The following is a 114,123-nucleotide window of genomic DNA, read 5'->3' as shown; positions in this document are numbered from 1 at the left end:
TTGTCTCAGTATGTATTTGTATTCGTGTTTTTGTGCTTACTTAGAAGCAGTAAGAGTAAAAGCAATCAAATTTAGGCTGCTACTTGCAAACAAATATGGAGCCTTAGAATAGAGATATGATGATGATGATGACATAGAGGTAATGAATGAAACCGTAACGAGGCTGGCTTCAGAGGCACGAATTTAAGTGGGAGGCAAGGCATTAAGCCAACCAGTAAGCCAGCTCTCCCAAGTAACAAAGGACCGAATAAAGAAACGACAAAGAATGATAGTCTACAACTCAAGAGATAAGATAGAATTCGCGCAACTGTCAAAACTATTCAACAAGGCGAAAATAAGTGATATTCGAAACTATAACGTGAAAAAAAGTGAAGAAACCGTAAAAAATGGACGCAGCCTGAAATCAGTCAAAAAGAAACTTGACATTGAACAAACCAAGATATATGCACTAAATGATAGGCAGGATAATATCAACAGGAATCTCGAAGATATAGTAAAAGCAGCGGAATAATTTTATACTGACCTTTACAGTACCCAGACGACTCAGGAGCACTCTATTTGAAACAATAAGGAACAGTATACAGAAACTCCTCCTATAACTAGAGATGAGGTGAGAAAGGCCTTGCAAGGCATGAAAAGGGGAAAAGCGGCAGGAGAGGATAGAATAAAAGTCGATTTAATCAAAGACGGAGGAGACATAAAGGTAGGAAAACTGACGGCTCTCTATACGAATTTTTTATCGACTGCGAGGGTCCCAGAATACTGGAAGAATGCAAGCATTATACTAATCCGCAAAAAGGGCATCATTAAAGAACTAAGAAAATTTAGGCCCATTAGCTTACTCCCAGTACTGTATAAAATATTTGCCAAAATAATCTGCAGTAGAATAAGGACAACACTGGACTTTAGTTAACGAAGGGAGCAGGCTGGCTTCACGAAAGGTTACTCTACAATGGATCACATCCATGTCATTAGCAAGGTTATCGAGAAATCCGCAGAGTACAATAAGCCTTTCTATATGGCTTTCATAGATTACGAAAAAGCATTTGATTCAGTAGAGATACCAGCAGTCATAAAAGCATTGCGTAATCAAGAAGTACATAGCGCTTACGTTAATACCCTGGAAAATATCTACAGAGATTCCACGGCCATCTTGCTTCTACACAAGAAAAGTAGGAATACCTCTAAAGAAAGGGGTCAGACGAGGAGACACAATCTCTCCAATGCTATCCACTGCATGCTTAGAAGAAGTGTTCGAGCTATTAAACTGGGAAGGCTTAGGACTAAAGATCGACGGCGAATACCTCAACAACCTTCGGTTTGCCGATGACATTGTTTCATTCAGCAACATTGCGGACGAGTTGCAACCAATGATTGAGGACCTTAACAGGGAGAGTGTGAGAGTGGGGCTGAAGAATAATATGCAGAAGACAAAGATAATGATAAATAACCTGGCAAGAGAACAATATATAATGATATCAGGTCAGCTTCTAGAGTCTGTGTAAGAGTACGTTTACCTAGGTCAACAAATCACAGGGAACCCGGACTATGAGAAGGAAATTCACAGACGAATAAAGATGGGTTGGATTGCACACGGCAGGTATCGTGAGCCCCTGAATGGGAGCTTACCGTTATCATTGAAAAGGAAAAAATATAATTAGAGTATTTCACCGGTGCTGACATACGGCGCAGAGACTTGTAGGCTGACAAGCAAGCTTGAGAACACGGTAAGGACCGCGCAAAGAGCGATGGAACGAAGAATGCTAGGCATAATTTTAAGAGACAGAAAGATAGCGGTTTGGATCAGAGAGCAAAGGGGTACAGTAGATATTGTAATGGACATTAGGAGAAAAAAATGGCGCAGCGCAGGTCATGTAATGCGCAGACTAGATAATCCTTGGACCATTAGGGTGACAGAATGGGTACCAAGAGAAGGGAAGCACAGTAGAGGACGGCAGTAGACTAGATGGTGCGACGAAATTAGGAAACTTGCGGGTGCTAGTTGGAATCGGTTCGCGCAGGACAGAGGTAATTGGAGATCGCAGGGAGAAACCTTCGTCCTGCAATGGACATGAATAGGCTGATGATGATTATGATGATATTCCGCTGCTTTTTGCTGTTAATTGGGGGAGGAAGAAGAAGAAGAAACGATAGCGTGCGTCAATATCTGCTTCTCCTCCTTCTCTACACGATTAAGGTCGAGTACTTGCTTCAATCTTAAAGATGTTGGCACCAATCGACGGCTAAAGGTGCAAGGATTCCGCCGCTTCCAAGTTTTTAATGGTGGGTGGACATTTTCCCAGTCGTTCGAGGACTTTTCTGTGCGACCTCTGCCCGGCCGAGGCTCGGTGGGCGAGCTCAGTGCAGTTCCGCACGCTCAAGCCACGATGTCTACGGCTATGCAAATCACCGTTGAGGGCGAGGATATCTCTCCCGACGAAGTCAGTGAAAGCGCTGGGTGGACCACAGCCTTACACAAGCGAAAACCCATCATCCAGGACCCGCTCGGGCAGGGCGCCCGAGTCACCGACATCCGACGGGGCGGGAATAAAAGCCAGGCTCCGTCGAGTGTCAAGGCACGGATAACGACTGCTTCGAGATTGCCTCGGCTACCGAAAGAGCATGTTCGAATCATAATCCGTCCCCGTGGAGGACTGGACATCAAGAAGATGCGCCACTTCAGAGTTGCCCAAGCTCTCACTACCGCTGCTAGGCTTACGGAGGCGGATACGGCGGAGGATATCATATGTCCGAATATGGTGCAAAACATATTGGTGGCAAGCACACCATCAAAGCGCAACGCCATGGCCTACGCCGATGTGGAAGCTATACATATTGGACAAGCCAGCTACGAAGTTAGTACATATCTCGCAGCCCCCGAAAACACATGCAAGGGAGTTATTCGTGACATTGATCCCACCATCGATTGATAGGAGCTCAAACGCCTCATCATCCAATCCAAGAATCCAAGCGCCCTCGAGGTGAGACGAATCAAGAACACAAGCACGGCAGTCATCCTGTTTGATGGACTCAAAGTCCCGGACTACGTAAAATGCGGTCCCAGTTTGGTCAAATGCTCTCTCTATCGCAGACAAACTGACGTTTGCTATGCATGTGGAAAGCTTGGCCACAGAGCTGACGTTTGCCCAGCCCCTGAAAATGCAATCTGCCGCGGCTGTGGTATGAGCAACCCGGACGATAAACACGAACGTACACCGAAGTGCACCCTCTGCGGTGGCCCTCATCCCACGGCTGACAGAACCTGCAAGCAAAGGTTCCAAATTCCGTTTGTAGTTAGACAACGGAGAGGAGAACGGCGCAACCGCGAATAATCCAAACAACTAACTGGGTCGCCAACCCCTCTCAAGCCGGCCCTCAGCAGCTCGTACAGATCCAGGAGCCGATCACGAGACCCCGGCGGCGAGGATGGCGGCTACCAGGACCGTGCCCCTACTAGGGGTCGCTCGACGGAACATTCGTCTTCCAGGGGCCGCAAGGCCCTCAGGACGCGCTCCCGCTCCAAGGGCCATTCTCGTTCCAGGGGACCTGCAGTTCAGATCCAGGATCATGCTGATCGTGGTACCACATGGGCTGATCGGGTCACAGAATCACCGAAAAAGGCAACGTGGGGTCAATCGCCAGAGCACAACAGGATTGCACAATTGGAAAGAGAAAACGCTTCGTTAAAATACGCGATAGAGCAGCTCGTAGCTGAAATTGCAGAACTCAAAAAAGCCAGCAAGCGAGAGACAGTTCAACTCACTCAGGCCCCTGCAGTAGAAACGCCCATGGAGATCCCCGTAGCGGAGCCGACGGCCAATGGTCTGCCCAAAAAGAGGGCGCTGGCAGCTCATGCCTCAGACAAGAGCGCCAGTGTTCGTAAATTACAAAAAACGATAGATAAAATTGATGAATCCCTCGAAAAAGTTCAAATTGTTATTGACAAACTCGCTGAGGTGGTCAGATCACTAGGAATCAGATGCGACAATCTGGAGCGCCACATTTCTACTATGGCTACAGCTACATCGTTGGACAAAGTAAATGACACCGACACTGAACGGTCGGCAGCGGCTGCGCTCCGCAGCATTTTATAACACAAGCTAACTGCTACGTCCCACCATGGCGGCACATCACAGGGTAATTAATATCTGGCAATGGAACTGTGGGGGATTCCATCGTAAAAGGAATGTCCTCCAACAGTTCATTCGTACCCACCAGGAAAAGCCACATGTAATCCTATTACAAGAAACGCTCACGGATACGGTCAGCCTACCAGGCTATAAATCGCATACCCAATATGGTGATGGGAAGAGGGGAATCAGCACATTAGTCACCAACAAATGTGCGTTCATAGCCCACGATCTGAATCTTGAATCCAATAAGGTTGAACACTCGCTCATTGAAATCGTCCCCAGCGGACAGTTCGAGACAAGGATACTTATACTTAACGTATATAGTAGACCCAAAGACCTCAGGCAAAGATTCGCGGCAATTATCAACAAGGCTACTAGCACGGCGAAGACATTCCCACTACTGGTGGCCGGAGACTTTAACGATCCGCATCAAGCATGGGGGTACCAACAAGCTAACCGCAAGGACGTCGACCTATGGCAAACTACAGTCAATAATAACCTGACGCTTATAACAGATCCGGCTTTTCCAACCAGGATCGGCAACTCTTGCTCTAGGGATACCACACCTGACCTCTTTTTTATACGGAATGTGGACTCGGCATCTTGGTCCAACCTCCAAGTGGACCTTGGCAGTGATCACAACATCCTGGCCACCTCCGTCAACGTGAGAAGCGGGGACCTCAAAGAGTTCACTATTACAGATTGGGATTACTTTCGCAATATTAGGGAAGAGCGAGCACAAACACATGACTCAGCACTTAGCTTAGAGCAGTGGGCTGAACAGTTAAAGGAAGATATCAGCGCGGCGACAAAGAAAATCCAGACTGAATTGGAGGTAGACAGGATGGATAGCCACCTCGCTCATCTTCTAGAAGCTAAAACGTCACTGCTGAACAGATGGAAAGGGCAGAAACTCAACCGAAGGCTCCAAAAAAAGATCGCGCAGCTCAACAAAACAATAGAAGATCACTGCAAAACCTTGAGCAGACAACAGTGGGATGAGGTCTGCAATTCCGTGGATGGCCAGATGAGAGTTGGAGCTAAATGGAACCTCCTCAAGCATCTGCTCGATGATACCAACACCAAGTCAAACCAAAGACAAGTGATAGCGAAGGTTCTACACCAGGCATCACAATCAGAGACATTGCAGACCGTAATCGACAGACTCGCTCGCAAGTATCTGCCACTGGGCAACTCGAGTGACGAAGACTATCCCCCCTACAAAGGTTCATCTTGCCCCGAGCTAGATAACCCCTTCAAGGCATGCGAAGTAAGGGAAGCTCTCCAGAGTCTAAATGGCAGGTCGGCCACTGGTCCTGATGGCATCCCCAACTGGGCCCTCAGAAACCTGGACGACTGCTCCATAGAATGGTTGACAGAGGAGATTAATGGAATATGGGACCGAGAGCTTGTTCCGGAGTCCTGGAAAATGGCCTCGGTCATCCTCATTCCAAAGCCTGGAAGGCCCCCGAGTCTCACAAACCTCAGACCCATTTCACTCACGTCCTGCGTGGGGAAAGTAGCGGAACATGTTATACACGATCGAATTTCCAAGCACATCGAGAAACAAGGATTGTTTCCGTACAACATGATTGGCTTTCGTCGGGCCCTGTCAACGCAAGACGAGATGAAGCTTATCAAGTGTCAAATCATTGACAACACCACAAGAGATGTAAGAGGCATCTTAGGCTTAGAGCTGGAGAAGGCCTTTGACAATGTATCCCATGCTCACATTCTTAACTCCATCTCCGAGCTCAATTTGGGAGACGCCTTCCACAGATACATTAGCTCGTTCCTACGGGATCGCAAGGCCACGCTGAAAATCGGTGACCTCAAGTCCGACAATTTCATTTTGGGCCCCAGAGGCACGCCACAAGGAGCGGTAGTCTCACCACTGCTTTTTAACATCGCCATGAAGAAACTATCGGAAAGGCTCTCCAACATAGAAGGGATCAATCATACGCTCTACGCTGATGATATCACAATCTGGTTCACCGGAGGAAGCCAAGGAGCTGTTTAATTAGGCTTACAGCAGGCTATAGATCAAACAGAGATGTACCTGGAAAATACGGGGCTTAGATGCTCCCCGAGCAAGTCTGAGCTCCTCCTCTACAGGCCAGTCAGGAGAGGTCCCAAACCTAGAGGCTGCAAACCGTTGTCAGAAATAAACATCAAACTCCACACTAAAACCGGCTGTACCATCCCCAGAGTAGACACCATTCGGGTGCTTGGCATGTTCATCGAATCCAATGGCAGTATCAATACGACGCTCAACAAGCTCACAGCCAAGACTGAGAACATGATCAGAGTTATCAACAGAGTGTCGCATAGGCGTGGAGGCTTAAAGGAAGAAAACCTCCTCAGGTTGTTCCACGCCTTCCTCATGAGTCATATAGTTTATGTGGCAGCCATGCACAACTGGTATAACTCCGAGCAGAAACGATTAAACACGCTCCTCAGAAAAAGTATAAAAAAGTACTAGGCATTCCGTTACGGGCGAGTACGGATCTCCTTTTGCAACTAGGAGTGCATAACAGATTGGACGAGATAATTGAGACCCAGGAGTCAGCCCAAATGGCCCGTCTATCCTGTACCCCGGCTGGAAAGAAGATCCTGGCGGTTCTTGGGATCAACCCTATCCTCATGGAAGAGCGGAAATATGAAATTACAGAAGATCAAAGGAACAACATACGAGTTGCACCGTTTCCTCGTAACGTTAATCCTCAACACAACGTAGGCAGACGCAGGGCAAGAGCCCTCGCCCTCCTCAAGCGTACCAAGGACGATCCCTACTCGGCATGTTTTGTCGACGCCGCCCAATATGGACAGTCGTCTAACTTCGCTATTGCCCTCGTTGACCACAATGGACAGATAGTGAATGCGGCTTCCCTGAAGTGCTCAACACCAACCAGAGCGGAGCAGGTCTCAGTTGCTAAAGCACTCCTAGACAACAGCAGATCACAAATCTTCGCAGATTCAAGATCGGTGGCCAGGCCTTTCGCTTGAGGATCCATCGCTGAGGAGGCTCACAAGATTCTCAAGAACAAGATCATCTCTCCGCACACCATCACGTGGCTTTCGGCTCACCTCGAACCCCAGCTTGACTCGTTTCCCAATCTCAATGACATCACCCACTCCCAAGCGCGCGCACTAACCCACCACGTGGGAGCAGGATCGAGCTCAGACTCCGGGGTCCTCGAGTTTCGGGACACTCTCACTACTTTCAGCGAAATTACTACGCACTATCACCTGGGTAGGAGGACTTATCCTCCCCGTCAGAGCAAACTGGCTAGACCTCAGGCGTCCAGTTTACGCATGCTGCAGACTAAGTGCTATCCAAACCTGGCCCTTTTCCACACGATCACTCCAGAGGCTTTTAGCTCTACTTGCCCCGACTGTGGGGCTGTTAGCAATCTCACACACATGCTCTGGCGATGCCCCTCGTTACAGGGACCCAATCGCATCACAGAAGAAGAATGGAGCTCTCCATCCAGAGCTCAGACCTTTCACGTCAAACCTGGGCTGTCCAGAGAGCCCACGATGCGGCGGTTAGGCTCGGCCTACCCATCCCCACGTGGGAGCGGCCTGCAGCTCTGCCCTAGGGCAAAGCTTCTCAGTACCTTGTAATTAAAGTTCTTTGTCTGTCTGTCTGTCTGTCTGTCTTGCTGTTAATTAGTATTTGCGTTCTTTTTAACATTATAAAAGGTGCCCCTACAGTGTTTGCACTATAGCACCTTTTTCTATACTAAATATATTTACTTTTGTATCTGCACTAAGTATTCAATAAGCGTCAAACTTCAGTGCGCATACATAGTATATCACCTCGTACATTTTGTACGCAGGCTCGTTGAATCTGCTTAGCTTCTCATGCACATCGCATGATTTTTTTACGAGATGCCTACAAGTCCTACATATGTCATAGAATTCTCATTCATATTTTTCGAAGAGGGTGTTAGCAAAGAGAACTAGAAGGGTGAAGTGTATGAACATTCCGATAGAAGTTGAAGAAACGCAGGACCCTGGAGAGGAGAGGAATGGAGCATGAAGTAGGAGAAACTTTAGACAAGTTGGACGCCAGTTCCCCACCAAATCTTTAAGTCTATTGTGTCCTTTGAACTAGCAGCACTACAATGTATATGAGACTGCTGGTATGTGAAGAAAAAGTCTAACGTTTTTCCATTCCTCGCCTTCACTAAAACATAATTGAGTTTTTGTTTACAGTTAGGTGAAGAAGCACAACTATGTTTCACGTCATTTGTTCGTGCTACATGGCATGACGCGCGTAGAAAACGAACTTGCAGATGAGCAGGACAGATAACGCACCCATAACAATAATACCCACAATTTCATTACTGCAATTTTCATCCGGTGATAGCATGATATACTTGGGCATTACCGCATATTATTGTGAAAATATTCCTTTTCGAAACGATAAACCCGATAAAAAAGAACGAAGAGCTTATTTAGAAATCAGTGGCAAGAACGTCCGCGGCTGCCGCGTCATCGTGGTGGTCACATTATTCCAGTTTTACGCAAAAATCTGGCTCATTCCCGGCAGTCAGAATCTGCCTACGTGGCCACCAGCGTAGCTCGTGCATTCTATTGGCGTTGGCGCATTGCATTTCTTACTACATGTGCAGTGCTGCAAATCCACCTAATAATATTAATCATAACAAGAAGAGGAAGAAAAAGATGAAAAAGAAAAATGGCCTTCATTCCACGCTGTGATGGTGGTTGGCGCGCCTCCCGACTGATAGAGTTTGTGCCCACGGGCACGACAAATGCATTGGAGGGTGGACTCCATCACCCAATACTAAATATATGAGGATGCCCAAGCCCTTTTTATTAGTTCTAAATGCTTAAGCCTTTAATTCCCATTGAACGCCGCTGAGCTGTCTTTGCAGTTATGAACACCTCGTGGGCAGACTCGTGATGAGACGCTCGGCTGGGTTGACGCATTTTGATTTGACCTGACCTCTAGAACTCATGCGAGAGCTTGCGCGGATAAGGAACGCGCGGATAACACAGGCTTCTAAGAGCGAGGGTTACGCGGCGTCGCGGCGATGTCCTCTCACCTCACGCAACACCTGGCGCTCCATCGCTCAGCAGGCGTTCGCTTTGGCCCGCTCTGCCCCGCCGAGGCATGGTCGTGACGTCGCGTCACATTCGGTTGCAATGTGTGTGCCATTCTTCGCTCGTGCAGACGATAGATGCCGGCTTTTTTGCTCCGTAGGTCATTTGAGGATTTCGCATGAGTAATAACAATCAAAAGGCAGGGGCACCGTAGCTATAGAGACCACCGTCGCTACAAGTCGGCTGATGAAAATCGACAGGCGTGCATCGTAGTAAGACATTTTTGAGTTCGAATGGCAAGCGCCGGAGGAGAAATGCGTAGTGCTTGTAAGTGTAGCATCGTGACTTCATTTACCCCGACGTCAATGACATGCCTTGCATTGAACTCGCCTCACAGCGTCCGCACCCCTCCCCCCCCCCCGGTGACAGGCTGTACAACTCCACTGCTCACCTAACCCTAAGCTGGCATCGTGAGGGTCGGGGCAGCAGAGGGTGAGGACGCACTCGTGAGAGCAAATCCTAATGAGGGTGTCAATATCTACTCATAAGTAAACTTATTTTGGAAGTCATAACAATAAACTTGCTCTTGAAAAAGAGCATAACGGTTATACTTTATAAACTCGCTATGCCTGCTACGCAAAAATTTGCTTGAAAGGCGGTTTGTGTGCTTTTGCGGACACAATGTTCTCGTCAAATTAAAATCGCCAAACACCTAAGCAACAGAACTTCTTCGTCATTTTCATGCAATCACGATTACGTATATTTTATGTTTCAAACGATCAGAGGATATTTTTGCGGGGAGAATTCACTCCCCAAGCGTGTTGGCGTGGTAGCTTTGACATTGCACTGCTAACGTCGAAGACGCGGGATCAAATCACGGCCCTTGAAGGCCGCATTTTAATAGCGCAAAATGCAAAAAAGCCCTTGAACCAAGCATTGGGTGCACGTCAGGAAACCGCAGGTGATCGTAAATAATCCGCAGTTCCCCATTACAGCGTGCCTGATACTCATATCGTGAATTTGTGGTACGTAAAACAGAAAAATAAAACAAATTTACTTTGATTTTTTTTGGAGCGCTTCTGCTCCATCATATTCATATTCGAACTTGGCATTCAGTTACTTCTACTGGCCATTCAGGGACGTGGATCTCGACACAACGTCATACCCTCATTGTTACGTAGCTTAGCACGTGCGGCACGTCGTTTTCAAGCCGGGCGAATCTTACAGCAGCTGCTATCTTGCTCTTGACCGCCGAAAACAAGCGATTGATGACTGACCTGTTCCCGTTACCTCAGGTCGATGCTTGCTCGCGGCTTTAGATTTTGTCAAGATTCACGCCTGGAATGGTGACGGAATTGCGTGACCGAGTGTCAAATTTCATGATGAAAATGTCGGAACTGAATTGCTCAAGGACAACCGTCCAAAGTGAAGCTGCCTTGAGACATGATTGTCTTATCCTTTGAAATGAGAAACATATGCCATATTTGTAATAGCAAAAGAGCCATTCAATTATTTTTTTTTTTGTGGTGCGTTCGATGAATGATTCCATCTTGGCGCAAATACTGCGCCCACCAAAGCGCATAAAGCGCCTATGCAAGAGCATTTTCCGCAGCTAGCACAGCGTTTTTATTAAAGATTGCGTTACATCAACTATGGATGCTCTTATATACACTTGAGACTTATTAAAAGTAACAGTCCACCAAAAGTAAAGGCACCCCATGCTTTTGAAACAACGCTTATTAAAGCGCCATGATCAGCATTGCTTCGAACGACTGTCGCAAGAAGCATCGGCTATGGCTAAAGAGAGACGAACGCAGGCAAGGCGGCGAGCCTCCGCTGTGGAGCGTGGTCGCGCGATTCAACGAGACGTTAAGCAGCGAGACACGTCTTCGCCCCCACGGCAATGCGGACGTAATGAAACGGGGCTTCTCTCTCTCTCGACAACTTGACGGACGATATGTCATCGGTGGGAGTGATGTGCCGAGGCATGTCGGCTTCGCTCATTGTCTAGACGTAGAGGGCGAGAGTCGAGCATGCGCAGATGCGCTATACTTCGCAGAACTATACTGCACCGGAATGTTGTCGTCTCTCTCTGAACAGTGCAGTCTTTCTTCCCTTCAAGTCGAAGTCACACCACAGTAGTTGTGTAGAGTTGCGGATTCCTGCCCACATCCATTGCGCGTGATGAGGCCTTCCACAAGATCGACTTCCTCAATCTGCTCAAGCAGAATAAACTTTGTCCATTCCGTTTTGTCGAGTCTCAAGGCAGTTTCAATTCAATACTTCAGACTAGCGATAAATTATCATTAGCTATAGTAAATTAAAGCCGAGAAACTATTAGGTGTCGCTATTGGAAGCATATATAATAAATAAATAAATAAATAAATAAATAAACCTCAAAAATTAAATTCTGGGGTTTTACGTCCCAAAACCACTTTGTGATAATGAGGCACGCCGTAGTGGGGGACTCCGGCAATTTTGACCACCTGGGGTTCTTTAACGTGCACCTAAATCTGGGTACATGTGTGTTTCTCGCATTTCGCCCCCGTCGAAATGCGGCCGCCGTGGCCGGGATTCGATCCCGCGACTTCGTGCTCAACAGCCCAACCCAAATAAACCTATGTCCGTAACCATTAAGGCGGCTTGCCTTCCAGTTCATATTAGTTATGTTCCATACAATATGTGCGCGTCATCACATCCACTCCTCTAAAGCATCAAAATAAACGGATTGAGTTTTAATTCGTTTCATAGATCACAAAACGCATTTAGCATGTCCTCCTTAAACTATAGCGTCATAAAATTGAAGATCCTTTTGCAATCGAAATTAAACCAGGAAAGCTATTGCGAAATGAGCAAATGTGCAACGTCATCAATCGGATAGGCCGGAACTATATTAGCAAACTCCACGGCTTTAGAGATTTGGGGCATGTGAGCACGTCCGAGGAAGGACACCGCTCGGACATGTGCTCAATGCCGCAAACGAGAATCTGCAGCCAGTGCGGAGCAACTAGTCCCCCAAGGGGGCACCAATGCCAACCGAAGTGCCTGGTATGCGGAGGAGCCCACCTAACCGGAACCAAGGACTGTCAGCGGCGCCTCAAGGACACCAAGGAGCTCTGAGGCCGCCAACAACCGCATCAGCAGCAGCAACAACGCCAAGGCCGGAGCCGCAGCCGCAGGCGCCGACCCAGATGGCTGAGCTTGGAGGGCGATCGAGCCAGCCCGAACCGCTCGAGGAGCCGAGCCAGGAGCCAGTCGAGGGGCCAGGCGAGAGACCCAGCCAGGGACAGCTCCTTCCCACCACTGCAGGCTCCGCCAACGGGGGGGGGGGCTGCAGCACCACAAGGGACAACAACAGATTAAGAACACCCAAGACAATGCTAAGGTGAGCTGGCGACCACCCAAAACACCACCTCCGCACTCGGGAAAAGAGAATAATAATGGAGAGGAACTTAAAAACCTTAGAAAGGAAAACGAGGCATATTGCAAATGCATAGAACAGCTAGAAAGACGGTTGGAGGAGCTAATTAAAGCCCTGCAGGATCAAAGGACCGGTATTCGCCCTAGACCGTAGACTCCACCACAACAACCACCACAGCAGCCAGAATTTTTCGGAGACCAAATGAGAACATTTCTTATGTTTATACAAGAGAAGACAAACGCAATGAAAGACAAAATGGCAATAATGGATCAGGAGATCTGAAACCAACGCAAACAACAAGTCTCACAACAAGCTAAAGACAAATTCAACCCAAGAAGACATGTCCTCGAAAACTACAACGTGTCTAACACAGAGGACTAATCATGGCCAGACACGAAACAATAGAAATTTGGCAATGGAATTGCAGGGGCTGTCGCAATAAACAAGGGCAACTCCTACACTACATAAACACACAACTCACACCACCAGATATCATAGCACTACAGAAGAAAGGGAAAACGATGCCAACGCTAAAAGGCTACGCGTGCTATGAAAAAGAACGTACAGCAATACTAATCAGTAAATCTCTCACCGCCATAGCACACGACAGCATAGCCGACACAGACATAGACCATGGTATTGTCGAAATCATTCCAAAAAAAAAGAAAAGCCAGCAGTGCCCTTGTCATAAATCTCTATAGTCCTCTGAGCCAAAAAGAGGCGTACTTCCAGAAACGTTTTGCAGGAGCGAGCAAATTAGCCAAAACAAACCCCCTAGTGATTGTACGAGACTTCAACACGAAAGATCTGACCTGGGGTTACAAAAAACCAGACAAGAAAGGTATACAAGTTAAGGAAGCAGCAGATATATACGGCTACACCCTCATGATAGACGACAGTACGCCAACCAGACTAGGTAACAGCATAAGCTCCGACACATGCCCCGACCTGACATACATCCGGGGGACAGACAAGGCGCTATGAGAAAACCGGCTGGAGAATCTGGGCAGTGATCACTACATCTTAAAAACGCAATTGGCAACCGGAAGAATAAAACGCAAAATTGGCACCACCAAGGTGACAGATTGGAATGCCTTCAGGAAGGAATGCCAAAATACTGAGGGAAACATCGAGTCCCTAGAAGGCTGGGGAAACAAGCTGAGGGAGATAGATGCTCGACAAGTACACCAAAAAAATAGGAAGAACAGAGGAAACACCTGAGGTGGACTCGCGACTACTGAAGCTATGGGAGGCAAGACGCGGGCTCACTAAAAGATAGAAAAAACAAAGGCTAAACAGGAAGCTCAAAAAGAAAATCGCAGAGATAACCAAGAGGGCGGAGCAGTATGCGGCTCAGCTGACTGTCTCCGTCAGCTGACTGGCTCAGCTGACGGAACCCTTATCACGGTAAAAAGGTGGCACATACTCAAGGCGCTCCTGGACCCAACAAAAAGAAAATCTGAAAACAATAAGGCCATACACCGCCTGGCACACCAATTCGAGGCACCGGACTCTGAACTGCTAGAGCAGGTCAGAGTCAAATGTTTCGGACATGACAACACCGCGGCCTACACACAACAATACAAAAAGAAGGAAAACGAGCTGCTGGAAAGGCCAATCACAAAATAAGAGGTGTACGCGGCCATACAAAACGTAAAAAAGGATACAGCAGCGGGCGCGGACAAAATCAGAAATTCACTTATTCGAAACCTAGGGGAAGAACTGGTGGAACAACTCATCACCTTCCTCAACCCATCTGAGCTGCAGAAACGGTACCATAGGAATGGAAACAGGCCGAGATTGTAATGATCCCCAAACCACGAAAAAAGCTACAGGTAACAAACGTAACACCAATCTCCCTCACATAGTGCTTAGGCAAACTATATGAGAGGATAGTAACAATAAGACTAAAACATTATATGGAGGAAAACGAGCTATACCCTATAGTACGTTCGGTTTCCGATCCAAGCTTTTGACACAGTATCTCCTCCTCCAAATTAAACATGAGGTTCTCAGCAATGTACCATAAAACGGAGAACACGTTTTAATGGAACTAGACATAAAAGGAGCTTCTGACAATGCCAGCCACGCGGCAATCCTGGAAGGCCTTAACAGCGTAGACTCCGGGAAGAAAGTACACGGATACGTCAAAGCCTTCCTCTCCGATAGAAACGCAACAATAGGTTTGGGAGAGATCGGATCGCGAAAATTGCCCACACCAAACAAGGGGACACCCCAAGGTTCAATAATTTCCCCGATACTCTTTAACATCGCAATAATTGGCCTAAGGCATAAACTAAGCAAAATCGAAGGCATACAACACGCCATGTATGCAGATGACATCACCATCTCGGCCACTAAAGGCTCGCTGTGCCAAAAAGAAAGCTATCTGCAAGAAGCACCCACTTGCGTGGAAGAATAGGTAGGGGAACGAGGCCTTGAGTGCTCAACGGAGAAATCCAAGCTTCTGAGAATTACACGGGGCAAGAAAAGCGAGGAAACCCTTAACATGCGGCTAAAGGTGCAGCCGATACCGGAAAGCCCACAAATCAGTATCCTTGGAATGTGAGTGCAATCCAACCAGCGCTGCACCCACACGCTGAAAACACTCAAGCAGTCAACAACCCAAATAGCACGCATGATGACGCGGGCGTCACGAAAGAGATATGGGATGAAAGAAGGAGACACACTTAAGCTGGTTCGGAACCTGGTGGTCAGCAGGGTCGCATACTCACTCCCGTACTTCAACTGCACCAAACAGGATATGCAAGAAGCAGACACCATTTTACGCAAAGCGTACAAAACAGCACTTCACCTGCCGAACAGTACATCGGCAGAGAAACTAATGGCAGTTGGTTTATGCAACACCTTCGAAGATTAAAGAAGCCCAAAGCATCGCACAGCTCATGAGACTCCGGCAGATCAAAACGGGAAGGGAACTGCTAATAAGGCTAGGCTTCGCGGAATCAAAGAAAACCAAAGAACGGAGGGGATTCCTGATGAATATCGGAAAACATACACTCTTAGTCCCCTACCCAAAAACTTGGACCCCAACCTCCACACGGCGCGAAGGGACGCAAGGGCGATAATACGTCGAAAAGTACCTGGCCACAAAAAACACAACAGTATACACAGATGCTGCAGTATACGCCAGGCTAAGAGGAACAAACCTGGTAAAGACAGCTGAGATAGTAATAAGCCCGGACTGCAAAGAGAGCAGCAGCGCGTCAATGAAGGACTGCTCGATAACGGAAGCTGAGGAAATAGCCGTAGCTCTAGCGGCAGTGGAGGGCTACCGATCCGAAGGGTACTTAACAATACTCACCGACTCGCCATCTACGTGTCGGAATTACATGGACGGCAGAATAGGACACAGAGCGCTTCACATCCTCCGCTCCTGCAGGGCTAACAACAAAGTCAGGCATACAATTTTCTGGGTACCGGGACACGCTGGAATAGCAGGGAACCTAAGGGCGCACAAGGCAGCTCGAGAGCACACAAAACCGAGCGGCCACTAGCACCGACCCTGAGGAAGCCATACCAGTCAACCCAAGCTACTCTGACTTTCTGAATTACTATACGGTGGTCCGAATCAAATATCCTCCACTCCACAACTAGCTAAAGTATGTCCAATATACAACCGTGGTAATCGAAGGGAAATGTCAAACTACCGACCTATATGCATGTTGCCAATATTTTCTAAAGTGTTCGAGGGTGTCATTAACTGCGGGCTTGAATACCTCTTACTAAACACAACCTCCTATCTGTTTGACTGTTTGGCTTCTTGAAGAAAAGATTTACAGTCCAAGCGCTACACGGTATTAAAAAATAAAATTATTGAGAACATGGAGCAGAAGCAATACATTATTGGTTTATTCTTAGATTTTTGGAAGGCGTTAAACTGCCAACAACATGATATTCTTTTAGAAAAGTTAAATAATTACAGCATACGTGCTGTTACACTAAACCTACTACAGAATTATTTAAGTAGTCGGACGCAATATGTGCGGGTGAATGATATCTTTTCTAACCAACTAACTATGAGTGTGGATTGGGGCCGCTATGGTTACTAATGTAAATTAATGACATTACCAGTCTATCAGGCGCTCATAACATTGCAACTCTTAAAAATGTGTCAACGAATTTTAATTTCCATGTGTTGCTAAGCGTATTTAGAAAACAACCTAAAAATAATAATTTCATTCTTATGTGTGTCATGTATACTGTCATATTTTCTGTAGTCTGCCTGTTATCTGCTTCTGTGTGACACTTGCAAGTGCGTTTGAAATATTTATGTATATAATTTTATTTTTGAGTCAAGTGTCATGCGATGTTAAATTGAATAGGGCAGCCGATGCTATAGTCAGCTCTTTAAGCCTTTAGCCCGGGCTGCGACCTTTGTAACTTCACTTCATAGTGAACACCGTTGCCGTTTCAGGCAATTGGATGGCCGTTCATAAAGTTGATATTGATCGAGCTTTCAGATACCCAACCAAAAGTGGTATCAAAGTGCTATGGGTCATTATGTAGCTTAAAAGTGAGATATATAGTTGGGAAAGAAAGCAAGGAGCGAAGAATGGCCAGTCAAAATTTGAGCGCTGGAAAAATAATAAATATAGTCTACAAGAACCGACAAAGAACTTCGCAAATGACCAAGCAAAGACAGGGAATATACTGAGCTTCTCACTGTAATGACGAGAGAAACAAGGAAACAGAAGCGACATGTTTTTGGAAAGAAAAAAGGAAGCCGAAAGTCTGATGGAGCCGGGAGATATGGGACGCAATCGACGAAGGACAGAAAGCAATACGAGAGCACAGGCAGACAAACAAAGAAAATGCAGTCGCCGCAGGTTGAAGTAGACAGAAAATTAGAAATATACCGGGAACAAAAAAATCAATCATTCAAGTACTGGTGCAAGCCAAATTAAAGGTTAAAGTTAACGTTGGTTGTCAGAAATAGGTGGGAGAAAGAAGGCCGCCAACTACAGTTTTTGGAGCCACATTAACATGTAATTGGATGTCTGGAACAGTACAACACATCCATGACGAAGATGAAAACAAACTGAAAAGGGACGCGGCATTAAAATGCATAAAAAACCGCCGAATCATTTTAAGGCAATGACGAAGCGGTTCTTTGAGAAATGAAAGAACATGAAGGATAACTGGATTGAAAAGTAGCTGATTCCTAGAAATTTCAACTGGAACAAAGCTCAAAATTCTAATGCACGCAACCATAGGTCTAGATAAGGTTCCCGTTAGGCTCATTAATAAACTACGACCAAAAAGTAAGAAAGTTCTGTTGAAAGCAGCATGATAAAGCTTAGATGGTAGGCGAATACCAATCAGACAGTTGGTGATGAAGGCGATTGAAGTTGAAGTTAACTTATAACGGTAAGGGGATAGATAGAACTCACTTACATAGACCGTTGACCATCATACCGGCAATATAAAGGTTAGCAATGCAGGCGAATAAATTAAAACTGCAAGCATGCGAAGAACACAATAGCGTGTTGGGAGAACTTCAGAATGGCTTCAGAATCGGTAGGCGTCTCCATGGTACTTATTTGTTGTTACTAAGTGTACTGAGATATCCAGAGAAAAAAGGAGACCTTTTTATATAGCATTTTCAGACATTACCGGAGCGTTTGACAATGTACACGGCAGTGTTTTGCGGGGTATTCTGGACGATGAAGTCTTCGGCAAGGAGTGTATGCAACTTTTGATGGACGTTTGCCAGAAAATACCATTTCTGTTGAATGGGAAGGAATGAGGGACGAGGAGAAAGCTATCACCGATGTAATGAGACAGGCGTGACCTGTATCTCCGCCGCTCTTTGTAATCTACATGGTAAGGATGGAAAGGGCACTAGAAAAAATGAATATTGGGTTTAATCCCTCACGCAAAGCAAAGGTACGATATTAGAACGGCAGTGTGAAGGTTTGTTTTATGCGGACTAGATTACGTTGTTAGCTAGCAAGCAAAGTGATACGCAACGTCGGGCTAATATATGAACAGGATGGTGATAATTCAGGGGTGAAATTTCGCGTCGAAATATCAGGTTTTGTGGTATGCAATGAAAACAGTGAACTGACCGTGTCAATGCAGGGCCAGGAAATACCTCGAGTAAAATGATATGAATACTTTGGTGCACGGATAAACGTAGGCAACATTATATGGAAGCACACGAAGAAACAATAACATTAAAGTGGAAGAGAAATTCGGCCATAATGAAACACAGAGCGTTATGGGGATGCAGTTGGTACGAGGTGCTCTGGGGTATGTGGAAAAGTGTAATGGTTCGAGGACTTACATTTCGAAACACGATTGGTTGCTTGAAATCAGAGATACAATCAGGACTCGATGGCAACCAAAGGTGAGTGGGACGCCTCGCATTGGGCGTTCACGGGAACGCTACAAATGAGGCTGTGCCAGGTGATATGGGCTGCACAAGTTTTGAAGTGCGGAAGCTGAGAGTAAAATTGATTCTGAAGTGCGGCTATCGAATATGAAATAAAGTAAATGAGTTGCGAGAGCATTCAGGTACTTCTACAGGAAAACACAAGCTGTGGAGGAACAGACGCTTACCACTAAGTACAAATCTTGCATATTTCGCCCAACGTGTTCGAAAAAAAAAACGATTTTGCGCTTACCGCCGCACTGTTCTTGCTGAAATTTTGAAGAATCGCATCGCAGTCCACATGGTTCAGTGTAACGCTTGCCACATTTATTTTTCTTGGTTTCAAGAAAAAAGTGCCAATTTTCCTTTGCTTATGGTGATCGGAGTTTCTGTCGAGACGACGCAAGCTTGCGTCACCGCCTTCAGGCACCTACAAAAGGGAGGCTTACCGCGCCTTGCGCCCTCGTGGAGCACGCGGAAGTCCTCCCTGAAACGCTGATCTTGCTGTTGTGCTGCCTTGCCATTGCTGCCTTGCAATTGTTTTACTTTTTCCTCCATTACGGCGTAACGCAGAGAACCGCTTAGCGATTAAGGGGATGTGCATTTATTCAAGGTGAATAAATACGGGGCCACTCGGAAGCACATTCGTACTAACGTCTCTTGTATGCACACCCTTTTTGTGTCTCTCCGTCATGCCATATGTCATCCGTGTCAGGCGATGTGTACTAAGCCTGTGAACAGGGAAACCTCTATAGACTGCATATGCCCGGTTCTGTCGTGTGCGCATGGGTGTAATTAGGTAGGCGTGGCACATTGCGCTCACTCATCTGCATAATGCATGTTTTCACCATTGACGAAATGAACTAACATAGCGCAGCAAGTGCCAGCCTTTTGTAAAGGTAGCATCCTCTTCACTCCATAAGGCGCATTGTCCTCCTTTTTCTGTCATGAATGAATGATAGCCTGGAAGCACCATAAAATTCGTGCACTTTCAGGGGACAAACACTTCCGTCGCCAAGACAGAGCGCTGGGCATCGTCACAAGCAGCAACATGAATGCCACGACGTGCTCGCTTTCATTGGCTGGTACGGCCGCACCTCAGAGCGAGCTAAATCTGATGCTGGCCTTGGTCAACCTGATAACGCACGTGCCCTTTGACAGCCTCCCAGTGCTCCGAGACTATGAGCTCAGCCATCTGCGGCAGCAATACGACTACGTCATTGGTAAGAAAACTATAGGCGAAGCAGTTGCTATATGTGGCGCTGTGCACACGAGGTCGCGTTCGCGATCCCGGCAGCAGCAGCGCTAATCCGATGTAGACTTCATTCGAAAACAAATCGCACACTTCCATTTGCGTGCACCCTCCAATGTACTGAAATACCGAAACCGCAAAACCTAACGTTGAAATTTTAGAAAGAAATCCTTCAGGTATTCTGTAGTTGAAAATCTGTAATGTCATGGATTCTGTATTGACTTTGCTGTTTAGCATGCAAGGCCTAGTTAGCTTATGTGCAGAAACAAGCAGTGAATTACGCCGTATGATAGTGCGTCATGTCACGATAAGAAAGTCTCCCATTATGCAAGTGACGGCGGACGCACAGTCTGCCCCAAAGGTGCGCGTCACAGAGCTCTCCGCACGTGTCGGCTCCCCAGCGTTTCTGCGGCCCTCGCGGCCGTTCGCTCTCGGCAAGGCTTTGTTCATTTTAGAAAATGCATCAATGCGCATTGATTTCCATGTCGAACAAGATGAAGTAGAGGAGCTTGGGACGTCTTCAGAGTAGCATGTCAACCTCGGCCCATAATTAGGCAGCACTCATTTACTGAGGTATCAGCCAGGTTTTCAACGCGTCAGTGTATATACATTTACGCTGCCATACTGCAGATGTGCTTTGACACATTAACTTCGGCAAAACGCAAACAAGGCAACCTTCTTGCAAGGAAATGGATTTGGCTGAACAAATAGAAGAAGGGGCTTCGTATTGTGGCAGCGGTTTTTGGGGTGAGCATCGTATGCAATATGCGTTCTTAAAATACCTCGACTGTACTAACTCTGCCTGAAACTCTCTTTAGAACGCAAACCCTTTATTCTATTGACGATGGGGGCTGTCGTCACCGTTAGCCCCACAAAATGCCGTACTGCTGGCCCTAGAAAATAAACGAGCACTACGAACGTTCACTTCTGCACTTAATGTTATCGCGATAACAGTTATACGGACACTAGTAGCGCTTTGCGCCATCGCTATTGCCGTCGGTGCACCAGTGGCGTGGCAGCGCTGGAGGCCACGAAATTGGCTGCTGGCTAAGAGGAGAGCATGAAAGCGTATCTGCGACGGGCAATCACACGCCCATCCAAGTCTTCCCGTTCGTGCATTGTCGGTGGTGGCGTAGCCTGCTAGGCTGCTTAGATGCGCACTGAAATAATGAAGGCAGCGACAACAGTGAACGTCACACAATCCAGCGCGCTGCCTGCCTCCGGCGCACGTCATCGCGTCAAGAGTGAGATCGCCAGTGGCCACAGTCAATGAGCTAGCTCTCTTTTTTTTTCTTTCTTGATAACAAAGCTCCGTTCATGTGTGTTTTCAACACGTGGCAGCAAGTGTAATTACTTTTGAAGCCAATTTTTGTTGCACTTTATACTGCCCAGAAAACTACATGAGTCACCTTGCTACTGATGTGACTGTTGCTTGCTTCGGGCGAAACCTTTTCAATGACCTTCATTAGATACTGTGGTTGTTAAAAAAATTAAATTATGGGGTTTTACGTGCCAAAACCACTTTCTGATTATGAGGCACGCCGTAGTGGAGGACTCCGGAAATTTCGACCACCTGGGGTTCTTTAACGTGCACCTAAATCTAAGTACACGGGTGTTTTCGCCCCCATCGAAATGCGGCTGCCGTGGCTGGGATTCGATCCCGCGACCTCGTGCTCAGCAACCTAACACCATAGCCACTGAGCAACCACGGCGGGTATACTGTGCTTGTCGTGGGGAGATATATTGGCACACAGTACTAGGTTTTATACAAGCATAAAGGTATCGAATGAAGACGCGAAAACTACGATTCTCATTCGAGCTGTCTGCACCTTGTGGCAGGGACACAGAAGTAAAGTTCGCAACAAACTTAGCGTGGAGAATGAAAACGTTAAACTCGCCAAGATTGACTACCATGTTGCAGGTGGGTGGTTGCTTTGTTAGTGTCTCACTTGTACGTACCAGCGCACATGGAAAGATAGAGCAGAGCCTGTACTTTAATTTGCAATGTGAGTGCCTATTATAAAGCACACAAAAAGCAACAACTGCATGCAGCCGCACATGGCCACAGACGGGCCAGGAAGTTCCACAGACGAGATGCTTTCTTATTCATGACGCCGAATTGCTTGCTGATTTGAAGCTATTGATCAACGCGTTTCGCTTGCAAGTTCATCCTTGCCACTAAGACAGAAATATATAAAAGTGGCTTATACTGTGAACATCCTAATTGTGCGAGTGTGAGCTAGAACTCCTCTTGAGCCTCAAAACCGATGTTCGCCGAACTGCGACTCTCTCTCAAATTTGCTGAATAAGTGGTATGGTGAAAAGGTGCACGAAATGTTGGACCTTCCAGGTAGGATGTCCAAAACGCCCTTGCTTGAGCCGCTTGTGCTCTGCGAGTAATGAACCTCTGCAAGCAACTGCCCCGAAACGAAGGAAGGATTCTGCACATCTAAAACAAGTTGTGTGTTTTCCCTGAGTTCGTCCAGTAAATATTGTGAAATCGGACATTAAGCAAATGTAAAAAAAAAACACAAAGGTGAATACAAGAGTTTAGAAAGTTCCTGTCGAATCCTGATATGGCCCGCTTACATTATATTTCAGGCCTAGTATCATTGCTAGGTAAAGACTCGCAGCGGTAGCCCAACGGCTCTGGCGTTGCTCTGTTGAGGTCGACATTGCAGGACCTACCTGGTAGGGATGTCTAGAACACGCTTGCTTAAGCCTATTATACTCCGAGAGTAATGAAACCCTGTAGACGTCTGCCCTGAAACAAATGAAGTATTCTGAACATCTAAAACAGGTTGTGTGTTTTTCCTGAGTTTGTCCAGTAAATATTGTTAGCGGAGAGTAAGCAAATCTAAAACAAACGTAAAGGTGAATACAAGAGCTTAGAAAGTGCCAGTAAAATCCTGATATGGCGCGCTTACATTATATTTCAGGCCTAGTAGCATTGCTAGGTGGATACTCGCGGCGGTAGCCCAACGGCTCTGGCGTTGCTCTGTTGAGGTTGACATTGTAGGTTCGATCTCGTCAGGTGTGGCCGCACCTTGATAGGGGTGAAATGCAAAGAAAAAATGCTCATTACTTAGATTTATGAGCAGGTCAAACCATTCCTGATGGCCAAAGTAAATCCCGCGTCCCCTACAATATGGGTGGCCATGTTGAAAAAAAAAGCAAACTACGGAAAATCCTAGAACAATCATTGAATCTGCTACACATCACGCGCGCTAGGGAATCCTCCCAGTGAATTGCGTAAAGGTGAACAAGTTGAACCGATACACACCTATCACCCATTCCAGCTCTTCCATTTCAATCGGAAGTTCGTGTGCGACTTCATGACTTGGTATTCACGCTATGGCACGCCTACAATTCATCTACGGCTGCCCACTGATGGCTTAGCACGTCAGCCCCGCCCGACTGAAGTGAGGCCTTAACCATCCAGGACTACTCTAAATGAAATATATCTGGACGTCCCTGTCTCCAGTTCGTTATACTCGAGTTCTTTTCCTGAGTATGTGCGACTCCTTCTCCGCAGTGGGTGGTGGATCTGCGGGCTGCGTAATCGCGAACCGGCTATCGGCGGACCCACGTGCCACGGTGCTGCTTCTGGAAGCTGGAGGACTGGAGACCGCCTCGCGGCAAATCCCGCTGGTGGCGCCCTTCAACATTAGAGGCCACGATGATTGGGATTACTGGAGCACGCCGCAGAAGAACGGTGTCCTCGCTTACCGAGACCAGGTAGGGCAGACACCAGCAAGCTTGGACGCACTGATTCCAACAAGCTGAATGTCCACAGCGGTCAGTCAGTGTGTTGCGCAGGGTGTATGAAACATTTACAGGCAACACTACAGCGGACGTGAGTCGTTGTCAGGAGCACAGTAGACTTCGTCTGGGGGGTGTTCCATTACCGTGCTGCTGGGAATTCAAGTCTTTCGACACGCTGCGCCTTGTCAATTGAGCCTGGTCGTCCCGATTTCTTGTTTTCTCTATGTGAAAAGTTTTCCTTAAGAAAGACCAATGTTTTCCCCCAAAACATTTGGTGGATGCTGAAAAAGCCTAGGCGCTAAACCTTACAAAGTATAGCACTTCATTATGATGTCTCTTACACCTCCAATGTTATAAAGAGTATAGACCAGCGCCGCTTGTGCACTTGGGTTATTAGGAAGGCACGTCTAATTAACATGCCAGATGCTTCTCCTTAAGACACACCTTTGCTAGTTTGACATGTTCTTGACAGTGTATGTTCTGAGTGTCGGATGGGCGCTGCTCTTATCGGTTCACTTGTCGATTTCCTTATCTGGAGTTGCATACTATGCACGCCAACACGAAAGCCTTTCTAGTTTTCATTAGGCAACGTGTCTTTAAACCACAGGTATCACACAAAGGTCACGAAAGCACTGGGGCTCGAAATGATTTCAATGGCTGACATCAGTTATGCTTAGTGTTTCCTCTAATAGTGATGCCTGTTGCCTGAAGATCTTGGTATCATTCGTGTATCCCCAAAGAATAAAGAAAATCGCATATAAAATGTAATGTACTGTGCAGGCAATTGTCAAGAGAGCAATTATGCGGGTACACGATAGGTGGCGCTTAAATGCGGTGCCGCAGCAACTTTGAAAACTTTATTCTTTATATTGACATGTCTGCTCAGTGCAAAAGAGGAGGACACAAGAAAGAACACAGCGATGTCGCTTTGTTGTGTTCTTTCTTCTGCCCTGGTATTTTGCCCTGTGCACACGTGTCGATACTGAATCACCAACTCGCCCGAGCTTCCACTTTATTAAGTTAGTCCCTTTAGCTCCCTCAATCTCAATGCAATAAAGAGTCCCTGCCGTTTACTCCAATGTGTTGAGCATCGTTGAAGTGCCAGCAGTAGAAGCTTGGCAGCTACAGTGTGGTGAACAGCAATTTTAATGCGAAGCTAGCTTTCATTGGCTGTTCCTTCGACTTTCCTACTGCTGCTGCTACTGCTGTGGGCTGCTGTCGAGCACACCGCGCGGGGGTGGGCGGAAGAGGAGATTCAGAGCGTGTATATGGATAACAGTTGCGAGTAAGAGAGAAAGGCGATGGGAGAAACTAGTTTTCACCCCACCTCTTCGAATGTGCGCAATACCCTGTGGAGTTCCCTGGCCGTCGTCACATTAGCGGCTTGGTAGCTCTAATTATCCGTGAGTCCCCTCAGAAGCATTGCAGAAGCTGCAGCGCTTCCCTTTCTGCTAACGTACGAGGCCAGAGGGGACGCAGACAGAACTGTAGAGAGAAGAAGAGGAGGTAGGTTGAACAGGCAGTTCCCATATAAGTGAGCTGGGGGAGGTGACGCGAGAAGGCAAGGAAACGCCACTTCTATACGACAGTGGTTGCGGGTAAACAGGATAAGCTTAAGTTCAAGGTGCGGTACAATTGGTTACTGCTATTTCTGAAAATAAACGCTATGCAAATGTGTCGAGCCGGCAACTTAGGCAGGGCTCGCAGAAGCAGAGCCGCATTCATTAAAGCGCAACGCAGGGTCTAGGACACACTACGGAAGCGGTCGATTGCCAAATCAACAATTCTGTGCCCGCAGCGTTGGCTTTGCGGCTATGGCGTTGCTAGAGTTTGTGAATTTGATCCTAATCTCGGCAGTCGTATTTCGACGGGGGAGAATACGTGCATTTCGATTTTGAGACACGTTAAAGAATATCACGGCGTTAAAATTAACCCGCAGTCTGCCATTACGGCTTGCCTCATTATCCAAGTGTTGTTGTGGCACCTACGGCCCAATAATCCAATTCAAATTTAATACTTCTACCACGATGCGATGTTCCATGTGAGAAAATGACAACACTCAACCTTTTCAGAACTTATAAAATATGGCGCAGAACAACGCCTCAAGCAAACACGTCTCCCTGCGTGTGCTGCGTACTACGCAAACAGCAGTGCTGTACGCACGGTAACGTTGAACATTAACTCACCACTCTCGAGTTAGACTAAACGGTCAAGAAATTAAGCTTTAGTCGTCCACATCACCGCTAATTATGCTCAATCAAAGCAATCAAGTGCGTGAGATAAGTCGGTCGGTCGGTCGGTCGGTCGGTCGGTCGGTCGGTCGGTCGGTCGGTCGGTCGGTCGGTCGGTCGGTCGGTCGGTCGGTCAGTCAGTCAGTCAGTCAGTCAGTCAGAGAACTTTATTGAGATCCTGAGGAGGTTCAAGTCGTTAGAGATCGCACGCGGGGAAACCCTCCGACCGAAGCCGCAGGTGATGCGCAAGCCGGGACGGGAACGCGGTGACGCTCCGCCAGTTCTTGGGCCCTCTGGATGGCCTTGCGTTGGAGTTTCAGGTCCGGGCTTTTGAGGGCTTCTTCCCATTCGGGCTCACTGGAGAGAAACATATTCTTTTTCTCTTGATGTCAATTAATTAACGTTATGCCTAGAAATCTTTGTTCCCTCGCTCTTTGTGCGTTTCCTAACTTTTCTCAAGCTTTTTGTCAGTCTTCAAGTATCTAGCCCATATGTCAACACTGGTAAAATGAACTGATTGTACACCTTTTCTTTCCCCGTCTTTACACCAGTAAACTAAATAAACAGCGAACTTTTACCTCACGAAGACGCATAGTATCTGCACGTTGCTAGCGTTTTTCAATGAGAAATGCGACGGTTAGACTAGTGGCGCCGTGCGCTAGATAAACTTGAACTTGCTGTCGGAAGTCATTTTGTGTAGGATTAGCGTGAGCAGCATCGGCTTGTACAGGAGACCCCACGTGACGGTAGCGCAGTGATAGCATGCCTACAAACTATATCTGCGAGGTTCTACTTAACTGCCCTTTTCAACATTATGCCATCATCTGCATATGTGCAGCGACTGTCTATCTCACGGGGCAAGGTCCTCGGTGGCAGCAGCGTTTTAAACTATATGTACTACACGAGGGGCCATCCGCGCGACTTCGATCGGTGGGCGAACAAATACGGAGCGAAGGGCTGGGCCTACGAGGACGTCCTGCCACACTTCAAGGCCATCGAGGACTACCAAGCGGACACGCCAGACGGTGAGTAATCCGCTTCGCTCGCAGCTTGCAATCGCTCCTTCATTCGTTAGCAACACTGCGGAGCTCTTTATTATCTCTTGGTCTTCGCGCCCGTTGCGATTGCAGCGAAATGAGGTCAGGTTCAATGGGTATTTCGGGCTTGTGTTGTACAGTGTGTGAGAGGAATGGTTAGATCGAGGGTCGCTCTTACTCAAATGCGAGTGCAACACACCGGCAAGAAAAAACGAATTAGGAAACCTTGGAAATAGCATAAATTTTCTCACATTTGAGAGAAAAAGAAAATTTCTGCTGATTCTATGAATCAGATAATTTATTTAAACCGTAACATTTCCACGCAAGTGCCACAAATCGGAAAATAAATGGATTTTTTCACCATGGTAATAAAGCTTTGAAAAATGTATGAATGTTTACAACAAACACGCTAAAACGACTGCCGCGGAAATGACTTTTTTTAGTTGCATCGAATTTTTTATTGCCTTTGTCAGGTAGCGCAATTCTAACTCTTGAGCTATGTTCGTATTATATCCGAACTAATTATTACACCCTACAGAGTTAGGGGTTTCTAAAGACAAAACACATTGAGCATGTTTTAGCTTGAGCTTTGAGCATTGACCATGAACAGAAAAAGGGCACTTCGCCATGACGTGTGACGCTTACACTGTACTTGCGGCGTAAAGGTATTTTCCACTGCTGCTTAGGCATTCAATGGCAATGCCGTGAAGTCCTGGTCGAAAGTGAAGTGACAAGGAAAATTCGAAGACGCAAGTATTTTGCACAGTGCTTGTTTCCACGATTTATTCACTGTTCAGCTGACATATAAGACTAGCAGAAGAAAAGTTCCCGCATAAAAATTTTTCCCTCAATATAATATGTACTGTGGTGCGAGATATGAAGCATCATAGGAAGTCAAAACGAGGACAGCATATCCTGTCGTGGTCGCATTTCTCGCACTATGGCATGTATAGTCGGTAGCAAGTCGTCCTACTTTCATTTCATTTTATTTATTTATGCAGTTTACCCTACAGGCTCGGAGGAGCATTGAGTAGGGGGGGTTACAGAAAAATGACAAATAATTAACGCAAAGAAGGGAACTGCATAGTAAGAGAAACAAATACGTTTGTACATTGGAAAAAAAAGAACACTGTTAAACATTGGAAAAATACATACAAATTCAAGGAAATACAATGGAAAACAAAGTCCAAAAACAATACAAAGGCGAATACAATACAAAGTCGTACAAAAAAGTCAAAGGAACATGTGAAGTTCCAAATGTTCACGAAATTTCGCAGGATCTTTTATTGAAGCAATATTATTTGGAAGGCTATTCCATAGTGCGATGGCGCGCGGTAATGCAGAGTTATTGAATGACTGTGTGCGGCCAAAAATGCGCCTGAAACTGAGATGATTATGAAGTCGAGTAGATGTGCGAGAAGGAGTTTCAAGCGACAGGCGGCTGGACCATGAGTTATAGTAGTATTTGTGAAAGAGGCATAGGAGAGCAACGGAGCGGCGGGAATCCAAGTCCGGCAGGAGAACATCGCGTTTAATTTGGGTAATGCTAGATTGACGACTGTAGTTAGAAGTTATAAAGCGGGCAGCACGATTTTGGATGGATTCCAATTTATCTATTAGGTATTGTTGATGAGGAGACCAGATCGAAGAAGCGTATTCAAGTTGAGGGCGTACAAAAGTTTGGTAGGCCTGTTGACGGATGGTAGATGGCGAGAGGTGCAGATGACGACGTAAAAACCCTAACGTTCTGTTAGCTTTAGCGCATATTTTCTCGATGTGAAAGCTCCAGGCTAGGTTAGTAGAAAAATGAACGCCAAGATATTTGTAAGTAGAGTCACGGGGAACTTCCGATGAGCAAATTTTGTAAGGGAAATTAGGATATGATTTCGTACGAGTGAAGGAAAGAACGCAGCACTTAGATGTGTTAAGTGTCATTTGCCAACGGTCGCACCACTGATTAACTAGGTGAAGGTCATTTTGCAAAGTTAGGTGATCATTATGACAGTTAATTGTTCTGTAAATGACGCAATCATCCGCAAAGAGTCGTATGCAGGAGGAAATGTTGCTCGGTAAATCATTTATAAAGATTACGAAAAGAAGAGGGCCTAGCACACTACCCTGGGGTACACCTGATGTTACAACAGACGTGGAGGAGTTAAAGTTATTCACAAATACAAACTGGTGCCGATTAGATAAGAAATCGCGAAGCCAAGATAATGTTAATGAGTCAATCTTAAGAGCACTTAATTTAGCTATTAGACGACAGTGAGCCACTCTGTCAAATGCTTTTGCATAGTCGAGAAAGATGCAATCAATCATTTTTCTGTTATTCATGCCATAATGTAAATCTGATGTAAATTCCAAAAGTTGGGTGTCACAAGACAACGCTTTACGGAAACCATGTTGATTTTGAAAGAAAAAGTTATTAGATTCAAGATGGTGGGATAAATGGGAGGCAATGATGTGCTCGAGAAGCTTACAACAAATGCATGTTAGTGAAATGGGGCAGTAGTTACCAGGTGAGTGCCTGTTTCCATCTTTGAAGATAGGAATAACTTTGGCTATCCTCCAGTCAGCAGGTAGAAAACCTGTTGATAAAGACTGCTGAAAGATGTAGCACAAAATCTGACTGGATATAGCTGACGTGTTCTTTAGAATTTTAAAATTAATATTGTCAATGCCACATGATATAGACACCTTTAGATCGCGTATTAGTTTTGAAATGCCTTTAACACTAATATTTATAGGGGACATGAAGCGATAATGAAGGTCGGAGACACAGGGAATGGAAGAGCAGTCTTCATTGGTGAACACAGAGCTAAAGAACGAATTGAAAGTTGAAGCACACTCAGATGCAGGGACAGGAACATTGTCAGCGTCATGTAATGTTACTGTATTACTGCCACGATCAGTAGAGATAGCTTGCCAAAACTTTCTAGGGTTAGTGTGTAGAAGTGAGGACAGATCTTTGGAAAAATACTTCTTTTTGGCTTCACATATTGCTAGGCAGTAAGATTTTAAACAATCCTTATATTTAGACAATGCCGAGGGACACGATAGCCGTTTAGCAGAAGCGTATAACCTTTTCTTTTTATTTCGGAGTGATCTAAGTGATTTATTAAACCGTGGGTTACGTTTGTCATTAGATATAGTGAGTAGTGGCACATATTTGTCTACTAGGAGTGAAATAATATTTCTAAATGAATTCCAATTCACTTCAACAGAATTATTTGTAAATGATGGAAGAAACGTTTCCTGAAGGAAAACCTCAAGTTCATTGTTCATTTGTTCGTAATTAGCTTTGTTATAATCCCTTATAATCTTACGTTCAGCACCAGCGAATTTCAGTGGAATATAAATTGAGAACTGCAGTAGGTTATGGTCACTAAATCCATCAAGTTGTATTACAGGGCTTATGCTATGTGGCTCTGTTGTGAGAATAAGATCTAATATGTTAGTACCGCGGGTAGGCTCAGAAACAATTTGCGTAAGATTGAACTCTAAACACAGCTCAATAAAATCACCTGAAACAGTGCTCGATGAAGACAAGCGAGACCAATTAATGTCAGGGAAATTAAAATCCCCAAATAGGTATATTTTGTTAGTGGGAAATTGTTCAAGGGCCCTGGTAATACTTTTATGAAGATCAGACACGAACAAGCGGTCAGTGGCAGGTGGGCGATAACACACACCCATCAGTAACTTCCCGTATAATGTAGGACAAGCCACCCAAACTACCTCAAGAGCAGTGTCAGTGTCAACGAGAAAAGAAGGAATAGTTTTATTGATGGCCACCAACACGCCGCCCCCCTTTTTATGTGAACGATCATGGCGATAAATGGCGTAGTGATTAGAAGTATGAAATAACTCGGAGTCACCCACATCTGCATTAAGCCAGGTCTCGGTTAACAATACAACATCAGACATGCTATCTTCAAGATATGATGCAAGCATGACACGTTTTGGCAACAGACTGCGGATGTTGGTGAATGATACTGAAAGTGAAGGTGCGCATGTAGTTGATAGCCGCTGGACTTTAGCACCGCGCACATCGGCAACTAGCTATCGAGCAGGTACTACGGAATCGGAACAACTCTCGTAAATATACGTGGTATTATTGATACGAAGTTTGTCAACTTTCAATTTGTAGGGACAATTACGTTCTCTGGCGAATTGAAGCAATTTCTTACGTGCCTGTCGAGTAGCTAGTGAAAAATCTTCTCTAATAGAGATCCCAGTATTTTTCAGCTTATGTGCGCTAGTGAGAATTTCCTGCTTATCCTTAAATAACGTAAACTTGGCAATTATTGGTCTTGATTTATTTGAAGCAAATTTTCCCAGCCGGTGCACACGTTCAAACTGTGAACTGGCAGTTGTGATATCCAACTTATCTGAGCATAGGGCAATAATTTTTCTTTCTGTAGTCGACCAACTCTCTTTATCCTCGTCGGGGATTCCAAAGAACAACAGATTGCACCGTCGCATTCTGTTCTCAGCATCGTCACACCTTGACGTTACTGCCCGAAGTTGATCGGCAAATGAGCCACTAGCATGATCAGAGCTGTTAGACAGTGAGGTGGCATGTGAAACAAGCTTTGCCTCCAAAGTGACCACTCTCTCGGTCAAGCTTTTAATTTCTTTATCGGTAGCATCTTGCTTTTCGCTCAGCCTCTTAATTTCACCGATTAATGTATTCTGACCAGCTTCTAGCCTACGCACAGTTTCAAGAACAATGTTAAGTGTTTGTTCGACGGTAGGGCCGGGATTTGATTCAATATCACCCGACAGCAACAACAACAGACATGCAGAATTTTTGCGCAAGAATGAAAAGAACAGCAGCAAACGCCGCATGTTATCATACAGTTCGGTCGGGCACGACACCGCAACAAGGCAGTAATGGCTGCATTTTATACAGGATGCATCTTTGAAGTAACCAACCAGGAAAAACAGCAGCGGTAAGCGTCCCATCCTTTCAGCGGCGTCGTGCCCAACCGAAGTGGTGCCTTGCTGGCCTTTATATCCCGCTTCATAGCTTGCGAGGGCGTCAGTGAAGGGACCATGTTGCCAGCCACCAGTAGAAGAAGGAACCGAACTTGGTCATCCTTGCACTTTTGGAAACCGGGACAGGAATGCTTGATCAGCCCAGCGCGGCCAAGTATCGAGAACCCGCGGAGATAAGGCACCGAGGAACGTAATCTGGAAAAACAGCAGCGGTAAGCGTCCCATCCTTTCAGCGGCGTCGTGCCCAACCGAAGTGGTGCCTTGCTGGCCTTTATATCCCGCTTCATAGCTTGCGAGGGCGTCAGTGAAGGGACCATGTTGCCAGCCACCAGTAGAAGAAGGAACCGAACTTGGCCATCCTTGTACTTTTGGAAACCGGGACAGGAATGCTTGATCAGCCCAGCGCGGCCAAGTATCGAGAACCCGCGGAGATAAGGCACCGAGGAACGTAATCTGGAAAAACAGCAGCGGTAAGCGTCCCATCCTTTCAGCGGCGTCGTGCCCCTGTCAGGAATTTCATTTATTTTCTCTCAGGGCTCAGGCATTACAAAGAGGAGTGGGTGGTATCAAAACAAAAACTAATACACATTTTAACAGTATGACAGGGTTACAAGTTGTTTCAAGCTTTACAAGTTTACAAGCTTACAAGCTTACAAGCTTTACAAGTTTTACAAGCTGCTAGAATTTTCTTCTTGCCATTCTAAACTTGTTAAGCAGGGGATAGCTTATTCAACTCTTAGGTCTGCCATTACTAAATCATGTCCGCACAATATGCAACAAAGTTTTTCACAACAGATAGAAAGGCTTGGAAAGGCTAGCTATCCCGGTCAAAAAATCCGTCAGGGCTATCTTGATGGATTGTAGAATTCTTGAAAGTCAGTCAGGAATTCTTACAGGTACTCTCCCAATACCAATAGGATTCTTAATGTCAGTCAGGAATTTCTACAGGCACTCTCTCAATAGCAGTAAGATTCCTAAAGGTCAGTCAGGGATTCCTACAGGCACTCTCCCAATACCAATAGGATTCTTAAACGTCAGTCAGGAATTCTTACAGGCACTCTCCCAATAGCAATAGGATTCTTAAAGGTCAGTCAGGGATTCCAACAGGTAGTCTCCCAATACAAATAGGGTTCTTAAAGGTCAGTCAAGAGTGTCTATATGCACCCTCCCAATACACACAGGGCTCTTAAAAGTCATGTAAAAACTCTTACAGGCAACCCTCCAATGCCACTAAGAGTCTTGTCGTTTATTGGAGATCCTTTACATGTAGCTTTCGTACGCCAGTAGGGCGCTTAAAGGTTAGACAGATATCTACGGGCATCATGACCGTCCGAAACGAAAACGTCGGCGCAGCCGATTAACCAAGTTGAACGTGTAAAACCTCATGAAAATTCTGCAGTAATCAAAACCGCGATCAGTCTTTGTTTAGTGCTTTTACTTTTATTTACCCTTTGTGGTGCCGAAATCGGCATATGCATGAGGCAACTCGCAACCGAGTGGCTTTCCGCAGTACATCGGTGAAGCATATTTCTTCACCTCATGTTAATTAGGGTTACACAATAACATGAGTTGCGCTTCCTTAAGACTGTCGAGGTGATCAGAAACTAATTGCCGCTATTTTAGCACGGCTACCGCGTGAGTATATTATGTATATATAGTATATATAGGAGACATCACAAACTTGGGCCAGTTAGAAGCGGAATGAAGGCTGCGCTACAAATTTTTTCGGTGACTTGTCATCAACTCATAAGCTCAGCGGGTGATTAAGATCTCGTACTCTATTTTTGTGGCTGCCGAGCAATACACCATGCATCTGTGCGTTGTGCCTGCGCTTCTCGCTTGTTTTCTCCGTGTGCGCGTCTTTCCGAACCGTCCGCTCTTACAACGTCACTGCGCAATATATACACAGTGCAATAAGGCCGCGGCAGCGCGTTCCTATTGTTTTGGCAGCTAAACAAACACGTCTTCGGTAAAGGATCAAAGCATTGCTGTGACGGCAAAGAACGGTATATCGGCAAGGCATCATTTAGTGAAGAAACTGTCCAGAACTGGCGTAAACGGCTGTCGAGGTCTCACAGCGAATCGAGTGTATGAACGCACCATTTGAATGCAGCGCTGCGAGAGCTGCGGCGCGCATTTCACAAGTAGAATCGTGGTCGAAACGCGACCTCCCTAAGCGCGAGCGATTGTGCAGTTTTGTGATGTGTACCTCATGCACCAAACATACGTCCGCTAGGAAAACGAAGACCTTTCCCCAATGTATACGCACTGCCGTATGTTGCGTGCGGCCCAATTCGATTACAAACGGGAAATCTAATGTCTGCATGTACTTAACTGGACTATATATGCTATCGCCGATCATTACTATAGCGTATGCGATAGCTCTGCATGCATGCGCGTTAAATGGTGCATGGACAGAATTCCATTGCACGCCTTTCATTCTGAAGCGAGGTAACAAAATTTTTATCAGCACAGCAATTATTTTAACAGCTAACAAATTTTCATTAGGATATACAGCAATTGGATACTCTTCTCATATCGTTGCTGTGGGTGCACCGAACTATCTTCAGGCAGAAGGCTCAATGTTCCTGCAGACATTGAGTGTTTAAGTCTAGCTTTGAGTCAGTGCATCAATTGATTATTGGTAGACATGGAGCACACCCATGCAATGCAACTGTCACAAAATGTGTAAACTGCAAGGTTAACATATAAGACACAGCGAGCCAGTGAAAATATGCTCTATAGCCCCCAAGATGCATATGTGAGCGTGAAGAATCTGCCATATGCCACATACATTGGCAAATGCTGTAACAGCTAGCTGACTTATTTTTTCCATGATAAAAGCTGTTATCTATGCATGCAGCCCACAAATATATGAGCTAATATATACACATTCAATATGCGGAGGCGCGCTGTAGACGCAATACACGCGAGAGTAATCTTGTCCACAGAATAAGTTATCATGCAAACCCATTTTGCACTGTCTGCATGTCTCGCAGGTTCTAGAGGCAATCGTCTAAACCACTCTCGTGTAGAAAGTTCAAGAGACTTCATGGCACATTGGGCACAGTCAACTCTTCACCACGTGCCCAGAATCTTTTCTTCCTAAAAGGGGCGATAGTCCAAGCAGCAGTCAACACTAGACTTAAGCGTTCTTCGTTCGCCCGCTTAGTGAGGGCACACACAAAAACTTGAGTTATTGTCTTGGGAGTGTGACAGACGCTACAGTGCTGAACATGAAGGCTGTGATGTGCAATTTTGTTGCCTTTGACCCTCCTGTTGCTTGTTGCCCAGAAAGAGTAATAGAGCACCAACAAGATGACATGGGATGGGACACACTCAAGCACAAGTGTGTGTTACCCATTGTGTCCTTGTTTTGTTCTTGCCCTTTTACTCTACTGTCTGTGCTGTTTTGTTGCAACTGTTACATCCGTTCTACAAAAAAAAAACGGACTGTGCTAAAGCTGCACCAACCAGAGGTGTGGTCAATGCAAGTGTGGGAAGGATTTATTAATTTTTGTTTATTTATTTGTTTATTTATTTATTTATTACCAAAGGATACTGTTACATCTCTTCCAACTGGTCACAACTGATACTGGTATAGAATCGTCACTTACAGCGCATACATAGACGAGGGACCTCGTCTATGTATGAGCTGTAAGTGACGATTGATACCATGGAATACGACCTAGCCCTTAGCCAAACGTTGCTGTGATATAGAAGTTTCTTAACAGGAATAAAGTGTCTCGGAAAGGCTGGCTATTTTTGAGCAAGCAGGTGGCAATTAACAAACCGGCCTGTTAACAAGTTTTTTTCCAGGCTGCCTGACTATATGTATGTTTTTGTAATCCCCTCTGTTGTCTGCCGCACCTTTTAAAGTCGGCTACTGTATATATAGTACAGCCCTATTTGTTATGTGACAGTGGTTATGCTACATAGCTTTTGAAATCTATAGTCTGGCTTCTGTGTTACCTCTGAAGTGCATGCCTTTGTTCATTTATCCAGTGGTAATATATTCTGGTCAGTTATTATTTTTTGTTTTCTGCATCCTCAGGCATTTAATCTTGCTATGACAACAAAGTACTTATATAATAATCATAGTGGTAAGATATTTGCAGCAAGAGCAGTCCTCTGTGCTGCCACCCTGCTACAATACGGCATTTTAGCGGAACATTTCACCGAGCCTGTGCCAAAGAAAGTAGAAGAATGAAAGCTTCATTCCATTCATGCCATCTTCGGTTAATACAGGAAGCATCTTTAACCGCAGAGAATGCGGCAGTTTTTCAGGTCACTTTGTTGTTATTGAATGATTGCGACTTTATGATGAAGCATTTAGTACAATTTTGTCATTTTAATTATCTCTAATACTGTAAGCCTGTATTCTTGCCCACATCTAATATGTTTTCTTCCCTACAGTTCCGTAAAAGTACCCTTTCTGAAAAATATGAAAGGTGTATATTTTTCATTAAGACAGTATTCTGCATTTCATGTTTTTTCTCTTCCCATCTGCTTCAAAAGGGGAGGCAGCTGTTCCAGTCTTTAAGACAGTTGCTCTTTTGCACCACTGATTTCATCAATGTAACGACGAAACCGAACTGGTCATATCGAGTGCAAGTAAAGCTTCAATTTCCTCAATTTTGGTTGTCCTTTTAAAAATGGAGTCTGCAATGCGGACATGCCTGCCTACTGACTGGCATACAAGCTGGTTGAGACGCACAACAAGAATGTTATTCCTTCAGCCTGCGTAGGACTAGCTGTGCCAATATGTCTTAAAATTGATGCAATCATGCATTTCTGCCATTAACGGACAAACTAATAGGGACCGATATACTGGTAGACCAGTAGACTGGTAGAAACCAATAGACTGGTAGGCCGTCAGACTGGTAGCCCATCAGACTGGTAGACCATCAGACTGGTAGTCCATCAGACTGGTAGACCATCAGACTGGTAGACCATCAGACCGGTAGACCATCAGACTGGTAGACCTTCAAGGTCCGAAATTACGTATAGCTATTAGACATGTAAGCCAATAGCTTGATGGAATTTTAGACTGGGATCCCGTGCATTTATTATCACTAACCTGCGAAAAACTTGTAAAATGGGTAAAAAGCCTTGGTAAGAAACAAGAAAAACAGAAAAAAGAAGCAAAGTTTGCTGTAGTACCCTACATACATAGATTATCCCATGGTTTAAGGAATGTGGTCAATAGGTATGAAGTCAGTGCCGTTTTCTCGGCCCCACGCAAGTTGGCTAACATGTGCCCTTTGATAAATAGGAGACTTGAACAGGAAGGCAAAAAAAGAAAAGATGATTGCGGAGATAAACATTTGTCCCCTTTCGTGCCTTGCAACACGGGCATAGTTTATCAGATTCCACTCGAGTGTGGGAAAGCTTACATTGTACAGAGTGGTAGATGCATTAACATTAGACTAAAAGAACACAAACATTCAATAAATAACCCTAATGCATCATATTTAGCTGCACATTGTTTCGATTGTGGTTGCAAACCTTTCTTTGAAGACACGAAAATTCTTTCTAGACACAGATGCCAAACCACGCGGAAAATTATCGAGGCTTTCCACATAAAAAGATTAGGAGACACTTGCGTGAGTCATGCTTCGTTGTCTCTGTTAGATTGCGAATTTCAGTGCCTTCGCAATACGTGTACTAATCTGAAATAATTTTTTGTTCTTTGACTTCCATACCCACTCACATGTTTATCTGATGCTTTTTACTTTGTGATGTTCTTATGCTACGGTCTTTGCAATCACCTATATATATGTTCTTCGTTTCAATAAAAATTTTGTTGAGAGTTAGCGCTCGTCCTGTCTGCCCCTTTCTGTGTCCGTGTTTCACTTAGCGCTAGAAGCCAAAATCATGTTACCGTACCAACTCGCCCAACTGTCTATCCTTTTGCATTACAAGTTGTTAACAAGCGCGTTTTTGAATTCGTTGATATTGACGATGGAAACTACGTAAATGGAAAGGTGGTTCCACTCGCCGCTTATTGTGGGAATGAAGGAATTGAAATGAACGTTCGTGCGGCAACATGGCACACCAACCCTGAACTGATTATCGTTTCTGGAAGAAATGTACAATGCTGGTAACAGAAAAGAGTCGCTTAAAGTGGGATTGTAATGATATATCTTATGAAATGGACAAAGATGTGAGATTGTGCGACGAAGTGACAGGTCAAGAAAATCAAGATTGAATTTCATTGAAGTGGCACTTGCTGTACGCGAATAGTTAGGTAAAATAAAACGTGCTGCACGGTCCTGAATGGCTTCTATGCTTAGGTTAAGTGAACTGACATGAGGATCCCAAATGGAACATGTATATTCAAGCTTGGGCCTAAATAGTGTTCTATAAAGCAAGAGTTTTGGTTGGTGGGATTGCGTTTGATATAAACAAGAGTACGATTAGCATTGCAAGTTATGTGGTCAACATGAGTTTGCCAGGAAAGGTTCTGAGACATATATATACCAAGGTATTTGTCAAGGGAAACCTGAGTTGCGGGAATGGTATAAAGAGAATAAGTACATGGTGTATCGTGAGAAGTACGGCGAGTATCATTGCCCTACATTTATTCATATTCAGTTTCAATAACCAAGTCTCGCACCATGCATCTATATTACTTAGGGCCAATTTAAGTGTTGGGTGGTCATTAGCGGTTAGCATTTCACGACAAATAGCGCAATCGTCTGCGAACAGTTTTATGGGCGAACAAATGTTGTTAGTTAGGTTAATAATGTAAACAAGAAAGAGCAAGGGTCCTAGAACTGACCCCTGCGGTACACCTGATGTCAAAAGTCAAGAAGCGGTGTTGGGGCCGTTAAGTGTTACGAACTGCGTGCGCCCAAAGAAGAAGCACTCTATCCATTTTAGTACGTTAGCCTCTAAATTAGCGTGCGTAGCTGAGAGAGTAGTAATTCATGACATACCGAATCGAATGCCTTCGCAACATCTATGAAAATGCAGGCTGTGGAGGCAGAAATATCTAAAGCGGTAAATAAGTCGTTTGCGAAAGACAAAAGTTGTGTTTCGCACAAGTAATTATTTCTAAATTCGTGTTGTTGTGTAGTGAACAAAGAGTTTGTTTCCCAAAATGTTACCAGCTGGCAATGAATGATATGCTGCATGAGTTTGCAAGGTATACTAGTCAGCGAAAGGGGTCTATAGCTATCAAGGTTAAGTTTACAACCGGTCTTGTATAAGGGGACCATATTCTCGTTCTTCCAATCATCCGGGTTTAGACCATGTTCTAGGGACTGCGAAAAAAAATAAAAGAATGTTTGATGTGTGAATAGGTTTTAGTATTTTTGAGAAATTTCGGGTTTATGCTGTCTACACCAGGGGAGGATTTTACGGATTAGGTGACATACCGCAGCAACATATATAACGATAGGGTCCATAGGAAAAAAAAATATGTGTGGTAATGTTAGGAAATGAAATTGGTTCAGAATTAACAAATGACAGAGAATACCGCGTTAAGCGCAGAGCAACAATCATGCCTGGAGACAACATCGCTGGCCATGGTTAATTTCACTGTCTGTTCAGCATCACTGTTTACGACTTGCCAAATTCTCGTGGATTTGATAATAACAAAGACGGAAGCGTTGTTTGAGAAAAATATAATCTTAGCGAGTGAAAGAGAATGCGTTTACTCGCTTTCTGCAGCACGATATACTGCCCAACGTGCCGGGGTAGGTGATAGCCTGGATTTTCTGTAGAGACACTGCTTCTTATTGGGCAAGCGTCTCAGCAATGCTGTGAACTAAGGTACGCAATTGTTTCCTTTGATTCTGCGAAGTGGTATGTAGCGGTTAGTAAGTTTGGATACTTTTGATTTGGGAAGAAGCCAGTTCTCGAGTACAGACTTATCAGGGAAGCATGATACGAACTCATTCAAAAAAATTTAAAGCTCAGCATTTATCAAACTGAAATTCCGTTTCGCGTAATCTCTGATTGTCTTCACAGCCCAGTCAAAAATTCCATCAAGCTATTGGCTTACATGTCTGATGGCTATACGTAATTTCGGACCTTGAAGGTCTACCAGTCTGATGGTCTACCGGTCTGATGGTCTACCAGTCTGATGGTCTACCAGTCTGATGGGCTACCAGTCTGATGGTCTACCAGTCTGATGGGCTACCAGTCTGACGGCCTACCAGTCTATTGGTTTCTGCCAGTCTACTGGTCTACCAGTCTATCGGTCCCTATTAGTTTGTCCGTTAATGGCAGAAATGCATGATTGCATCAATTTTAAGACATATTGGCACAGCTAGTCCTACGCAGGCTGAAGGAATAACATTCTTGTTGTGCGTCTAAACCAGCTTGTATGCCAGTCAGTAGGCAGGCATGTGCGCATTGCAGACTCCATTTTTAAAAGGACAACCAAAATTGAGGAAATTGAAGCTTTACTTGCACTCGACATAACCAGTTCGGTTTCGTCGTTACATTGATGAAATCAGTGGTGCAAAAGAGCAATTGTCTTGAAGACTGGAACAGCTGCCTCCCGTTTTGAAGCAGAGGGGAAGAGAAAAAACATGAAATGCAGAATACGGTCTTAATAAAAAATATACACCTTTCATATTTTTCAGAAAGGGTACTTTTACGGAACTGTAGGGAAAAAAACATATTAGATGTGGGCAAGAATACAGGCTTACAGTATTAGAGATAATTAAAATGACAAAATTTTACTAAATACTTCATCATAAAGTCGCAATCATTCAATAACAACAAAGTGACCTGAAAAACTGCCGCATTCTCTGCTGTTAAAGATGCTTCCTGTATTAACCGAAGATGGCATGAATGGAATGAAGCTTTCATTCTTCTACTTTCTTTGGCATAGGCTCGGTGAAATGTTCCGCTAAAATGCCGTATTGTAGCAGGGTGGCAGCACAGAGGACTGCTCTTGCTGCAAATATCTTACCACTTTGATTATTATATAAGTGCTTTGTTGTCATAGCAAGATTAAATGCCTGAGGATGCAGAAAACAAAAAATAACAACTGACCAGAATATATTACCACTGGATAAATGAACAAAGGCATGCACTTCACAGGTAACACAGAAGCCAGACTATAGATTTCAAAAGCTATATAGCATAACCACTGTCACATAACAAATAGGGCTGTACTTTATATACAGTAGCCGACTTTAAAAGGTGCGGTAGACAACAGAGGGGATCACAAAAACATACATATAGTCAGGCAGCCTGGAAAAAAACTTGTTAACAGGCCGGTCGCTTAATTGCCACCTGCTTGCTCAAAAATAGCCAGCCTTTCCGAGACACTTTATTCCTGTTAAGGAACTTCTATATCACAGCAACGTTTGGCTAAGGGCTAGGTCGTATTCCATGGTATCAATGGTCACTTACAGCTCATACATAGACGAGGTCCCTCGTCTATGTATGCGCTGTAAGTGACGATTCTATACCACTATCAGTTGTGACCAGTTAGAAGAGATGTAACAGTATCCTTTGGTAATAAATAAATTAATAAACAAATAAATAAACAAAAATTAATAAATCCTTCCCACACTTGCATTGACCACACCTCTGGTTGGTGCAGCTTTAGCACAGTCCGTTTTTTTTTTTGTAGAACGGATGTAACAGTTGCAACAAAACAGCACAGACAGTAGAGTAAAAGGGCAAGAACAAAAAAAGGACACAACGGGTAACACACACTTGTGCTTGAGTGTGTCCCATCCCATGTCATCTTGTTGGTGCTCTATTACTCTTTCTGGGCAACAAGCAACAGGAGGGTCAAAGGCAACAAAATTGCACATCACAGCCTTCATGTTCAGCACTGTAGCGTCTGTCACACTCCCAAGACAATAACTCAAGTTTTTTTGTGTGCCCTCACTAAGCGGGCGAACGAAGAACACTTAGGTCTAGTGTTGACTGCTTGGACTATCGCCCCTTTTAGGAAGAAAAGATTCTGGGCACGTGGTGAAGAGTTGACTGTGCCCAATGTGCCATGAAGTCTCTTGAACTTTCTACATGAGACTGGTTTAGACGATTGCCTCTAGAACCTGCGTGACATGCAGACAGTGCAAAATGGGTTTGCATGATAACTTATTCTGTGGACAAGATTACTCTCGCGTGTATTGCGTCTACAGCGCGCCTCCGCATATTCGATGTGTATATATTAGCTCATATATTTGTGGGCTGCATGCATAGATAACAGCTTTTATCGTGGAAAAAATAAGTCAGCTAGCTGTTACAGCATTTGCCAATGTATGTGGCATATGGCAGATTCTTCACGCTCACATATGCATCTTGGGGGCTATAGAGCATATTTTCACTGGCTCGCTGTGTGTTATATGTTAACTTTGCAGTTTACACATTTTGTGACAGTTGCATTGCATGGGTGTGCTCCATGTCTACCAATAATCAATTGATGCACTGACTCAAAGCTAGACTTAAACACTCAATGTCTGCAGGAACATTGAGCCTTCTGCCTGAAGATAGTTCGGTGCACCCACAGCAACAATATGAGAACAGTGTCCAATTGCTGTATATCCTAATGAAAAGTTTTTAGCTGTTAAATTAATTGCTGTGCTGATAAAAATTTTGTTACCTCGCTTCAGAATGAAAGGCGTGCAATGGAATTCTGTTCATGCACCATTTAACGCGCATGCATGCAGAGCTATCGCATACGCTATAGTAATGATCGGCGATAGCATATATAGCCCAGTTAAGTACATGCAGACATTAGATTTCCCGTTTGTAATCGAATTGGGCCGCACGCAACATACGGCAGTGCGTATACATTGGGAAAGGTCTTCGTTTTCCTAGCGGACGTATGTTTGGTGCATGAGGTACACATCACAAAACTGCACAATCGCTCGCGCTCAGGGAGGTCGCTTTTCGACCACGATTCTACTTGTGAAATGCGCGCCGCACCTGTCGCAGCGCTGCATTCAAATGGTGCGTTCATACACTCGATTCGCTGTGAGACCTCGACAGCCGTTTACACAAGTTCTGGACAGTTTCTTCACTAAATGATGCCTTGCCGATATGCCGTTCTTTGCCGTCACAGAAATGCTTTGATCCTTTACCGAAGACGTGTTTGTTTAGCTGCCAAAGCAATAGGAACGCGCCGCCGCGGCCTTATTGCACTGTGTATATATTGCACAATGACGTTGTAAGAGCGGATGGTTCGGAAAGACGCGCACACGGAGAAAACAAGCGAGAAGCGCAGGCACAACGCACAGATGCATGATGTATTGCTCGGCAGCCACAAAAATAGAGTACGAGATCTTAATCACCCGCTGAGCTTATGAGTTGATGACAAGTCACCGAAAAAATTTGTAGCGCAGCCTTCATTCCGCTTCTAACTGGCCCAAGTTTGTGATGTCTCTTATATATACTATATATACATAATATACTCACGCGGTAGCTGTGCTAAAATAGCGGCGATTAGTTTCTGCTCACCTCGACAGTCTTAAGGAAGCGCAACTCATGTTATTGTGTAACCCTAATTAACATGAGGTGAAGAAATATGCTTCACCGATGTACTGCGGAAAGCCACTCGGTTGCGAGTTGCCTCATGCATATGCCGATTTCGGCACCACAAAGGGTAAATAAAAGTAAAAGCACTAAACAAAGACTGATCGCGGTTTTGATTACTGCAGAATTTTCATGAGGTTTTACACGTTCAACTTGGTTAATCGGCTGCGCCGACGTTTTCGTTTCGGACGGTCATGATGCCCGTAGATATCTGTCTAACCTTTAAGCGCCCTACTGGCGTACGAAAGCTACATGTAAAGGATCTCCAATAAACGACAAGACTCTTAGTGGCATTGGAGGGTTGCCTGTAAGAGTTTTTACATGACGTTTAAGAGCCCTGTTTGTATTGGGAGGGTGCATATAGACACTCTTGACTGACCTTTAAGAACCCTATTTGTATTGGGAGAGTACCTGTTGGAATCCCTGACTGACCTTTAAGAATCCTATTGCTATTGGGAGAGTGCCTGTAAGAATTCCTGACTGACGTTTAAGAATCCTATTGGTATTGGGAGAGTGCCTGTAGGAATCCCTGACTGACCTTTAGGAATCCTACTGCTATTGAGAGAGTGCCTGTAGAAATTCCTGACTGACCTTTAAGAATCCTATTGGTATTGGGAGAGTACCTGTAAGAATTCCTGACTGACCTTCAAGAATTCTACAAATCCATCAAGATAGCCCTGACGGATTTTTTGACCGGGTTTGTGTCCATGGGGTGAAGTATTAAATAAATCGAACTGTTTGGCAGCATCATCACTCAAATCTGGCAAAAGTGACACTGATTGTACCATTGATAGGTGAGAAGTTAGTAATAAACCTAGGGTGGTTGCACTCGAAGACGTAGTTCAACTAATTGAGTAAGAATAAGACAGGTGTTAATAAACGCTTCACTTTCTGAGTAACTGCTATTCGCCACTGGGTTAAAGTCATGCCTTGATATAGTAGGGAAATTTAAGTCTCCTATAAGATAAGTGGACGCTGCATGGTACCTGATTTGTAATTCGTGCAAAATGTGGTAAAGCTGAAAGGAAAACCCTGCTAGGGGAGGGCGATAGCAGGCACAAAAAATGAGGTCCTTGTGGTTAATATGGATGCATACACTGACCAATTGTAATGGTGATGAAACGGGAACATTGAACGAAGTCAACTCATCACTCACTGCAATTAATACACCGCCGCCTGCACGCGTACCGCGATTGCATCTGTGGAAGTTATACTTTTTTTGCATTGTAAATGTTCTGATCTATCTACTGCTGCCGAGAGCCAAGTTTCGGTTAAAATAACGATGTATGCTGAGCAGGTGCCAGCCAATGACGAGAGGGCGTCACGTTTATTGATTATGCTGCACATTTTTCATGACAAAACAGAACATAAGAAACCAACAAACAGTGACACTAAGGACAACATAAGGGAAAATACTTATGCTTTATAAGTAATTCTAATAAGTAAGACTGTCAAAAAACATATAACTTTTACAGGTACGATCGCGATTTCCGTGCAGGCGGAGGTGTACTGATTGGCGTGAGCTCTGCTATCTATTCCTTCACAATCTCCATTGACTCACCATTAGAAATAGTTCGCACTCATGTTGCTCTTCCGACTGGTGACCTCATCCTTTGCGCGTGTTATAGGTCCCCATCCTATACTACCAGTTTCTGCACTGAACTTCATGATGTCCTTAACAAATTAGTTATTCGATACCCAAAATCACATTCGTTCTTACCAGGTGATTTCATTTTTCCAAACATAGTGTGGCAAAATTACAAGTTCCCTCCCTCAAGAAGTCATCTTCCGAGTGCACCCATTTTTTAGACATCTGCGCCGATTTTAATCTAACCCAGCTGATTCATGAACCCACACGCACTACCAGCACTTCCTCTAATACTTTAGATCTCTTTTTTACAACAGCTCCAGATTTGGTTTCTCCACCATCATACTTTAAAGGAATCAGTGACCACTGGCTTCTCCACTTAAGATTTAAGAAGAAAGTTCGCTCGAAAAAAAAACCGTTAAAACTATATGTGATTACAATGCCGCCGATACCACGTCCATTGCAAATGAACTACAATCATTCATTTGTGACTACACAGTCAACTTTCTTGAACGTACCGTTGAAGAGAACTGGTCATTGTACAAGAACAAACTGCTAACACTAATAGACGGCTATGTGCCCAAAAGAAAGAGTGTTTCGAATCCTGCCTCGCCATGGTTTATTGAAATTCTACGCCGTCTACGTAACAAAAATAAGCGTAATTTTCGTCGCACCAAAGCATCTAACATTGCCGAACGCTGGGCAGCATATCATTGCATTCACGCACAATATGCTATCGGTATTACAAGTGCAAAAATGTTTTTTTTTATCACACCCTCCTATCACTTTTGCTGTCTAATCCATGTGCATTATGGATTATTGTTGCTGGCAACGAAAGCGAAACAATCCAACTAGCCCGTTCTGATAATGTCGCGATCCCTCAGAACCAGTGCTGTTCCGTTTCGAATGATGTATTTGCTTCCGTTTTTCACAAATGTGCTCCTGCCACTCTACCGTCGGTAACTAAATGCTCTTACTTACCAATGTACTCCATTTATATAGATTGGGTCGGCATACAAAAGTTGACTGAAAACCTGCGAATCTATTCTTCATCAGGCGAAGATTCAATCAACTGTAGAATGCTTGAAATTACTGAACCACATTATTCGATTGTGCTTTCGATGCTTTGTTCCCAGTCTCTAGGTTCCTCAGTACTTCCAAGCGATTGAAGGGTTGGCAAGGTTGTTGTGGTCCCTAAATCAGGTAACACTCATTCCCCCGATAACTATCGTCCTATATCGCTCACAAGTATGCCAAGCAAAATATTGGAGCCTACTATACATTCTCTTCTGATTGATTTCATTGAGTCTAATTTCTTCTTTTCGACTGAACAACACGGTTTCAGAAAATCATTTTCATGTGAAACGCAACTCATATATTTTACTAATGACCTATTTACCCATACTGACATGGGTTTCGATGTAGACTGCGTGTTTTTGGACATTGAAAAGCTTTCGACGCTGTTTCACATGATCTTCTCATTCTTAAACTTGGCAAGCTTAACATTTACCTTACCTGCCACGGTTGCTCAGTGGCTATGGTATTGGGCTGCTGAGCACGAGGTCGTGGGATCGAATCCCGGCCACGGCGGCCGCATTTAGATGGGGGTGAAATGCGAAAACACCCGTTTACTTAGATTTAGGTGCACGTTAAAGAACCCCAGGTGGTCGAAATTTCCGGAGACCTCCACTACGGCGTGCCTCATAATCAGCAAGCGGTTTTGGCACGTAAAACCCCACAATTAAATTAATTAATTATTAACATTGACCTTAATTTAATAAACTGGATTAAAAGCTTTCTGTCTAATCGAACTCAGTACGTTTCGCCTAATGAATGTTCATCCTCTCGCACTTCCGTAACATCGGGTGTACCACAGCGATCGTTACTGAGACCTCTGCTTTTGCTGATTTACATAAACGACCTTCCTAAATGCGTTTCCCATTCATCTATCAGGCTTTTCGCAGATGACTACGTCATTTGTCGCAAAATAACTAACCACACTAATTCTGATAATCTTCTAGACGATCTTAGAAGCACATCCGGCTGATGCGAAATATGGCTCATGCGACTAAACGTTAATAAATGTAAAACAGTGCATGTATGGGGCCGCACTAAGACTGACAACACGCGTGTTTACTTACTTCACGATACTTCTGTTGAATCCGTCAACTCGTACAAATACCTAGGTGTTCATATTTCACGTAAACTATCATGGCATACGCACACCAAACACGTCATTAATAAACCTGACCGGGTTCTTGGATACTGGCGTCGAAATTTCTCTGCTGCGTCTATGCCGATAAAGCTTACCCTCTATAAAACATTAGTGCTACCAAAGCTAGAATATGCATCCACAGTATGGGATCCCTATCAAATTAAACTGATAAACACACTAGAAGCCATCCAGAATCGCGCAGCATGTTTCGTCTTATCTAACTATTCCCGTTTCGCCAGCATTACTTCCATGAAAAACACACTTAACCAACCATTAATTGCGCCGTAAATGTTTTAGACTGTGTCATTTCCACAGGCTGTATCACCCCAACTCACTATTAAAGGATGTTCTTATCGTTCGCCTTTCATACATTTCATCCCGTTTTCATCACATGTTCAAAGTTGGTGTTCCATTTTTAGAACAAAAGTGTGTCATAGTTCTTTGATTCCTAAGACCAGCGCCCGCTGGAAAGACTTTCCTCCATCCATCGCTACCATTTCTGACGTTGACAACTTCAATACTGCTGTATTTTCGGGCGTTTTGCAATACCTAGTATTGTGTAATTATCCACTATTTCTTTTTCACTTACCACTCCTCTTTGTAATGCCTTCGGGCCAGGAAAGTATCCGAAATGAATAAATAAATAAATAAATAAATAAAAAAATAAATAAATAAATAAGCAAATAAATAAAACAAAGAAACGATAAATTAATGGGAATGAAAGTGGATGAAAAAACAACTTGCCGCAAGTGGAAAACGATCCCACAACTTTCGTATGCAAAGGTTGTTGGAAACACTGCCCTTGTCCCACATGAAAAAATAATTGGCACAGGAAATTCATCTACCACTAGCTCACTTTCGGGTATGTGCTTCTTCTTCCTTTATGCGAAGCATATTACGAGAGCTCAACCCAGCTCCTCAGGCGCGGAGGTGTCGCCTTCAATACCACGTGACACCGTGACGTCACGACAGAGGAAAACGCTGCTCCAGCTCGTGCCGTCGCTCGCGGCGTCGCGGCGGTATATAAGCAGCTGCGCTCGCCTCTGCTAGACACTCACGAGGTGAGATGCCTCCTGAAGACAGAGCTGCTCGTTGGAATGAGAAGCGAAGGTTGCGGCGTGCTACAGAGACTGATTTTCTAGGTGGCTTTGGCTCAACTCTTGCAAGATGGGCTGGGTGGGAATCGAACCAGGGTCTCCGGAGTGTGAGATGCAGACGCTACCACTGAGCCACGAGTACGATGCTTCAAAGCGGTACAAAAGCGCCTCTAGTGAATGCGGTGTTGCCTTAGAAACGAGCTGTTTCTAAGGCTCAGGCGTGCGTCGCTTGCTCAGGCGCACATTTCGTTGCCGCGCCGAACGCTGCGTTGCTCGACGCTCACCGCGTCCAAAGCGGGGCGCGTAGTCGCTGCGCTGTAGCCCATTGTCTTACACCCCTTGGCGGGTCGATGGGAACGCTGTCGCGTTCCACTCTTGAAGGCGAAGCAGTAATGCATGAGTTGTTTCTTCGTCTAGCCGAACCAAATATAGCCAAGCAACAGCAGTTCACCAGGCCAAACAGTGGTTCAACAACTAATATAAAGGCTAGTATGCTTCGCATCCAGGGCTTAACCTTAGCTGAGCCACAGCTATTTTTTTTAAGTGCTCATAACTGTATTCTGGTCAGGTGAGTTCAGACGACATTAGGTATCAGTGCAACCAACTGGTCTTTCACACTAAGAAAAAAAAAGAGTATCCCTTACTCTTTTCGAAGAGTCTGGACTCGTCACGTATACGACTCACTTTGTGGGAGACACCCGAACTCTCTTTTGGCAGAGAGTCCCGAGACTATCTGTGCTCAATACAAGGTGTTCGCGTGACTCTGCACACAATAGTCATGCATACTCTGTTGTAATAGTCGCCTATACCCTCTCAAAAGGGTTACAAGACTAGTGCTGAGGGAGTCCGTTAACAATTCTAAATGAGTCGAACGACTCAAGATAAAGTGTCTCGTGAACACTGCAAGAATGATTCAGGTAACTATTCTAGACGAGCCCGATGACTCCACCATGTGTGTCAAGTTACCCTTAGTGCGTGGTGCCGGCCTCTTGCAAATGCTAGCGGCAAATGCGGCCTCTTGCAAGTCGTTTCACTCTTGGATGGCAGTGTCGAGCCGCTTTTCAAAATGTGTCAACAACTCTTGCTGTAAGTACACACGACTACGGCTAGTTCTCAAGAAGACTACTATGAAAAGACAACGTAGGATAACAAAGAATCCACAGTAAACTTGACAAAAAGCACAGGGCAGGTTAGCAAGAAAAAGTTAATATTTCATCAATCTTTGTTACTGTCTTCTGGAAAATTCAAATGTATAAGTCAGCACAGAATCACTATGAAAGCAAGACAGTTCTCTTTACCATTAAACTGGAATCAATAGCCAACTAAGCAAAACAGTCTTAAATAAATATCCAATATGTAGCCTGCAGCTGCATATGCATGACACTGCAATGCCACTCAGAACCATAATGAGACCCCAAAATATTATGTAACTCATGTAGAAGGTTAATTCACCACCGCACAAGTCTCTTATAATATGTCAAAATATTCATAAGTTCAACCTATTTCCCTGTTCTAAAAGACTTAACTTACGACTTAACATTATAAGCAAGTAAGCTACACATAACAAATAAGAGAGGCTGCACTTATGTACAAAGGAGACCCATATAATGAAGTGCAATAAAAACAATGTTCCAACTTAGATTACATTATCTATGCATTATGCTATGCTTGCTGAAAACAAGTGGTTGGCAATTGATAATCCAGTCTAATAGTAAAAACAGCTGTCTTACCTTATGGTACTCTTGTTGGCACTTTTTCCCACACAATTTGTGCATGTTAGCGTGATGAAAATTGATCTGAAAAACACCACATTAAAAAGTTGTGCATCAATTTTATTCTGTCATACAACATGCTACAGTGTATAAAAACCTCATAACTGAAAAAATTACAAAAATAAATAGAGCAACACTTACACTGATCATTTATTTATGTTGAGAAGCATACTTTTGCAAGACTAAGTAAAATAGCTGACACAGACAATTTCACAGGTAGAAATAACCGCTAATACAAAACTTTCCATAATCCAAACACGTTGACAAAATAAGTAGCACAGGCAGCTGTATTTTGTAACGGCAAAGATAGCGCATGAATGACGAGTACAAGAGGGGAAGCAGAACACATAAACAAACTATACCCAGCCGCATGCACGCAGCTGTAACAATACACATAGTGCACAAAGATCCAAAATAAACAAACAGGAAGATGTGAGGAAGGCTTCTTTTACTCATCACAAGTCATCCTGTAAGAGCACATTATACACTGGCTGTAATCTATCCTCAAGACATACATGAATAAGTTACTTTAGGTGCCACATTTATAAATCACTCATACAATGTTCTTGTGATTTTCCTTATTCCAATCTTTAGCTTAGCAAGCATGACTGAATTACGTAAAGCCTCCCTACGGCTTGGCACATATACACAAAGAAGTGTTTCTATAAACACTGGAGGTCACGGACGGATGACAGACACATACCTCTTTTAATTCTTTTGTCTTTGTCATTATGATTACCTACCACAGTAGTCTTTTGTAGAGTGAAACACATCCAAATAACACACTGTGGGCAACCAAGTGTGAATACCTGTTCTCGATTTCTACCTTTCTCTGTTGTCCCGCTAAGGTAACAATGGCGCAAAGGATTGTCTTCCCAATGTATGCATTCCCATACAACAGGAGCAGATGATAAACCACATTAATGGTGCGTGAAATAAAGCATCTGTGCTTGACTTCCCACTGCCGCTCCCATCTGGAGTGATCTTTTTTTTTTGCTTTGTATACACTAGTACAGGTGCTACGTAGTCCCCTTGGAACCCAAAGCAATTCTCACACCACAGCAGGATGTCAATTTTTTATTAATTCTAAGCAGAACTCTCGGTATGGGGGACAATTGCGAACTTATATTTTTGCTTTGTATCTTAATTATGTTGTTGACCTTTAAATTTAGCCACTTTACTACTTTTCTGCAGACAGGCCATTGCACCAATGCTAGGTTTTGAAAACACCAGAGCAGGGAAGAAAGCAAGAAGAGATATTTATAATTTGGGTGCCCTCTCTGCATTACATGGATATGTTTCAATGAATGATAAGACTACTTGGTAGATAAACATATAAAAGATAAGAGAATTAAGCTCAAAGCCTACCAAATTAGTAACTGGGAATTTCATATGCAAATTAATTTTCCTGATTCCCAGTGATGAAACAGTTTTGAGAATATGTGCGAAGGCAACCAAGTGACTCATTCTCACAAAGAAAAAAAAAAACAAGCAAGATTACAAGAACTTCGAACTTGCAACCTAAAGTAAGACACCTGACATGACTGATTTATGTATTTACTGAGCATAAATTACAGCTAGCGCATAATCTGCTTGAACAAGATGACAAACAATGAGTTACTGTTGCTTTCTCTCTGGGGCATTTGGCTCTTCTGAACACATGCACATTGTATGGCACAGCTGCGTGAATGTAGCTGGGCATAGTTATGAGTCAGCATCACTCTGTTATTATGGTACTTCACTATTATCGTTATAATTTATATTTGGCAAGCAGCCTAACTATCGGGTTGATCAGCTGTATTTTAAACAAAACATACTGACAGATTACCGTTTCTAGCTAACATAAGGAGGCGGGTACATCCTTTCAGATTTCAAGAAACAGCTGTGCAACAGAAAGTCTACGATGACCAGTACCTTTATTATTAAGTGCCATGTACTAGATCTTTCTGCAATGAATACCTCTATTACCAAAAATTGTAGTCTGAAAAACTAATTGGAAAATATTTACAAAAGTGACAGATACTAGAACTGAATTACAATTGCAAATGTTTTCGTAAACAAGTTCACAATAATTGAAGTTTTATTAATTTCAGCAAAATGGCTGACCTCCTATTATTGAGGCTAGTCAGTGCTGAAGGTATTGTTAGTTTGTAGGAGTCCTCAGACTGACAGCTCTGAAATATTTATCGCCATACTTGGTGGAACATGCTTTGCTGTTGCAGATATTACTTAGCCACAAAACATTTTGTAAGCTTTATGGGACAATTCTGTGTGGAAGATAAACCTTTCTGATCATGTCTTTTTGGGTTGTGTATCTCGGAACTGGTGCTAGTCTGAGTTCTTACAAACTAGAAGTTATTGAGTACGGTAATTATAATGCCTGCCAGTGCTATAAATTTCTGTTAGCGAAAATTGTCGCATTGTCATGAAGCAGCTATGTTCAATTTTTAGCGGCAGTCACTGCTGAAACACTCAGTACAAAGCACAAAACAAAGATATGGAGTCAAAATGTAAATGTCGAACAAAGTTATAGTCAATTCTTCATTTCACAGAACTGTCTTTTTTTCTGTTAGTTTGCCAATACCAATTGCACATACACAAACATTTGAGTATTGCACTTCTGGTAAATGCAGGAAATTTCAGTGTTTAACAGAAGCCCTTGGGAAGACAGCCCAGAGTCGCTTCAACAAAAAGACTTGCGTTCAATTTGCGTTTCTAGGTTGTAGGTCACTATAGGGGCATAGAAAGGAACCATTAAAAACTCGGCACTAAAGACACATATTAATTATAATAACACAAGTATTTGCTAAGAATTTGAAGAGACAAATAGAATGTCTCTTCAAATCACTCCACCCCAACATTCATCCATGGTTCGATGAGTGACCACAGTTGGTGATGCTGTTTGGATAAGTTGCGGCGGAGGTGCAGCTGTGAAATAGGTGGAACATGTAGAGGGGCCACCAAAGGTTGCATGCTGGTTGCACAGCAGGTTGCCTTGATCTCCAGACTCACTCGACACTCATGCGTTGAGCCTGGTTATACGCCATTTGCAAAAAGACCTTGCCCGAGTGTGTGGTACGGCTTTGGTAAAATTTCGAGGCAACCTGAAAAACATAGATCGATATCTATAAGCACCACAATATTCTTCACCATAGGGCAAACCTGAAGTTTACCATCGGCACATAGCAGATAATGAAAACAGACACAAGCCACCAGACTTCAGGTATAAAAATGTGCAAAAGTGTAAATGAGTGTGAAGAGCTGCTTATAGGATGGAATGTTTCATTTTGTCTTTTGTAGATCAATAATAGTATCTTAACATAAAGTCAAGTTTACTTTGCCCTCCCTAAAAAAACTTAAAATTATGGGGTTTTACTTGCAAAAAACACTTTCTGATCATGAGGCACGCCGTAGTGGAGGACTCCGGAAAGTTCGACCGCCTGGGGTTCTTTAATGTGCACCTAAATCTAAGTACACGGGTGTTTTCGCATTTCAACCCTATCGAAATGCAGCCGCCGTGGCCGGGGTTCGATCACACGACCTCGTGCTCAGCAGCCCAACACAGCCACTGAGCAACCACGGAGGGCATGGCCCTCCCTATTTGTGTAAGTAGGCTATTCCATGCGAGCTGTACCAACCTGGCACACGACCACTTGAAATTTTTTTTTGAAAAACTGGAGGCCCTTCAATATAGCGCAAATGTTAATTTCAAGAAATACTTAACTTAAAAAGTTTTTTTACTGGCGCAAGCACTAAGTGAGATTTTGTGTAATGCACCAATCTATGCATCATAAAAGGCATTGCAGAAAAATTGGTTCCTTCATTAAGGGGGCCAAATTTTTCAGGACAATAAAGAGAGGCCTTACACCAAAAATTGAACTGCTTATTAGCCACTGCTCAGTTTATTATGGGTCATTAAAAATGGACAAAATGGCCTATTAACTTTATTTTCATGAATCTGGCTTACAGCAAAAGCTGCAAATTTATGTAATCCCCATATTTAGGAGTTGTGCTGCATGCAAAAGCTGGTTTCAGGAACATAAATTATGCAGCAGTGCACAGAGATGAGGATGAACTAGCAAAAAAAGTCAGTTTTGGTGTGTTTATCGGCATACTTACTATTGAGGCAGTCCTAGTAAATTTATGCCCACTACCATGTATGAGTGTACACTGTATTGTTTTTAGATTGCTAAAGCTTTATCAGAGCAGTTTTTTGTTAAGCAAGAAAAAAAATTGTACAAGTGGTCTCCTACTGGTTTCAAAATTTGCAGCGCATTTCGTGTAATCCACATAGCCTTTTGGCGGCTAAGGCAAATTGCGTGGACTTGAGCATCCCTGCACAGATAGCAGGGAGTCTAAACTGCTTTGAAGTTAACTCTTTCATTGCTGAGTGGCTACAAGCCACTTCACTCAAAAAGTTGCCACTTAATCACATGTATTTACCTTAATCTTTCTATCGGCTTCCAGCCTGCTTGGCATCATCACGAAGGCTGCCAACTCCCTAGTGGACGTAGTCAGGACACAGTGGTGGCAGGACGCAGTGGCAGGAGCCGCCAAAGGCTTCGAACTCTCTAGTGGACGTAATCAGGACACAGTGGTGGTAGGATGCGAGGGCGGGAGCCACCAGAGTGTACCTGCAGCAAATTTGCACAAATGCTCTTAGTCCTAACATGTCACAATTTACAAGAAAAATTCAGCTGTCTGTGTAACATGGATACCAATACAAATAAATGTAAACAGTTAGGTCCTACAACACAACTAGAACATCGACAAAGAAGAAATGGTACTTATGCTTATGAAAATTCAAGCAATGAAAAAAACAGAATGTGCATCCGATTTGTGCATGGAAGCTCAGTGGAAACCCGAGCTCATACCATCAAATGATCTGCTAGTCAACTGCAAGCCTCTTAAAATGTCATTGTATATTTTTTACACGCACTATGTTAAGCTGCATTAAAACAAGTTCAGCATCTCTAAATATAAGTAATCACGAAGCAATTCAATTATTGAATTCCAGTGGTCGATAATGCAACAAAGTGCATGCTCTGATGAAGCTGGCCAAACTGGGTAGTGACAAATAACAATGTGATTCTCTACATCTTGTTTTTCTGGCTTTCGCTGTAGCATTAAAATACACAAAAAATTTCACATTCCTGACATTTAACCCTGCTAATTTTTATTCCATAATGCATAATACTTCAGCAAGAGCAGTAATGCTGTCTTTTAATCATAAATAGTGATAAAACAAGAAATTTTACTGGAGCTAATGTTTTGACAAGAAAACTTATCTCCTTCTCTTTGTCGAAACATTGGCTCCAGCGATGCTCCTTGTTCTACGCCTCTTCATCATTTCAAGTCTCTGTCTTCCTGTGCACCTCTGTACTTTCAATGTTGTATCAATGAAATTGTAATAACGGAGAATTAGTAAATGTAGCTGATGAAGAACTTGGGCTTGTTGGTAGACAATGACAGAGTAACTGCGCAACATAGAGATACGAACAAAGGAGGCTTATGTGTGCCGTCACCTCCAGCCATGTTTCTCCTTTGGACGATTACTCTATCTCGATGTAAAAGTATTACCCTTTGCACAATAATGCTGAAATTAATAAAGGGCAGGAAAGTGGACACAAAAATTACAACAAATAGCATCGTATGCTAATGAGATATGCGAAAGTGCCTGCTACGATCTGTCTCACCCATAACGTGCTGGATAAGATGGCGTCTTCTGGATGTTGGCATTTCTTGAATACCTAAAATAAAGTACATTTCAAAATTACAAAAATACACAGAACAGCAGTAGCAGAGGAGATAACGCATTGTTTAGTAAAAGAAAGTAAACTAATCTCTGATGCAGTGCAGACGAAATTTCCTTTATTAAATTAGTAGAATAATACACCACACTTCATTTCATTCAATGCTGTGAGCGTTTCTTGGTACAAGAAAGAAAGGTATTTCTGCATGAAAACAGTAAAATAATCATAGCCTTCTACTTTTAGAAAATACGCGACAGTGACTAAGCCAACTACAGCAGTATATACTTAAAATTGTTATATGCACATTACAATAGCCAAGACAGGATAAACTTGGGTTTATATGCAGATCACCAGGAGGTACCACTTTGCAATCAATTCATTTCTGCTTGCCAAATATCTGCACTAACATAAGACTACAAATAAAAAGACCCTCTTTTTCATAAAACACCGGACTCAAAATAAAAAATCCAGTAGGAATACCACAACTTCTGTGCATAATACAGCCAGGTTTTTTACGCCTTGTAGGATTTACTATATAAAGGTTGCAGCAAATTCATGCTTTTAAATATTTACCACCATGAAAATAAAGGTTACATAAAAAATAATAACATTATACATCGGCTTAGATTGTCAGCTAACGTGTTTTGTGTTTTCTACTTACAGCCAAATGCACATAATTTTTTTTCTGTTTCAGCGCTTTTAAAGCGCTGTGTCTGTTCGCTTGTGCATACAGCCGCTCTACCGCTCTTAAGATATCTGTGCTGCCACATCGCCTGACACTGCCATACAGCGTTGTAGCGCTTTTATTATTCGCGGTAATATACCTAAGGCGCTAGTAAATCTTCAGAATACACAAGCTGTCTTTTCGACTACCTGTCTGCGCCAGCGAAAGTCACACTGGTGCTAGTATTGTATCTACACTTCAAGTTACGCAGTACTTGATATTATACGGATTTTTCGATGCGACAGGCCACTCGTCACCGGAGTCGTTAAGAACGGTGTTTCTCCTGGCAGTACAGCTTTGCAATAATTTCAGATGCTCTCCTGAGGCTTCCGTCTGCCAGTAGTATTTTCGCATACATACGCGCACGCATGCCCAAGAAACGTCTGTGAACTGCCAAGAGAAACGTGGCGCAAAATGTAGCCATACCGGAAGGGCCGAGTCCGCGCCGTTTGTAAATTCGGAACAAAAGCTGATATGCTTACCTGACACGTTAAGAGAAATATGGCACAGGTCACAGGTCCCCGCTGGTAGTGGTTCGTATGCATCTGGTCGTCTCTGTCCGTTGCGATCTCCCATATCGCAATGAAAGATGCAGTGCAAACCGAAAGACGAAATCGGCTATAAGCTGCTGCTGGCGGCGGTCCCCTCGTCGCAATCACACAGCACGGACAGAAGCTCCCACCGTAACTTGCCGCAACGCTTGGTTGCTGTCGCCCCTAACGCAGCGATTTCAGAACCACTCAACGACAACGCACTCGCGCGTGATACAGCGCAACATTAAAATGGCGTCATGCTATTGACGGCTTCGGCTTTGGATCATTTTGTATCTGCACAACTGAGCAAAACAGTTGCGCTAGTTTCGGTTTTGTTTCCTCGCGTTGAAATAAAAACTGTTTTGCTCACTGATAATTTTACGTCACTTAAGTAATGTTCACGAATGAAACAGCCATGAATTTAACACGCGTGTTGAAATGCCCGCTACGTTCACTTGGCAGAAGCAAAATTTGCCCGTCCGAGCGTGGTTACGTTTGAAATATCTATCGGGGGGCTGTCGGAGCAAGCTCGAAGTGTGAAGACGCGGCGTAATTGTCCTTAATTTGCTTAGCTATAACGGTGCGGCTGCCCTTTATTTCTGTCGAGTGCAGTTTCCTCTGATGTAAGGTAGAACTACAAAGCCGCCCATGTTACTGAATGATCTAGTGCACCTGAAGCTGCCGGAACTCCGGTATTTCCTCCACAAGTTCTTGCGACTGTGTGCCGTTGTCACCAAATGCGAGCGTAGTCATTTGGCGGAGATTTAGCAACACATTTTCTAGAACTATCGTTCACCGCTCTCTCACGGCATGGAGAAGCAGCGTGGTTGGTCCTTAGTGAAAATTTCTATTTATTGCGAATTTTGCGATAGCAATTATATGGACACAACCGTCGAAATATATCTGTCGGTGTTACCGTGAGCTTTCGTATAAAGTCAAGTGCGATAAGATCCTATCCCGCGCCGTTGGCTGTGCGCGTTAAAGGAAGTTTTTGAGGCTGAGCCGGGCTCGATGGGCGCCCCAAGTATCAATAGGAGGTCACGTGATAAAACGCGCGCAAGCCGGGAGAGGGATGCGCTAGTTTAGCGCGCTTCTCCTCCTCTAGCCGTTTCTCTAGCCCGGTCTTGCGCCACCCTCGCTCTGTTTTGGTGATAATTTCCGATGGACGCAAAGCTGGGGGGAGGGGGGGGGCGCTCAGATAACGCAACTTTGCGGAGACGCTTTGACGGAAGAAGCAGCAGAAGCGTTCGGTCCGCTCTGTTCGCGCCCTTCGTCACGCCAACGCTGTGACAGCGAGTGTTCGCCGTCATTGAGTGAGATCTGTTGTTTGCACGTACGCGCGTGAGCCAGTGCTTCCTAATTTAAGGAGTAAGCGAATGTTTACTGCAGTTTATTCAGCCGATGAAACAACGAACCTTGGTTCGAGCAATAGTTCGTGCAGTGGTTCATGCAGCATTGGGGCGAAACTGCTGTATTTTTGTTTTTATATTTCTAGGGGGTTCCAAAGCAGTGTTGCGTACGCTAATATTTGTTTGTGGCCGCGGAACGCAACGCACTGCGGTAGCCCAGTGGCTTTGGTGTTGCGCTGCTGAGCTCGACGCGACGGGTCCAACCACAACCGCGGCAGTTACATTCCAACGGGGGCAGAATGCGAAAACGCGCGTAACCGTGCATTCCGTACACGTTAAATAACCCGAGCTGCTAAAAATAAATTTGCAGCTTTCCATTACCGTGCGCCTCATAACAAGATATTGATTTTGGAACTTAAATCTTCAAAATTTAGTTTAAGTCGCGGAATTACATTTACAATCGACACTGTTGACTGCACCTACTGAACTTATCTCTTTGCTGTGCTCTCTTTAGTAGCCAATACTTTTTTTTAGATTTACTTATGGTCAGAATCCAGTGTGACAAATCCAAGTTTTCCTTATCATGGGAATCCAGCTATCGCTTAAGCGTGTGAGGTATCAACAAACATGGTCAAGGAAAATCAATATATAGAGTTCGAAGTAATTGCAGAACATGACAAGGATGAAAGAATGATACACGGCATTACAACCAGGACAGGAACCCGAGGGCCTGCCACAGTAGAGTTTATCTGGTATTTCTTCTCCTGCATTAAAATCTTTCTCTCGCCAGACTCATCTCGAATATCAGAGGAATGGTGATCTTCCATGACTCTTAGCGTGCTATTGAGAGTCAAACGGCCCATGCGGGAATGTTGACTCTTCTTTCTGACTCTACTCGCGCAAAAGTGGGTCTTCGGAAGAAAAAAGAGAGTCAAGTTGCCGTGACTCACTTTTTACTCTCTTTTTTCTTAGAGTGTTGGAGCAATTTTGCCTACACTGACACGGGAATATTTCTTTTTTTATGCATTTTTTCCCAGATAATCTTTTCCGAAACTCGGGAATAACGGCATAATATGAAAACAAGGTTATGCCGCAGTCTTAGGAAAATTCACAATATAGATGTTACGCAGGAATCGGGAGGTTTTCGAAGATGCGTCCAACCAGTAATTCTCTAGTATTATTGGGCGATCGTGTGCGTTTTCGATTCAACGAGATAGATACCGTCATTGCGCATCATCGGGTGGGTAAAATGAAAGAGTGGCCGCCTTTCTTTTGGTGTGCTTAGAATCAAACAGCATTCGTTCGCACTTGCCAGTCGTTGTAAATCACATTGTTTTCCCTTAAAACTGAGATTAGCATATCGCAAAAAGATTACCGCAAGACCTCCTTAAGGAGTATCGACTGCTGCGATTATTGAACGTGTGGAACGCAACAGAAATGCGAACGCCACGTGACGTGATACATCGGCGCCAAAAATACATCCGAAATACGCGTGACATGAGTTGTCATTAGGTACAGCTCTCTCTGAAGAATGTACTATCGCATGTAAATAAATCGAAGCAACGTCTTTGTGTGCTCTCGACACGTTTGGTGTTCCTTTATTTTTCTCTGGCAGAGTACCATGGAACGGGCGGCGAAGTGCCAGTGAGCTACGCCAATGCGAGCTCACGGCTCAGCCATCTGCTCCTGGAAGCGTGCATGCAGTCGGGATTTCCTGTCGTCGACTACAATGGCGCCGCGGAGCCAGGTGTGTGCACTCTTGCGTTGAATTTTCACGCGTTACTCCCGCTGGTGTCTGAAAGCAAGCTCTCGCTATTCCTAACCGACGAATCAACAGTTAGCCAGCTGTGCTTTCAAAACCGCGCGCTACCTCCCAAGTCCTTATTATAGGTGACAGAACAAAAGATTACTGGTAAGCAGCTCACCCGAACCATCGATGTTGTTACGCGAACGAAGGATTGAGGCTGGAGACAATTTAAAAAGTATATTTACAAAATATAATGCAACGCTGGCCAATTCAGCCGACAGCTCAAGAGCCAGAGAGGGTTCGTCGTCTTCGTCGGGGCGCCCGCGTGAATCGGCCACAAGAAACACGCAATATGCATGTATCAATATTTTAATGGATGATTAACAGAATCACAGAACCACAGTACATCTCACCCCTCCTAATTCGGAAGGAGAGCTCGCTGGCGCCCTCGCGTTCGTGTTTACCTAGACAGGTGCGTTATAACCTGTCAGATGCTTACGTGTGCATTCTTAGTCACAACGACACCGTGACCTCAGCTGCAAAATGGTTAATCAAGAAAGATTACAGTATACCTAAATGCAATGCGCTTTTCAAATCTGTTCACGGGAGCACAAAATATGCTGCAGGTATCGACGATTAGATTTATTGACAGCTTCCGTGTGCACTGGGGTAATCATGTGATTCGTAAATACTTTAAAAAATTATTCATATGACTCTTACGCCCATATGCAATATGCTATGTGCTCTTCTGGAACGTACACCGTTGTGCATACTAAGCCAGACCGCCCTTTTGCATTTAACAAGATCAGCGAATTCTGGTCGGAAAATATTGGAAATGTACAAGTAGCAAACGAAGAGCAGTGTGAGATTGTTAGGTTGTTGTGATCTCGTAACAAACGAGCTTCAGGGTTCGAATTGCGACAAAGATCTTGTGCAAACCAAAGTGTGCCCTCACTGTGAATAAAGCACTTACGCAAACGTATGATATTTAATATGTATCTGCGCTGACCTAGAGGTAAATGACACAGTGCTATGCTATGCTACTACAGGAACACCGAATGTCGCTTGTGGCTAAAGTTTCCCTTAGCGTTACACCTGGAGAATGTTCTGCGACAGCTTACTTTATGTTACGATTAAACAGTTTTGTTCATCCTTCAGGACACCCTTCCAAACACCACTAGCCTTTCCGCTATTGTGAGTAAGGAAAGCACCTTATTTACAAACATAGGAAGCAACGAGTCAAATGTTGTGTGTCAAAACTTGTTTCAAATCACTACTTCTTCCCGAGTTCCTTTTGTTGAAGATAAAAATATACGTAGCAGTGTACATAGATGAAATAGTCTTCAAAGCTATTTACTTTGCAGAGTAGAGATGAGTCGTTCTGCAAGAAATTACGACTGATTTCTTTCCTTCACTGTCGTATCGAAAACATGAGGCGAACAACTTTAAGAAGAGCCACGTTTTATAATATCTTGTAGCAGGCTACCTTCGATTGCGGAAAATTTTCTTGATATCTCCCAGTAATATTTATTTTTCATTAACGCAACAGAACCATCGTATATCCAGAGAAAAGCAACTTCTCCAGACCAGACGCTCTCATGTACTGTACATCACGGGGAGCTTGTACAAGGAGATCAAATCGCGCCGCCGGAGCACATCAATTTTGGCGTCCTTTGTGGTTCATTAAGCCTCCCATCGCGGTAAGAGAAATACATTTGAATAGCAGCAATGTAATCTTTTATGGAATGTGAGTGCTGCAGAAGACCGCAACGTGGAGCAAGTTCAGGAAAGAGAATGTTGTCATCCACCCGAATACTACAAAATATACCTTTTGGTTTTCTTCGTCGCTCCGCGCTACAGTCGGGCGAATGACCACTTTCACTTTCACATTCTATTAATTTATGAGTTTCACGCAATGTTTCTAATTAGCGACCTTTTATGATCAATAGCAGTAAGACAGACACATATTGAAAGAGCACTATATGTGGCCGAATTTACTGCAATTTCAGTTTTTATAAGTAATTTGTTTTCGCGTTATAATTTGGCCGTTTATTCTGCTGGAATGGCAGACACTTACCCCATATTCTGAAACACGCATTATCTAGAAACCCATGCTTGGCTTAATCTCGATTACGCCCGTGGCCTGAAGGTGCCCAATAAACTCATTGCGTGACCTTGGGCACATTCACATCAGGAGGTCATTGGGCCAATTCAAGGATGCGCTTCTACTTAAAGGGCATTTACGACCACGGGCGTTAGCCTTGGGGACAGTCCCTGTACGCGGGGAGATTTTTCGGCAATAAAGCCAGTGCTGCAGAGATGAAGCTTCTGCACATTTATCAGTCCGCAAGTAGTCGGATTGTCAGAGTGGAATTAGTTTTCGCTTTCGAGTCAGAATCTTTCCGCAGTTTGACATGCGAACAACCTTACACCCGTACTGGTCCACGTACGTACGTGTAGCGTTGCGCGTAAACGCACGCACGCACGCACGCACGCACGCACGCACGCACACACACACACACACACAACACACACACACACACACACAACACACACACACACACACACACACACACACGTAGGCACACGCATATATATATATATATGTAACAGTTAGAATGTGGAAATGTGGTTCAGTGTTTTATTCGTTCCCGGTAATACGTGGTGTAGACTAACGTAAATGCAAAACAAAATTTCCAGCATATCCGATGTCCAACGAGCAGTTAGAACCACTTGCATCTTTTAGCACCTAAAGAACCGCTCATCTCCTGCTTCAACAGTGAGCACATGAGAAAGAAACAGTTAAAGATACCTTCGGTTTCTTCAATTGCGCGTATGGCACTGTTGCTGCATTCGCCACAAGCGCTAGAGTCCAAGCGTTGAAAGTCTTTTTTTTTCTTTCGGTAATGTAAGTCTTGCTCCCACACCTCCTTTATAAGTTGTTGCTCATGACCACCGTTCCAGTATCAGTTTTATTTGATTACATGCGTGATTAGATCGTAAAGCAGCATTTCCACAGCCTCAAGCTTGAACGCCAGGTTGTAGGTAGCAACAAAGCCGTCGAATTGGCTCCACGCGAGCTCAATCCGATTCGGCTCCCAATAATACCGAGGCAACCGAACGACGTCAGCTTCAGCAGCCGTAGCAAGTTGATATGCGTAAAATTGGCGTTTGCTTCGACTGACCAGCTCCAGTAGTTTGCCTTTCAGACGGTTGTCGGAAAAAAGGAAGACTTGTCCCGCAGCTATAACACTGAATGTTAAGGTCTTGAGTTGAAGCGGGCACCTGTTAAGCGAGAGTGCTGTAATACGACGCATTGTCCATGACAGTAACAATGTGGGCTTTATGCTTCGTAGAAGCTGCTCAGAAATGCGTCATTCATTTGCCCACGGCAGTCTCTGCAACCCATTTTTTTTCTCTCGAAAACCAGGCACACTGCATAAAAAATTCATTACCGCTTCCCGCATGGATGGCGATAAGTCGCCTTCCCCCTCACTTTCCGCTTGGAGCCGAAGCCCAGTAAGCAGGCCTTGGCTGAACGCGGCTTTCCGCGGCACCATCTCCTTCGGGTGGCCAGCGTCGACTCAAGTTTCATTGAGACAATATATATCCCTGTAAACAGATCTATTTGAGGTGCACCTTTCGTATTTATTTATTTATTTACCTGATTATTCAAGTATTTAGTGAACTTTGTGATTTATTCCACGTCGGGGTCCTCGACCACATCGCTGCGTATCTTTTCAGCTGTCGGTACCTCGATGCGCATTCATTAACCGCGCGCTTCATGTCGCAGCGCAACGGTTGTGAACGTTACGTGTACCTGGAACCTAGCACTTCCGGTCCTATGGCGGCCGCATTCAGGTGGGAAATTCAGTTTCTTACTTTTTGGGGATTTCAGAGGCGCATGGCGAGCTTCTTATTTTGATCCCTGGCGACAGTGCGTTCACTCACACCGGTGAGCTCGTTGACCGCCCGGAACGCCGCAACTGTGCATGTGCCGGACTGACTGTGCCGTGCACCGGTGTGCTCATTGCACAGAAGCTGCTTCATGGGCTGAGACGACCACTGCTTGTCGGAATTACCGTAAATGTTCAATGCCCCGACTACAACGGTAAGACATCGGCAACAGATGTGCCCGACGGACAAGGGGAACGCCATCTTTACCACTCGTAACGGCGGAGGGCAATCACACAGAAAACGTTGTGCGGTCCTAAAGAAAAAGAAGAGAATGAAGAAACGAAGCTTACTCGCGAGCAATCTACAGTTGGTATGTTTATTTATGCAGCCGCTTGAGTGAGGTAACTCAATCATTTAATTAGCTAGAATTTCTTTTCAACTAAAGAAACAGTGACATTATAGATGGCACCGAGGAACTTCCCGGTGGCGCACACAAATGGGATGTGTTGCAGTGTCGTAGCTTTGACTTCACTGTCATGAAAAGTATTCCCCTAGTATAGTCTGCATTGCGCATAACCAGCGTCTGACTCACGGGCATCACAGTAGCCACTACTGCGCCTAGATGCACGCAATCATATGACGCTAGACTGTCTTGCATGTTAATAAGCTTACTCTCATTTTCAGGGAAAGTAGGAACTGCATTAGGGATACGACTGCGTTCATCAAATTGCTAACGAAAACGTGGGACGCTCAGAACTTACAAATAGGCAAGTTGGTCAGTCACAGTGAATGGAACGTCGCAAGCAAAAGTAGCAGGATGGGCGAGGCTAGACGAATCCCTTACTGCCAAAGGATTTTATTATATTAGGTTGTGAATATATAAAGGAACTAGTGCGCCTTGCGTGTGCACGGTGGCAAGCTACCTCAAAGCGCACATCAAACCAAATCAAACGAAAGACTAAAAACATGTGCAGGAGCCATCCGGCATGATTGCTAATGCCTGTGAACAGCCGAACGCTTGTGCAAAGGCATTCGCGTTATTAAAGGAATGATGCGATTTAGGGTAAATACTTGTTACAATTACAATATTTCGTATAGCGCTTCTCGCTTCATTGAGTTGCTCACCAACACGGCGGAATAGACATGTAACACTGTGGTACAGGGGTTCAGAGTAATAAAGTATAATTAGATATATCAGGCCCGCATATATAGTCACCATTCTTACTCGTCAAGTACCATAAGCCCCGTTTACATGAATGCGACAGTGGCGCATCGCATTTCCAAGCGCATTTGGGAAAGGTGATGCGACGCCGTTTACATGTAGCACCTTAACTCTCGCAAAAACGTAGCGCCACATGTGTCGTATAAGTGAAGTGCAACCGACTTCCGGTGCAACTGGTTTCCGGTTGTGGGCCGAGTGCACGTTGGTGGTTGAGTGCCGAGAAATAGACAGTTTTAGTTTAGCGTACGCAACTTATAGCGTACGCTATACGCTATAGCGTAGCGGACGCGAAGCAGCGCACGTTTTTTGCAGCTTTAGCTGGCCAGCGAGATCTTCCGATCTCGGAGGCCATTAGTCGTCGTTGCGGCTACCTTCCGACTATAGCGATAGGTAGCGCTGACATCTAGAATGTTTCTTTCATTAGGCTTCGCCTCGTTCGAAACGAGAAGCGATCTCGAAAACACCACAAGGTTATCCATAATACCCTGTCGTCGAAGCGGCCTGAGACTAAGCGAAAGTCGTTTACACATTCATTTGCTGCGAACGAAGTGCATTTTACAAAAGCAACGCCAAATTCATTTCGAAGCGGGCAGCCGGGACCACCGCCATGTTGTTTGGCAATTCCTTCCTATCATTCCTAATGCGACGATCCTGCGTTTACATGCTCCGCGAGAGTCGACTCGCGCCCGTTAATCTACCCTCGCCTGGCGCATTAATGCGATGCGCCTTTCTAGCGCATTACTGCTGTTTACATGAATGTGATGCGCTAGAAATGCGATGCGATGCGACACTGTCGCATTCATGTAAACGCGGCTATAACATCGCCTTCATCCTCGAGACGTCACTACATCGAAGTCTCGCGCTCTGCATCCGCATGATTTGGCGTTTACGTTACGGTGTACGTAGCTCTCGAACGCTGCACTGCATATAGCTACCATCGCGCGAGTATGAAGCTGCGTCCTCTGCGACATCACATGTCATCGACGTAATAGTATCGTCGCTGTCCCCACCACTTTGCTGATGTCACACGCACGCTCGCGTCCCACGCACAATTGGCCTCCTTACGCAAAAGTTTTTTGTTCGCCTGGTAGCTCTTTGAAGAAGTCGAAACAATGCTTCCTAATCAGATACATGCAAAATGTTTATCATATACTAGTTTCCCCAGTGAGCTGGATTAGCAATAATTTTTTTTTTTGCGCTTCGGTTGTTTTGGCTTGCTCTGGCCACGGTATTGGCGCAAACTATGCTTGTTTGCATATATGTTCTCGACACATTGCAATAATTTACTTGGAAGTTCATTCTGCCTCTTCGTTCCTTGACTTTCTGTTTTCGCTGCAATAATTCGTGTGGTAAGCTCAACAGGCTTCCAAGATGTATAGACATAAATATAAATCCTGCGAATGGTCTGGAAACGAATCATGCTTGTAGTATGGACACTGCGAGGTGTTCCGGTAAATATTAACATTCAACGGCGGCAGATCAGTGCCTATTGTTGTGAATCCCAAGGATGCTACCGGCAGAGAGAACTGATGTTGATTTTACTAGGTAAGTATCTATAGCATTAATTGTAAGAAACGACCTCTCACTTTCGTTTAATATTGAGGAAAGCAGTGACCTGACTGCCACTCCGTAATCAGCCTTTAATGATTGAGGCGCAAAAAATTTTAGCAATTACGTCATTTCAATATCTTGAAAGGAAAAATATAAAAATAGCAACATATGCCTGGGTAACATTTAGCATCTTGAATATAAAGGAACATCCAGCGATTACATTTCGTTAAGGGATGAGCTGAATATGCGCAATTTCTTTAGAAGCTGATAGAGAGTATTCAATCTTGTTCGCCTCAAATTGAGGCCCTTCCGTTCACTGAGTATGTCGCACAGGTGGGAATCAAGAGATTGATCACTAAGATATATTGTAATAGTTTAAGAATTGCTGCAGCTGTAACCATGGCAGTGCTCTCTTGGTTCTGGTTAGGTGTGACGTTGTATATTACCCAGAAAACAATGAAGAAACAACTGATATGTGGCAGCATTAACCTTGCGTCCAGGGTGCTCTCGCCTGCAGACGAACGTGGCGAACGGTGAGCGCTTTAGCGCGAGCAAGGCCTTCATACAGCCCGTCGTTCGGACACGGAAGAATTTGCACGTCGCCCTGTTCAGCCACGTCACAAAGGTACGCGCCCAGCGCAGCAGTTGAGTAAACAACATGTTCTAGGGCATTTCATTCAGTTTGCACTGATACACCACATAATTTATTGGTGAATCCGCTAGGTGAAAGAGATTCACGGGAATTAAAGCTCTCGCGTTGGAGAATATTTCTAGAAATTCTAAAATAATCCTACAAAGGTTATCGAGAGAAACGCTCACAGTATAAGAAAAAATAGGCAATCTAGAGAAAGTGTAGAAGAACCAATAGCTTTAATTGCAAGTTTACATATAACGACGTAAAAGGATAAGAAACTGAACGAAAGCCTAACTTGCCGCAGGTGGGAGCCGAACCCATGTCCTGAGCATTACCCCTGGCGCCTGAGGTTAAAACGATGGTAAAAATCCGCCACCTTAGCCGCAAGCGGCACTTGCTAACACTGCGATGTGTAACCATCGGCACGTAGACAAACGACCTATACCGTGGGCGTAGAGTGTCTGCCGTGGCAGTGTAATTGATAAAGCACCGCATTCGGAATGCTGAACATGTGTGTTTGACTTCCGCCTGCGGCACCTGACTTTCGTACAGTTTCATTTCGCTACCTTTATTACTTCAAGATTTGAAACGATCATAATATTTTCCGGTTCTACTTTTCTGCCTTCGCTGTCTGTTTGTTCGCACGCAAGCGTCAATATTCCATTTCATACACAGCAGCCAACGCTGCGAAAGCTACGCAATTAGTGTGGTCATAGCAGTGTAACTCCATGTGCTTCACGGTAAGCTTTTCCATATGCGTGCGACGTTTTCCTTGGAATAACTGCTACACGTGTGACAACTGCAACTTGACGTAATAGTTCTGCGGAAGCCCGCAAGGTGGAGAGAGATAATTAATTAGGGGAAAACGAGATATCCAGCCAAACGTAGCTAAGCGCTACAGAGGAAACACGAGTTTCTCGAAAGAAAGGCCTCGCTGTTGAAAAACAAATTTCCCTACCATCTGCAAGAAGCCTGGTTAGCTCAGATGATAGATTGGCTGCCCCGCAAAGACGGAGATCCCGGGTTTGAGTCCCGGACCAGGACAAATTTTTCTTCAACTGCAAGTCCTTTCTTTCGAGGAACTCGTATAAGTATCCTTTGTAGACATGGCTACGTTTGGTGGATGAGTCATTTATTAACCGCAACCTTTATTAACCGCAACTTGGGAGGCGTAGTGTTGCATCAACTAGCGCATCATTTGGATTTCCTTGTGCTTCCACAACTCGGCCTGCTATTGTTTGGGTCGCGAGAACAAGTAGTGAAATGTGGCCACTCGTTGAAGAATCGGGTCACTCAGCTCGTTCAGTGGTAAATAGGTTTAGATGTGTGATGCATTGTGCGCAGTAAACACATTTCATAACATAACAGTATCAGCCTTTATTCTGCATCGAATTAAATGGCACGTGCCGATATATGTGTTTTTATTATGTGTTTTAATATCTGAGGCCGTGAACGCAAACACTGAGATATGCCTCTCTATCATTTCTAGCCTTGCCTGCTGTGTACGAAGCGAGGTACTGTAGGCCCAAATAGAGCACCTCGAATCACTTTATTATCTTCACAGTGTAAGGAAACTTTTTGCTACTGCTCAGTGATAGAACTAATTTTGCTTTGAATATGGACCGCAACGATTTGCATGTTTACGGGTAGCATCATGTCACTATCATTATGATGCATAATTTTTCCTGTGTATAGCACTACGCACTGCTATCATCACCCTATCTGAACGTCAACTTGATAAATTAGGTTGATAACACCACAACCTAGTGGAAGGAAACGACTAAATTGAATGCACGCTTCCACCAAAACTCAATAAAGATGATTTGGCAAGCATACGTAATAGTCCCTATGTCATGACCAAGTGCAGGTGAATTTCGAAGGAAGTCACGCTGTGGGCGTAGCGTTCACAATGTTCGGCCAACCACAGAATGTGTCTGCACGAAAAGAGGTGATTCTCTCAGCAGGCACGGTAGGATCCGCTCAACTGTTGCTTCTCTCCGGTGTGGGACCCCGAGAAGATTTGGAGCGCCTAAAGGTAGGCAGTGCATATCATCTCTAGGAAACTTCACTGACATGTTCCAAAGATAGCGCAAGTATTGTTTGGGAAATTTGCTTCAAATTACTTTCCTGCAGGGTTCTCATTATTTACAATGCGCTTATTTGTTTAGTTGCGTTTACTGCTCCTTTCTCTTTCTTTGTCCGCGGTATCGCTACATTTTACAATATTTAGGCTATTCAGTACGCAAGTAGTGGTTCCTTGCTGCCTGCGAGCCACATACTTTCTAGGCTGCAATTTAAAAAAAAAATTATGTTGTCTGTATATATGTCGGTATGTGCGAGCGCGAATCAGAAACCCTCTCCCCTATTTTTTATGAGCAAAAGTAAGGAACAAACAGGTTATTACAAATATACGTGCTGATCTACCTACCTTACACCATTTTTACTCATAGTCGGTACACCGATTCAAACATTTGAATCGGTGTACACCATAGCCACTAAGCAACCACGGCAGCTGTGTATGTATGTATGTATGTATGTATGTATGTATGTATGTATGTATGTATGTATGTATGTATGTATGTATGTATGTATGTATGTATGTATGTATGTATGTATGTATGTATGTATGTATGTATGTATGTATGTATGTATGTATGTATGTATGTATGTATGTATGTATGTATGTATGTATGTATGTATGTATGTATGTATGTGTTTTTACACCCAATCTCATCATGTGTGCTCGATGCTCCTCAGGTTCCCTATACATCATCGTGGCCATCAGCTTTCATTGCTTTCAAAACTATACCAGCTGCGCTAGATAAAAAGAACACCTGCTCTAAATTGCAGGCAGGCCCAGGAGACACCATATTTTATTAATTTATTCATCAGAGTGCTGCTGGCTTTATGAGGGTTTGGAGACCACCTCGTGAAATTAGTTGTTCTAATATCCGCATGGTGCATAAAGGTTCATCAGCCCCGTAGTAGCACGGAGCTACTGAAGACACCAATGTGGGCTTCTCAGAAACAGAGCTTCGTCACTAAGAAATTATGCACGTTCCGGGTTCTTGCACAATTTCTTTAACAGAAAGCATAGCGTAGATAGTAACTACAAAAGGTAAATTTTTCCAGTGACACTACAGCCTATCATAAAAAACACCCAATACGGAGGGTTAATCGAGGCTTAATGAGAAATAACACGTAAGTTTTTCACAGTGTCCAAATAAACCGGATTTCTTATTTTAACGTTAACATATTTATTACAAATCGTGTGTAGCATTTAGCACAGATGTATTTATTGAGCTGACAAAGAGGTACACAATACATACAATGGAGATCGTTAAGGATATTCGACTAATTAACAAGCTATCTCTAATTAGGCTTTCATTTAATTACTTAAGCGCGCATAGTGATATACACGAATAGAAGAGAGTGATTTCACAAGGCACAGATACTTAGAACAAACTTTTAAACTTGAACCAGTTTTGGGATAAGCGTACTTAGTGTAAAAAGGCACTGTTGTTCTACGCTTACTTTTTCGACAAAATGCATTTGTGGTCATTTAAACTCAGAAATTACTGGAACACCAATGCACTCTGTCACAAACTTTGGGAAGGCATATCTCTAAAGTGGTCCCATCCTCAGAAGTCGTTCAAAGTGGATACAACTTTAAACTTCAGCAGCAACAATTCAGAAATTGCATCATCACGCGTAATGTAATTACTGTAAAAGTTAGCAAGAAATGATAATTGCTCAAATATTCATTTTGATTTTTTGAAAAGGGAAAACGGACGGATAGAGAAAAGACATATTCAAGTTATTAGTCACCCTTTCAGTTAAATAACGGTCTGCGGGAATGGTTTTATGAGAAGCTCTAAATGGGGCCTGCGAGGCAAATCTCTGTGCAGGAAGAGAATCAAAGAGGAAAGGCCGAACTATTATTTGCAGGGCTTCCAGTTAGCTGCAGAAACTGGTTGAGGGTAACAGGGAAATAAAGAGCATCGCCATGCACTCCGGACATATCGTTAACCAGCGATACTGAAACTCGCGGCCCCGTTATTTATTACTGGATTAATCCCGACGGTTCGGTAAATGACGGCTTGGTAGGTTGCCGGATGCTCGGTATGCAGAGCCAGAGAGAAATTGCTGCGCACGCGCGCGGCTGCGATGGAGAGCAACGACGTCACTACTGGCGCAGCGAATCGCGCGCCTCTATGTGTCAATTTTTTTTTTTCGCGCACGCGCATTCAGTTATGCCGGAGGCGTTTTCGGCGTAGAGGCGATAGACGGACGGACGGACGAATCAGGTAGCCCTATACAGCTGCGTTGTAAAAACGATAGCAGGAGGGACGAGGTTAACAAATGCACAGGTACAAAGAGCATCAAGCAGTCAGGGACGTTCGCATTGACAAGTTTTGCCTTCATTGCCTTCCGCGCCAATCAGCAGGAAGGGTGTAATTCAAATATCATAGTTATATATACTGGTATGGGGGGGGGGTCGTCTAGTCCTCCTAATTTATTCGAGAAATCTTGCGTCTTAGTCAACTCTAGAAAGGAGCACAATTCAGCCAGTGCTCTCCTTGAGGCTGCAGACATCACCTAAATCACTGTCAGCCATGAATATGAGTGATGACCCTTGTGAAGATACTCTTTGGTGAAAGCCACATTTAGCCGCAGCCAGCACCACAGAAGAGATGCGTCATGTCAGGGTCGCATGTTTGGCAGCCAGAGTTGCAACTAAGTGGCGAGTATGCACAGCAGATATTGATAATACCTATATTCACTCTTCTAATGAAAGTCTCCGCGTGTGACAATAAAAAAAATCTCTCGCACAATCATTTCTTCAAAGTACAATTATCACACGGTGCACTTCATGCTACCATTTAGCAGTCATGTCCGCGCATTTCAATGCTATTCTAATGTCTATCTGAACATATAAAGAATGCTGTCCTAGCCTTTCATTTCAAGTCGAGGTGAGTACATGTAATCTGATATAGGGTAGCGAGAATAATTATCTGCTGCTAGTGCCAACCCTGTTGCAAGAGCAAATGCGTACATTTTAAAGAGGGAGCTGAGTAGCATCACGGAAAAGTTCCTTTGAAGGATTGAAGTAGTGAAGCAAATTGAAGTCGGTATTGAAGTTGGCACATTGAATAATTATAGGTGCCTGAGCTAACGTCTGAGTTTCGCAGCTTTTCACGTCGTAACGCCAGAAGCCTTAAACAGTAATGCTTGTGCCATAGTTGATGCAGCCGTCGTGTGGTTGAAGCGAGTAGGTATCAGTGCAGATGTGCGGCTGGTGGCTTTGTTTATTCGATTCGGAATGTAAAGCATATTTCTTGTGTGTAGGTAATAAAGTGTGCCTGAGGGACACTTACAGGACGCAGAAAAATGAACCACCTAGCTACACGAGCCCACACCTACCAAAACAGACATGATGGCACAAGCAGGTGCACTGGATTTTATTATATTTCCGCAATGAGGCAGGGAAAGGCGTGGAATGCGGTGCAGGGAGAATGGCTGACGTGCCCTCGGCTTCTTTCAATGGCTATGTGCTCAAAATTCGCCGTTACTGTGCATGGAAAGGGCATGGATGGGCTAACAACATTAAAGACCACAACAGAATGGCTAAAGGCAAAGCGGCTAAGACGTGATTACAGTCCGGTTTATTATGCTGCACTTGAACAACAACAGCATACAAGTATCGATGACAAGCGCAACGCTCTCAAAGTGCGGCACTGTTTACAGGAGTATACGAACCCTCGGTTGATCGCATGGGACAAATTCACGTGTGTACAGTGCAACAAAATCATATTAGTTGTCTGTGAACTTACATTAGTCACCTGCTGATAGCCGTGTATTGCTGTCTAACTGTTGGACCTTGTCATGTCACCTTTGTCATTGTTGGGCCTTGTCATGTCACGTCCTTGTCATGTCACCTTTGAAACTCCAACCAGAGCACTCCTCTTGTTGGCCCCTTGCAGCAACTTGCTCTACCGTTCTAAATCCCGCTACTACGGCTGCTTTGAGGACTGGTGACACTCTGGTACAAAATAAACACTAGGAGCTTTCTTTTAATCCTAAAGCTGATCGTCACACATGGCGAACTTTTACACCTATAGTCGCCACGACGATGTTCCCAGATACCAGTGATCGCCGACCTCCCAGTTGGGCGCAACCTGCAGGACCATGTAGCGGTAATCATGGGTTTGCCTGTCAGCACGGATGTGGCTGCTGCAATACCAGCATTTGGCCTGGAAGATATAGCGCAGTACTCTGACAACAGAACTGGTAAGGTAGCATGATTTCCAAAGCAACTTCTACATATCCATTATTGACGTTTCACTTACTAGCTATATCTGTTGATAATGATGCTGTTGTCACTGACCAATTCAAAGTTATAAAACCGATGTTTTGGAGCCCGTACAGTTGCTTGGTCGCACTCAGCTATACCTGCTGCGCGCCTGCGAAAACCTGACGCGGAGGCTCAGTCGTTTTGGAGCTCTGCTACTGAATTGGAAGTTGCGGTACAAATTTGTGTCCACACCGACCACGATGGCTGCAGGCAGCAAAAATGCTCGTGTATCATGTTTTGGATGCAGATCACATAACCCCCAGTTGACGAAATTAATGCAGAGCCTGCCATTGTACGGCGTGCCTGATAGGTGGCACTGGTATGTTGCTGTAAGACATCAATGATCATAACTTAATCTGTGAGAATAAAAAATACAAATGTGGCAAATACATCAAATACTTCGGATATGTTAAAGTTTGCAATAAACGTCAAACCTGTTTTTGTGCCCCCCCCCCCCCTGGCCTTATCTCACTTAGGTGGCCACAGTACTATAGCGAACATTCTGCGCGGATGTCTCGCGTTCTGAAATCGGTGTATTCAAGTCCCAGATTGCGCGTACACTCCAGCAGCTTTCCAATAGAAATTATTTCTTGTGGCAAAAACATGACCAGGACCGCATGACGACGACGACACAGTGGCGCAACCTCCACGTCGGCGGTAACAAACGTTGCCGTTAAATGACGAATCTGGCAAATTACAATATTGTTATGGGTGACGAAGAAGGCGACGATTACTAAGATATTGATCTTGGCTACATCCGTAAATGGTCTGTACATTCGCCGTGCCTTACCTGTGCTCTGTTCGGCACCCTATCACACTATGGCGCAAGCTAGCGCTCTTACCGCGACTTTTTTCTTCACTTTCTCAAACTTATGCAGGCATCATATCAATACCCTCGAGCGCCGAGTTCATCCAGTTCCTGCACAGCGACTTTGCGCCGGATGCCGACAGTCCTGACGTTGAAATGGCAGTAATTTCAGCGTCGTCAGCCAGTCAAGCACTAAAGTCATTGTTCGAGCGCATTGGCCTGGTACCAGAGGTGAGGACCAGTACTGTGTGATGAATATTCTTTCGTGAGAATATTTGCAGAGTCCGTGAACTGTGCGCCAAAAACTGGCCACGTCGCGAAAACTAAATAACATCTGTTTATTTTTGAGAAATAGTATGAGGAGTGTGAGGCAGCTACCACCTGACATGTCTCTTTTACTCCTAAGTTTTCAGCTCAGCATGGGCATTGTTGCCGGGCTACAGCGACAAGTTGTACCTCGGAAACATGCGGAAGCTGTGGAGTCAAGTATGCATTTTACGATATTTAAACTCTTTAAGGAACCCGCATTTCCATAATCCAGCGGCATTTCGCATCTGTTACAGTGATTTCCCCCATGATCATTCGAGTTAAACATATGCTTGAACACGCTAACGAGGATTGCCATGCCGAAGTTTATTTATTTAATAATTTATTCATAATTAAATAATAATGAATAATTAAATAAATTATTTATTTATTTATTTGTACATGCTGCAGCTTGTGCATGCTGCAGCTTGGGCTTATCCAGTCGACATATACATGTCTAGGAGACCTGTGCGAACCTATCTTCCCCTGCTGACCAGACATTCAAACCATCCTCTGTCAAGACTTCCAAGAACCAACTTGGACTCTGCTTTTTCTAAAGCAACTACATGTCATGCAAGCATTATACCTGCAAGGTTCCAGACCACCAACATGACCGCGACACCTACATGGATATTGCCAAAGCTACTAATGAGGCTTCAGATACCCGGATTTATGAAGAAATCCCACGTTTCCTCCATTGGCTTGAAACAGCTCACCATGCCCCAGGTATTTAAATTATATACTGGGACTGCACAAGCATATACTGATGGTTCGGCCACACCATCTGCCACAACGGCTGCGTTTTTCATCCCACAACTTGGAATTACTCGGCGATTTCAATTATACCACAAATCGACATCTACGGCTGCGGAAGTTGCGGGAATATGGGAGGCTGCACGTTTATTTGAGAACGCAGATACATAATAAAAGGACGATATTCTGCAATGCCAAATCAGCGCTACAATCGCTAAAATGCTTTTCAAAGAAAGCACCATATTACCTGCTCATGCTGGAAATCGTCGAACTTCATCACAGTGCCGAGTTAAGTGGCGATGTGATCGCATTTCAATGGGTACCTAGTCATTGTGGTGTGATTCGCAATGAACAGGAGGCAAGATCGGCCTTCTCTTCCTCTCATGAAGTACGGATCACCTACTCGCGACCTGTCACGAACTCTGTGATCAAGGCGCTCATGCCGGACATTACGAAGGCCTACAGAGCCCACGATGACAACATCCCCAGACGCCTATATAAGATCGACCCAGATGGTAAATTCTGTTTGCCCCCGCAGGTTACGCGTAGCAAAACGTCATTGACACACAGAATTCGGCTGGGCGTTGCTTTCACCCGTGGCTACGCGCACCTCATTAGGCCAGGCGAACAGCCCTGATTGTGAACACTGCCAGATGCCTGAAACACTGGAACACATACTGTGTCATTGCCCAGCGTATAGGCTGGAGCGAAGGACGTTGGAAAGTTTCCTAGACAGCGTTGGCAGGCAACCACTGTCGGAGGAAGCTATCCTCGGCCCATGGCATGACACTGCAACTTCAATGCATGCAACTAATGTGTTGAAGTTTCTGCAAGACAATAAGCTCGACGAGCGGCTTTAGCAAGGCAACTGTCTCACATACATAAGCACTCACCCCTTCTCTTATCATCATCACACATCCCAGTGCGTTCACTCCCCTTCCCTCTTCCCCAGTGCAGAGTAGCAGACTAGAGCGCACTAGCTCAGGTCGACATCGCTGTCTTTGCTGTCAATAAATTCTATTCTAATTTATTCTTCACGTGTAACAGTGCAGAAGCAGGTAGCACAGATGGCTTTCGTAAAACGCAGCAGGTCTAATGACAAGGCGATTCAGGTAGCCATAGAGGTATTTCACTTAGATAAGTAAACTGGGTAGGCTGTGAGGCAAAAACAAACTGATGAAAACCGCTTGTAAGCTTCAGCTGATACACTAAATACTATTACCGAATACAAAAGCAAATGGTGTTTAAATACTCAAAACAGCGCAAGGTATAATATTTTAATTATTAGTAAACGTAACCCGTTTAAGGCACTTCGCGTACAGCAAGAGGTGTTCACTTCGCTCTGAACTACCGTACACTCCTACAATGTTACTCAGGAGTGGTGATAAGGCATTAACTTTGTTACCTTCTTCAACATCTACAATATTTTTGCAATACAACAGGCGCTCATAGGACGTGGCGCAAAGGAAAACGAATACGGACATATGGACTTGACACAAGCTGGTTACCTTTAGACAGCCGAATGCATTCGGTCGCCTCGGCGTGTTTATTCGTTCTTTCTGACGCACTTTGAAAACATGGAGCGTACGACTATGCAAATATATCCTGGCTCTCGATTATCTCGTACACTGCTTACTGGGCTGCCTGAGGTTCCACCTGAGGTACCTGACCGTCTTTGCGCTCTACCATCAGCTGATGAGGTGAAGGCAACATTTTCTCCCATGAAGCGTGGCTCAGGCCCAGGGCTTGACGGGTTACCCGTTGAGTTTTATTTAACGTTCCGGGAAGATATTGGGGCCAATTTCGTATTTGTTACCAGCCGCTGCTTTCAGAATCTTGAATTCCAGTCTAGCTTTGGCGATGGTCATATTATGCTGATACCTAAGCATGATCCATCATCAGTTCGTGCAGAAGATTGGAGGCCAATCATGCTTCTCAACGGTGACTACAAAACATTCACAGCTATTCTCACCCGATGCTTGGGAAGCCTGATGCCTTCCTTAATAGGACACGATCAGGCATGCTCTGTTGCTGTTAGAGAGATACACAGTCCTCATTCGTTACGCGTGACACAATGATATACACGCTGACCAGGTCAGCACGTGGTCTCTTAGTTTCAATAGATCAAGAAAAGGCATATGATCGCCTTGATCGCCTTGAACATAGTTGCATATTTACACGCACTATCTCGTTGGGCTTGTCGTCCAAGTTTGTTGAACTTATTAGGACTGACAGCCGTCGCCCGATACGCCGAGGAATGCCGTCAATTAGCCCGAAAGTTCACCTCCGCTCACCAACAGCGACAAAAAGCCAATCGTGATGGCGACGCTACGAATCCGAACTTCGCTCCCGGCACCCTTGCCTTGTTGTCCGTGCCTTCTACCACGCCTGGACTTTCGACAAAACTTCTCTCGCAGTCTGATGGACCATACCGCATCGTCGAACGGCCTCTCCGGTCAATTATTTCATAGAGCCGCTTACATCGACATCCGACAAGCGCCGCCGTGGACGGGATGTTGTTCACGTGCGCCGCCTGAAACAATTCTATGACTCGCTCGTCTCCACGTCGTAAGTCGCCAGGGTGGCTCCGCTTTTGCACCGGGGGTAATTTTAATGAAGAAGAGCACAAGAACAAGGCCAGCCAGATCATCTCTCCCATGCCTGCTGTGCGACCTGTGGGCCAGCCGGATCGCCAGTGCTTGGCACGAGTGTGAGCCGTTCGGGCAACCAGCTGTTCCTGTTCTGCGTCACCTGCCTCCTCGGTGACGTAGAGACGCTACCCTCGGAACTGCTCAGTGCACCCATTACAATTGATTTATTTGTGATACCCTCAAGGTACATAATTGTACATTGAACCGGATGCTTGCAGGCATGCTGTTAACATATGTGTCAGTCGATCACCGAAATCAGGACCTCGCTTAACTGCCTAAATTTCTTTTCGCCGTGAGATTTCCGGCTATTTCCCGTTCTGCCTCTTGCATGGCCATGATTCCACGCTTCCAGTTGACACCTTGCTATCATCCTTGACGACCTCGACAAGTGAGCATGCGCGTGATGCCATCACTCATGTCCAAGAGAGCCAGAAGCGTCGTTACGACCTCTGCCATCCTCAACTGCACTTTTCGCCAGGTGCCCTAACGCACATTTGGAGGGCTTCCCGTCGAGTATAGCTTTGCGAGAAACTCCTGTCTTGTTACAAAGGCCCATACCGCGTGGCATGCCAAGTCACTGATGTCGCCAATGAGATCGTTCCAGTCAGCCCCGCAACGTCCTCCGCTCCGACCACCAGTAATATATATCGTCCACATCGCCAGGCTCAAGCCGTACAAATATCTGTTTGCCTCAGATATGCAGCGGCACCGGGATGGTGCTTTTGAAGCTCGGATTGTGCTGTGATAGAACAGGCGCTTATGAGGCATGGCGCAAAGGCACGCTAATACGGTCATCTTGGCTTGGCACGGGCTCGTAACCATCTTCATCTCTGGCTGCGCTTCTCTTGTAAATACAGGGTAAATAGTCTCTTTTGACTGTCTTTCCTTACGTAACACTAGTAAACTCTATCTTAAGCAAATGCTAGCGCATTATAAATGTTTAGCAATTATTTCCCAGTCCTATTTCATCTGCGATATTTTGATATTGGAGCCCATTCACGGAATGGAGGTGCGTGATACTGAGTACATAACTAAAGAAAGCAGCAGAGTGAAGATATTCTCTGCCCAAAGGCAATGCACTAAAGGCAATTTCTTTTGCCCTATTGCCTTGGCGGCAGCTACCCCTCTCGGCTTATCATGCGGAATGCGCCACTATGTTCAAAACCGCACGGAGGGCGAGGATTCCCAGGGAAAATTTCAGGGGGAAATGTTCTACACTATGTAGACCAAATGTCCAACATATTTCTAGAAAAACTTCCAATTTCAGGCAAACATATCAATGTACTGATGATATCACATGAGAGTGTGGGCTTTATCATAAAGAAGTGTGCTCGACATGGGAGTGTTTTCTGATATTAGTATCCAAGCATTTGGACGCTGATTGAAAGCCCAGGCTCATGATTTGATTCGAAAGGCATTTTATTGCAATTTTTGCATAAACATAACCAATGTGCTATGCTTCAGAAAACTTCCAACAGTTCTGAAATGCTTCTTTTCACACAACAATAATTTGTTAGCAGAAATAAAGGTGTCGCAACTTTTAGTGATAGAGCTTCGTAATCTTACGCAATATTTAGGCGCTTCGAATACCAAGTTTTTCCAAATAGAAATAAAGATTTGAAAATGCACTAAATTTTCAAATACTCAAGCTGCCTGTCCTTCTGAATAATATTTAGAAAACTTCAATACCTAGGTGACGGTTCCGAGGATTGTGTTGCCCTCCATGTGGAATACGTGAATGAATTGATTTGAAATTCGTCTGCCACGGGCTCCTCCATTTAAATCTAAAGGCTAAACACATCTAAACAAATCCGTAAACTGATAGTCGCTAGCACTTCTTCCATTTTGTCCCCGCACCTCTGCGACAACACGTACTGTGTAACGCAAAGATTATGCTTATGTCGATGCCTTCTCTTGTTACACCTGTCTTTATTATCGCACGAGTACAACATTGGCATTTTGTCCGGTAAGTTTCCTTCAATCAATAAAAAAGTTGTTGATCGTCCTCGTGCACTTTGCCATAGCATTGTAGCAACTCTTATGGGGCCGTCAAGGTAGGGCGGGTAAGACCAGCTGTTGTGAAACAACATGAAGTAAATGTAGCGTAATAATATTACGCTACAGGTGCTTTATGATTAAGGGAATGCGAATAGTGATTTGGATGACCGAACCCAATACGAATAGAACAGTGCCACAAGCGAATCGACTGAAATATTGAATACTTCTCAAATAGTTTTTGAATAATAAATAGCCGTTGTTACAATTGATATAAAACGATGCCAACTCTGTAGTCGAGGCTAGCAAGTTTCTTTTATTACATAGTACGTTATCAAGTGTTTATTAACAGCACAAATGGAGCATTAGGAGCACAAAAGTAGTTGCTTCGCATGCGCAAGGATCTTCAGAGAGTGCAAATGATCGCTGTACAGCCTGTCAAGTATGGATACCAAAGTGACATAGCCTGCTTCCCAGTACAAGCTCTCATGTTCTGTGTCCCATATTTTGGTCCAATTTTATGTTTATTGTTGCACAGTTGACGTTTATATATATTCGAAAAGTATTTGGAAAATAATCATTTACAAATAGCGTCTATTCGATTCGAAGACCGAATCTAGCAGGACACTCTGCGGTTCGTTATTTGAAAGTTTCGAATATTCGCACAGCCCTACTTCTGTTGGTATCTGCATAGTTCCCGCATTCTGCACTCTCACAGAAAGGCAGGTAGCGGGACGCATTGCGCAACCGACGAGTCCGAGGTCGTTTCTTGGCTCACTGTGCCTACAATTCCTGCCTCTGGATCAAGGCACCAACTTGTCCGGCATTTCGGCAGCAGTCAACTTTTACGTTTCACGAGTTCACATAGACGCGAATTTGCCATGTTCCCCTTGCATATGCTGCCATTCTGCTGCCATGGTTCGCTGAAATGGAGTCCTGAAGAACATCGTCACCGCACAACCTTCTGAACTACAGAACAACGAGCTAACATTGCTCGCTATCATATGCCAACATGCACATGCAGCTATAGAGCTGATTGATATCATAGCAGAAACGCTGCATGAAACAACTGTAGCCCTCGAGTAGAAAGTTCCTCACCACGCATTCGCCTCGCAGTGCCTGCGCCTTGCTCATCTCCTTACCACCTACGAGCTGGAGGAGTCGCAGGCCTCTTGGTCGCTTCATGCAATTTATGGTAGGTTTTGAGCAAGCGCGCTATTCTGCTGGATTGTTCGAAATCGCGCTGTCGCCCGAGCAGCGTGCTCGCGCGCACATCACGGTAGAGAATATTATTGCGATGGCAATTATACGGACACTACGGGCGCAGTTTTTGCTATCGACGTAGGCGTCGCCATGACGTTCGGCACATATTTCAAGGGCGATAACACTGTCGCCACGCACCGTATACTGTATGTGCAAGTGAAAGAGCGCAATGGGAGCCCATGATCACGGCTCAATCTGGCGCGTGCAAGGGAGGAAGGCTCAGAGGGAACGCGCCGTCTTCTGTCGCGCCGACGGCCGTGGGGAGATGCGAAGACGGAGGCGTTGCTCTGCGGCAGCAACTGCATAATTCGCGACTTCATGCAAGCGGAGCCCCCGATAGCGGATCAATCTCGCGCGCGAGATTGAGGAAAGTGGGTAGGAAGCGTGGGAGGGAAGGAAGGCGGCGTTCCACATCGGCAGCAAATGCGTACTTGGCGCGCACCCTAACTTGACAGCGACCTGCAGGCGGCTCATACCTTAGCTGTGTTCTCGCTGCTCAGTTTGCCTTGAAGCGATAGACAGCACGAAGGTTACTTCGCTCTCTGCTGCTGCCGCGGCTCCTCGCACGAGCGTTTTGACAGCGAGTGTCCGCGATCATCAAGTGTGTCGTGTCTGCCTGTGCGCTGACACTCATTTAGTTAGCACGCAACTTTTTCTACGTTTACAAGGACGATAAAACTACCATTATTACTGCGTAAAGCTCTCTACGAATTTGCTTTAGAAATCGGTGCTTCTCCTTTGAGTGAAACTATGATTTTTCGTTACCAGCACTACCGCCATGAAACCCAACAAATCTGCGTGCCTGTTTTTCCTTCGGGACAGGGAAATGCAGGACGAGGCAATTCATGAAAAGAGGTTTTGTTAGTACTGGGTGCCTGTAGCTGATGCCTTCCATACAGACACCAGAGAAGGAATAACCAGCATTTTAATCCCAAAGTAATATTAAACTGGTGTAAAGGACGGCATCTGACCTGTGCCATTAAAGCATTTTGAACTTTAAGATAGGTCAGTCAAAGGTAAAAAAATGCGAAATATTTTTATTGAGTGTTCTTTTATTTGTGTTTGCGGTCCGGGTCCCTCTTCAACATTGACTTGAAAGATTTGAATTCAGTACTCTGTTGCAGTAGAATATTGAGTGGCTCCAAATTGTGTGTAAGCTGCATTGATCCCTTTGACTTTTGATCTAAGCGAAGTACTGAACTATGATTACATGAATAATTTCTTCTGAGAAAGGAGAGAGTGGGCAAATTGTCGCTCCTATGCCTCTTTATTCACAGGCCTTTGACAGCTTCATCGGGCCAACGAACGGTCAGCCAGGATTTCGGCTGGCACCTGTTATAAACCGACCAAAATCCCGAGGCTCAATTACTTTGAAGTCCACAGATCCCTACGACCATCCAGCTATCGACCCAGGCATCTTAGAACATCCGGACGATATCAAAGCTGTCGCTCAAGGCACGTATAGTGTGTTAACATATGAAACTATACATCGTTCCTAACGCGGGCATCTGGCACTCGACACTATAAAGCAAATATTTAAGCAAACGATAGATCAGCACAAATTACTGGCTAGGTGAGGATGACAGTGAAAGAATATTTACTTCGCTCTCCGCCCGAACTTACAGGTCGCTAGACAAATGTTTTAATAGCATCGTCGATGGTGTCCCTTAGGTAGCTCTATATTTGCGAATAGTGACAATATGACAAAAAGCAGAAAAAGCTATACGTTCAAGAGTTATATATATATATATATATATATATATATATATATATATATATATATATATATATATATATATATATATATATGTATGTATATATATATATATATTTATTTATTTATTTATTTATTTATTTGTTTCCACAAGCAAGGCGGTACATGGTTGTGGCGGAAAAACAAGGGGAAAAAAGCTGCGGAGAAGCAGCTTGACTGGCCACGACGTACATGACCATGTACGTCGTGCCTCCGCAAAAACAAAGTGGATTATTAAGAAGGGACAGGCATATTAGATAGATCTTAGTTTGGCCGACGATGCGTAGTACAGACGCGGCCACAATTGTATACTTTGGTCCACGGTCCTTGCGCCGGTTTCAAGCCTCCTGCATGACACGTTTTGGTGGTTGCTAAGTTTGCGATATGTTAGCCAGTAGTGGGAGGAAGTGCGTGCATTTATCAGCACGGGCTAAAAACGCTTTCATTCAAGGCGCTCAGGCTGAGAATGCCAGTGAAAGAAAGAATTAAGGAGGCCATTTGTTTAAGAACCTGCCATTGGTGGTGTTCTTTGCTAAGGAGGCGAGAAAATATGTTTACTGAGCGCAGTAAAGTTCTAATACACCGGCTCAAAATTTTCAAGTGATGAGGACAGAACTGCATGCTCGCGATTGCAAAGCATGAGCAAAACAGCAGACCCGAAATGACAAGGAAATGCGCGCGTTTTACGCTCGCTCGCAGGCACAAAGATGTTCATCGACAGGATTTTGAATACAGATGCTATGAAGAGTATCGGCGCCAGGATGTGGAACGTCACTTTCCCTCCATGTGCTGGGGCTGGAGCCCTCTGGAGTCAGGCGTACATTGAATGCGTGTTCCGGCACTTCGGCCAAACGGTGTGGCATCTGTGCTGCAGTGTAGCCATGGGCACACACACTGAGGCGGTCCTGGACGATCGCCTACGGTGGGTATGAACGAGGAGGCTTTCGAAAAATTTGTGCACCTGGTCTCGTTGCCAAGCACCTAAAGTACAGTGAGAACTTCACTGCTCCCTAAATAGCAAAAAGGTTCGCCTAAAAGCAATAACATGGTACAAGCACTCGATGTGTTCCTTAACGGTGGAAGCCGATGCAGAGCAAAGAAAAACAGCACGCGAAGGTTTCATGTTCTTATGTTGAAATGAGTAACAAATTTCATTAATCTGTCTTCAACACATAACTGCAGCAATAATAGAAAAACGTTTCCAGCTGCCCCGGACGAAGGCTTCTGAAAACATGCAGCCGATCCTTGAAGCGCTAAGGAATGCCACCATGTGACCAAGACAGATTTCATATTTGCGTCCTGAGCCCTATAGTAAGCAACTGAGAACGGCTCGTCAAAACGTATTGCTGAGCTACGTGCTGTATCGTGGCTGAGAAGATGACTAGCAAATAGGGAGACAGAAAAATGACCGCAACGCAAGTGCCAGTCTGCGTGTTACGTGGCACGCAATTCAAGGTTTCGTTGTCAAGCAGGTTGTATTGGATTGGAAAAACTTTAATAAAAGTCCTGCAGGACGCACGTCAGCGCGCAGTGGGCGTCTCCCACGCAGGGACCGACAGGGAATACCTGGCGGCCGCTGCGCGAGCCTGCTGGACGGCCCATTGCTGGTCTTGTAGGAGCGGGCTTCTTAGGGTCTTCTCCCACTTGTCGGAGGTAGAGTCGGGCGGAGCGTTTCTGCACTCCCAGAGCACGTGTGCGAGTGTCGCCGTGACCCCGCACGAGGGGCACGCATCGTCTGGGTAGACGTCCGGGTAGATTATGTGTAAGGTGGCCGGGTTTGGATAGGTATCCGTCTGTAATAAGCGTAGCGTTAGCGCCTGCGGCCTGTTTAGTTTGGGGTGCGGGGGCGGAAAGAGGCGTCGTCCCAAGTAAAAGTGTTTGGTTATTTCATTGTATGTTATTGGGGCATCCCTGTTCGCCTCCAACTCATCGAGACGTAGTTGCCCGGGGGTGACGACGCGGTCGGTAAGCGCGCCGTCAGGTTGTATAACAGGTTGTATAACCTAAGGAATCGTCATTAGACCGGTGGACAGATACGGATGGTATGCTAGCTTCGTATTTCAATAGACACAAGCGGGCGCAACATACCGAGTATGTAAACGGACAGTGGCGCCTTTTATTCTTCGCGAACTCCCCCCCCCCCCCCCCCCTTTTCCAAGGAAACGTTAAGAATACGTCAAATTTTACCCATTGAAAATAACAGCGTCGGGTATTTGTGCATACGATATTTCACGAGCGAAGGGAAAACAAGGGGACAGGGTGGTTACTCTATGAATGTACGAGCTGCCTTAGTTGTTCTCTGAAGAAAAGATTGAAAGTAGTTAGACGTAATAAGCGAGGCTAGAGAAAGAAGGTAAACTGGTAAAATGGTAAAAAAGAAGGGTAAATTTCACCCAGTTCGCATGTGCTAAGTAGCTGAGCTGAATGTTTAGAGTATACTGTTTCTTTAACTAAAGTGTTTTTCTGCAATTATTACTTGTATTCTCAACTAATATAACTGTATACATAAGGGCATGCCGAAATGTAGTCGAGCGCCACATCCTTCTTCACCAGGCCGGTTCACTGAACGTTAGGGGGAAGTTACACGAAAAACCTTCCCATAAGTGTTTTTTTTTTTCATATGGTGATTGTGTTCGCAGGGTCCGTGGCAACGTGACCGGTCTGCGCGTGGCCGATGCTTCCATTATGCCCGACATTGTGAGTGGCCACACAAACGCGCCGAGCATGATGATCGGGAGCAAGGCGGCAGCCATGATCATAGAGGACAACGCACTTTCTCGTTGAGGCGATAAATCCGGCCGCAAGGTAGCCGTGAAAATCGCTGCCGAGCGAAGTTCATCTTGGACGCTGAAACATTGTCAAAATCAGTGCACTAATATGATCTGATGACCAAGTCGACGACCGCGATGCGTACAACAACGTCTTGTGAGAATAAAGTGTCTACTTCTTACAGAATGTGTCGGCCGAATGACGTGTCTATTAAGTCTTCTTGATTTCCATCAGGCTTCCTTGAGCAAGGCACTAATTGTGCATTGGCGTGCGTGATAAGGTTGTTGTAGGAACAGCGACGGTTTACGTGGTCCGGAGAAGACAGCAATATCTCTGCACTGCTTCCGAAAGTGAGATAGAAAATGAGCGCTTCTGCGACAATTTCCCGGGAAGCGATCTGCTCTGCGAGGCTCGCTGGCGTGTGCTGCAAAACATCCCCTTACGAACCATGTACACAGTCGACCTGGAGAAGGCGTATACCAGTTGAAGTAACGCAGGCTAGTCGGTATGTCATCTTGGAATGCCCGCGGTAATGTGGTGCGCCTGACAGACGCAACATACACGATGGCGATGACACTTATCTTTCAAAGAAAGGGCTCCCAAAACCGTGAAAATCGCTTGAGTCTACAAAGAGGCGGCTCGAGCTGTGGTGGCGCACTAAAAATCAGCCTACAGCGTCCGAGAATGAACAACTATAGCAATAAAAGCAAGATGTCTTCTTTTTTTACTTCAATTTTGATATTCTATTTTAAACGTCCAATTTTTGTTTTCTTCCCTTGTAGACTTTTTTTACTCTACCATTCTACATACCATTCCACAGAGTAGATTATCTTCCTTCAAAGAGACGCGCTACAGCTTCATAATGAACTGGGCACTGTGACGTTTTACATTTTTCTGGACACATTAAGCTAGCCATCTCGATCTTCGTGCCTGAGAATGCTTCGTGGAACCGCATAGTTGTGATGTAACTCATAAGCTTGTCATATATATGCACATATGCATCTATCGTGCATATAGCGGGTGTCCCAGTCAACTTGGACAAAGATTTTTTTTTAAATCCAATAGCTATAAAAAAATCGTACCGACTGCATAGTACCGGCAGTCATGTGGACTTACGGCGAGTACTTTTTTCATCACGAAGTATTATACAATGCTTTAATTTAGTGAAGTTTTTAATTATTGCTTGAATCGCACAGACATCAATTACAAAGCTGTAGGGCACCTCAAATAACCTCCCACTCAAGCATTTGTTTCGTGCTAAGCATTGCCTTGCTCATTTTTCAAAGAAAAACAAAAGCCCGCAAAATACGTGGAATATGAAATAGATGCGCGCTCGCGCACCGCTACTCAAGCCCCTCCAGGCAACCTTTGCAAGATTTACGGCTACATTCGTTCATCGCCGCATCGTACATAGTTTCGTCATGTAGGATAGCTTATCAATGCGTCAGCGGTGTGTTCTCATGATGCCATGACGGCCACATAGCATGAAGCCCTGTATCGAGTGGCTGCCGCTAGTGAAGCCGTGCACCCATGGCTATTCGCTTGCGAATGTTTGAGTAACGGTACGCGAGCACGCATCATTTTCGTATTTTGAATCTTTCGCGCGTTTTTCTATTTTTCACGGAAAAACAAACGAGACACAGTTGAGCACGAAACAAATGCTTATTTCCGAGGTTATTTGACCTGTCGTACAACTTTATAATTGATATATTTGCGATTCCATCAATAAATAAATATTGCAATAAATAAATGCAAATAATTATTTTATACTTCGTGATGAAAAATATGCTAGCTGTAAGTACACACCACTACCGCTACTATGAAGCCGGTACAATTTCTCTAGAGCTGCTAGGTTTCTTTAAAAAACTTCGTCCAAGTTAACCGGGACACCCAGTATAGATGCATATATATCCTGCCACTGTTGCTCCAGTGAGAAGCAAGAGGCGTTTGCTCATTTAGATTGCTTATTACAAGATCGTGCATTTATGATTGAAATCACTATGGCAAAACACACTACTGCCGTGTTTATTGTCGCAGAGCGCATATATTAAAAGATTCTGGTGGGCTAGTTTGTGAGCCATGATACTGAATCAGCACACTTACATGAGTTGACCCTGGGTGTCATTCTCTGAAAAAAGCGATCTCTAGTGATCGCGAACTTTCAGAGAGCGGGAGTCCAAAAATGTCTTCTTTATTTGTTTTTCCTGTGTGTTTTTACTCTGGCTCTCGCCACGCCTCATTGCCATCAGTGCACGTGCGCTTCTCAAGGGACACTACAGAAGTCGAGTCTTTGAGCAATGAAGCAGTAGTTGCAGTCTAGCACCTGTGTGTGCCCTTCTATATGTACGTGTATGTGTCAAATGTAAGTGTACTGCTTCAATATCATAGCGTTAAGCCGTCGAAAACATGGGGAACACAACGTAACAAGCCTAACATCAGCATTTTGTTAGTCGCGAGCCCATCCCTTTGTCCTCTTCGATCCGCCGCGTGACCATGATTTCCAAAATCCTGCACAGCCGGCATTGTCACTTTCACAGTTCCAGAAGACAAAGTAGTTGAACCGGTCTCGTGAACTCCGTACTGTCTGCTGGTAGAACTATGCATGCTCTGACGTACCCAACGTTCCCTTTAAGTGGAACGTTTAGCTCGGGCCCAACTCCGACGCGGCCTATTCAAATATATGTAAAACGCAGAAACACTTTTTTGGGATAACCCCCACGGCCGATTTGAATGAAATTTGTTGCGTTTGAGAGAGAAAGTTAAATTCTAGGGACTGTTGGAGGCGGAATTTAGATTTATTGCCTGAAATTTGTTAAAGATATTTTCACAAATTCTAAAGTTCTAAAAGAAATAGAAGCACGACGTTTACAAATTATTAGCTGTGCATCAAGAACAGATATCGCGGTTCTATAAAGGGCATCTCTCAGAACATTCAAAGCGGACTAATTTGATAGGTCAATTTATATTTTACGTGAATTCTTTGCGCTGTGCACAAGGGTTTTGCAAAAGCTGTATTTCCATATTAATAAATTTTTCGAAATTCATGTGTAACATAACGCTTTTGTCCGCTTCAAATGTACTGTTAGATGCAATTCGCGGAATTGTAATATATCTTTTTTGATTGCGGAGTTAGAGTTGTAAACTTGACACTTTTTTGCTGACAATTTGCGGTTTTTGCCAATTTTTATAGAAACATTGACCGCCCAAATGAAAAATTCGATACCAACAGTCACTAGAATTTAAGGATTCCTTTTAAATGCAACAAATTTCACGAGCACGGAGGCACTGGACGCATTAGGCATGTACAACCCGCTAAGCGAGATTGCCAAGGCACAGGAACGGGCACAGATCACCAGGCTGTCCGGCACACCTGCGGGCTCGTGGATCCTACGAGACATCGGTGACGGGCCTCGGGAGATCGAGTGTAACAGCCACGGGTTAACAGCCTACCAGAGGAATAAGATCAGGGCAGACCCTCTGCCCAGGATTATAGAGCCAGAGCACAACATCGACAGAAGACTTGATAGAGCCAAAGCACTCCTCCGACAGGCAGCCGCCTCCGGGAAAGCATGCTGCTTTATGGACGCAGCCAAATATCCTGGCAGCAGAGCCTATGCAGCAGCGGTGGTCAACAAAGATGGCACTGTCATGAACGCGTGCACAGTCCGCACTGAAAGCCTTGAGGTGACGGAGCAGGTGGGCATCAGCCTTGCCCTCCTAGAAGGCGATAAAAGCTTGGTATACTGCGACTCCAAGAGGGCAATTCTGTCCTTCGGAACCGGGAGCATATCCCCGACCCTCGGCAGAATACGTGGTACAGTTACATCACCCCACACTACATCAATTGGTTTCCGGCACACATGGGACCATCGGAAGCACCGCTCCCTGACCTCAACGAGACGGCACATGAGGCCGCACGAGACCTGACTCACCATGTGAGCCCGGACTCCCTCTCGGCAGGATGGGGGAGCGAGCGCAACCCCTTTGTCACTTACAACGACCTCACTCAGCTTTATAAGTTACTCAAGAGAACCATGGCGCTACCGCACAAAGCACTCAATAAAGCACAAGATGTCACGCAGAGACGGCTTCAGACGGGCACCTACCCATGCCCGGTCTTCCTGCACAAAGTCTTTCCAGACGCGCACCCTCGCAATGCGTGTCGCTACTGTAAGGATATAGCTAGCCTTGCTCACATGCTCTGGGGTTGCCCCCTGGCGCAGGGGGCGAGGACCACCAAGGAAGAATGGGACCGAGCTCTACGCAGCTCAAACCTTGAATCACAGCTCTGGGCTGTCCATTGGGCCCGCGACGTAGCGGATGGGCATGGCCTCTCTATTCTGACGTGGGACGGTCCATTGCACACAAATCGCGCGCACCGATGGACCTTAAGAAAGTTATTCATCCATCCGTCCATACTCAAGTTTTGTCCATTGGTTGCCGGGAATAACGAATTGTCATTTTACATGTATTTAGATAGGAGCACCCTAGCTAAAGCTTGCTCTTAAATATTTTAACTTACGGTAATTTCCAAAATGTATTGGATTCTTTTTCATCTCGAATAATTAGAAGGTCGTCACTCTTTGAACGGTTGTAGAGCATCTATAACGGGCTGTGTGCGCTTCTTAGTGTCAAGATATTGCCATGGGGATGAGAGTAGCCAATAGGGATAGGAAATTATATTTACAAAACATACGGAGAGAGGCGGCTGCAGGCTAGATGACAGAACAACTACACGAGTGCAACTCTGATCATCGTCTTCACCGTCGATGAGGATAGCTGTAGGGGCTTGTTCGTACGGCATCTCTTATTTTTTTGTAGCGCTGTGTGTGTCAGGTGTGCCTTCCTGTGGTTCTTGTTCAGAGTGTGCTTCTACAAAATAAGATACGCCGTCTTTCTCGTGCATTCTAATTATGCACGGCAGGATGCGTGCTTCAGTGCGCGGGAATAGCGCGTAACATAGTACCGCCGCCGGCGAAAGCGCCATCTCGGCGCTTAAGGAGCATCAGGATGGTGTCCGGGAACATAAGGCTTAAGTTGGAAGACGTGCACGATATTAGTGGCGGACGCGGCAGATGATCGACTACCCATTGGAGCGATGTCGTAAGTGACGTCAGTGACCTGGCGTCAGACATTGTAAGGCCCGGAGTAGCGGGAAAGAAGCTTTGACTACAAGCCAACGTGACGGCATGGCGTCGAGAGGAGGACCAAAGAGCCCAGAGAGTAATTAGCGACTCTGTGATGGCGATCGTAGCTGGCCTTCTGGGACAGCTCGGAGGCATAAAGACAATCGCTTGCAATCTGGCGAGCCGTTGCAGCCCTAGAAGCTGCATCGCGGGCGTAGTCTGTAGCAGGGTGCACAGGTGATGGTAAAAGAGTCTCGAAGGGCAATGTGGGATGGCGGCCAAACAAACGATAAAAGGGAGAATAGCCTGCGGTGGCATGGCGTGACGAGTTGTTGGCAAATGTCACATAAGGCAAGGTGCTGTCTGAATCCCTGTGGTCTCAGGAAACGTACATGGCGATAATTGTGGTCAACATGTGGTTTAGGCGCTCGGTAAACCCATTGGTTTGCGGATGGTAGGAAGTGGTTAGCTTGTCACGTATGGAACAGGAACGAAGAATATCGTCGACGACTTGGGACAGAAATGAACGACCACGCCTGTCGAGGAGAGCCGTGGAAAATAATAACGTCGTAAAGGGAAGATTCCGCAACGTCAGTTGCACAGCTTCTCAGCAGTGTCCGCGTGATAGCGTATCGTGTCGCCTAGTCCGTAGCTACGGCAATCCACTTCTTCCCAGTCAGAGATGTTGGGAATGACCCGATGAGATCAAGGCCGACGCGGTGGAACGGGACACCAGGAATGCATATGGACTGAAGACGACCGGCTGGCGACAAGGATGGATGCTTGTGGCACTGGCAGGAAACACAAACAGCAACAAGTCGTGGAGGCCTGGCCAGAAGAACCGACGCCGAACGCGATCGTACGTGCGAGTTGCTCCGAGAGGTCCAGCAGTTGGGGCGTTATGAAGCTGTTCGAGAACAGTGGGACGGAGTGTTTCGGGAACAGCCAGTAGAAGCTCTGGACCATCGGAGCTGGTGTTGCGTCTATATAAGATTCTGTTTCGAAGCACGAATAATTGTAGAGACGAGGCAGAGTGATGAGAGCATAGACGGTGGATAATTTACCACAAATCGGCATCGCGGAGCTCTTCGCTATGTATGTCGGGAAAATCGGATATCGCAGGGACACATGCGTCCGAATCAAGCGCTGACAAGTGAGGAGGACCCACTGGATGACGAGATGGGCAGTCCGTATCCTGGTGCAGTCTGCTTAATTTGTAAATGACGTGAAAGCTGTATTTTTGCAGTTTCAGTGCCCAGCAACTAAGTCGTCCAGTCGGATCTTTGAGGGAAGACAACCAGCAAAGGGTATGGTGGTTTGTGAGGACCGAAAAGGTGCACCCGAAGAAGTATGGTCAAAACATGCCGGCAGCCAGAACTAGAGTAAGGCAGTCGCGCTCTATGATCCAAAATTTGCACTCTGAAGAAAAAAGAAGGCGACTGGCATAGGCGATGACGCGGTGTCGTCCTTGTTGCTGCAGGGCGAGAACAGCGCCGATGCCATGTCCACTGGCGTCGGTATGAAGTTCAGTGGGGGCTGACGGGTTAAAAGTGTCCATGATAGGTGGTGACGTAAGTGAAGCTGTGAGCGTGTGAAACGCAGTGGCCTGTTCAGGACCCCAAGAAAATGACGTTTCCTTCTTCAAGAGTTGCGTTGTTGACATGGCGAAGTTGTTGACAAAACGTTAACATTAGGAGCACAGGCCGACAAAGCAAAGTACGTTTTTAGTGGAACGTGGCATACGGAAGGGTTTGACAACGCGATTTCTTTCTGGGGCAGAAGGTGCGCCTTCGGCACTTACAAGGCGTCCAAGGACCCTGTTTTCGCGGCGTCCAAAACGGCATTTGGCAGAGTTCGACTGAAAACCTGTTTGCCGGAAAACTTCAAGAACTGCCGACAAGCACCTAAGGTGGCTTTCAAATGTCGGTGACAAGATGATGACATCGTCAACGTAACCGATGCATATTGACCATTTGTTTCCAGGAAGGAGGGAATCCATCATCCTTTCCAATGTGGCTGGGGCATTACACAGTCCCAAGGGCATTACCTTAAACTGGTAAAGTTCATCGGGCGTAACATATGTGGTCTTTTCACAGTCTTGATCATCGACGGACATCTACCTGTATCCTGACCTGAGGTCGATAGACGAGAAGTAGGAGAACGTCATCGATCCACGGCAGAGGGTAGACATCCTTGCGCGTTACTTTGTTTATGTGGCGGTAGTCTACGCAGAAGCGCCAGCTGCCATCAGTCTTCTTGACAAGGGCGACCGATGAGCCCATGGACTGCATGAAGAATTAATGACCTCCTTGGTGAGCAACTTGTCGACTTCACGTGGTGTTACTTCTCGCTCCGCGTAGGACACGCGATAAGGACGTCATCTGATTGGGCTGGCATGCCCAGTATGAATCTTGTGAGTGACCACAGGTGTCTGTCCCAAAGGACGGTGAAAAAAGTCAAAGGTGTCACCGTAGGACTTCACTATGCGCCGCATATCGGCTGTCAGAGCAGGAAGGAGGTCAGACGCTATCATCTTGTCAATATCACTGTCGGCAAGATTGTGCGAGGAAGGGGAAGGGGCAGAGGACAAAGAAGCATCCTTAATGAATGTAGAAACGGCACACTAATCAAAAGGAGAGATGTGGGCTAGATTCATGCCGCGTGGAATAACATGCGTTCACCAACTAAAGCTCAATACGTGCAGAGACGTTCGATTATCCGTAACACTAATAAGGGTGTGATGACGAGCGATGTTGTTGGCGAATAAGACGTCAACAATCGCTGTCAAGATGTAATCGCCATCGGGAATTCGAGAAAAAAATCGCAAGATCACATTTATAACTGCTTAGGGCGGTACACGAACGTAATGCACTGAGCAGATGTACGGTTGGCGTGCAGTAGGATGGTAGCACGGTAGGTCTAGCTGAAGCAAGCCGGGTCTACAGTCAATAAGAGCAGGATGGGCAGATGGAAAATCTGTAGCGAGGATGAGATCGTGGAAGCATTTCTCGAGCATGGCAAGGAGCACACTTGTGGATCGGTCAGCAACACTTATTCGAGCGGAGCACATCTCTAGCACGGGAGACATACCGGCATCAGCGACAGGAATGAATGGCACTGTGGGTGTTGTTACGACCTTCTTAAGGCGGCGACGAAGCTCCGAATCCATCACTAATATTTGAGCCCCAGTGTACACTAGAGCAACATGTGCGTTATGCAGTTTAGCGTCTATCAGGTGCCTTCTGGTATGCATCATGTTCAGAGGACCTGGCAGGTGAGTCGCCGATGCAGCATCACCTCTGGGAGCTGCATCGTCAGTTTTCCCGAGGGAGTCGGAATAATGGCGAATGGGACTGGTGACCACGTGGGGATGGTGAACGACGATACAGCATGGAGGGAGTGTCGTCGCCGGTGGTTTGGGGAGGCTCGCGGTAGGGCTGCAATCGGCCATGATCCATGTCTGTGCGACAGTTGTAACCATAGGGCGCCTGATATCAATACCATCGGCTGTTACAATGGCGGGCCACGTGTCCAGCACGACGACAGTTGAAGCAAATGGTCATCAGCAGCCCTCCACTCGGCTGGATTACGAGTACGGAACGGTGGCCTTTGACCTTGGGCGTGCGAAATTGAGGGACGGCGGTCGATTAGCTGGCAAGGAGCTGCGGCGTGCACAGAGTCCAGGCCAGCATTCAAGAGCTCCTGATGAACGACAGCTTGGACTAGTGGCACCATCTGGGAGCTATGGTCCCAGGTACGCCTACACGTAGAAGCAGGAGACAACAGCGTCAAGTTCACGTTGTATGATCTTCACGTGTTCTATGGTGAGCGGCACCGGCGGCTCAGGTACGTCTTCGCATGACCACCTTGCTACTGTGTTCGGAAGTCGGGCGGAATGATGGGCAATGCTTCGACTTTTCGCAGCCTCAGAGCGCTCGCGCTCTTGCATGATGCCATCGACGGTGTCGCAGTCTTTGCAGATTAGCAGATTGAACGCATCCTCTGCTATGCCCTTTAAGATGCGGCCCACTTTCTCAGACTCCGTCATGCCGTCGTCGGCTTTGCGGCAAAGGGCAAGCACGTCCTGTATATGTCAGGTACGACTTTGTCGCTGTCTGCGCACTAGATGCAAGCTCCTACTTTGCTGCTGCCTTTCTAGCTGCAGTCTTGCTGAACAGGGAAGGCATTTTTCCCTTGCATGCATCTCAGCTCCCAATTTCGTCTTCCTTGTTCTCAAACCCCGCCTTCGCTGTTCCTTTGAGGTAAAATAAAATGTTTGCCAACATGATCTTCTCATCCCAGTGATTGTTCTTACTTGCACGCTCGTACAGGGGCAGCTAGTCCTCGATGTCGACGTTGTGAGCCCCGCAGAATGTGCCGGGGTCTCTTAGCTGAGCCAGGACAACCGTTGTCATTGCAGACGCCTCGGTGGGCGCCGACCCTTCTTCAACCATCGTGGAGAAAGCCAAGCGTCAGCCGCTGCCAAACTCCGTTGTGCCGTGTGGGTCCCCACACCTCCCTCCAAAATGCAAGGGGATGAGAATGGCCAAGAGTGGTAGGAAATTGGATTTACAAAATGTATACAGAGAGAGACGGCAGTAGGCTAGATGGCAGAACAACAACACGAGCGCAACTCTGACAGTGGTCTTCACCGTCCTTGTGGCGCATTCTTCCATGCTCGTTAAGATGCGTGCTTCAGTGCGTGGGAAGAGCGTGTAACAATATATTTTTATACAAGCGCTCCTAAAAGTTGCTTAGTTTTCATCTTCAGGCTCGCAGTGTGCCTGTGCGACCTCCCGAGTACTCACTAACTTGAGTTTGAGGGGGGGCAGTAGGGCGTCTACGCACCAAAAAGTGAGAAGTAGTGAGTACTTCGGCTTCGGCAACATCATCAGAAATGTATGTGAGCTGTGTAAACACTATCATGCATCTACATCTGTTAGTAAAATGTAGAGCTGTTGGAAACTGAAGAATCATTTTCCCGTTTTCTTGAGACAGTTCTTAACTGTGCTAGTCATTCTCTACCAAAAAACTCCCCCCAATTAAGCGCTGTGAGCAATAAATTTCCGCGTGATATTACTAGGCGCATAAATGGTCTGTACCTGGGCTTCACATAGAAGTCCACATGTAAGCCTAAGTTCGCCACTGGCTGCCTTAAAGCTTAAAACATTGTCAGATTAAATTACACTTCCTAAACCACTGCGCGCAATAAAACGACAGAGAGCCAATATACAATAATTCAGTCTTGTCACTGAAAAGTTCTAAGTGAACAGCTCGCACAACAGCACAGATAAACACTACAATGAATGCTTACACGGAGCCTTTTCCCTTCACAAACATTGCACGAACTAAGTCGACGCACTTGGTCTGAAATGGATGAGACTTCCATACTCTGTCCATCGGGAGCGGAGCTGTCGCAGCTAAAGCAGTTTTAAGACGAAACTCCGCACAAACACCACACTGGTCATGCACCTTTCTCACGCACTGGCGGTCATGCACAACCCAAAACTCGCGATGCAGCTCGGCGAGCCTAACGCCGGCATCACAGTGAAGCAGGCGTCGATGTTGTCTGTCCACGATGAGGTGCGTTCAACGTTAATTTGCAGGAATGAGGGCAGGGCATTTTGCGTCTTTCCAACCAGCTACGTTGTCAAGACGGGTGCTCATCCTGATAATGCCCTTGGCTTCCACGAATGGGTGAAGGTCTCGTATGTTCGACGTCTCGTCACGAGCTTTGTCCGTGGTCGGTGCAGCAACCACCTTTCGAATGATTTTTGCTTGTAACGTCTTGGACCACGTGTCATCGCTTTCTGACATCTCCTGAGCGGAAAGAGGGCCTTCACTTCTACTAATAAATGTGCTTTGCACTTTTTCAGGAACCTCTTCACCCAAGCCGCGATTCTAAGGAACGTCTTCCAGCGTATTTATTTGGTGACATCTATGTTCAGGCGTCATACTCTCAGCCACTAGAACCACTTTTTTTGCAAGATTTCTATCGTTGGGTAAGCTTTCAAGTGAGATCTCGGAACTTTTTTCTCGGTTTGGCCACGTTTCTTGAGGCGTAATGAGCCATTTGAGGCCATGCCACAATAAAGGATTTGTGCAGTGTTTCTGGGCTGGTATGCCTCTTTTTAGAGGATCGGTCGGATTCCTTTTCCCAGCGCAGCAGCAACTAGGGTCGGTGTGCTCTTGAATTTCCATCACTTGGTTGCAAACAAAGGGCTTCGACTTGGTGGGTGCTGACCGAATTCAATATAAGCAGACGTTCGAATTTGTTGAACAGCAGTATTCTTCACATTTTGGTAGTGTATCTCATAGGAATGTCGAAATCCGCCAGTCCAGGCAAGCCCCGAGGGGTTCTAGGCACAGTAACGTCAGTTTTTATGGGAGTGACGCGAGCTTTCGCGAGCAGCTGTTGGACATAGATGTTGCCAAGTCTGTCTTCAATGCTTAAGTGTGTGACGACACCATATGCATGAGGATTCATGTCAGTGAATACATGTAGGTGTTAGTCAGCTCCATCAATGTTCGGTTCGGTTTATTCTCCTTAAAGACCCACGGAGGGAGTATTACATAAGGGGTAGGTTTTACATAAGTTCCATGTTACGTATGCATAATTACCTACATGCAATGATTTTACGGACTTTATAGCGACAATTTTAAAGGCCTCTTTACAGCCATGTGACATCAACTTCATAGAACTGATAACTACACGGCGAACTCATTACCGCGGCAATGACGCTCTTTGGTCATATCTGGCCCTTGCGCCAATAAACACCACATATTCATTATTTATATGCAAGGTGATCAATCACACGCTATTCAAAGAAAGACGGGCAAGCACTGTCAACAATGTCAGCAGAAAGGCCGTTCCAGTTTTCAGCTGTTGCAAGAATGAATGAGGGGGAAAATTGAGCGGTTCGGGCACGCGGGCGTGCGACTATCTGCGGATGAATGGTGCAGTTAGAGATGTGTGCTGCAGGAACGAGTTATGGCGCACGATGAAGGGTGCCGAAAAAGAACTTGTGATAGAGCTCAAGACAAGCAATGCGTCGTCGATTAGATAGTAGTGTTAGTCCGCCTTCTATTTTAAGAGGCAGAAAAAATGACATCATATAATGACTGTTTTAGGCTTCTAGCGCAGCTCAGAGCGAGCAAAAAAGGAAGGAGGTAGGGGTAATCAAAGGGAACGGAAAAACAGAGTGAGCGCCAACTTCCAACTGATGGTTTATTTCGTGACACAAGACTACTTATACACTCGGCAAACCATGTGACATCAAGAGATTACAAAGAAACCACGCAACAAAACCGATAGTAACCAATTGGCAACATATTCAGACAGCCTGTGGCTGCAGTCGGAGATACGCCAATTCATTGCTTAATAATGATAATGAATGTGAGCTTACACATGCATGGCCCAGACCAATGATAGTCTTTGCTTCGATGATTTCTCTTGTGAGCTGATTACGACTGCGACCTAGAATGACGCATTCCTCTAAGACAGGTTCGCAACCACACGTTTTGCAGTGCTGCGCAAGAAACCCCCCAGCTGTAATACAATTCTTGGCATTGTAACCATGTTCGCGCAGCCTGTCATCCAGACATCAGTCAGTTTGACAAACGTAACGTTTCCCACACTTGAGTGGAGAACAACAAACAACACAATGTGCGCAATGAACGAACTTATTTTTGTGGTTCTGATCACAGGAAAGAGGAGCTACCTTATTCGGATTAGTCAGCTTGCAAATCCTCATGAGCTTGTTAGGGGCAGAAAACACTACGCGAACATTCACTCACTGGGCGATTTTCTTAAGATTATGTGAGACGGTGTGAATATAAGGGATGATGCTTGTCCTACCCCGACTAGTTGCAGGATTATCTGCGTGCTGGTTGTATTTTCTACACTCTCTTAGAATTCGTTCTGCTATTGACAGTGGGACACGGGATAACCAGCCTGCGAAAGCCGTTCGGGTAAGACAAGCACCATCCCTTACATTCACACGGTCTCACATAATCTTACGAAGATCGCCCAGCGAGCGCCCAATCATTTTCGAGAGCCTTCGGGAGTGACATCTTACAATGTACTACTTGCTTCCATATATCTCGAAAAAGTATTTTGTTTCTGATTGTGAATTCTTGCAGACATAAAAACGAATGGGTTCCGAATTCTTGATGTTGCTTGGAGCCCTGTTTGCTTTTGTCGTTTCCTTTGTTGATATTCTGTACAAGTGAGCCAAACTTCATACAAAGTGTATCTTCTTCCATATTCGAGAATAGGTCAAGTACGTTCGTTACTTTATGCTCCGTTGTTGATGTTTCTTCTTTTTTCGGCAGTGTTTGTCGTAGTATGCTGTCGTTAGTTGACCGTTTCTGTATATTCGTTCCTGGTAGTTTTATGGTCTCGTTTGTTCGCTCGTGCAAGTGGCAGATCTCCTCTGCTGTTGAATTGCCAAATACCAAATCATCCACGTGGAAGCTCTGCTTCATCTGTCTAGCTGTGTTTTGGTATTTCAAATCTACGTCCATGAAGTCATGCGAAAACGTAGCTGATTGGAGAAATGGACTCGAAGTGGTCCCGAAGGGCACCCGAGTTATTCTGAGCTCTTCGAGGCATGGAAGCTGTTCGTTATTCCTGAGTACTTCTTCGGAACAACAAGAAACGAAGCGCATCCCTGTTTTCTTCTTTGATGGATATAGGAAGCTAGGTTTTCTTCACATTCGCTGCAAGTTCAAATAAGTTCAAGCGATACTTAATTATCATCTTTAGAAAATCAGTATTCAAGTTAGGTCTCTTTTGAAATCTTTCATTCAGACTGCGCGATCCTGTTCCGTGCAACAATGCGTCAAAAAAAAAACGCGCAATCTTGTAGCAGTGGACGCCTAGCGAATGACTTTGTGATGAAGCATGGAATGCACGTTATCTCGTGAAGTTTGGACGTCCTTGACCTTCTCCGCATGGCCATCCTTCTCATACTGTCTGAGAGCTTTGTCACACGCTTCCAAAACTTCATCATTCGACGAAATCCTTCGAACCAATGAATATAGGCGCGAAAGTGCAGCTTTAAGATTGTTTGTCATGTCAGGTCCAGCTGATTTTCATGGCACCGATACTTCATAGCGACTATCTTGATATTTCATGCTTTATTTAAACTTCGTCCTCACATCTTCTTGCATGGGTGATGGCATATGCAGAATTCCACTTGCTTCCATTTCCCAGATTAGTTGCAACGGAAAGGGAAGCTCTACATTCTCGTATGCGTCTATGCGTACCACAAATAGCTGACTAATCGTTTTCCAACTAACTTTCCTTGCAAACACCAAGGATCCTAGAAGACTTCCTCCGATGTTCGTGTTGATCTCTAGGAGAGGCCTATTTTCGGTATGCCATTTAACCTCACTTGAATTCAGCATGAGCTTCCACATCTGGTGGGAACAAATCAAGAGACTCACTCTAGAGTCACCTCTTACGCCAGGAATAACCACTGCATCTGCTAGTTGCTTGCCCTCCGCTACGATGGCACAGAATGACTTTTTAGATTGCGGAACATCAGTCGTTTCTCCGCAGACCAACGGCACGACGATTACTTCTTTCTGTACTGGTACATTCTCATGCTGGATTCGAACTGCAATGCTCAATAGTTTAGGCCACTGGCCATGCTGTGACCGAGCTCGTCCGAGCGGGCTAATTACCAGATCCATATCTCGAACGGGAGATAAATTGAGCTTCTTACAGATATCTTCCTACGAAATGTTCGCTGACTGCCATTGCCTAAAACACTGCAGACGTAACAGGAGTGCGTCAAAGTCGACAGCCACGCAGTAAAGCCTGGAGGAGAATATCCGCAGCTAGTGGAGGCTGTGCATCGTTAGTTGCGTGTGCATGGCAACATTCGGTGTCTTTATTGATGCGTAAATTGAGCTCTTCGTAACATCAGCGCCGCACTTTGTGCAAGCAGCACGACGCTTGCATTCGGTACACTGGATCTTGGGGTGACACTCGCCCAGAAGGTGCCTTTCGTCGTGCAGTTGAACCGCCAACCATGTTTTCTGAGCATACTGCGTTGATCTTCGAGGTCTATGCCACTTGTGCATCGTTAGGTCCTGTGATCCTTGCAGAACAAAAGAAGCATGGTTGTGCTACGACCTCTGCCTTCTTGTGAAGCGCCTTATTAGCAGGAGTTGACAACATATTGCAGACGTGTGTTTAAGCTCTGTTTCGTTCAGCCTTCGTGTCCTAGTGTGAACATACTTCTCCCTACATTCGACTTCTACATGAAAAAATTCAGGAGGCGTTCTAACTCCTGTTCAGATGAGTGCTCACTATCGCATGTGTCTGCTGACGGTTTAGAGGACTCGATGCTCTTGCGCTTCTAACAGTCTGCTACCGTATCTCCAGGTATAGCTTTCAGGGCTATTCACATGGTTTTGAAGCGTATGATGAAGCGCTCACCCCAAAGTTTTCGAGTACTCTTCGGCTGACTTGAATATCGTCGAAGAACTTCCACAAGGCTGTAACGTTGGTGGAAGATGTCACCTTCTGAGCAATTGTAGGTTTTCGAAGAGCTTCTGCACGATCAACTTGTGGTGCCCATAGCGCTGCTGCATTATTTCAAGAGCGACGCTGTAGCTTGGTTCCGTCACTTGGACTCTGGCGACCGCTCGAGCAGCTGCTCTGTCAAGCAGAGAAACTGGGTAATGAAAGCGAACCGTGTCAGGGGGGGACAGCCTCGAGTTCTCGGAGACAGAGTGCAGAAACACATTCCAGAATGGCTGCTTTCGAGTGATAGTTCCGTCGAAACGCAAAACTTCTAACTTCGGTAACCTGGCACCAAACTCACGTTGTGAATGTGTCGTCGTCGTTGAGGAAACAGCCGGTTAGTTTCTGTCCGCTGCTTTCGGTGGCGCAGTTGTCGGAGGCGAGGAGCAAACCTTGAGCATGTCATTATTGTGCTCGAGCAAGTCCAAATCACTGGCAGCATGGTCTTCATATTCAATGACGGAATTATAGTCTTCTGTGGCTTGCTCGGCGGTCATGCATTCTTCCAACTCGACGTTGAGCACTGAGAACTACGACTTTGTCGTGTTTAAGCGGCTACGCAGAACACGAAGGGCAGAAAGGTCGAACCATCCGCATTGAATGAGCTCGTTCACCTCTTCATTTTTCTAGGGGTGGGAAGAGCAACCAGGCCGAAGGAGAAAAGCAAGTGCACGAGAAGAGCGCAGTGCCGTGTGCGAGTGCCGTGCAAGGGTGGCGTCCTGGCATCTTCGAGCATGTTGCAACAAAACTGCTTCAAATATGTTGCAACAGAACCGCCCATGTTGTCTTTATGTGTCTTCCTTTTGTGAGTGTTCAATTGCGGCAATTGCAGCCCAGCGTGCTGTGAGAACACGCTGGGCTGCCGCACGAGGCATGAGAAGCCCTTTGTTGAGTGCCCCAGAGGGGTTGTTTGGGCAATTCCCTTGCACCCTTCTGGGCAGCTCTACATTAGACAAACCGAGCGTTGTGTGAATAACCGTTTAAGGGAACATGCGCAAAAACTAAAAAAGGAGGATATGGGCGCACATTTGTGGCTCATGTTAGCGCGTGTCGCTGTGACGCTCGATTTTCTGCGACTACTATTCTGGGCAGGAGTAGCAACGCCTCTTCCAGGCTCGCTCTTGAGGCCTTTTTATCAAGAAGAATAGAGATAGGTGTGTAAGTGAGCCTTCTATTACAATACTAGATGTCGAATTTAACTTCTTGCGCAACCGCCTTTGATGTGCATGTACCTGTTTCTCTTTTGCTTATTAGGCGCTTGCGTGACAAGAGGACAAATATATGTACTATCCTTCCTTCCATTAAACAGTTGTGAGAAGCGCGTGTCCTTGTCCGTCATTCTTCTTGCCGTGTTTTTATTCGCGCTAAGTTACTACTTCAAATATGAACGACCAACTAGCCCAACAGTCAACTATTCCAACATTCTTGAATTAGACCCAACGTTCTGCTTAGTACCGTGCCTAGACCCAGTCAATAAGATACCGCAGTTAGATCAGTGTCCAAGCATGTAGAAGAAGATCGAGACTTAGGTGTATTTCAGAGTGTATTGATGTGTTAGATCCAAAAGAAACTGGAATAGCAGAGTGCAAAAGATTCAACCCCTTGTGCAATTTTTAAGAGAAAACAAAATGAAAGTATTGACCGCTGGTAAAGAAGAGTACTTCGTCCTCCACACGGAAGGGGAGTTTTCTGAGAAATATTGGCCGCTGGTAAAGAAGAGTACTTCGCCCTCCACACGGATGGGTAGTTTTCTGAGAAAGCCTCAACCCCTTTAACAAAAACGTTCAAGAAGGTACAAGTTGAGCCTAAGAAAATCAAAGATCAAAAAGAAATTGTGGCTGAATTTGAACGTGGAGCCGCTATCTACCACAGTAAACGAAAGTCAGGGGTTGAACCTTGAGGTTTTCTTTACGATAAAACATGTAAACCTCAGCAACGTTTACACACAATTCTGTCTCAGAGAAACATTTGGCAACACGTAGTCCCTGGTTATTTTCAGAAGAACTTAACAGGGTTCCAGGTAGAAGACCCATTCAAAGTAAAGAAAAAACTGAAAAAAAACGTCAGGTTTTTACAAGGGGAGTATCCAGAATGCGCAGCTGCAGCGTTGACGTCACGCACTTATATTATTCCCTTCCTAGAAATCAGCTGATAGAAACATTGCATTATGCATAACGATGTGTTGAAGTTTACGAATCTGAGTGGCATCCCGGTTCAGTCATTTCTCGAACTCTTGGTCTTTATATTAATTCCACCTTTGCTATCATTGACAATGAAATTATGATTCAGAAGCACGGGCTCTGCATTGGCTCACAGGTCGTGCCAATTTCTTGCGAGGTCTTTCTCGGAAGTGTTGACCGGGCGCTCGGTAGCGTCTTGGAAAGAACATTGATTAATGGCTTTAGGTTTGTTGGTGACCACTTGGCAGTGATCCACTCTCAAACAAGTTCTGAAGATATTGGCGTTATTCTCGCAGCCTTTGATAAAGAAGGAATGGGTCTCAGATTTACTCAAGAACTACCAAGTAATAATGAAATTCAGTTATAGGGTTTACAGTTGAAATTAACAGCCCAACATATTTGTTGGCAATATAACCCAAGGACAAGAAACCAATTCTAAACTACGCGTCAGCGCACTCAAAGCTGCTGAAAAAAGGCATTGCTACGACGTGTTAAGGCTTCGCACTTAGAAGGTCATGCCACCACGTGGCAGATATGAGTTTTTTGAAAAAATGTAATGGTCTAGAGAAGGCCGGTTTTCCAAAATCTATTGTCGTACAAACATGTGAATGCTAGCGAAGAAAATAAAAAAAATGGTGAAGCACCCCAGACGCAGATTGAAAGAATCAAAAATATTGCAGTCATCCCTTGTGTACATAAGATGGGGCATGGGTTAAAAAAGACAGCCATGAACTATGGTGTTCAAGTCGTCTTTTCAGCTCAAAACTCGTTACACAAGATTTGTAATCGCGTCAGTTGACCTATACATGTGCCCAAGGCCATGTGCTGCGTGAAACACACGGATAAGCTCGTGGCATGCTCTGTGCGAGTGGTCGACGTTATTCCACTTTCGTACGGCAAAATAATTTGGGAAGACGGAATGCTGCCTTAACATCCGCCTTAGGGAGCACCAAGGTGCGATCAGCAATGTAACCGGCTCGAATCTGACCACGCATTGTCGAAATTGCGCATGTAAACCTTTGTTCGGAAAACCAAATTATGGTACAAAAATGGAAATTAAATCAACCGCGAGATTGTGGAAGCCTACTTCATGCATGTCAACTCAGGGTCATGCATCAGCCACACATATCTTTTTGCATGATAAAGAAACGGAGTTTTTTAATCGCAAGATAGGCTGACGCCCTTTCCCTACCTCTAAGCGTCACTTCATCACATGAGCGCATTCTCTGTACATTTATTCACTTGTTTGAAAAACCTGCGCTCGTATCGTGCACTTCCTTTTGCCCTTCATCCGGGTTGCGCTGCCCAAACCTAGCAATATGGTCAGTCGCAAACTCGCCCAGCTTGCTGTGTTCATTTCGTGCACCTCATTTATGATCCTCGTGATTTGCGCTCAGCCACAAGTCCAGTTCTCGATGCATTCCGTGATGGTCGGGATGCAGATGTCTTTCTCAGGCGAAGCCGCAAGTTGCAAAACGACTGACTTGCTGCCTCGGTCATTTGGCACCAAATTGATATGTGAGAAAAGACACTGCTGCCGGGTTTATTGGTGCAGAGCGCTAAGCCGCCTAAACCGTGGCGAACCGTGCTTAAGAAGCATAACATCATTATTCTGCCAATCGCAACACCATCTCTTACTTCGTGCTCTTCCATATGCGCGCGAGCAAGATTTTCAGTAATCACCCCATAGAAAGAGAGACAGAAAGAGACGTTTATTATACGAAACAGCGTTCCGAGCGAAGCCCCATCTCAACCTAAGGTGGGAAGGCTCCTTAGTCCAGGAACCCTCTGGCTTCGACTGGCCTGTTGAGCCTGGCAACGAGTTGTCGTTGGTCTTTCAGGTCCCAGAGGGTTGGCTTGGCCTCCGTCGTTTCGTATAGGTGGTTTGCTTCTTGTGCTCGTTTTGCGTGCATTTCTGGTTGCCTTTCGCTACCTTCCTGCCACGGGCATTCCAGGAGCAAGTGCGCCAGAGTGTCGGGTACGTTGCAGAGTGAAAATTTCTTTTATTTTATTGTCCACCGCTACACAGATTTAATTGACCCAGAGTTAACTTCGCATACCAATTAGCCGTCCTAATTTGCAGCGGTGGCGTAGTAGTGGAGCATCCGCCAAGCGTGCAAGAGGACCGTGGTTCGAATACCGGTGCCGTGCAATTTTCCACCAGATAAAAGAAAAGAAATCCGCGTGTGCATAAAATTGCATAAACGGGCATCGAGTGCGGCCTGATTCCGATGACCAGAACCGGTAACGCACTCCCTCACCAGAGCAGAATTGGCCACCCTGGTGCAGTACTTCGCCACAACCTCCTATATGAATGCAACAATCGAACCCCGGCCCTCAGTCTCCAGAAGCTGCGAAGCAACTGGCCACGGCGGTGGTCCGACCTGCGAGGCGGCAGAGGGGGCTAAGAATCCATGGTTCCGAACAGGCCGCCATTGGAATCCGAACTTGGCAATGTTTACCACTAGGACGTTATCTAGTGACGAGAGTCTAACAGTGTTATTGGAGGATTTAGAGGGCAGTATATTTATTTATTTATTTATTTATTTATTTATTTTAAATACTTTCAAGGCCCGTAGGCGCTACAGAAAGGAGTGGTACATATACATAGAGAAAAAAATGCAGATGAATGAATAAAACATTTGTTAGATGGCATGGAGAACAGCAGTCTTGAACCCCGATGAGTCTATAATAGTAGCGACCGATGCGGGGAGGTGGTTCCAGTCATTGCAGGTGCGAGGTAAAAAAGAGTAATAGTACGCGTTCGTGCGACAAGATGGCACGAAAACTTTATGAAGGTGATCGCTGCGGGATGAAAAGTAGGAAGGACGAGTAAGAAGTTTTGCTTTTAATACCGGGTTGTGGTAAATCTTGTGGAAAAGGCAGAGGCGACTGTATGCACGACGTACTGAAAGTTCCGGTATGTTAAGGGTTTGCTTCATGAGTGTTACGCTAGCATGACGAGAGTAATTAGATAGAATAAAGCGGCACGCGCGGTTCTGAATGGCTTCGAGGGAGAGGGTTAGTGATATTTGAGGGGGATCCCAGATGGCCGAGGCATACTCTAATTTTGATCGAACGAGTGTTTTGTAAAGCGTCAGTTTTAAAGATGCTGGAACCACGTAAAAGTTTCTGCGTAGGTAGCCTAGTGTGAGATATAATAGGGCTCATTGAAGTTAGGAGGACAAAAGAAGCATATATAGTGCTAAAAAGCGGGCACGTCCTGTGCTACTGGGGCTTTGCGGAAGAAGCAGAAGCAGGCAAGAAGGCAAGAAGCAGGTTGGAGACATGTCAGTGGGGGAATATGGCATAGGCTCTAGGAATAACAGGGGAGAGTTATTAGCAAAATTTGCAGAAGCGAATAGTATGCGGATAATGAATACCTTCTTCCGGAAGCGGCATAGCCAAAAGTGGACGTGGAGGAGCCCGAATGGTGAGACTAGAAATGAAATAGACTTTATACTCTGTGCTAACCTTGGCATCATACAGGATGTGAACGGGCTCGGCAAGGTGCGTTGCAGTGACCATAGGATGGTAAGAACTCGAATTAGCCTAGACTTGAGGAGGGAACGGAAGAAACTAGTACATAAGAAGCCGATCAATGAGTTAGCGGTAAGCGGGAAATTAGAGGAATCCCGGATCAAGCTACAGCACAGTTGTTCGGCTTTAACTCAGAAAGAAGACCTCAGTGCTGAAGATATGAACGACAATCTTATGGGCATCATTAAGAAGTGTGCAATAGGAGTCGGTGATAGCTCCGTTAGACAGCATGCCAGTAAGCTATCGCAGGAGACGGAATATGTGATCAAGAAACGCCAATGTATGAAAGCTTCTAACCCTAAAGTTAGAATAGACCTGGCAGAACTTTCCAAGTTAATCAACAAGCGTAAGACAGCTGACATAAGGAAGTATAGGATGGATAGAATTGAACATGCTCTCAGGAACGCAGCGAGCCTAAAAGCAGTGAAGAAGAAACAAGAATAGGCAAGACTCAGATGTATGCGTTATGAGACAAAGCTGGCAATACCATTTCTAATATGGATGAGATAGTTCAAGTGGCTGAGCAGTTCTATATAGATTTATACAGTACCAGTGGCACCCACGAAGATAATGGAAGAAGCCTAGATGAATTTGAAGTCCCACAAGTAACTCCGGAACAAGTAAAGAAAGCCTTGGGAGCTATGCAAAGGGGGAATGCAGTAGGGGAGGATCAGGTAACAGCGGATTTGTTGAAGAATTGTGAGCAGATTGTTCCAGGAAAACTGGCCACCCTGTATAAGCAATGCCTCACGACTTCAAGCGTACCGGAATCTTGGAAGAACGCTAACATAATCCTAATGCATAAGAAAGGGGACGCCAAAGACTTGAAAAGTTATAGACCGATCAGCTTACTGTCCCTTGCCTACATAGTAATCACTAAGCTAATCGCAAATAGTATCATGAACACATTAGACTTCTGTCAATTGAAGGACCAGGCAGGATTCCGTAAATGCTCCTCAGCAATATTTCATATTCACACTATCTATCAGGTCACGGAGAAATGTGCGGAATATAACGAACCCTTACATATAGCTCTCATTCATTACGAGAAAGGGTTTGATTCAGTCGAAACGTCAGCAGTCATGGAGGCATTACGGAATCACGACGAACCGTATGCAAAAATACTGAAAGATATCCATCGCGGTTCCACAGCGACCATAGGCTTCCATAAAGAAAGCAACAAAATCCCATAAAGAAATGCGTCAGGCAGGAAGATACGATCTCGCGAATGTTATTCACAGCATGTTTACAGGAGGTCTTCAGACTTGGATTGGGAAGAATTGGGGATAAGAGTTAATGGAGAAAACGTTAGTAACTTGCGATTCGGTTATGATATTGTCTTGCTTAGTAACTCAGGTCACCAATTGCAATGTATGCTCACTGACCTGGAGGAGCAAAGCAGTAGGGTGGGTCTAAAATGAGACTGAAGTAATCAGAAGAATTAGAGTGGGCTGAGGTGTGTCTGGCAGGCATTCTCAGATCATGAACATGAGGTTGCCATTATCTCTCAAGAGAAAAGTGTATAACAGCTGTGTCTTACCAGTACTCACGTACGGGGAAGGAATCAGGAGGCTTACCAAAAGGGTTATACTTAAATTGAGGACGACGCAACGAGATATGAAACGAAGAATGATTGGTGTAACGTTAAGGGATAAGAAAAAAGCAAATTGGCTGAGACAACAAACGCGAGCTAATGACATTTTAGTTGAAGTCAAGAAAAAGAAATGGGCATAGGCAGGACATGTGATGAGGTGAGATAACGGATGGTCATTAAGGGTTATGGACTGGATTCCGAGGAAAGGGAAGCGTATCAGGGGGCGGCAGAAAGGCAGGTAGGCGCGTGAGATTAAGAAGTTTGCAGGGACAACATGGCCACAATTAGTACATGACCGGGGTAGTTGGAGAAGTGTGGGAGAGGCCTTTGCCCTGCAGTACGCGTAACCAGGCTGATGATGATGTTGATGACTAATTTGCTATAGTGGTCTACCATGTTTGCTTAGTTTGAGCTTAGTGGCATTCGTAGCTTTGCGGTTCTCGTCAAGTTCACTCATAATGCTCCAGGGTGGAAGAGTACGTAATTCATTGCTAAGACCATGACTAAGCCAATCAGCTTGAAGTCGGCCTGCACCTAACGCATAACGGTGGACGTATCTTCATGAAGTATAATCTTGGGTGCTCGCAGAGTTCCCTCGGCACACTGAAACATGACCTCAAATAAACAGCCCTTTAACGTTCTCGTCCCCTCCTAAACACAGGCTTTTCGAAAGGAGAATTTCATCCACAGCTTTGCACCCAGTTTTGTTATAGCGTTCCCGTATGTTCACTAATGTTTATCTTGGTGGCCTTCGTAGGCATGCCAGGGTTCTGAGCTAAATTTTGTGCGGTTCGTAGCACACAATCATAAAGCTCCGGAGCACTCGCATACGCAATTCACGGCAACAGCCGCAAAGAGCCCATAAGCTCTAAACTTTCCTTGACATTAGGCATATCGTGTCCCTTATTTTGGATTCATATAAAGAAGGTATCCTGTTCGCTAAGAACGCCGGGGAAAGGAGCTACATGCATTGTTTCACATGAAAAGTGAATAACAGTAGAATAGCCAAGTGTTCAGTAAAAACCTGTCAGGCTCCTAATCCAACTTAAACTGTTAAAGTTTTATGAGATATTTCAACATGCTCCCGTTTTCGCAGATTATGGACTTGTATTCTACAGTTGTTTTCCGAATTTGGAAAAAATTGCGAATAATGGTCGTATGACAGTTTGGAATGCTTAAGTAAGCACTTTTCAAGAAAGGTTGTCATGAACTTACGTAGAATAAAGATTTATCGTTCGTTACTCACAAGATGCTTCCTACTTCTAAGAATTATAAACAACGCTCCTCGCACGGTTTTTCGAGAATACTGGCAATACCTAATAAACGCCTCGTATATACAACCCAGGAGAAGTAGCATATGCGGACATGCAGTAATTATTATAAAATGATCGAATTGATTCGCTAACTTATACTTTTCCGCCCAAGTAACAGTTAGACTGGGTCTCATTGCCATGAATTACAAAGTTTCTGCCGTTCTCGAACATCACAGAAGAGGGCGAAAACCATGCAAGTGTTTGATATACCGTGTTTAGATGGGCTGGTGAAAAAAGATTTGGGAATTTTCATTTAACTCTAATTACTGGAAACAATTCAAATCTTGCTAGAATGCTACTTTACCATTTTTTATAGTTTGAAAGAAAAAAAAACATTGAGTTCTCGGTTTGCTTAGGTCTTTAAACAAAGCGTAAAAACTGGCAGGCTTTTCTCTCTCACATTTTTGTCACATTTTGTCAAGTTGCAGTAGAGTCACCACATTATCTCCGCCTCATACTAAAATCAAATCAAGTCTCTTTATTTCCAACACAAAATTTGGGGTCTTGCAGGCAAGAAGTTGTCATCGGCAACTCGAGGGGGCTCCGCGACCACACAAACAGCAGGCAATAGGGGTGCGTACAGAAAACGAAAATTTGAAAGACTTTACATCACTGGGTAGTTTTAAACAGTAAAAATAATATGTAGTGCAAAATAAAAAGAAATACAGTGACGTAAATTACGAACATGTTTTCATGCACATTTATAAAAGCAATGTTAAAAATAAAAATGAGCTTGTGGTATGAGTGTTCTTCACTCATTCCACAGCAAAAATAAAATCTTATTTGCGACGTGAATTTATAAAGGGGAATGTTGATGTTTATTTTCAAGTCACACTTTTTATTAGTGCGGGTATCTGATAGGCGAGAACAGCCTTCACATAATTTGTCAGCGTTCGTGGTGTTTGTGTCCGTTCGTTACGCCATGCATAACGAGTTTACGTTGTGGGTGCTGTATGTAGTAGGTTATGTTTATGTATGGGCAGCGGGACTTTGTAGTCATTTAACTTACTCGCTTTGAACAAATTGTGCTTGATAAACAAATGATTAGTTGGTAGATAACTTTGGGCTCACCATAATGATTTTCAAATATCTTGAGCACTTCCTTTTGCAATATCTCCGATATGTTATAATTAGTAGTCCAATAAGGCAAACGGGAGTGGAAGTGAGCATAATATATCCCCTTCTGTAGCTGCAGAGAAATTAGATTCAACGACTTGAATAATAAACTAACTATTTTGCATAGTTTTGAAGTTAGTTTGGTAATGTGTGCATTTCATTACATGCTTTCCTCAAACCACACACCTAAATCTTTTGGCGTTTACTCGTTTTATAACGGTGTTGCGGAACGCAACGTGAGTTCAATGTTACACGGTTTTTAGTGCGTTAAACAAGGCATAATTTTCTTTTAGGTCCAACACTAATATTTTTGCATAAAGCATTCATGATGTCTTATTACATTAGGGAATACTAAGTTGTTCTGAAGCTGAAGAATAGGGTCACTGTCATAACGACATTGCACGCAGAACACCATTGTTATTGCCTTTATAATTGCCTCGTGACGCAATGACTAGAATAGAGATCAAACTACTTGGAGACCAAGAGGCGAATTCATGCCTTAATTTCCGTTTACAATATTTTCCACTGCGTGGTTCTCTTTTCTGACATAGGTAGTAGACCTGCAATCAACTGCGCTGAATGCACGTTGTTTATTTTAATGTAAAATACTAATTTGACGCATCGCTCATACACCATCCTCCGACACCACATAAGCGTCTCCACGCGTGATGTCAAGGGTCACCTGCGTGCGCGTACCCAAACGAAAGCGTAAATTCCGGAATAGTGGGCTTACCTGTTGGCGTCCTCATCATTTGCGTTCCAAAGCCGCGTAATTAGAATTCCATGTCATTAACAAATAGCTCGGCGCAGTGGCAACACTGCTAGCGACAGAGCGACAGATACCTCATTTTCTCAGCATACCTCAGCATACGACCTCATACCTCAGCATACGAGTCTGTCAGAGTTGTGTGGAAAAATAACTTATTTTGTCACCGCACTTCGGAGTCTGAGACTGTCATCCTATCGCATTGTATATAAATGCCAATAGCATTATTTGCCTACTTCAGCTGTTATCTATCTATCTATCTATCTATCTATCTATCTATCTATCTATCTATCTATCTATCTATCTATCTATCTATCTATCTATCTATCTATCTATCTATCTATCTATCTATCTATCTATCTATCTATCTATCTATCTATCTATCTATCTATCTATCTATCTATCTATCTATCTATCTATCTATCTATCTATCTATCTATCTATCTATCTATCTATCTATCTATCTATCTATCTATCTATCTATCTATCCTGTTATGCGGACGCAGTGGCACAAGTTTCCTACCTGCTTGTGTCATTGGGTATGGGCTCCTGGTCATGATGCCGTCGTGGCCTTGCCATTGCCGTCATTCCAGCTTTGTCCTATCTTTCTTCGTGCCGTCCTCGTCACGCCTTCTGCCCTAACCCAGTGAACCAAGACGTCTAATAGCGTGGGTCATTAACTATGCCCGAGTGGTCCTGATGCCGGCGGGATCGTTGGATCGCCGTCATTCCAGCTTTGTCATCCGAAACCTGTCATGCCGTCTTAGCGCCGCCGTCGTCGCGCCAGTCGTCATGAATTCGTTGTAATACTGCCATTGTGGTGCCGTCGTGTTCGTTCAATCGTCGTTGGTTTAGCTTCATCTCACTCTCCCCATGCTGTCGCCGTCACGGACGCGTATTCTATTCAGACCCACCAGCCGTAGTTGTCTAATGCTTGGGCCGTAGGTATGCGTTCGGGGCCGTGATGCCATCGTGGTACTTGCATCGTCATTTCAGCTTTATCATCCGAGTCAGGTCATTCCGTCATCACGCCGTCGTCTACACGCTGACGTTTTATCATTGCCATCACTTCAGCAACGTCCTCCCCTCGTTGTCCTACCGCGTTCGTGTTTCTAACGTTGATTTTTCTTCTTCATTGCATTGTAATCATACTGCCCTCATACGATCGCGACTAAGGCGCCCTCGTCATGTCGTCATCGACAGACAGTCGCTACGACGTAGCAATTGTCAGGGCGTCGCCGTAACTCTGCCTCGGTCGTGTCAGCATCGTCGCTACAGCTTCATCATCCGACCCCATCGTGCCTTCCTCTTCCCCGCCTTCACCTTCATTCAGGTTTTGTGACAGCGTCATCGTCACGTCATTGTCATCGTACACTCGTCGTCATCCCATTGCCA

General features: G+C 45.0%; 1 protein-coding gene across 2 annotated transcripts; it reads left to right on the top strand.

Annotated features, from left to right (window-relative positions):
* Positions 1-12,534: 12,534 nt before the first annotated feature.
* LOC135905192 (L-sorbose 1-dehydrogenase-like) lies at positions 12,535-86,674 on the top strand. Of its 2 annotated transcripts, XM_070536246.1 has the most exons (12): positions 12,535-12,591; positions 20,020-20,247; positions 23,812-24,014; positions 27,111-27,297; positions 60,468-60,599; positions 67,770-67,894; positions 69,771-69,938; positions 74,047-74,194; positions 75,137-75,297; positions 83,312-83,489; positions 84,487-84,709; positions 86,427-86,674. In XM_070536246.1, the coding sequence occupies exons 2-12, from the start codon at positions 20,076-20,078 to the stop codon at positions 86,569-86,571; spliced, it is 1,842 nt and encodes a 613-aa protein (XP_070392347.1). In that variant the 5' UTR covers positions 12,535-12,591; positions 20,020-20,075; the 3' UTR covers positions 86,572-86,674. The 2 variants fall into 2 exon arrangements, with proteins under 2 accessions (XP_070392347.1, XP_065292287.2); XM_065436215.2 differs by lacking the exon at positions 12,535-12,591 and having other exon boundaries at positions 19,800-20,247.
* Positions 86,675-114,123: the final 27,449 nt, after the last annotated feature.

This window comes from Dermacentor albipictus, chromosome 3 (assembly GCF_038994185.2).
Source record: "Dermacentor albipictus isolate Rhodes 1998 colony chromosome 3, USDA_Dalb.pri_finalv2, whole genome shotgun sequence".
In the NCBI taxonomy this organism is placed as follows: domain Eukaryota; kingdom Metazoa; phylum Arthropoda; class Arachnida; order Ixodida; family Ixodidae; genus Dermacentor; species Dermacentor albipictus.
The sequence above is the reverse complement of the archived record's forward strand: the minus strand, read 5'-3'. Positions and strand labels throughout refer to the sequence as shown.

Excerpts from the sequence above, each read along its gene's own strand:
- LOC135905192 (XM_065436215.2), top strand. The coding sequence starts at position 19,980 with ATGATAGCCTGGAAGCACCATAAAATTCGTGCACTTTCAGGGGACAAA. Across the intron at positions 27,298-60,467 it reads CCAAGCGGACACGCCAGACG|AGTACCATGGAACGGGCGGC; the intron begins GTGAGTAATCCG and ends TTTCTCTGGCAG. Across the intron at positions 69,939-74,046 it reads AAGATTTGGAGCGCCTAAAG|ATACCAGTGATCGCCGACCT; the intron begins GTAGGCAGTGCA and ends CGATGTTCCCAG.